The 144,179-nt window shown below is 26.8% G+C and overlaps 5 protein-coding genes and 1 long non-coding RNA gene across 10 annotated transcripts in view; 3 read left to right on the top strand and 3 right to left on the bottom strand.

The window, feature by feature from the left end:
* Nucleotides 1–45,262, bottom strand: part of LOC145830248 (uncharacterized) — a 48,072-nt gene extending 2,810 nt beyond the window's left edge. Inside the window, exons 1-20 of one of the 5 annotated variants that reach the window (XM_082938185.1) lie at nt 45,124–45,262; nt 37,067–37,192; nt 36,462–36,541; nt 35,454–35,583; nt 33,654–33,801; nt 32,154–32,268; nt 29,878–30,096; nt 27,607–27,756; nt 22,668–22,868; nt 17,836–17,901; nt 14,412–14,457; nt 13,075–13,276; nt 4,932–5,166; nt 4,591–4,761; nt 3,528–3,605; nt 3,136–3,260; nt 2,538–2,723; nt 1,199–1,418; nt 662–1,010; nt 1–164 (exon numbers count right to left, since the gene is read on the bottom strand). The exon at nt 1–164 is cut by the window's left edge and continues 80 nt beyond it. In XM_082938185.1, the coding sequence (XP_082794311.1) occupies nt 1–164; nt 662–1,010; nt 1,199–1,418; nt 2,538–2,723; nt 3,136–3,260; nt 3,528–3,605; nt 4,591–4,761; nt 4,932–5,166; nt 13,075–13,276; nt 14,412–14,457; nt 17,836–17,901; nt 22,668–22,868; nt 27,607–27,756; nt 29,878–30,096; nt 32,154–32,268; nt 33,654–33,801; nt 35,454–35,583; nt 36,462–36,541; nt 37,067–37,185 (3,004 nt within the window). In that variant the 5' untranslated portion in view covers nt 37,186–37,192; nt 45,124–45,262. The remainder of the gene's footprint in view (nt 165–661; nt 1,011–1,198; nt 1,419–2,537; nt 2,724–3,135; nt 3,261–3,527; nt 3,606–4,590; nt 4,762–4,931; nt 5,167–13,074; nt 13,277–14,411; nt 14,458–17,835; nt 17,902–22,667; nt 22,869–27,606; nt 27,757–29,877; nt 30,097–32,153; nt 32,269–33,653; nt 33,802–35,453; nt 35,584–36,461; nt 36,542–37,066; nt 37,193–45,123) is intronic. The other 4 variants (XM_082938186.1, XM_082938187.1, XM_082938188.1 and 1 more) reach the window with 4 other exon arrangements.
* A 4,662-nt stretch (nt 45,263–49,924) lies between these two features.
* LOC145828495 (D-aspartate oxidase-like) lies at nt 49,925–51,121 on the top strand. Its single transcript, XM_082936250.1, has 2 exons — nt 49,925–50,051; nt 50,259–51,121. Exons 1-2 carry the CDS (start codon nt 49,925–49,927, stop codon nt 51,119–51,121), a joined length of 990 nt encoding a protein of 329 aa, XP_082792376.1.
* A 5,183-nt stretch (nt 51,122–56,304) lies between these two features.
* On the bottom strand, nt 56,305–59,562 carry LOC145829951 (uncharacterized). The gene is made up of 8 exons (XM_082937840.1): nt 59,437–59,562; nt 59,080–59,242; nt 58,680–58,858; nt 57,997–58,135; nt 57,668–57,749; nt 57,409–57,501; nt 56,758–56,830; nt 56,305–56,493 (listed from the first exon to the last, which is right to left on the bottom strand). The coding sequence occupies exons 1-8, from the start codon at nt 59,492–59,494 to the stop codon at nt 56,420–56,422; spliced, it is 861 nt and encodes a 286-aa protein (XP_082793966.1). The 5' UTR covers nt 59,495–59,562; the 3' UTR covers nt 56,305–56,419.
* An 8,960-nt stretch (nt 59,563–68,522) lies between these two features.
* LOC145849947 (uncharacterized) lies at nt 68,523–93,633 on the top strand. Its single transcript, XM_082955074.1, has 15 exons — nt 68,523–68,671; nt 69,782–70,010; nt 70,255–70,401; nt 70,483–70,610; nt 72,884–73,008; nt 74,857–75,005; nt 75,172–75,261; nt 75,352–75,495; nt 77,112–77,253; nt 81,929–82,006; nt 82,475–82,658; nt 83,066–83,261; nt 91,412–91,582; nt 91,895–92,070; nt 92,242–93,633. The coding sequence occupies exons 1-15, from the start codon at nt 68,544–68,546 to the stop codon at nt 92,351–92,353; spliced, it is 2,199 nt and encodes a 732-aa protein (XP_082811200.1). The 5' UTR covers nt 68,523–68,543; the 3' UTR covers nt 92,354–93,633.
* An 11,631-nt stretch (nt 93,634–105,264) lies between these two features.
* On the top strand, nt 105,265–106,023 carry LOC145829856 (uncharacterized). The gene has a single exon (XM_082937730.1). The coding sequence runs from the start codon at nt 105,283–105,285 to the stop codon at nt 105,877–105,879; it is 597 nt and encodes a 198-aa protein (XP_082793856.1). The 5' UTR covers nt 105,265–105,282; the 3' UTR covers nt 105,880–106,023.
* Nucleotides 106,024–110,195: 4,172 nt separating this feature from the next.
* On the bottom strand, nt 110,196–140,008 carry LOC145829869 (uncharacterized). The gene is made up of 5 exons (XR_014369587.1): nt 139,866–140,008; nt 125,577–125,610; nt 124,661–124,845; nt 121,703–121,787; nt 110,196–110,404 (listed from the first exon to the last, which is right to left on the bottom strand). It is a non-coding gene; the product is annotated as an uncharacterized LOC145829869 (long non-coding RNA).
* Nucleotides 140,009–144,179: the final 4,171 nt, after the last annotated feature.

The following is a 144,179-nucleotide window of genomic DNA, read 5'->3' as shown; positions in this document are numbered from 1 at the left end:
TGAGGGTGAACGAAACCTCGCTGTTGCTAAGCAACGACGCCTTGTTTACGTCACCGACAACAACCAACTGGTCCCCTTTGGAAAGAACCAAACTCCCTCTTTTATCAACTACTTCAGGGGCCCTGCTTGCAGCAACCCCGCCGTTTTTGGCAACAGCAACTTTCCTGCAAAAAAAAAAACGTAATGTCATATTCTTATCTTTTCTTTTCTCGCGTTCCAAGCGCTCGCGACTCCGAGCAGCTCCTTAAATCAATTTCGCTGCAAAATCAATCGATGTTACGTCATACAACACAGCAAACGCTGGCGAGAATTACCAGGAGACCTGGTGAGAGTGTTGCGATGGCAACATGCGAGCTGCATGGGAACTGCACCACCACAGCTAGCAAAAAATTGCGGTTTAGCGTTTTCGTATATGCGAGCTGCTTGGAAGTTTGGATTTTTTTTTTGTCTCACGTGAAAAAAATCAATTTGCTGCTTCTGAAAAAACTTGCATGCTAATGTTCGGACTGGGAAATTGGAAACCGTGTTCAGATGTTATCTCCTTGTATTCAGTGTAATTAAATTATCAAGCAAAGTTTACTGGGCAAGATTTCAAAAAACAAACACAAACAGTTACTTCTTTAAAAACTCAAGTTCAAGTAAAAAAAATAAATCAACATACTTGGAGTTTGCAGCTGGGTTGGAAGATATTTTCTTGGCAGAAGGGTCGTCGCCGTTGGCAACTGGCGCGGGGAAGGCCCTGTTTTCCGCCAACCTCGCAGCCGCTTTCTCCTTTTGCTGGTCCAAGCTCAGTTGCTGCTGCAACTTGTGCTGATGGTTGGAGTTGACCGGCAACGGAGGGGTCAGGGAATTTTTGGAGGGGTAGAAGTTGTGGGGCGAGGTCTTGTGCCGCTTGGCGTCCGACGATTCGGCGCTGCCGTTCCTCTGGTGATGCATGTCGCTTTTGGTGGACCGCGACCTTTTCAGCTTGGACGAGCGGTTCGAACCATTCTGCTTGATTTTGGCGAAGTCTGTGTAAATTTATATTATTTATTACTGTTATTGTCCTATAAAGTATCAACGAGTATTATAATATAAAATGTTTGAAATAAAACTAAAAAAACATATTCTATTCTAAAATGCCTAAGTCTTTATTTGTATTAATGTATTTTTATTAAACCATTTAAATAAATTTAAGCTGTTTTTCAACAAAACCAACGTTGTTCGTCTTTTTTGTTGTGCGCGTTGCTGTGCAGAGCGGCTTGCAGCAACGCGGCATGCTGATTGGCTGATTCCATCTGAATGTGGTTCTGCTGGTGCCTGTTCAGCATCTGCATGTTGTTCAGCGCCTCGTAAATCATCTGCTGCTGGGTCGTGTCGCTTGGTGTCGTTATTCGGGGCGTGCCTGCTGCTAGCAACGGAAACCCGGCAAAAGGTAGCTGTATCAAATTAAATGATGTTGTGATACAAAAACTAATTATCTCTTGCAAGCTGATTAAATGTTAAGGGTTAAAGAAAGTTGTATCCAAAAAAATGGTGTATAAAACATATTTAATATTTTTCATTAAATATATTCTGTGTAAAATATACTAAAAATTTAACGAAGTAACAAAAAAAAAACAATGTTGAAGTTTGGAAGCGCAGATTACAAACTAACTAGTTTTTAATCTGCAAACGCAACAAGTTTTATCGGCTAGAAGCAAATTTGCTGATCGACCAAGTTTCTAATATTAATTACTTGCAAACAACGTCATGCTAAATACGCAAATATTTGCGTTTATCATCAACTGATCAAAACCGAGATAAATATAAACTGCATGATTAATATTTGACGATATATGGATGTTTGTTCAATTAAATATTAATTGAATCGAATAAAAACTGAATTCAAAATAACTGTGACAGGTAGTAATTTATTACACTTTATAGTTCTAAAAAACACCTAAACAGTGGGAATTGTTCAAGGCTGGGTTTTATTATCCGTTTAAGTTGATGTAAAAATAAACTAACGCGTTACACATATGTTAAACATGACATCTAATTTCTTTATATAGACATTTTATACATAGGGCGTTAAAATTAATGCAAATTTAATTACAAAAAACTGTAAAAACTTAGTAAAGTAATATCTAAATACATCAGTGTTTTGACAATTGCAAATGATTTTAATGTTCATCACTTAAAACTGAAAATAAAACACAATTACAATGTATACATAATATGATCATGCATAACAATTAATAGCAATTTTAACCGCTAACATATTTTACACTTTCATACATTACTTGTTAGCGTTCTCTTAAACATCTGCTTGTTACACTTAATGGTTCTATGCCAACCATCTCATTTAAAAACAATAGACGCGTTAACCTTTCAAGTTTTTATTTGAAGTTGTTGTCAACAAAACCATCACCGTTTCATTTCTCAAACAGAACGGCTTGCCAAAATCAGAGCAAATTAAAATATACAACAATACCTTAATTCTAATTCATTTCATCGGCTTTTTATTATCAAAACACTTTCAAAGCTAACATGACATCGCTGTAACAATGACATACCATGCTGATGGGAGGAGTCTTCTGTTTCTGCTGGTGAACCTGCTGCAGCAGCGTGGCCATGGCGGTGCTGGCCCACTCGCCCTGCCCGTAGTAGTCCGACGTGGACGGGAACATGCTGGCATTTGATTGGTTGAGCAGCTGGGGCGCCTGCAGTGTCGTTGAAACAGCAGGTGTTGCGTTTCCGTTCTGCAAAAGAAATTAATTTAAAAAAAAAATTGAAAATTGGCAGTTTAAATTGTTGCTAAATCTGTAAAAAAAATCAATTTCATGTCGGAAACTAAACGAAAAATTTTAAAGGTAGATTTTGAAACTTTTTAAAAATAACGTATTTTCTTAATTATACAAACAGTAACACTATTTTTTTTTATGATACGATAAAACACTCGCATTGTGAAAACTTTAAATCTAAGATAAAAAAGCAATCTAAACTTGTCAAGTTGAAATTGGAAACTTTTATCGTTTAATTTGAGCTTCACAACTATTACCGCTCGACACTTGAATAGGAAGTTTTAAATTGCTTTTGGCGAAAATTAAAGGTTTGAATAAACTATCTAATCGCAAACAACGTATCAGGTTACGCTTGATAAATGCCTCTTACCATGTGACTGTGGTTGTTTTGGGGTGAAGACTTTCTGCTGGCTGTTTCCGAGTGGTTCTTTTCCTGCTTGACCGCTGGTGTTTGGGCGCTTAGGGAACCGTTTAAGCTGGCAATTTCTCCCGAACCTTTGAATAATATTTTAATGTTTAAACGATGACCAGATAAATTTTGTGTTTTACTGAAGCTTTAAAGATAAAACGCATTTTGTTTTGTTTTGGGAAAAAGCAATTTCCAGTTTAAAATTATACAACTCAAAATTAAAGCAAATATAACGTCCGACACAATGAAAAAAATCATAACAAAACAGTGTACAAATCGATTTTACGCTAAATTTTTCTCAAGAAACTTGTAAAAAAAGGTTTGACACGCAATTTACACAACACAAAACTGACTTGTTCTGCTGTCTTTCTTCTTTTTCTGGCGACTTCCGGCGCTGTACGCTTGAGCCTGGTTGGAAACTTGAGCCGATTCTGCAAATTACCAAACGTTAATGTGTGCATGAAAGTCACGGGCACATGAGAGGTGCAATTTCACGGTAGGCCGGCACCACACACCGACTGCGCAGACAACTCGAAAAAAAGCACCGGCAATTTGAAGGAGATTTGAAAATTGCGCCGACTGTATTGGCGGGGCGTGTTTACAATACAAAACAGATTGAAACTTTCTCTCGGCTGAGAGATATCAGATCTCTGCGTTATAAATACATAACAATATATATGTGCGCTTGGGAGGGTGGCTATTTACATGTATATAAGGCCCCGTCGCGATCTTGAAAGTCCATCGTTAATGCGCTTAGGTCTTTCGGCCCGCTTATCGCGCCTTATCGCCAAGCAAAAAATACGCCGTTTCCCAGCTGAAATCTATTTCGATTTAATTTAAACGCACTTTAAGTGGACTTAATGCCGTTTAAACTATCAAAACTGATTTTACGCTAGTACGCAAAAACGGCGTGTAATAAGGGTTTAATGTCTAAGACCAACAGTTAATCAGATTCAACAAATGATTTAGCTAGAGTTGAGTGTGTTTCATCGGGTTTCGCAATATCTACTTCATTTACAGAACTAAATAATAATATACTCTGACATTTTTTGAGCTAAATTAATTATGTTAGTAATTTTTCATCTATTTCCTGCTATATTTACTTTATCAATAACAAGTAAAGAAGTAACACAAATTTTTACTGTAATTAATGACGCATTAAGGCATTTAAAAAAATTCAACTTCCTTGGTTAACAAAGAAAGCTTACTTTTATAGAAAAACTTAAAACAGAAATAGAATAGAACAAATCATCAATTATTTTTACAACGCAGTTAAGGTTAACAAATTCTTCTTAAATTAATGCGTCAAAAACAAAAAATTAAACATTTTAAAGATTTAAACTTTTTTCGATGCTTTTTATTTAATAGCGTTTATAATAAGTAACACTTTATATTAAAAAATAAAACTTAAATAACCTTTTTCAAATGACGAAGCGTTGCTGTTCGGACTTGCGACTTGCTGATTGGGCGATTTGCGTTGGACCATGTTGGCCATGGCCTGCTGAAGTATCATCTTGCTCTGATTGGCCGTTATCTGCTGGTATTGTGATGTCATTTCCGATGACGTGGCGGGTCCTGCGTTGCCTGCTAATTTTTGTAGTTGCTAGTTTATGACTAAAACAGTGGATTTTTTAATAGAAACTTATTTTAGCTGAACAACTGCTTGTCAAAAAACAGTATAAACAAATATAAACAAAGTATGTCAGCTTTGAAAACTGCTTGATAATTTTAAAAACTCAAGTATTTTTGTTACCAACCAATAAACCAACCAGGACTCGCGGTCGAGCTGTCGTGATCGTTGCTGATGACGCTGGCAGCTTGATGCTGATTGGACGATAGTGATCCGTGCAGGTGCTTGGCAACGAACTCGGTGTCGTAGTCGTTCTGCTGCTTCATCATCTCGATCTTCTCGGCGTAGGTGAAGGCGCGGGCGGTGTACGGACGAACCATGGCAGACGGCGAGGCGGACGCGAAATTTCCACTGCCCCACGACTGTTGATAATTAACTTGTTATTTATTTTCATGATGTTTTTTTTTTGTTTAACTGTTTTTTTTTTTTTGTTATACTTTCAGAAACTTCAAAATAGTTATTTATTCTACGGTTAGTTTGAAAAATTCTAACGGTTGTATATTAGAATAAACTAGTCAAATTATGAGTTATACAATTTTTTTCTAGTATTTTGTTTACTAAAATGTTTGAAATATTCGAAAAAAAGTAATTGATGTAATAAAATCTATATAAAAGTTTTTCAAATTAAAGTTCAAACAGATACAAAATAATCGTTTGATATTACCTATCTAATAGCTTTACTGAGAAAATAAAATTCTTATGCTTTGTTATTTTGGTTTCATGTTTTTGAGAACTTTTCGTTAATATGTCTAAGAAAATTGTAAAATAATTCTAAGAACCAAACGAGTTCAAACAGCAGCAAACGTTTCAGTGATAATTGTTATAAAACACCGTCGTTAAAATCCAAATACCCGCGGTTTAGTGAGTGATTATACAATAACTGTATTTGAATAAATTTAAAGAAATCGAAACTTTACTACTTACTTTGCTACAAAATTGAAACTTTATTTCTGTTACTTTGAAAAGAAAAATGCGTTACCTAAAAAAAACTTTTCGCAGTATATAATAAATATTAATAAAAGATATGTTCAAAATTTTCACTTATTTTAAATACAGTATCAAGTTAACTTGAAAATGTATAGGAGACAATTGAAGTTTTATACAAAAAAGCGATAAATATTTGATAATTAATTATTAACAACTTTATGCTAAGTATTTAATTTTAAACCAATAAATGAAGCAATTAAAATCTTATAATTTATAATAGGTGAATTTACATTAAAAAAATTATAATACAAAGTATAATCTCAAACATAAAATAATTTTCATAAAGCTAAAACCTACACTTAAGTTAATTAAAACCAATCAAGTTTTTACTGTTATCAAGCTTTTAGCAGCGCTGAAATTTTAAACTGATTAACTAAAACAAAAGTGAGCTTTGAGCAACTTTGTGTGTAAATTGGCAATAATCAGCTCAAAAGCTTAAACCGATTGCGCGCTGCTAAATGACACAAAAACCTAAACAACAATTACCGTGTTTTCTCTCTTCCCCGAGTGAGTTTTCATCGCTGGCATTTCGTTTGACGTTTTGTGTTGAGTTTAGCACAGAGTGAGCACAAAAGTAGTAACAATTATAAGATAAAATCTGAAATGATGACTTTTAAATTCGAATGTCGAGTTAAGCGCGCAGAGAAGGGACACCGACTGTTACAACCCAAAACACATAAGTTTTCGCGAAAAAGGCTCGCGGCGACGCCTTATTAATAATGGTAGCTACTAAAACATCCTTTATACAAAGTTCATTTATACTTTTTTTTTTGCAATATTTGCAATCACAACATCTCGAGTCAGAAACATATATTTGCTGACTGCGTTTTAATCTTTCGCTGCGGCTTAAAGTATAATGTTAAATTTACGCGAGATTATTTTCAGCGCAGGCCCGAGGTAGTTTGTAAGCTACGTATGATTGATTAAAAAGAGATATATTTTTAGATATAAGAAAGTTTGAAAAACATTAATTTAATTTTTACAAACTTTAAAAATGCTTAATTGTTTAATCTGCAATGCAGTTTAGCTTATAATTGACAATTAGAAATTTAAACTGCAAAATAAACAAAATGCTGATTTAAATTAACTGCTTGACCTGGCTCAATGCTTCTTTCTTGCCAAAACAAATCTCAACCTGCATGCATAGTTTTCTCCAATTAAATATTTAAATTGAAAATCAAAAAGAAATGACAGCTTTGGAACAAAAAAAAAAACTGTGAGCTCTTTCTGACAGCCACCTCTTATCGGTTGCGCGTGAAAATTTTCTAAAACGAGGTCGGCCAAAGACAAACAAAAGTGAAAAGAATTCTTGCAACGTGACACGAATGCGTCATCACAGTGACGTAACTTTTTATTGTTCGATTGCCTGTAATGAAAAATCTTGTCTCTGGTTTCGTAATGTGCTCGCTTACACAGCACCGAGCGAAAGTTAACACTGCGGTTGGTTACCGACCACAAAAATAATGTCATTAGCGTAATTTAATTAAAGTTTATTGTTGAAATGAATCGAGTGTTAGAGCTGGAGTTATAAACACATAAACCTTTTTAATGTCGAAAGCTTGTTAGAGCTAATTGAACTTTTATTGAAATAACTTTTTTTTGAAGTGTTCTGACATAACAATAAATTAAAAAAATTATCCAACAGAAAAAACTCCTCAAAAAAATATCTCAAAGTGCTTTTCACAAAACTTATCTGACTGTTACATCACGATCTAGGTGACAACTAACATCGAAAAGTCGACAGACTGCAAATTAAAAGCCCTCTCAGCAAATAAAACAACTTTATGACGTAGGTTCAAGTGGCACTCAACATACGCAATTCGCCAAAACTAAACTCAAAACTATGCAGTCAGCCGCCGAAGCTTCGGCCGAAAAACAGCAGAAAAATTTGTTTGAAACAAAAACTGCACCTCGCCTGCTGCTGGCACTCTAGTAGCCGCACAATGAATGAATGAGTGACGATTGCTGATGATGGCATTGCTCTCTCTCTCGCTTGAGCGCCTAGCTACGTCATAGAAGAAAAAAAGCGGAATTTCTCTCGTTTTTTTTCTGCTGCGCGCTTGTTGCGAGCGCTGTGAGCAGAGAAAGAATAGGAGCGGCCACGTCATTCGGCCCTCGCGCACCTTTCCGCGAGCTACAGCGCACTTGCCATTGGTCGAAGTTCAAAATGACGTCACACTCGCCTCTCTCGTGCGCTTCTCTCGTTTTTTTTGTTGTTCAGACGAAGCACGGAAAGTTGCAAGCGCCGACGATCGAAGGAATCGAAAATGTTGCAAACAGGAAACACGTCAGCTTCCCACGAGGAAGCTTATATTGTGACGTGGCATCAAAATTTTGACGTGTTTTTATTTTGAAAAGTCTGGAGGTGGCTGCGTCACAATCGCTTTGAACTTTTATTTGTTTTGACGGTGATATGTTTCACATCCTAGCATCTAAAAACTGACAACATAAACAAAAAAACCACACATACTTTTATGTTACTAAACAAAAAATCTAACAAGTTCGAATATTCATTTAGCTTTATATGCAAATTTATCTTCATAAAAGTTAAAACTTAAAGAAAATATCTACTCAAACACATAAATAAAAGTTGCTGAACTTTCAGCTACTTACGCGCGAAAACAAGTTTGCGTTAAGCACTAATAACGTTACAACAAACTCCAACACACTTGGCCGCAAGTCAACTTGACAAAACCGTATTGACGTCACGAGGATCCACCAGCAGTTTTTTTCGCGCTCAGCCTATTGTGACGTTGTGCTTCGCAAACAAACGAGCCAAAAGACAACGAGATGGCTAAGCCTTAAAGTAAACACAAGTTTGTTTTCACGGTCGTAACGAAGCGGGTCGAACACTCTTCATTATCTTCGTTGTCTTAACGGTTTTGTGACGCATGCTTTGCTCATTTGTGACGTCATTTCACGCTCTAGTAACTTTCTGCTCTCAAACCTTTGAAGTTTTAATTTTTGCGCTCCAAGTTTTAACAGCTTAGCGTTAAAACCGACAAAAAACAGAAATTTCCTCTCGTAACAAAAGAACTGAAATCCGGGCTTAATTCTTGTTTAGGTATTTAAACCGTGCCAAAAACGCAGCATTTAACAGATCGGCAGCAAAAATAGTCAAATGAACTTTGATTTCATTACTTACGGCCGTGCTTTAAAACAAAGCATTTTTGAACAAAGCCTAAACAAAGAGATCGCAACAAAAACGCTTGCAACGATTGAGTCAAAAGTTTATTCGCGCTAAAAATAATAGTTCTTTGTGTGGAGAAAACAAAAAAGACTTATCCAGTGCCAAGAAAGTCATAAAATGTATAAAAATGCAAAATAAACCGCCATGAGTTTCTCAACGAAAGAAACAAAATAATAAACTTTAAAACGAATAAAACAGGCCGTCAGCTTTTTAAAACCGCAATAAAATCGACTGTCAGCAACTGCAAAAAAAAACCGACTCCCGGTCTGTGACGCAACAATTCAACGACTACGCGTCAGCAACGAACTATTTCAAAGGAAACAAAATGCTCGTAAACAGCTAATGGCAGTAAAATGTAAATAAAAAAACACGGTCGGTTTTTAAATAGCAAGCGAAAGTTCGTGCATATGTTATGCCAATTATGACGTTACTCAACATTTTTCCAACTTCTTGTGACATCATTTTTTCGAGCACACGGCAGGCAAAAAGTGGTTTACGTCACAAAAACGAAGCACTCAGCCTTTTATCGATTTTGCATTGAAAAAAAAGGCGGCTGAAAATATGTTGAAAATTCTACGTCATAATTATATTATTTTTGCGAGACGCTTTTAACTGCAGCGATGTTTTTTTTTTTTTGCTTAGCGAAATTCGCTGCGAGATTTTATTTTTACTGTTTTACCGCAGTAGCCGGATTTAATTTTTTTTTTCTGCGAGCGCGGTTTGTAAGACCTTTGAATATCATAAATTTCACGAAAGGCAAATTTCTCGAAGTGTTGTGGCTGTTAGTTCAACGGAAAAAAATTAAAACAGACTTGTCTGCTGCTAAAAGTTCATCGCTTTTTATCTAATCGGGTTTCACTGGTGAGAAAAACTAATCGCGCGGCCGGCCAATAAAACCTTCGTTATCTCGCCCGTTTTGTTTACGCTTGCGCTCAACGCAGATAAAACTCACCTGCTTAAAGCTGTCAGAGAGCAAACAACAAACGTTGGGGGCGAAAGTTGAAATAATCTCACTTGCCGGGGCGACACCGTGGCAAGGAGTCCGGTGTTGGCCGGCGCAACAGAAAACAGTTTGCAGAGAGACGCGCTGTCATATTATGTGCGGATTGGGGGGATTAAAGCCGAGCGGCGATGAGTTTTGTTCGGGTCGGTCGACCGTGACAAGGTGATGACCAGCCAGGTGTGAATTTTTGCGCAGAGGAAGTCGGGTTATGATGTCATAACAAGGTTCGTCGCTTTTTTTTTTTTTGCTAGAGCGAGACTCGTGGGGTGGAGTGAGTTGACTTGTCTATGACAGCCAGGTTTTATGGTTGAACAAAAACTGCAGATTTAATTTAAGTACTTGACTATTGAAAAGAAACTATTTGTTTGCAAAAAGTCAAAACCAAAAAGAAACTAAAACTAACTAAAAAATAATGTAAGTTATGATTTTAAACAGTAACTTATCTAATTTACACATTTACTTAAATATACATTTTCAATGCAAACTTTCTGCTAATGTAGAAAATGAAAACACTTCACTTACTGCTAATTAGTTTACTTAACTATTAAAACGTAAAATAATACTAAAACTAGTCGTTTTAATAGTTAGCCTTTTATTCGTATTGATACAAAATAAGTCGAAAAAAACACGTAGTTATTGTTCGATGTGTGCACAATAAAAGAATAGCGGAACTAAAGCAAGCAGCAAGACTCGCTCTTTATATATATCAATGTAAACAGAAGCTAAATGACGTCATCGCTATCTCAGAAAGCAACGAAATTCCAAAAATAAACGAAAATGTCAGCTTGCAGGTAAAAATACTCGCTTTATTTCGCACGACGACGAAGACTTGCACATGAATAATTGAAGAGGGGACTTAATTGCGACTAAACTGTGGGTGGCTGCAACACACAAAAAACAAATTGTTTGTCACAGCTGTACAGTGAATACATATATATATGTATATATATACATATATATTTATTTATTTATTTGTTTGCAGAAACATTAAACCTGAAACATGTGTAAAAATTATTTTTTATTTCCTCTGTTTTATATATAAACAATCGTACTTTTAAATACCAAATTTAAACACTACCTCATAGTGTATAACTATAAATACTTGTTTTGATGATTTGGCTCTGCGACACTTGCTTTACTAAAAATACAAGCATGAGATTTTTTGACGAACAAAGAGAATTTGTGTCTTATGTTTTGATCAAGAAGTTATTGTAATTTCAAACATAAATACTTATTTTTTGATGAAGAAAATTTTGCTCACATGGTGAACATTTATAGAGGTACTTTGAACAAACAACTTTGTTTGAAGTGTTTTGCAGTTTAAAAGCAAACAGTTCTGATGCAACCTTGTAGCGTTTAACCAATAGTATGATAAATTTACAACAAAGTGATGGAGTTTTAATTGACACGGCGCGGTTTAATTATTAATTACAAAACCTCAATAAGCTAATCAAATAAATATTAAAATTTGTTTGCCGAATTATGTTAATTATAAAGTTACCACAAAATCAAGTGTTTAACATTTTAAACTTTGCCACTTTAGCTGTTATTTAGTTGTAAAATTTCAGAAAAATGTAATGATTTACATTTAATTCGAATTATCTTATAATTCATTTTTAAAAGTTGATAACTTTAACATAGTATCATAAGCTAAGAGATGAAAACTAATATAAAAAAGACTGATTAAAAACAGGTGAAATAAAGCTTAAATAAAAGTTTATATAAGTATGTCGAAAAATAGTTATCGATGTTTATATAAACTATACAAAGGAGCTGTGTGCGTATGTAAAAAATAAGTTGAAAGAAAAAACATAGTAAACTGTAATAACTTTCATACAATATATTTACTCAACTCATTCAAAATTTTGATTAAAATTTAGGTTTATGGAATATTAGAAAATACTAAACACTATAAAAGGGTATAAAAATAAAAAGCATAATTTTAATGGTTTCATACAAACTTAGATATCTTTGTCAAACTCAAACCAGCGCTTTTAAGAGATAAAAACTTAAGTTCTTAAAACTGTTAAAATACCAATAGTAAATTAACAGGTGTGGCTCATTGGCAACATTTAAACTTTCGACAAAACACTTGAGGTACTAAAACTTATGTAATATAATAAAAAAAATATATAAAACAAAGTTATTCGAAATTTAGTTCAAAAGTATTCACAACTTTGTTAGCACTTTTTCGATAAAGTTCTGTAAACTTCGTGAATTTCAGCTTCAATAATAAATAGGTTACGTCTTTTCAAGCATTGTGCTAGTTATTGGGATAATGCGTGGATTTATTTTCAACCTCCCCTTCGAACTGGGTCATTGGCGGCAAAGTGAATATTAAAGCCGATTTCGCAGCGAATTTATTAACATTAACAAGACAAAATTTTCACCTTTTTTTAGCAGCTTATATATACTATTGCTTTTTATTTTAAAGATTATCAAATTCCTTCGAGTGTTAACCGCATAAACATTAAAGTTTAGTTTTGATGGAGAAAGTTTTGTTTTAAATTACACTAGTTCCGATCAGCGTTTTTCGTGTAATGGCTAACATGCTTAGACATGATAATTTTAAAATTAGACGAGCAAAACAATTTTGTACGATAACAAAAAAGAAAGCAAAATTGCAAGATCGTAAAACTTTAAATGGTCTTAATCAGCAAAAAAAAACTTATCAGCTCAGTTTACATAGTTTAACGAAAGGTTCATATGCATTTGATGTCATTAAATAAACAAGGTATGTTATACGCTGATGTAAAAACACTTGCGTAGTAATTAAAAGTTTTTTTTGTTCTTAAAACACAGTACTTCACACGTAAAACTAAAATTAAAGTATGTGCAATAAAAAAAAAGACAACTTTCATGAACTTTAATTTTAGTAAGAATTTTATAAGTCGTATAGCTTTTATTGTTAAACGTGTATACGAACGACAATTTTTGTTGTTTTTCTGACTTATTTCTTTTAACAGCAGCTTCTCTCACAAAAATACAACATGTCAATGTTAGTTATTTAAATTATTTTTGTTATACAACTTGTATACTTTAAAATGTCAATTAACTTGAGCATGAAAAATAAAAAGCATCACGCCTTACTTGAACACGGTACAGCTGCTGGCTCGGTTCGGAACTCGGCTTGCTGGAACTGGTGGCGGGAGAAGATGATTGCAAGAGCGGGAACGACACGGAACTCAACAACGGAGCCTTTGTGACGTCACTATGTTCGCATTTATCGGGTATTGTAACGTCACTGTTGCTTGCTGAAGGTGTTTTCTTCGTCACGTGCTTTTTTTGCTGGCTATGATGGAGCACATACTTGTTATTAAAAAATACAATTTTCTATGAACTATAAAAACTAAATACAAATTAGCTTTTAAAATGTAAGCTTACTGAATTTTCACAAAGTTATTTAAATATTCACTTTACAATTAAGTTAATGTTTACAAACTGAAACAAAAAATATATTTACGCTTTCTACTAAACTTCCTCCTTTTAATTTTTTCAAGTATAGACAAAGTTTAAAATTACAAACTTAACATTTTTTAGAAACCGTTTTAAATATCTAGGTAATTAAAATATAAATATGTACATAAATTTAGAAGGGATTTACATTATAGACATGCATAACGGTAATAAGTGAATCTCAGATGTTGTTAAGCTTTCGAAAAAAATGTATCTTTTAATGTAGAATTTAAATATTAGTTTTGGAACATTTTAACTGAATTTTGAAAACAGAGCGTCCATTATAAAAAAATATTAATCAAATTTAAACCATCACAGGAAAACTGCGTTAACATTTTTTTGTTTTACACTTATACTTTATACTTAAGTATTGAAATAAATTTAAAAAAAAATTTAAGTCCATTTTTGCTTATTAAATTTATATCTTACAGTTAGTAAGAAAAAAAGTATTTTCAACACCAGACAAAAAGGTTCACATGACTAAATAAATACTTCGTAATTTTCGAAGTTTTCAAAACTAAACCAAAGTATAAATTAAATCTCGTTTTCATACGAATACGGAAATATTTAAGCGATTACACTCATAATAACCTCAGATGCTTACAATGTTTTAATTTGATCTAAAAATTGCTCTCCAATTAAAATGCAACCTACGTAAAACCAAATCAATCAAAAACCGCTGTGCTTTTTACGATATATTTAATTAAAAGCTTAAACCAAAAAAAGTATTTAAATATTTTTAAGTATTTAACTTGTGCCTTACATTAAAATCCGGTAATTGTTCAATAGAACTACTTCAAAATATATTTCAACTATAATGCACTTAAATCTAAAAATTGTTCACTAGTAAAACTAAAAACATAACCAAAGTTACTATAATTCAAAATTTGTAAATACACCATAGATAGTTGAACAAATACTTAAAAAAACGATGTAACACAATAGCTGTGTAAAAACAAACAAAAACTAACTCTTCCGATAAAGACTTTGCAGCGCTTTCAACAGTCGGCGGGGAATCTGAAAACAAAAAGAAACAATTAGAAACACGACACGCTCCCAAATTGCCATCACATCAAGTTACCACCGGACGCTGGCAAATTGCTGCGAAAACAATTCAACACCGGACTAATTAAAACAAATGAACACAACGCCGGGGTTAAATTTCGTATTATGACGACATACGGGTTAAAATAACACGAAAAAACACCAAGTTTTTATTTGGATGCGGCAATTTCACACGACTATTAAGTTAAAGTTAAAAATAAAGAAGAAAATTTTAAAATTTTATACTGCGATGATCGATTACAAATAATTAAGATGAAGCTTCGAAATTGAACCTTATCTTAACCTCGCTCGACAACTTATAAAAATTAAAAGCCGTCAGAAAATATTATTTTTTGTTTATGTTTAAACAAAGTCCGCAAAAGTTTATTTTGAAAACAGAAAGTTTAACTGATTTGTGTCTGGGCACAAATTGCGACGACATTAAGCGATTTACAGTGTCTATCTAAAGGTAGTTAAAATATTTAAAGCGCAGTAGCCGAGCACAAAAAACTTAAGCTCATTAAACCAAGAAGAAAACGCTTAACGCTGAAGAACAACCCGAACGGTGGGATTTTGCACAAACAAAGTCTGCGGAAGACAGTTAACTCATCTTGCGTTTTGTTGTGTGTTGACTTGTTAAGCTCATTAAGAAATTACCGAGCCCGTTTTATGATGGGGGCCGGCAATAACCAAAATGAATAGCCTTTTTAAAGCAGACGTTCGGTCAACTAAATTTAGCAACGGCCTGTCAAAACGAGCCTGCTTTCATGCACAAAATGTTTGTTTACGCAACTACGCGGATAATGCGCTCAGGCGAAAGCCATCCCAACCTTGCTTGCACGCACCGCTGCCTCCGTGGCTCTCAATAACGAAGTCCATCAATCAGCCGGCCTTAACCCGTAAAAAGAGTAACGAGTGTGGCCTTGAAGATCTGCTTTCAGAGCGGAGCCTGAGAAAAAGTGCACGGGTGAAAAACTCGCATGTCAGCCGCAAAGCTTTTCTTGAACGATGACGATGCACCAAACTCGCTCAAGCAAAAGCTAACTCAAATATTTGACGAAAACATAAAAGACAAAGGGGCGCTGCTCTGCGGCGTCAAAAGGGCAACCAGGGGGCGCCTTTGTGACGTCATAAAAGAAATCAGTGGCGCGTGGAAAATCTTGGCTAATGCTCTGGCAAATCTAGAGACTGCATTGTGGTAGGAAATTTTCAGAATTTAATAACATTGAAAACAACTATTTGTTTAAACAAACATTTTTGCTGCCAGACTTCAATAACGTTAAGAGCTTTTTAATGGAAGTTCAATTATTAGACAAACCCAATAATGATGGATAACATTTTTTAGGTGTCGGAAGCTATTGCGCTTTTAATGACATCACCTTTAATATAAATATTATTCCTAACAGGGAAATATGTTCTTTCTAAAAAAGGCGGGCTTTTTGGCGATTATCCCTTGAAAGGCGCGAGCACAAAAGAAGCATTGAAGCTCCCATCACATGGAAAAGGAAAAAATCGGCGGTGCGATGATTGATTTGAGCGGGGATGAGGCGATAAATAGGCGTTGCAATTCGAAACAATTTGAACGAATAAACCGAACTCTATGAAGGCTATTATCAATTACCTGACACGTCATATGCATGCCAGAACAAAAAAAAAACAGTGAAGAGAGGTTGAGTAACTCATCCGGTTTTTGTGCTGACAGCTCAACACTTGCTGACTGTTTTATTCATGAGAGGTGATTATTTTCTTCGCTTTCTTGGCAACAATTTAGCTTAATCAGTGGGTATTAACTGTAAACGCCAAAGTAAATTGTTTAATTTTCTGGTTGTTTTTGCACTCCTTTATTCGGGAAAATGTAAACTTCCGGTTATAATTCGCGTAAAATCGAGTTCTATTGACAGCTGCTAGTAGTGTAAACCAGGGGCGTTGCGTGGGGAGGGACACTGGCGCATGCGTGCCACCCAAAAAAAGAAAAATGTAAAAAAAAGAATGTAATATCTTTATCCTTTATAGTTTATTTTTTCTGCTTAATTTGCCTTTTTTCAACTATGTTTATCTAGTATTCAAAAAGTTAAACGAAATTTTGAATACCAATTAGTGACAAGTTAGGAAAGTACATGTTATTACTTAATATACTGATTCGGTGCGTAATTGCAAATGCGCACCGATGTTGATGAAAAACTCCATAAGGAAAAATTTTATAAGTTCATTAACTTCATAAGAATTTAGACTCAAACAGTACGCAATTAATATAGCGCACCGCTGTAGTATAACCTTATGGCAGATTATTTTTCTACAAAAAAGTTTACAAAAATACGTCACGCTTAAAGAAAAATTAAACAATTTTACAACTTTTTTTTTATGCTACATTGTTAAGACTACTGCTAGTTTTCCAAATTTTATTTTTGTAAACATACAAGATAAGCGTGTCGGCCTATGAGAAATAAACTTTGTTTGTGATTTTTATTTTAAACAAATACAATCAAGTGAATTAAATTTAAAAAGTATACTTTTAACTATTTTACAAAGTTGTAATAAACTGTAATAACAGTTATAAAGTTGGTCTATTTTAACTTCTGTGTAACTTTATTAAAATTATATGCAATGAGGTGTTGTTATCACTGTCGTATTGTATATTAAAGAGATTGATATTTTTTCGTAAATAAAACAGATACTTTCGTTTTATTGAATATATTAATTTTTAAAGATATAAAGTTTACTATTAATTATAAAAACAATTTTTATTTAGTAAGTTTACATTTTTGCAAGTATAAGTAATTCTAATGAAATTTATACTTTTATTTAATTGTTTAATTTTGTAATATATAAATATTTTTTAAAACAGTTAACGAACTTGTTTTACTTAATAAATTTATTTCAATCATATTACTTATAAAAAGTTTTTTTATAGCTAGTTACAAAAGTTTTAATTTAGAGGTTTTTTGAGAAAAAAATTTGCGCACCCCCTGACCAAAGTACCACGCTACGCCACTGGTGTAAACAGAACAAAATTTTATATTTTTTGCTAAAGTTAGCAGTCCGAGATACAAAAAGTCAATACGATGCTAATCTGTTTTTAGTTTAGATTTATCAAAAAGCTAAATTTATTGTTTTTAAATTTTTCCAGAAGCACGTGAAACTTAAAAATTTAGATTTTAATGAAAATAATTCTAGTAATATTAGAACTAAATGTCAAACAGATCTTGCAGACTAATTTTATAAATAGTTTCTAAAATTTTTAGAGTTGTCCGACTTAAAATTAAACCGAATAAAAGATAACTTATTTGCCTTGTGACTTCTATTTTTAAATATCTTATAACGTCATTTAAGTAAATGATTCAGAAAACTTACCTTTTTTAGTGACTGATTCTGAATCTTCGCTTGCAAGCTCCGTTATTTCAATTCGACTTTTTAAATCTAAAATAATTATTTAATATCAATTTAAACCTGTAAAATATATATACATAGGATAATTCAATTTTGATTATGAACCAAAAAAATAATATTAGGAGATATACAAGAACAACATTAAAAAAAGAAAAGGAATCTAACAAAATTATTAAACTTTAATTTAAATCTGTAAATCTATAACAAAAATCAATTTATAAGACGGTTCAGAAAAAAAATATTATGGTAGATATTCAAAAAAGAAAATTTTATAAAGCAAAGGTGTTTTGTGCAGTTTTGGTATTTAGTTGTCAAATCGTATATATAATTCAGGTTTTTTTGTAAAAGTCAGTTAAAAATAAATTACTAACATTTAAAAAAACTTAAACTCAAAAACTTCTGAAATATATATATCGCAGTTGAATTCTACTTATTACGTAATTTAGAAACGTTAAGCAACGTCATACAGAGAAGCAAAATCGTGAAAGCATAAAAAGCAAGAGTTTTTAGGCAGCATTGAAAGTGTTTCGTCACGATTAATTTTTTGTTAATAGCGTGTTTTTCGTATTTCTCAATCTATGAGGTAAATGGCTTATGACGTAACAAGGATATGGTCATGTTCAAGTTTAATATACGTCGATTTCATGCAGTGCTTTATATAGTAGATATCACGAGTTACGACGTAACTCGTAATTAATTGTTAAATTTTTTGCAAATTGATTTTGCAGCAATCAAAATGTTACTAATGCAATTAAGTTTAAAGCAGGCTTATCTAAGTTTACACACTAAAAGTAAGGTTACTTAAGAATTTTCGTACTAAACATACTGTAAAGTAAATTCAAAATTTACTTAACAAACTATTTTACTTTTTTGATTGAGAATGAACTTATATTATTTGTAATGATATAAGCTAATTTGTTTGATGGATTAATTCATTTAATAATTTTTAGATAAAATAATGAAACACCGCTTTGAAAGCAAAGAGATAATTTTATCCGATTAATTGAATGTAAGGGTTTGAGTTGTAATAATAAATACTTATTATAGGTACTTAAAGCTATGGGATAACTGATAATACAACAATATACTTTAATGATTTTAAAACATATTAAACATTTGAAACTATTTGTTTGTGTATTCGTAAAACGTAAGTATGATTTTGCTAAATAACTTCAACATTACAAAAGCAGCCGTTAAAAATTAATTTCTAAGAACCTAACTAATTGAGCAATATCCATTTTAAGGCTAATTACTGTAATAAAACGAAGAAATTAAATTGCACTCTAATTCAACTAAAACTATCATAAAATTTAAGCACAAATCTAAATAAATAATAAACTTTATAAGTTAACGGCATTGTGCATGTAATCTTTAAAACTAATATTTACATTTTAAGATAAAGGGGTAAAAAATAAAATAAAAACACTAAGTTTCGATTAAGCCGTTAATCTGCTTCAGCTGTGAATATTATTTTCAGTTTTATTTCGAGCATCCATCAGTCTTACAGCAATTTTTAATATCGAAACGGCGCGGGTTCAACTTTGCAACCGGCAAGACAGCCAGCCGAGTCTAATTGGACCTCGATAAGTCCGCTATCAATCCCGCAAGCATCTGTCGCACACAAGAATACACACAAAAACGCGACACATAGCCGGGTAATGCTGGTAATTGAGCGCGTTGCTTATCGCAGCTGAGAGATACCGTTGCACGTACAGGTGCGCTTTCGGGTCGTGCGAAATCTCCGCCTAATCTGATGCATGGAAGGAAGCTCTTGATAGAAAAAAAAAGAAGATTTTAAGCTAAAAGCTTTTCGAAACGCGACGACAGACACAGGCTCATCGATTTTCTCGGCGCAGGTGACCTTAAAGCTCCTTTGTCAGCTTTTCAGGAACACCTGCGCCTCGAGAGCTGTCACGACTTTGTTCTGATTATGACATCACAATCCCGCCGCCTCTTTACGTAGAGCTCAGTGTTGTGTTGATCGAAAAGCGTTTGTGACGTAAGAAGGCATGACGGTCATCATTGCGCCTCAGATCAGCGATGGCTGCATAAGTATGTTCGAATATGAGGTCATAATGAAAATTTGAACAAATGAGTCATGAAACTTTCAACTTATTTGAATAGTGTAGGAGAGTTTATAAAATATATTGTTTTATACAAGTTATAATTTAAGTAAAATTTTATAGCATGATATATGGTGTGTGTCTTTGATTTTTTTTACAAAAGTAAAACACTACTTGTTAAAACAAGAAAAGAGGACAAACTATATATAAATTTTAACATGTTTTATAAATTGATATAGTATAACACATGTAAAGTTCAAGAAAGACTATTTTCGAGGAAAACAAAATGGTATATGTAAATACATCAAGAAAAGCGTATATACTATCTTGTACTTAAGCCACCGTGCCTAATTAAAATTGAGGTAACAAGTAGTAAAAATAAACTTTAAGCGAAAGCAAAAAATGATGGAAGGTTATAAAAGGGTCACCGGTATTAAAGAACTTTCTCAAATAAAACCTTTGAAGTTTAATTTTATCTCGTGTTTGTTAGACTACAGTAATTACAAGTTTGTTTGTGTTTAATTTGCACGATAGTTACACCGTAAACATTTGCGCTTGTAAAATGTCATTTCTCTGGCATTATTAATATTCACGATAAAATCGCAGCTTTTAATTTAATTGCGCCTTGCGAAGAAAAAAGACTACAAAGAGTCTTAATATCAAGTACCGAAAAAAAATGATAACAAATTTACTTCGGTTCGTCTGTTTAAAGTGTGGGAGTAGCGTCGCATTAATGTGCAAAAGTTAAAACCTCGCAACGAAGTTTACCAAATTAAGCAGTTCAAATGCGAAGTTCGCAAAATGAAAATTGAGAGCGAATTTCAAGTTGAAACAGAAAGTTGTTGCGGTCGTGTCGCCACTTCATGCTGCGTTTATTGCCTGAGCCTTGAGGTAGGCGCCTCCAACTCTAATAAAGAACAAACCAAAAGGGAAAGAGCTTGCAAGCTCGGTTGTACAAAACTCAACACAGAAATTTTGCAAACCACCAAAAACACAAAAAGCCTGTGTGTATTGCAACAGCGCAGTGGAGAGCAAGAAAAACACGACATGTTTGATTGTGACGTATGAAAGGAGGCAATTACAAACCGCAGGAAAGGCACAACGCGATGTGACGTGATGTGAAAAAATTTCAGTTGCAGCAGCAACGAGCGACCGCGATAAAAATGCATGAAAAAACTGCATGTAAAACAAACAGCGCGTTAATGACGCCTTCCAAACACATTCCACAACACAAAGGGCATCAGATATTCATTCCATCCTCTGGCGCGATGCTGAAAGCTAATATCTAATTCTGCAAAGGGACTCGCAGCGATGTGGGATTTTTAATGATGTAAGCTGTGGTTTTCGTGTCTAAGGCTTTTTGCTTTTCAAGCGACCACAAAACTTTATCAACGCTGAAATATGCAGGCTTTTTTGATATTATATGCATACAAACATGAACTATTAGTACGTTGAGGGCTAAAATAACTTCAAGCTTTAATTTAACGACAAACTTTTACAGCACTTTTAACTTTAAAAGCATTTCAGTCTTGAGACTTAATCTTTGTTATTGTTTTTATTGTAAACACAATAAAACCCTTGTTAAACGTTATAAGTGCATTAATATTTTGTTTATACTTCAACACTCGATTCAAGTTGATTAATTTCAGCAGTGCAACAATCAATGTTATATATATATTTTTAAATATTTTATTACTTTAAATTAATAAGATAAAGCGCAAAAACAGTGAACTAACATTAAAAAATTTACAATAGTTTTAAAATGATAAATTATTTCTTTCGAAATTCAACATTCAACTGCAAGCTCACGTGATAGCCGCAAAAATTCAAAATTTCAACTCAGATTATTTTAACTGGAAAATTCTAAAGCCCCCGTTTCCACACCGCTAAGTCAAAAAAGCATGTCACGGGCTAAAACCAGTGAAAAGGGGCCAGAAAGCCGCAGAAGGAGGCTGAAACAAAAAAACGAAACATTTGAACAGCAGCGCGAAATTGCCTTGGAATTCATCATCGCTCACACGCGCGAAGTTGTTTTTTGTTAAAACTGAGCTGAAAAAAAACGTCGAATAAAAGGGAAACTCATCCAGCTTGTGTGCTCGCAAAACAATTGGTCCGATTGTTGTGTGGAAATTTTCCGTTACGTCACGCGTTGGAAAGAGCGCACGTCATCAAACAATGGCAGTGTATTTGCTTGGCAGTGGTGTGGGGGGGGGGGGGGGGGGGGGGGGTTGACAAACAAGCTGTTTGGCTGATTTTCCGTTAAACTTTCGTTACGCTCTCGTTCGCTCGCCAAAAGTTTGGAATTTGCGCTTTGCGTTTTTTTTTCTGTGAGTGGAAATTGCAGGAGATTTTTTGTTGAAACTTGGTTTTGAATAAACAAGCGGTGATCATGAGACAGCTCGTCAGGTCAATCACGTACTACAAAACAAACATTTGTGTGCGGAGCAGCAACGACAAAATAATTGCACACGATAAGCTGCTGATGAGCTGAAAATCTGCAGGCAAGCAAACAACTTTTTTCAACACACATGAATTACGATGATGTTGATTCTAAAGATTACACAAAAAAATCTAATTGTTTTTGATTTCAAAACGATGAATTATGCCTACAACGATGCAACATAAATCATTTTGTAAATTGAAACAAGAGAATTAATGATTTGTGCACAACTGATGCAAAACTAGCTGATTCGATCTAAAACACGACAAACCATTCGACTTTTTTTAACGTACTTGGCGTGGAGTAGGACGGGTGGAGACACTTCTTTTTCCTCGGCGGAGGGTAGTTAAAAGTGTTCGGAGGGCGAAAACTCGACTCTTCGTCGCTCGAATCCGAGCTTCCGAGGATAAAATTAGCTGATTTTTCCTGAGCTTTACTTTGAGGGTTTGTCGAAATTTTCGACGCTTTTTCCACGCAAGACCTTTCTCTAGAGTCTAAAACATTTTTAAGTATTTAAATTTGTCTACTTTTCGGTGGTTGCGTCATTAATATAAAAAATATATATGTTTGGTTTTTTATTTGTGCGTTCGAAATAAGTATATTTAATAGTTGTGTTAAATTGAAGTGAGTGAAATCTAGACGAAAAGACACAGTACTTTTATAATATAATGATATATATGACGATCTAACTAAGTATGCAATTATTCAAAAATGCTTCTATGGCAAGCTATGTAGTTTCGTAACTAAATTTCGGCACCTTTTATTATAAACACCAGTTTTTTTTAAGATCCTTGTTTTTTACTTCACTCATTTTTTGGCATATTATATTATCAATAATGGTGATGAAAACTAAAAAATGGTTATTGCAATTATAGTGGGTGCGTCAGCTTAAAATTTGTTTGTTTTGTCTGCCTTCCGCGCAAACGCGATCAACAAAAACACAGCCAGGTATATTGATGTTCTACAAGAACAAAAAAGATAAACACAACTCGAAAACATGCACAGGCCGGCCAAGCCCTTTTCGCTAAGCAGCTTAGAGTCGGTCGCCTTTCCTCAGATGAGCGTTCAAGTTTTGTATGACGTCATAATGGCCTTTGGTGCAACGTGGGAATGTAAACAAACAAGAGCAAACACACACGTAAGCAAGCAGATGAAATATAATATAGAAGTTTTATTTTTTGGGTGGTTGTTTGTTTCTGAATTCAAATTGCTGCTGTATCGTTTTTTGTTTTCGCAATGATACCTTTGCTATTTTAGTTTCGTTTATCAAATTTAAGTTGTTGCTTTACCTTGAGAAACAGTTTAAAAACAAAAACTTACAAAAAACTGGCTGCAAAAAAGATTAATTTGTGTCATTAACATTATCTGATTGTTGTTATTTACTGTTTGTTGCAACAGTTTTATTTTGATAATTTAAAGTATTTTTTTTAAACTACAGAGATTTTTATTTATCAATTAATACACTTTACAAATACAAAATTCAAAGCAAAACATTTAGACTTCATTTGGAGCACCATTCCAAAGAAAAGTTCTGTACAAAAATGCTTTTAGCGTGTGCGTACATATAAACACAAATTATCGACGTGTTTCACAAAATCTAAGACCTTCCAAAATTGTTAGCAAAAACATCAGTCTGACAAACAACAAAATTTGTTTTCAGTTGTCACAAACTGAAAGCTGCATGAAAAATGTTTTTTTTTCACAATAAATGACATGGATTGAACTTTCCACTTATGCTGGTACGTAACAAATTGAAATTTCATTTGTGTATTTACAATTTTCATCTAAGCTCACTAGCAAAACCTAACGGTAGAATTTTGGGAAAACTAAGAAAAACTATTTAATTTAATAACATAAAACTTTTTTATAGCTTTAACGTCTTTAACGTTTTTAAGACTTAAATTATTTAGACTAAAAGATTAAAATTTCAAATAAATCAAACTAAGCGTTAAGTTTTTGAACTATTCATGCAAACACCATGTGCTTACAAACCACAATACATATACAACATATAATTAAAGCATGCTTATCAAAGTTTTTTATCAATTTCCGTTGTAATAAACAATATTGTATTGTATGCAGGTTACACATTACAGTTTAACAATAATTCTAGGTAAATATACTAACATTGAAAACTAGCAAAAAAATCTATAATTCCTATATTTCTATATATGAAGTAATTTGTAATTTGAGAAAAAGATGCGATTATTGACACAAACTTTTTTAGTTTAAACACTGTAAAAAGTTTTCATTGCTTAAATGAACAAAATAAGCACTTATTTTTAGTAACTGTTTTGCATTATATCTTTTTCTTAAGCTTAAGAAAGAACTGCACACTTTAGTTGAAAGCATTATTTTTAAATTGTTCATTATAAAATCGAATGAGTAATAAATATATCATTAACTATGGTATAAATCTGGTTCTTAAATAACTTTTACACATATTCAATTTAAAAAAAAGAAATATTCTATCTTAATTTATTTTAGTATTTAAGACAGTTTAACTTTATATCAATTAGTTTTCAATCAAGTGAATAAATGCTTAACCTTATACTACTGTAGATGTCAAATTTACAACCTGTGCATAGAATACTGCAGAAAATATAACGAAAAACAAGATAATTAAGTATGTTAAATGCTTAGATTCTATTCTTAATACAATTTAGTTATTTTATTATTAAAATTATTACAAAACTAATTTGATATTGTTAAAAAATAAAGGTTTTACATATACGATTTAATATAGATTTACTTTGTAAACATTTTCATAACTTGCAAAAGTTTTCGTGCAAAGTAAAAAAAAGTGTTTACTTAATTTGTGATAAACTTGCAAAATGTTTTTTTTTTTCTTAAGTATTTTTTGCAAAGTAAAGTTTCTTTATAGATTGATAATGTTTAATCAAAAATATCAAAGTTTTTATAAAATTTGTAATATGTGGTAAGTACTACACCTAACGGATCTTTTTTAAATTATTAAAACTGTAATTCATTAAAAAAAACTTTATAGAAATTATTAGTTTATCAGCATACCTAAGTTTAAAACGCAATTTAGATAACTACTTTAAATCTAAGTCTTAAGTATTAATTAAAATATATGTTACAAACAAATATTTACTAAAGTAAAAGCTAAACTTGTAGTTTACTAGTAGTGTGCATCAGGGGCGTGTCTAGACTTTTTTCAAAAGGGGTTCACAATTTTTTTTGTTCTTTATTTCCCGCTTTAGTACGTATTTCTTAGGTATGCACTACCAGTTAAATGCGCAATTTTTAGCGGAAAAACTCTGTGTTTAAATTTTTTTTTTAGCTTAAAAAAAAAAAAAACATAGTAATGGAAATGGTAAAGTAGTAATGGAAAAATATTATATATTTTTATTTATTATACTGTATTAAATTTAGATAAATTAAAATTAAAAAGCCGGAAAAATATTTATTTATAATAAAAACATTTTTTCAAGTACTTTAATCTATAATAATTGAGGTTTCACTAAAAAAATGGGTAATACCTAGAATGATGTCGCACCAATATTAAGCTGAAATTATATTAAACTCAATGTTGTTACCCTACCATAATTATAGGCTTAAAAAATATGTTTTATAAATACATAAATAAAAGTTATTTATCATAAACCAATAAAACTTGTATATTTAATTTCTTTTATTTTTAAAATAAAGCAAATGATACAATAACTTATAAACATTCCTATACTGTAAAACAAAATCAATTAACTATTTTAGTTTAAAACAAATGAATTTAATTCTAACTATGTATTTATATAGCATGCTTAATACGAAGAACAATTTTAGATCAATCATATAAGGCTTAAAATATTGAATTTAAGCCTAAAATTATGGTTCAAAAAGATATTAAACACAACATAATTTCAGCTTGATATTGGTGCGACATCATTCCAAATAATTACCAAAAAATGTTTAGACTATTACAACTAAATTAAAATATCTTTAAAATATAATTAAATGTTTGCCTGATGGTGCAGGAATTCTAATAATGATTTTGTAGTCTCTCTGAGTTAAAAATTTCAATAAATCAAGAACCAACTTTGTGGCCAACAGATATACAAAAATAAAACAACTTAAATATAAAAATATAAATTTTAAAGTACAAAAGCTTTACACAACATTATTATATACAACCAACTTGGTAAAATAAAACTTTAGTGATTATATTGAACATTTTTTAAGTAAAATTGTACTTACTAGTTCAAAAACAATACTGTATCAAAAGTTAGTTATACTAAGTAACAAGTTATAGTGGGAACTAAAAGCATCTTAGTAAAAAGTTTCCTAGAAAAAAAATGCTACTTTAAAACTTTTACCTATTATGACGTTACAATTAAAATTTTATTTGAAATCTATTTCAGCTGGGCAAAAAGGAGCATATTTTGTTAAGGAAACTTTTTTATCTTTCAGTGTCATAAATTCAACATTCATTTTTCAAAGTTTATCAAATAACCAAAACAAAGTCAACAAACAACGTGTTTAGTGATATTCTAGGAATCTTTTTTTTCCTTTTCCTTTTCTTTTTTTTTTCATGGGGTTCACAGGAAACAGGAAACCAGTCAAAACACGCCTCTGGTGTGCAAACAAGATAATAATATTTTACACAATTTATTCGGTGCACTTAAAATTTAGTCACCCTAATAGTTAGAAGTTATTTTAGTTATTATAAAAAATTGTTTGAACCCAAAAAGTAGTAAACTATTTAAGTAAAACATTTGAAACCGTTATTTTTTAATAATTAGGCGTTAAAAAAAAGACAAGTCATTATAACAAAATTTCATATACATAACTATATATTGAAAAATACCAAACCTCAGATAAAGCAACAACGCCAGTAGTTACAGCACAAATCAGTGATAAGAAAGATATAACTTTTTTTTGTACTGCTTGCCAACATATCAATAAAAATTACATAACATCATTGACACCACACTTTTATACAACAACGAAAGTCAACTTTATACATGCTAAATTTTAATTTTTTATTTATACTTATTTAAAGAGGACTTTGGTGTTTTTAAGTCATAAAATATCAGTATAAAATTTATTTCTAGCTCATATAAATCTATTAAATTTAGTGTATATGTATTTTACAAACGCTTATTACTCAGAAAAACATAACTCACTTAGTAGAATTCAAATAACAATTAAAATATGTGTTTGGATTAATTAGTTTTTTGTTAATTATAATAAATTTCAATTTAACATACTTACCACTGACAGATACGGTTTTACCAGCCAAAGAAATCATCAAGTTGCAAGCTAGCTGGGCATCATTTGAGATCAGCTTGTACTCTACATCATCTTTCCTCCTTTCATCACTGCATTCTAACTTGATCAAATCGAAGTTTAAAGTTTGAGCGTCTGTAGAAAGCATATTTTGAAAGATCAACAACAAAAAATATCAATGCAAACGTGTTGAATATTTATGCATAAGTTGTATGAACATCAAAGTGATTTTATTAGTTTTATTAGAATTGTAGTTAGATTAAAAATCTTGTTTGAAGGTTATTAGCTTACTTTTTAAACACTGATATGACATACTTTTTAGACACTGTTATGTAAGTTAATTTAAATATACACAATTATGATTCCTTGAGAATAAATTTATACCAAGTTAGAAAAATATATAAATCTGTAAAGAATTATGTGTAACTAAAAACAAAATTACTAAAATACTACTAAAATAAAACATTTAAATTAAATTGCTCAGAAGTATATAGTACACAAAATCAATAATCAAAACAAATTTTTGAGATATCCCACTGACTAAGAAACTATATAAATATATGATTTATGTCGAGACGTCGTAATACTCTTTAATCCAGATCAAATTTAAAGTATTATAGACAACTACACTGAATAATGTGGCTTTTTAAGACTACTTTTGAGCACAATCAACTTATCAATTCGTAATAAACAAAACAATTAGTTAGACAGCAGTAGTCTTGTAGCAGTGGCCTTTTATCAGAAACCGCAGCTTAGCGCAACGTGGCCTCGTGTGATTGTTATGACGTCATAACACAAGGCATTTGCTAGTCGTGACGTAGTAAGAACAAAGTTTTGAAAACCTAATTAAGTTGTTGTATATTAAAAAGTATAGAAATAAAGATGGATTAATAAGATAAAGACAGTTTCTTAACAAACAAATATGATGATTAATCGAAATATTCCAAAACTTACTATTTTAATTGATTTAGACGAAATTATTTAATTTAGAATATTTATTTAAGAAAGAAATTTAATAAAAAAATCAGCATGAGATAAGTTTAGATGTACAAAATAGCTTAAACAACAGTATTTCTTTTTTAAAAGTCTGATTTTTAAAATACTTAATTGAACTTAGCTTAAAAGCTAAGCTAATATTGTTACACTGGAATATATCTAAAACAAGAACTTAGAAAATTTAATTATTGTAATTTATCATTACTTTAAATTAAACTGAGTACCCAAAAAAAGTGATCAAACTAATAAGATTGTCTTTTTTTAACTATATTACCTAATAACAATCATAAGTACATATTGTATATTTTTAATAAAAACTAAACAGACTTTTAAAGTTTTTGACAGAGATTAATTTAAATATAAAACTTATAAACCATAATAGGATTTAATGTTTTTAAATTAAACAGGAAAAAAACATTAATGTTGCTAAAATGAATATTAAACAATACATTATTTAAATACAAAGTTTTTATTATTTTGAAGGCAAATTAAAATATTACAATTTAGGAAATGTATAAACAGAATTATACCAATTTACACAAACTATACAAACTAAAAAACAAACACTTAAGGTTTAATAAATAATGTAACTAGAAAATATTTTACTGTATAACAAAACTCAGCTGTGCTTAAAATAATTGAATTAGGTTAATATAGTTTCAAATAGTTTTTAAATACTTAACACTTTTACATTTTTAGTTCTAAGATATTTTAGTATAGGCTTATAATATAGATAACGTTATTAGGTAATTGTTAAAAATTTTGAGAAATTTTAGTCTTAATAAAATGGAAAAAGAAAGTTTCACATTAGATATACGCATTAATTTCAAACAATAAACTCCTACTAAAGAATGTGTATTATTAATGGAATAAAATATTACGAGGTATTTATAGAACAAGAATTTTGAACAAGTTTGATGAAGTTTTGTTGAAAATGGTCTGATAAGAAACATTTTTAATAACTTACTGCTTATCAGCTTTCTATTTCACAAGATAAATCAACTTAATTTAGTAAGCCTCAACTTAAAAATTCTGACAGATGAAAAAGTAGTATTAGTTTACTTATTCAAGTTAGAACGGAATCCTAACCCTAAAAACTTCAACAACTATACTACAGCTTCATTTCAAAGTAATACTCATGTGTTTTGGCAAAAATAACAATTTGCATATTTTACCCTAATGTTTACTTGACCATAGTTTAAATAAACGATGTGCATAAAAACGTCTACGTAAACTACAAACGCTTCAGTTTCTGCTAACCTTGATGCTCGAATGAGGCACGGTGGTTGGAGCATTTAGTTTGAGGCGACAGGGCGGTGACACTCGATTGGTCGATTTGCAATGCGGTCACAGTTGAGTTGTCGCCGGAAAATTTCAAGGCAGACACGAGATGCTGTTTGGCGTTGAACGCGTCTGATATGGCAAGGCACGCTTGTGAGGTTTCAATTGGCAGTTCGCTGCAGTCAACTGCACGTTGAGCTTTTGAAAAAAAATAGTTTGAAGGACTTATGATTCATAAAAAAATAATATTTTTGTAGACGTACTTTAAAACTGAACTTTACGTTATGAGCTTATAAGCTTGAGTAGCAGCTAAAACAATACTCTCAATGTTTAACAACAAGTGTATTACAAATACTTACACCTACGTTGTTGTTCTAGCCTAAGATGATTAAAAAAGATCTCTTCAAGATAAACATAACTATACTTCAAAATTGTTAAATGTAATAACTTTATTGAAAAACATTTTAAATCATTGAATAAGTCTTTTTAAACATTTTAAAGTGTATATTTTTAGCATATGTCTTGGTAAAAATTTGAAATATGTAATAACAAAAAGTTGTATTGAAATAAAAGTACTTTATAAAGAATTTAAACCCTAAATACGTTAATAAACTAACTATTCAACGTGTTTAAAATATTTTTCAAGTAATTACGTTAAATTAATAAAATTGTATATAATTATTGTAAAATAAATCAACTTATTTTTTTATAATTTGATGTAGTTTAAAAGCGAAAACATTTCTAATAAGTTTAAAAAAAGTTACTATAGTTATAAAAAGATAAAATTGATAACTTTTAAAATAAAACAACAAGCTTATATAATTTTTCTCAAAAAAGGCTTAAAATTGTAAATTTACAATTGTTTTAAACTATTATACAGCAACAAAAGTGGTAGACTATATGAGAGTTATTTAAAGATCAAGGATCTTATTAGCTTTAACTTGTTTTTAAACATAAACTTAGTGTATTTAACAAACTTTTAAATACTAACAACATTTTGATAAATATATATTATCATACTATTAAGAAATTAAGATTTTAAATGTTATTATCTCGTAAACTAGAGACGACAGAACTGCTTTCGAAACTAGTACTTATTTATTTTCATAGTATAAGAATTTACATGCATTACGTTGAATAAACAATATATTAAAGTAAGTTACGGAAGAGTATATATATAGTTTTTAGCTTTACTTTTTTTTAATTTTTTGTAAACAATTAGTTCATGGCCTTTTAGGAAAGGCATGAAATATAATAACTTACTTTAAGTATGATTAAAAATGTCAAACTAAATAAGTAAAAACTCTAGGAAAAGTAATATTTAGAACATATAAAAGTTTTTATATTAACGTTAATTTAATAGATATTTTAAATACATAGACAACAATTGATATATAAGCAAAATGCGTGAAAAAATTATTTATTATATAACCAATGTTAAATTCACTGCTTTTAATGGGCTTAAGTTTTAGTCATGAGAAATTTTCATTGCTTTGAGCTAGCATCAAGTTCAAACAAGTTAATTACAAGTCGTTAAATTACATTCAAAATCTCAGTTTTCCATTGGTCAGCATATACAAGTCGTACTGAAACTAATTGGATAATCACATGTTAAACTTGACCACCACAAGTTTAATTTAATTAGTGGTAGCATTTTATTTAGACTATTAATATAGAGTTTTTTAAAGATTAAACACAGTTCTTATAGATTAAATACAATCTTAGGCATTTAACCAAACTGCTTTGTTAATTAACTTTTAACTTAAAAGGTTTCATTTAAAGAATTTTTAATTGTTGACTTTATAGTTTACATGGAAAATTTTAGTTTGTATACTTTTTAAAATACAGAGAACTCTTATATATTTAATGATTAACCCTTAAAATTATTTGTTACAAAACATTAACAAAAAAATTAAGCATATTAAAACAACACAGTTTACTGTATTAAAAAATTACTTACTCTTAAAAAAATATCAAAATGTAGTTTTTATGTATAACAATATCTTATTTTGCACTAAATTTCTTTTGATACTAAGCTGTAAGTAAACTGGTTAAATTTTCAACAAACGTACACCAACGCTTTTATTGGCAAAATACACTTAACCATGAAAACTTAGCCGAAAGTCATTACAATGCATGCATTGTTTACAGGTGAGCCTTTCTCAAAATAAATAAAACATTTCGGCAAGGCCTCCAAAGGTAAACAGCAAATTAAACTCAGATTAAGGCAACTTTAACGTCACATAATTACTCACGAGAATTGACTCGGGATGATTTTTTTTCTTCGGTTTCTACGGAAATTTCGGTTTCCACCTTGACTTTGGCTGCATTCAGATTTAATTCCGGAGAAATGTTTGTTGAAGGTTCAGGCTGTAAGGAATTACTTGTGGTAAAATATTTGTAAATTTGCTGGATAATTGTATAAATACTGAAAGGTTACTGAACAGTTAGCTAGTCATTTTTAAAGTACTTTTCAAAGAGATTTAAATATGAAAAAATAACAAAAAATAGTATATGACGCCTATCTTTGAAAAAAAATTCAAGTTTGTTAGAAATAAAATTTGCTTATAACAACAAAAATACAGAACGTATTTAAATTTCGTATTATCTATAACTAATATAGTTAAATTACATTTATTTTAAATATGTATTAGGTTTTAATATGTTTATCATAAGAAGTTGAATAAATTTAAAGTTTACAGTATTACCATGGCATAATATTTAAAAAGTTTCTAGTAAAGTAAAACTATTGTAGAAAAAGTATAGTGGAGAGAATTTAAAAAAAACCACAGTAGTGTTTTGAAAAATAAATGTTAATAGTTTATTTAGTATGACATATATTATTTGCAAATAACAATATCGACAGCGTTTTCATCAAAGTCAAGGTGAAAATATTGCGACTGTCATTAGCATATGATTAACGTTTTTATAGTAATTCATTTAATAATAATTTCAACAGCTACTATTACAACTATAAGTAAAATTTGTATATAATGTTTTCAAGTGTAATTTCAAAAATAAGACAAAGAACCGTTTTTATGGTAAAACGTTCAGAATTTATATTTAAAATACTTAAAAAAAAATGCACTCACTTAAATTTATTGAGAAAGTAATTATTTTTTACGATAAAAGCTATAGCTTTAGCAAAGTTAGACTTTGATAATTTGCTTAATTGTTTTGAAAATAGAAAATGTTAAAAGTGAACTTGGCTTTGAGGTTAAAGTTAAAACTAAAGATTAAGTAAATCTGGTAAGTATTAACTTACTCAGCTATCTTAAACTTCTTGCGTATGCATTTGCTTATTTTTTATATTCACAAAAGTTTAATATAAACGTAATGTGTTATTAAAAATTACATTGGAATGCTTTATGTGTCTCTAATATTCTAAATGTAAGCAAAATTAAAGTTTTCATAAAATAAGCTGATAGTCTTGGTAAGTTATATTTAATAAACTGTTAAGTTTTAATATCAAACAGATTTTAATTTAAAAGACTAGAAAAACAATACATAATTTTGTAAATATGAGGTAACATTTTCTTTAAAACTTAACGTATAATGTTTCCAGATTTATTCAAACAAAACTTCTACCAATACAACGATAATTGCTTTAGAAATCTTAACTAAAACAAAAGGTAATTTTAACTTCCAAAATGAATTTCTATAAAAACCATACTCAATATTCGTTTTTAAATTTTACATTCAAACTAGATAAAAACATTTAGTGCTTCAATAAAAACTGCAATTGATCGTGAAACCTCAGTGGTGTGTACGTTGTTGCAGCTTCTCAGCACGGACGCCGAATGCGTCTTCCTCAGCTGCAGGGAAGACTTGCCCATGATGATCGGCGAGGTCTGAACCTCCTGCTGCATATCTTGGTTTTGTATGAAAATTTTCTTGTTCGGCCTGCAACACAATAGTAATAAGCATTTGAAGTATTTAAAATTGAAATATTGAAATAGCAAATTTAAACAGTACTCCTTCTTTATTACTCTAACACATGTTTCTGTGTGTTACCTGTTTAATTACCTAAAAGTAACAATTAATTTATTAATTGAGTAACTAATGCTTGTCGTTTCACTTCTTTTTATTTACAATAGATTACTTGTTATTAATTTAAAATAATTGTAAAAAAAAAAATTTAATTAAAGTGCCTTACTGTTTTTTCCAAACATAAAGAATGAATTATCTAGTTTGCAGTGCAAGGTATATGACTTTTTTTTTAATGTATTAGAGCGTAATATCGTGACGTAATTATTAAATATTATTTTGAATGTTTAACGACGGTTTAATCTTATGAACCAGCAGTTCTTAAACTTTTATGTGAGCGCTTTATATTATGATTGGTTATTTTATTCTATATTTTATTTCACTATATTACAATTTAGACTCAATATTACAAACATTAAATATTTTTATAACAATCAGATTAAAATTATATATTTTATCTATTATCAACCATTAATGTACAATAATCTAGAGTATATGTTCTTAATTTTAATAAACATATATATATATAAATCCAATAGCAGATGGAAACAACCATGTTTTTAGGCTGTGCTTAAAAGAATCAACAGCCGTTATGTATGCGTTAAAAAAGGAAGGTTGTTTAAATAAGAGGAGTGAATTCATATCGTCTTGTCGACATATGAAAAAGCTCCACTTAAAATACAACAAATTTTGAAGTATTTTATGGTCACTTAACTGTTGTTTTTGTTAATTTTAATTGTTTGATTAGTTAGATGGTAGATCGATTTTTGTACTGAATATTTGTAATGTACAATGTTCAATTCTTACGTCATATTGTTTTTGTTTTTTTGTAAACTTTTGCATCTTTGTTTACCAAAGTGCTTTTTATTTTAAATTTGAACTGGCTGAAGATAAAGACAATCTTTTTTGTCTTTATGAAACATATGTTCCGGTATTTTAAAAATCGTCATATAAATAAATTATTTAAAAGCCCTTTAGGTGGGCTCAGTAGAAGGTGTTCAAGTTTGAATATTAACCTTATTTTATATATATATATATATATACGTACTCTAGCTTCTATTTTTTTACAGAGCTCCGTTGAAATGTGTTGAACTTGTTAACACACAGAAACATGTGTTAGTGTAATAAAGAAAGAAAACTATTTGATTTTTTTATTATTATATATTCCAGTGAACTTGTTTCGCTAGGATCTTTATTATCAAACTATTAACTTTAAATTTTAAATACTTATCTTTTATTTTAATGATCCCTTTTTCAAGATTTTTATAAACTTGTTGATAGCAGAAAAACATAATTAATAAATCTTAAGAACACCTAAGTAAAATAGTTTAAACGTTTTAAGAGGTTATCTTTACTTTTGAAAAAATAATCTTTAAAATATAAGTTATTTATATATAAGGAATTCATTAAGAATCTTACAATTGAATCAAAAATTATACATTTTGATTCAATTTTTAGATTCTTCTTTCTACCCTATATTCAACTCTTCCAAAATTCTAGCGCAGCAAAACAGACGTAACATAAAAAAAAACTTAAAGTTATTCAAACGCTTCTCTACAAACTGCAACCTGTGCATGGTTTTGAAGTGTATGAGCGCTTGGGTGACGGTGATGAAGGAAGACTTGCACACCATGCAGCAGTAAGCTTCAATCCTGCGGTGCTTCCTCGTGATCACGCAGTTCGGATTCGTTGTTTTCGCTGCAAGCAAGCTCAATTGTCATAAGTTTTTAAGGCAAAATTCTAGCGTGAAACTTGATGCGATTTATAAATATAAAATTTTAGAACTTTGTGGTATGAATTTTAAATATTTGTAACTTTTTTCTTAGCGCCACAATTTATTTGATTCATTTAAAAAAACAAAAATTTAAACCACAATTTTTTTTTTTTGATAAAGTTATAAGAAGTCAACACTTTAAAGTAATGTACATGCTTATTGTCCAGTTCGTTTTTGAAGTTTAGAACTTAAAATTTTAAACTAACAGTAAGTAATAAAAAACAGTTTGAGAAATGTTTAACTTTAATCTATCAGTACTCTAATTAATTTATAAAATATATTTACATGTGTTATACAAAATCTTTATTTAAGTGTAAAATTTATTATTGTTAGGATCTTTTTTAATCAATACGTAAGGCTTTTATAGCTTTTTTATTTCAAATTTTTTATCTAATAACATAAAGTTTTCAAAATGTAGACTTTTAATGAGCTTTTAAAACTCTGAAAAAGTCGATAATGAAAACTTGCCTTTTATACATCTTAGTAGAATTATTTTACTAAACTGACCATAAAAAATTTAATTTAGTTTGGATGTTGTTTTAACTATGTATTATACTTTGTAATTTAATACTTATTATAAAAGCTTTTGTAGCTTATGTAACCAACTGTAACTTTTGTAAAAAATGCAAGGATCTTAATAAGTTAGTAACAATTAACAAATATAATCATTACTGCTAAAGATTCAGTAAGATTAGCTTAACAAAGTTGTTTATACAATGTGATTATTGTAGTAGCTTTCTAACACTTGAAATATGTCATTATTAATAAACAATATTTAAAAAGTAGACATAAATCAAACTACGTTTTTGTCCGGTTTTATTCACTATACACTCAACACATCCATTGCTTTGTGACACAAACCAGTAATAGTCCACTTTGTTTCTGTTTTTTATAACACTATATGACAATATACTTAACAAAATAAAACTTGAAAAACAAGTTTTTGAAAAGTTTAAAAATATGAATTTGAATAAAAATGATTGTATTTAACTATAAAAGCTTAAACCATTTTATTTGTTTAAATTACAGCAGTTTTATATAAAGTTATAAAAAACTTTGAACGTAAAAATGATATAGATTTTATATAGCTTCGTAACTTTTTATTTAATATTTTACTTTTCTTTTTAATTATATCTAAATTTAAGCAAGTCAACTAACAACTTATTTGTTTATTAGAAATAAACTGTGCAATAAAATGTAAATATTTTAATTAATATTTACAGTATAAACTTCATAAAACTCTATTTTCTTTTATTAAAATAGAAGGAAAACACAATTAAGCAAAATAAATTACACTCTAAAACGGTTATTTCAAGATTCAAAAAGGCATTTCTTGTCTAGATCTTTAAGATTTATAATCCTGCCATGACCTCTGACAACTTTAAACTAGACAGAACAAAAACTAACAAAACATCCAGATTAGGTTCATTTGAACTTGATATAATACAGTCAGGTCCAAATGCAATGGTGTTGTAAATTTCAAAGTTCTTGAGATGTTTGCCTACATCATTATTTCCCACTTCCATTTAAGCACTAATAATATTTATTATAAGCCAACTGGAACTAGCAATGTTTACTTAATTTTGAACTAGTTTAAAAAAGCATTGAAAAAAATCTACAACAGTACACTTAAAAACTCAACTATTTTTTTCAAATGGTGATCTTTGCAAAAATAGACTGTTCAAAAATATGGAGACATTAATTTAGATCATTTTAGTTTGTTTGGGTAAAAACACTTTTCAAGTATTCAACAAAATACTGTACAAATATATTTTGCTTCTAAGTTTTTCAATTTATAATACATAAAGACTTAAAACACTTAAAAAAGACCTTGAATCATCAAAGCTTTCTGTAAATTTCAAAAGAGTTTAAAGAACAAAAAATAACAATGTATAGTAACATAGAATACTAAATTCTATTAAACTTTCTATGTAAAAAGCTTTCATTACCAAAGTTTAGTTAAGTTTTTAAAAAACTTTACATTTTAAATCAATAAATGAAACGAAATAGAATAAAGTAAGAACCTAACAACTTTGCGACTGTTTATGTGTATGTATATAAATCAAGGCGAACAAAAGAAAATCAGGTATACATTAACTTTTTTATAAAAGTTTAATCACTTTCGAAGGTTAAAAAAGACGTTTAAATTCCACAATATTTCATGACTTTGTATACGTTTTACAATTTTTCCAGAAATTTTTATTTCTTATGATTTTTTATCAAACTTAATAACACTTCTGAACTTTATGTTTGGCCTTTTACAATATTCTAAAACAGACAATTAAAACATCTATTATAATTCATATAGTAAAAAATTTAAAATAATGATTATATAATAAATTCTAAGCTTTTTAAGGCTAACTAAAAAATGTTAAGAGTTCTAACCGAATTCGTTAACTACGTTTTTAAAGTGCTGGTTACTAGACTTAAAAAAAAAACTAGTTAACTTTGTGTTGATTTAAAATTAAAACAGTTTATTAAGACTTTACTTGTAAGAAGTAAGATTCTTGCAAATTAATATTATAAATTGATACGACTAAAATTTTAAAGATGAAAGAATACATTTTTGTTACTAAACTATACTTTTACAACAACTTGTGATAAAATATATTAGAATAAAATGTACAATTTTCAACAAAAAATACGTTTATTAAGCACAGACCCGACACGTCATTTATTTTACAAACTTTTGTATCTTTTTTAAACAATTCTTAACCTTTTAATTAACAGCTAAAAATACGTTAACTTAAAAGACAAATTTTATTAAAAGTTTTATAAAGTAACTTTAAACAGAAATATTAAGGTTAAATTAAGAACTGGCATTGGTAAAAAAGAAACAATTTTAAATAATTAAAACAAATACAATAAAATACTTTTAATATAATCAAGCATTAGTGCTATATAATTAATTTATTTATTTTTATTATAATAAATAGTAATTTATCAACTATAACGAAACTTTAAAACTATTAATTGTAAAAAAATTGCTCCAAATAAACATTCGAATAAAAAACATTTAAAATTTTTAATAGCTTTAACTTTATAAAAGACTAAGTAAATATAGAAAGATTTACTAATATTTTAAGTTCTAAAACTAGCACTAAATGTTTGATAGTTTATTTTCTCATTTTCTACAGCCACTAATATTATAACAATAACAAAACTAGTTGAACAACATTGACTTTAGAAATAAATGTCTAAAATTTTTTAGTGCTTTGATTTTTGTTATATTAAAACAATAGTAAAACACGTATTGCATATACACTTTATCTATTTTCAAATAGTAAAACTATTTGAAAAGGTCAACTTTATTCAAAAACTATAAGTCTTTGCGAACATAGTAACTTTTAAAATTGTAAAGTATAAATTAAAATAGCTAGTATAAAAGAGCTAAATATTAATGTTAGTTTGCTTTTTGTCCAAAAAAGCATACAAAAGATTCGTGTTTCTACTCTAGTGAAATTTATAATTATTAGTTCAAGTTTAACAATATTTAAACTTCATACAAATAAATATTAACCGAATATGAATCAAAATTTTATTTTAAAACACAGTACATTAGAACTATATTTTGTAGAAAAAACAAAAAACAATGTAAGTTTTAGAAGTGGTACATTCTACACAGGTCTGGGTATTAAATAACACAAGACATCTTGGTCTAGATCTTAAACATGATTTGTTTACAATTTATAAAAATATATAAGCAATAAAACATTCTTTACAACATTCACGCATCTTTTAGAAACATATATGCATTAACAAAGTGCATTACTAAATTAAAGAAATCACAATTATACTTGTCATTTTTATATACATTCTAAAGGTGAGCTTAAGAAAAATTTTATTTAGTTTCAAGTTTTATGAAATTTTGCTCTATTAAACTTAATACAGCCCAACTATTAGACTAGTAAGTTTTACTATAAATCTTAGTCTTTGGAAACGTATTATAGGTTCAGTTCTTATCTAGTGAAAACAAATATTATTTGTATTTATGTTAATATATAAGTAATTCAGAGGGGACAGTTATCTTTACAAGAATTAACATTACTTTAATGCATTCCATATTTATTCAATAAACTTTTACTAAACGCTATCATGTAACTAAATACAAAATACACATTTATTACAGGATTGCCACTCTTTGAGTCAAAAAAACTAAACTGAGTGACCTTAAACTATCTTGAATTTTAGTTTATCTTTAAAAATTACATTGCCACTGGCCCAAACTACTGATACCTCATGTTCAATTTAATTTTAAATAATAAAAAGAAAAGTATATTAATAAAATATCAATCATTTTCATCAACTTACAAATAAAACTTAAATAATTATAATCTATATTTTTTACAGTCAACTTTGTACACAATTTGCTTTATGATAATTTACTGTGCATAGCTTTTAAAAGCATTAAAAACAACAGATTTTATTTAATGTTGTAAAATTACACTTTGTTTTAAATCTTATCTGTTTAAATTATGTTCATAAACAGTTATTTCAATATTTAAATAAAACTTAAAATGCTATATCAAAATAGGCTTCTAACAAATAATTGAACCCATTACTATAAACCAGACAAAAACTAGATGCTAGAACTGAATTTAATTAAAAAATAAAGTCTACTCAATATTTTGAAATCTTAACTTAAGCTAGCCTAAGTTTATGAAAAACATTTAAATAGTTTTAAAAATGAACAAAACTGTTTTATCTTACCTAGGTTGACATTATTTTTTTTTTAAATAGCCTGAAAGTGTGACAACCCTAAATAATGCTTTTTAGTTTTAGATGCTTAATTTAAAGGATTTTGTTTTAAAAAGGTTTTGAAACTGATCAGAAAAGTCTACTAAAATGATTGTAAAATATTATTTTGTAGTACTTTGTAGTACTTTACTTTTTATTTTTGTATGAACAATTAATTATTATATTGTGATAAAAATATACCCGCAGTATTTTAAACTACTTGAAATGTTTTTGGGTTTTGTTTCTAAATATGCAGTTGTGCTAGATCTGGAATTTATAACAGATTTAAACATTTATGTAAATAACTATAAATAAGTATCAATGTATTTAAGCCATTTAAGGTAGTTAATGTTGCCCTGCATCCCTTATGACACTATCACACTTTGCCACAGCTATACAGACAACTAACTTTCAAATGTATTTTCCTATATGCTTATATTTTAATTACTACTTGAAGCAAGTTTGCTTTTGTTATGTTTGTGTTATGTTAATAATTATTATATACTTAAAAATAAAATTCTAATTTATTGATATCAAACTAATTACAAACAGTATTGTAAATCAAATAAGTATATAAATAAATTTCAAGTAACTAACTTCTAAAAAAGTATCTACTTTAGACTACTGATCTGGAAAAAAATTAGAAACTTTCTTTATGTATTAGACACTTTTAAATAAAGCTACACTTTTTCATGAACAAAACTAAAAAATATAAAACTAATTATTGTATAGTTTATTTTTCAAGTTAACAACATAAATGCTAAACCTCAGTATAAAGAACTCAGCTTTAAGCATTAAGGCTTCTAAATCATTTACTTTTTTAACAACTAATTTATTTAAAAAAATATTATTTTAGTAATAAAAAAAACATTAAGTTTTGAACATTTATTAGACTAAGGTACCATTAAGAATACTTTGTTAATACAAAAATCTAGCATTTGTCATAAAAAGTGTTGTGTTCAAAACTAGAAGCATAACATTAGGCAACAAAGTACTTAAAATAAAGTGATAATAACTTTATATTCAAAAAAATACTTACAAGTTTTCTTAACAAAGACTAAGCAAATATAATGTTCTCATATTTATTGTCTATAACTTGGACTTTCCTCCTGATATGGTGCAAGAAAAGTTTTCTCTCCTACACTCTGAAGAAAAACATCATTACTTTTATTCACTCGAACTTCAGTAACAGTGGCATCACCAATATCAAATCTTCCATAGTTATGGTCTATGTTCATCTGCATCAATCTTGTTACAACAAATTTGACAAAGTTTTTAGGACAAATATAAATCTCACACCAATGGTTCTTATCTCCTTCTTTTTCACGTTGATTATCTAAGTAAAATACTTCTCCGAAGCCAAACTCCATTTTATCCAGACCATAATCTTGGTCTTCTACAACAGTCCCAGGTTTAACTGTAGAAACTGGCATTAAGTTAGGTGTGAACATGTTCTCCAAATTTTGTCTAAACATTCTAGGTGGTAAGCGTCTCATGGCTCCTTGAAAAAGATGAGGTGCCCCTGTATGCCCATGTGGCCCTGGTTGTTTAATTCCAATCAAGAAATTTGTCAACCTTTCATAAAACTTTTTAAACAAATCAGTGTTTTTAAATTTTTGACATTTATGGTCGTCAGATATGGAAAACTTAAAATTGTGAGATTCAATATGATTGTCAATAATATTATCAATTATATAGTTAAGCAACTTAGTAGTTTGTTGTTTACCACGGTATGTAAAACTACTGTATGGATCTGTTTCAGGTGGAGTAATAAAGTAATAACGACAGTATCCATGCTCCATCTTAGATAAGTTCCAGTTTTCATCCCATTGACTTTTATTGCGTTGAAACAGACTACCAACAACTTCGTAGTTATCTCTAACTAACTCAAATAATTGAGCTGGAGGTGCATCACCTGTTCCATCTGAACAATGAGCTGGCTTTAAAAACTTTTTACTGTTAGCAAGTAGCCCACTTACTAGTGCTGCTCTAAACATAATTGAACCTATTAACTGTCCAAACTACTCACTACAAATGAACACTATACTGCAAAACTTTAAAAACTTATTTTGTTTAAGAAAAACTGTCTGAAATTAGTGTTATATTAATACTCTACATGTAATATATTCTTAAAGAAACTAATAAGCTAAAAATTATGTATAATACTCAAAATATGTAGTTTAACTATTTCAAAAAATAATACTTTTTCATCTATTTTGATAATAAAGATGTTTAATTAAACTTCATTATCATAAATCAGAAACAAAAAAAAACTTTATTTAGTAAAGAACAAAAATTTTTAGCTAACTGTGACTAAGCTATAAAAAAAAGTCATATTTTTTACCCAGGTCATTGTTTAGTTTGATAAAAAGTTTTTTAAACAAAACTTAATAAATTCAAACTATTGAATATCAATTTAGCTTTTGTTGTATATATGAAACCATAAAATATAGCTTTAATCATTACCTTTAGCAACTTTTTACACTTTTAAACAACTAAAAATTGCTTTATAAAACTAAGGCTAATTATGCATGCCATCATAATTCAAATAGGCTCTAGCTCCAATTAAGTTTACAAAAGGCTTGTTATTAGAAGACACACGAATTTCAGTTACAGAGGCATCTCCAACGTCAAAATTTCCAACATGACTAATGTTAACATTAACTTGCATTAATCTTTTTACTACATAACCCACTAAAAACTTTGGGCAAATAAATATCTTATTCCAAGGTGTTTGACCTCTTTCTCTGTCAGAAAAAAACATCATTTTTCTAAAAGCATATTCCATATGTGTTTTGTCGTACAGAGTTATCCACTCAGCAGTCTCATGATCAGAATTGTGGTTGGGTTGAGCTTTTAAAATTAATTGACAATTCAAACTTTGAATAAAAACATTTTTAGAAGGGCCCTGTTTGCTTTTCATTACTTTTTCTACTACTTTCTCATATAAATTTTTAAAATAACAAGTATTTATGTATTGCTGGCACTGTTTATCATCTGAAACACAAAACAATGTATTATATAAACTATTGTAACCTATTCCATTTTGTAACATATCTGTTAGTTTTTGAGCTTGTTTTTCTCCACAAACACTCATTATCCCAAAATCATTGCAGTGGGGTGGAGTAATGAGGTAAATATTAGAATAACCATGCTTTTTACCACTCTTTATGTTCCAACTTTTATCCCAACCTATCAATTGTTTTTGATTGTGACATTCATTTCTTTCAGGATTTGGTTGAACAGGAACAACAGTAAACAAACTTGAGCTAATTTCACAGGCTTTAGGTTCAGGTTTATCACAATGTGGGTCTTCATATTTGACAATTAAGTTTGCATTCTGTAACTCTTGTTTTCCATGCACTATATGACTGACCTTTATTTTCAAACAACTTGCAGTACTTACAACTACTCCAAGGTATTTAAGCATAACATAAACTTTAAATCTGTGCTATAGTTAAATTACCATTAAGTTTTTCTAATTAGTATTAAAAAAATTTAAAAATAGCTTTAGACCAGTAGTACTCATATATTTCTAAAGTTTTGCAAAGTGATAAAGAAAAAAATTTTTGAGCTCTAAAGGATGAGTTTATAAACTGCAGCCCACAGGACAAATGAGACCTCAAAGCCCTAAAAGCAAAAATCTGCAGTTGGCAAGGTACTTTCGAGCTAAAAGTTGTTTTTATAAAACAATAAAAGGAAAAGTTTTTGTGGTAAAACTACAGCTAAGCTCATAATTTAAAATTATTTTCAACTAGTGCTCTTTTATTGCTTAATTAAGACATTTTAGATTTAATATAGTATTTTTTAAACGATCATTAAAATTATTTTTAAGTAAATGCAGCCAAGAAGATTATTTTATAAAATGTGGCCAACAAAAATAAAATCAAGTTAATTGGTCTGTGGCTTACAAACAGCTGACAAAACTCTACTCAAAGGTGTATATAAATATACAGTTTATTATTTTTATTACCTTAGAAACATTAAAAAAGCATCTTGTGTAAAGTTTTAGCTGATTTGAAATAGTTTTTAGGAAAGCACATCTTGATTTTCTAAAAAAAAGGTCAAAAAAATAATTCTGTGCTACAACTTAATGACAAGATATCACAAAAAAAATTTACTTAGTACTTAAGGGCATAGGTGAAGGGTAAATCACTTTTTTCACAATTTGATACTATTTTTTAGAGTTTTAACTAACCTACAAGATGCTTTTTACAGATTAAAAAATTTCAAATTAGTTTTTGAGTTATAGCTTGTCAAAGGCAGAGGCAAAAACAGGTTCCTTATGGGAGGTGCAAACTAAAACCGCAAAAAAAAGACTACTTCACTAAAAATCTATCTCAATTAGCTAAAAACATAAGAAATTTTTTTTGCTAAAAATAAAACAAATTTTAACTTTTTGAAATACTAATTAAAAGAATTTTCAACTTTTATTTTGTTACAGACTAGTTTAAGTTTTAAATAAAAGTCATAAATACATTTATTTAATCCATTCAATAGATAATTAGCATATTTTTATCATTAATCACTTCTAATTGAAATATATTTGAAGGCTATATTAAGAAAATTCATTAAGTTTATTGTGTTTTTGTTGAATGTTCATTAAGATACCTAACTATTTGTTGCATTAAATATAATAGTTTTATAAAACAAATTTTACATTTAACAAAGAGGAACTTAGTTTTTATAAATTAAGTCTGACTTATGGATAAGAAATTAAAACAAACCAAGATCTATTTCAATAGGTAAAAAAAAACTTCAAGATGTATGAAATATTTTACAGAGTCTTAGAATCTTTCTATTCTTTTATTACATCACACATTGACATCACAGCATTTAATCATATCCCAGGGCAACAACAGTTTTAAAAAGTATGAACTTTGTTTTGATTTTGTGAACTTGAAGTAGTATTTAGTCTTGGTAATTCCCTTACAAACTATTTACTACTACTATACAAACATAAAAAATCTAAAACAATTTTATTTAATATTATCTTTTTGATTATTACTTTAAAAAATCAAAAAATTAAAAATAAAATTTTATAAGTTTTTTAAAATAGTAATTATCGTATTAGTTTTATTCTGATAGATTACAGAAAGCGATAACTAATAAAGCTTGTTTTACTTACTGAAAACTACTTTTTAGAAGTTGTTTTATTATTTTCTTGTATTTTGACTTCTCGTTCAATATAGTACTAAACTATTTAAAAAAGATTATAGTTTTGTTAAGCAAAAAATTAAACTGATAAATGAACTTTTAAATTTTAAATAAACTATTACTTTAAACTTATGAAAGTTACTCTAATTCTTATAAGCCGTTAGCCGTATAAGGAGAGTAAGGCAATAGTAAACTTAAATTATTTTACATTGTAATAATTGTAGTTATTTGCTATAAATTAATTCTAACATTAAAACTTTTATTAAATTTTACTAAATTCTCGTTTATAAAAAATTCACAACTAAATATAAAGATTAGATAGAGTCTAGAGATATCTTTATTTTTCTCCGTTATTTAAGTATGGTGTAAATATAGCGGTAGTGAATTAAACTTAGATGGTTAAGCATCTAGATTGGAAAAAGTAAGGTTAATAAGTAGAAGTTTTAAAAGAAATAAGTCTATAAAAACTTTATTTATAACATCTCTGCTCTAATTAAAAACTTGAGTAAAATCCCGAATAAATTTAAATTTATCGTTTTAGCAAGTATATTTACCTATAGAGTTAAAATACTAAAATTTGATTTTTTTAAACATATGTAAAATACTATAAATATTTTTTTAAATTAGTATTTCAAACGCTTTAAAATTCTGATAGCATTTGTTTAATTTACTTACAATTAACACTTTCAAATTTATCTAATTAATTTTTTTTAACTATAACTGTTCTTCGTTAAAAAAAAAATTCGTAAACATTAAAAAAATACATTTAAACTTAAAGGTTTTGAAATAAAACTATTTAATAAAAAAAAACTAAATTAAATGTGTAAAACTATGATAAACTTTTTAGCAGCAAAATGTTTTTTTTTCAGTTATAGTTTATTTATCATGATAAATAATATTATACGTTAACAAAAAAGAACGAAAACTGATGCACATAGATACTTTTAATTTATTTGTAACAGAAAAAGGCCTCTCATCTCAGCTATTAAGTTAAACATCAATCATTTATTTAAAATCATGGTTTCAGAAAGGAAGCGATATCGCACTTATTTAGACGATTTTAGTAGGTCAAGGCCCAAGGGGAAATTACTCTAAGAGGGCAATTCAAACTTTGAATAGTTATAGAATTTTACTTTAAAGCTTACTTTTTGTTAATTCTAGTTTAAGTGTTAAACTAACTAACCCTAAATATTTTTTCTTCGAAATATTAATAAAAAGTAAACGAAAGGTCTTAAGGGTAGTAGACGGAATATTAAAAAAATTTATTGATACTATGGGGTTTGTAATAAAAAGCGCAATTAATTTTAAAAGATTTACTGAGAGGACAATTAAAAAAATAATTTTTGAAACCCTGATCTAAACTGCTTTAAGCTAAATTAAAATATATTTTAAGTTAAAAAACCAAAATTAATAAAAAAATACAACTTTAACAATCTACGACATATGGCTTAACATTAATTAATAAGAAAAATATATTATAAAAAAATCAGCGTAACAAAAAAAACTCTCGAACTTCTAAATTAAAACATTTGTGCTTCACTAAGTACAGCTTATGTTTTTCTTCAAATTTTTATTAATAAAAATTATAGCTGTGGAAACTACATATAAACTAAACTTTTCTGACTAAGAGTATAGTTCTTTCTCTGAAAATATCTGCTGAGGTAAGCAGTGTCTTCTGGAGTGTTTTAATCCACTGAAGAGGTGTCTTCATAGCGTTGGTAACTAAAAGGATTTTGGTTTTAAAACATGCGATGCAGGAGGCCACATATCCTTACTTAAACATCTACAAAATGACGTTTGTTCGATCTAGGAAGACATATTTTGTGATAGAACTGGCTAAAACTCCTAAGAATACACTGCGTGCATTGGTCGATAGCTTTATATAGATCTATTTTGTAGCTTTAGGACAATATAATTTTATTGTATAAGCTGAATAACACTAAAACTTGTTTCGATAATTAACTTTCAAAATACATCATTTTAATCAATTTTTAAAGCATCTTTTGAAAAGTGTTATACTTTTTATTTAGATAAATTTCAAAGATAAATTATATAGATAAATTTTTTAAAACATTAAAAGTAATTAAGACTTTCCTAGACTAAAACCTCTAGATAGTAATAAGTTTCATTTTTAGATTACAAAAAACTCTCATATTGTATTATCTATTGCTAAAACTGTGTTTTTAACTAAAAACGATCTAAAATGACTTCAATAACCTAGTGGACTAAGTTATTTCAAAAAGTTACGGTCGCAATAAAACTGAAAGTTAAAAAATTTAAAATTATGCAAAAACTTAACTTAAGAGCTAAACGAAGTTATAGATTTAAAAAAATTTCAAACAATTTTTGCTAAAAATTGATTAAATTTTTTGCTACGCAAAAAAATAAAGTTTTTTTCCCCTAAAGAGTATTGTTCGAAAAATATACAATGTATTTATTGATAGTTTTTTTGCTAGCATTGATTTTTTTAAATAATTTTTTATTAGTTTCATATAATAAAGTTTTTAGTGGTGATAAAATATGTAAGTTTTTAATAAAACTTCGTAACTTAATAAAATAATATCGATTCGTTTAACACTGCACAAATTTTTTAACTCTGCACAATGTACTACTTAAATTTATGTTATTTTTACAAACATAATTTTATCTTTTTTTCAAATAATTAATTAAAAGTAAAAATTTTTTCACTATAAACTGTATAAAAAAATAGTTTTAAGTGTAATAAATTTTAATAAATATAGTCTTTTAATTTTCAGAACTTAAGCTTTTAGTTTTATTTTAGAACACTGCTATTTAAATATTAATTTTTTTATACAGTAAATTAACAATTTTTATAAATTGCTACCCTATAATACTGACGCGGTTTGACATGCTTTAGTCGTTATTAAAATATAAAAGTGTAAACAAATAATTAAAAATAGCAAGACTATTAGCATAAAGAACATACAACATCTTTAGGGGAATAATTTTTTTTTTATATTACATAACAGCGTGAACAAAAGTTAAGAAAATTAATAGTTGGTAATTTAAATTACTCAAGTATTAAGAAAATTGATATAACATTTCTATTATTGAAGTAAAGTTGACTAAAATGTTCAACTTTATTTTGAATAAACAATGAAAAAACTATTTATTTCAATGACCGAAATACCTTTCTATACATCAGATCCCTTTATCATACTTTTGAGTGTTGATTTATTTATTATGTTCAATGAAATGTATTAACTCCCAAACGCTAACAACTTTAAAACAGTTTTTTAGTTGTGTTATTCTTTTTTTATTGTTTGCTTATCTGAGTTTGTTTTTTATATGAGTTGTAAATTTTGGTTAGTAAAACTTTTATATTCTATTTATTACAACAACTTGTGTTTATAGGTTTTGATTCTTTTACGTTTTAATTAATTATTGCAATGTTCTATTTTTATAATTACAAAAGCATATAAAAACGCAGTATTAATAAAGGTTATTGATTCGTAAAAAACAACTTGTACTTGTTTAAAAATATATTTTACTACATTTTAAAGCTTGTGTTTAAATTTAAAAGTTTTTTATACAGTTTACTAACATAAATATTTTCTAAGTACCTTATTACCTACAACTTAATATATAATTGTGGACTAATTTTAATAAAATAGTTAATCGTCAGCTAATTCAAAAAAAAAATTTTCTAGATTTCTCTAATCGTTTTATTTAAGTTCTGCCAAGAATATTGTTTTAAATAGTTGTTAACATCGTATCTTAAAAAAGACGATACTAAAAAAAGGCTAGAAATAACTCAGAATAGATATAACAGCTTAAAAACTTATGTTACTGACAATGCAGTACTGGTTTTAAACAATTTTTAAGACTAATTAAAAGTATTCAAAGACAATCGTTTTAAACAAATATTTGATATGACGCAATTTAGAAAGCACAAAAATTACTCATTGTGTAGCTAAAACAAATAAGCATTACAAGTCAGTTCTTTTTTTTTGCTACTTTTTTTATAGTATTTTGTTCTAAGTTGCAAACAAACTAAATTTTTTGATAAAGATTAAAAATTATTTATTGTATTATTATTATGAAAATTATTATATAAATTATTTCTAAACTCAGCAAAACTTTTTGCTAAAAACTTGCAAATTGATAGTGTTCAAGTTAAAGAAATATATTAATGAAATTGATTTAATTATTTTATGAAAACATTTATGTGTTTTTATTTCTTTTTTTCTTAAAAGTATTTTTTGTTTTAAAAATTTTTTATTTGTACACCATATGCTTTACACTTACCAGTTATTTACTAAAACTTTCAGAATTAATACTTATAACTTCGATTTTTTGATATATTTTTTTTATTAACTGGGATTCTAATTTTAGATTGATTTAATAAAAATGTCGCAAAATGTCGCAGTAGTAGGAGCAGGTGTGATTGGATTGTCTTGCGCTCTGAAAATTTTACAAGACAATGAAGATGTAATGCTGACTGTTTATTATGAAAAAATGTCGCCTGAAACTACAGGTGACCATAAGCTGAAAATTAATGAATAAACATAACATAAAAGCTTATATATTAAAACCAAGTTTATAAACTTGTTTTACTCAAACAAAAAATGAGAATTATTTATTTACTTGATTAACGTTAATTTTTTTTAGTAAAACTACTTGAAGTTATTTCTTATTTAATAGAATATGTTTCAAAAACTTGTAAAACATTTACTAACTGCAGGTGATGTATCTGCAGGGTGGGTGTACCCTTCAAAAATAAATGCTGACGAGAACGACCTCAAGCGGTGGTTCGATTTGACTTTTTCTTACTATTCGCAGTTGAACAAAAACTTTCCCTCTTCTGAAACCGGAGTGGCTCCTATCAGTGGATTCCTTTTCAATCCCCCTGATTGGACCCTTACCACGTGCAAAAAGTGGGTGCAAAAAATGACACGTGAAGAGATAGACGCGTTTGTAGCGTTTAAAACGAATGAAAATCAAGATGTAGTTTACCGCTTTGACACTTGGACATGTGATTGCTTAACTTACTTGCCTTGGTTAACTGAGAAAATAAAAGAAAAGGGTGGCAAATTAATTCAGAGTAGAATATCTAGCTTTAAAGAGCTTAGCTATTATGACGCAATAGTAAACTGTACTGGTTTAGGTTCTAGAGAGCTAGTTCCTGACCCCTTAGTTTATCCGGTAAAAGGTCAAGTATATACTGTAAAAGCGCCTTGGATTAAGCATTTCTACAAGTTTGCAGAAAGTCTGTACATTCTTCCAAAACTAAACGAAGTGGTAGTGGGCGGCACGAAAGATGAAAATGACAAAAGCTGGGAATTGAATCAAGATGAGAGCATCAAAGTTTGGAAAGAATGCTGTGAACGACTTCCGAGCTTGAGGAAAGCAAAAATTGTCGGAGAAAAGGTTGGGTTCCGTCCTACGAGAGACCCGGTCCGCTTGGAAACAGACCCGTCAACTATAATAGTGCATTGTTACGGCCACGGTGGCTCTGGAGTCACGCTTTCTTGGGGTTGTGCCACGGAAGTGAGTGGCCTAGTGAAACAGTTGTTACGACAAAATAAGTCGAAAAGTAAACTTTAAATATTTATACAAGATTTTTATGAAGTCACGTTTTCAATAAAAAGTTTGAAACTTTTAAATAAGTTTAGCATATAGACTTATAATTGTTAACCAGTAAACAAACCAACTTATCACAAAGGCTTTTCTATAAACATTTAATGATAAAATAAAGCTTAATTTGCCTAACTTAAAGATAGTTAAGTTTTTTTTTTGATAAGGTATAGAGTTAGAGCTTAAATCAGGTAATCAAACTTTAATGTTTAACAAAAAACTGTAACTTTTTCATTAAAATAGTAGTTTGTATATTTAAGTATGCTATATTGTGTTATAAAAAATCTTAAAACTTTATTTTACTAATCTTTCTACTGTTTTAGGATTCTAGTACAAAATATCGCAGATTTACTGTTTTGAATTACCTTTTTACCTATACTTCATGTCAATATTTTTAAAATTAAAAAAAAAAAACTGTTATATAAGGCTCAACTAGTGATTTTACTACAAAATAATCTTTCATCTTGTTTATAAATTGCCCATTGATACTTTTTGTTTGCATAAATATGAATACTTAAAATATTTTTTTATGTTTTGTTCTAGTAAAGTTATAAAAGGACTGCAACATACTTATTACAAAATATTTTTAAAGTTGGTATGGTAGTTTATTTACTTATTTGTTTAAAGATAGACAAAGTATTTTTTAACTCTTCTATTAAACAAATTAAGATAAAAAATGTTGTTCGAATTTGAACGTTACTTTATATAACCTTAATTAGTTATTCTAATAAGATTGAGTATAAAACTTAATATAATCACTTTAAATATCTTAACTTTTTTTGCTAGCAACAACCTGTTAAATTTTAGTACAGTATAGCTACTGATTTTTGCAGTTTGTATAAAAAGAATTGTAATATTGCAGTTCTTAATTCACAAAAAAAAAGTAGAGAAAAATCAATATCTAACATAAAGTTAAATAAAAAAAAGTAGTCTTATTGTACTTTTTTTAAGCTTTATGTATTTGAAGAAAAAAAATTATAACATGTACGTTATAATTTTCAGTACACATTTCTTATATTTCAAATTAACTTAATAAAATTTAAATTTTTAAAAGAATTAAAATAATTAAACTGATTTAAAAAACTTCTATACCCTAAAAAAGTTAAGCAGTTTATATCAGTATGACTTTTCTACAGTTAATTTGTAGGTTTAACAAGATTAATTTTCTAATTAAAAAATTCCTTTTGCAAACTAATATTATCATGTTTAAAAATTAAGATTGAACTTAATTAAGAAATGCTTTAAATATCTACTTATATCTGTAAAAATACAAATGTTGTTTCAAAACAAGCTCACATACTTTGCGACCTGCAATTTAACACAGAAATTAAAATATTACTGTAGGATTATTTTTATTGAAAACTTAATTTGTATAGTTTTCTTTCAATGCTTCTGAAATAACAATAACAGACATTTATTTAGGTGAAATCTAAAAGTACACTAAATTATAGATAAAGGTAGAGTTTTCGTTTTTTTTTTCTGTTATTACATTTATATATCTAAAACTATCTTGCATAATTGTTTCAAAACAATGGTCTTAAAATATTTAAAATGGAGAATTATTTTAACAATAAATGAGAACAGGTAATAATTAAAGTAAATTACATGAAAAACTTGTAGCTTAGGCTAGAGGTCGGCAACATTTCTAGTCACCGGCTCTAAAAGATCTTTATCAAAGTTGTATTTTTATCTGTCAGCATAACTTTTCTATAACGTAAGAGACTGATTTAGTTCAATTATTTATGGAAGTAAAATAATATAATAATTATATTGTAAAAAAAGGGTTGAATTATTTGGATTTAGTCTGCCTTTTTTATAGTTGAGGTTGGACAGTTTTGAAAATTGTAATCTACAGGTAATGAAACTGGTTTAAAAAACCACATAAAAAAAATGTTTTTTTTTTCTTTTACAAAAATAAAAAACAACAGATACAAAGATCTTTCGTTTATCATATAACATTTTCAACCCTGTTGAGAATTAAATTGCTTTTAGAGATAATTAATAGATACATTTTTACTTTGGATATGTTTAAATTAAGATATAAGATTCAAAAAATTTTTGAAAATAGAACTTAAATATGTAAAATTATTGAACAATTTCCTTTAACTTGTAGCTTATAAATATATATTTTTAACTGTTTTAAAACTAGTAATTTCAAGTGCTATTTAAAAAACTTACTTTATAAAAACTGTGTTTTATATAAAGTACTAAATGCTATAGTTAAATGTTTTAGTAAACAACTCTTAAATTCAAGAATAATTTTTAGAACAAAAATTTTAAACTCTAGAATTACTTACGAGTAACAAAAAATCTTGAGGTAAATCTTTTTATAGACCTTTTTTTATTGTGTTTACCATATATTATTAAAATTAAAAAACTCCAAAATTCAGCGAAAAAAACAGTTTTTAGTAAAAACTTTTAACGAGTTTAAATTAAAGTACAGTAGTTTTTTATGTTCAAAAATAAGACTACTTGTTTCTAACAAAAAAAATATACGTAGCAAAGCAAATTAAGTGATTGTAGTGTAAACACACATAAGCTCTACACAATGAGGACTTTTTTTGTGTTTTGTTAGTTGCGCCATATCAAATATTTACTTAAAACAATTGCCCTTGAATTTGTTTTAATGGCTTAAAAATTCAGTATTATAGACTGAAAAGTACATTTAAGTATCTATACTTTATTTTTAAAACATCACCTTACCAATTAGACTAGCTGTTACTATTATTATTGTTGTTGTTGTTATTCTCCGAACTTATTGAAACTATCTAATAATCAGCTAACTTCTAAATAAGCTAATAATGTTTTAATAATCCTTAATTGCTTTAATAAGACTACCATAACCATTCTTGAAAAGTCCTAAAAGAAAATCTAAAAAAAAAGTTAAATAAATAATAAACTGTTATTACGTGCAATTTTCTAATACTCTAAACAACTTTACTAAAAAATGTCAAAAGTTTTAAATTTTTCTTTAAAAAGTTGTGAAAATTTTTCTTGTTGTTTGATATCTTTAGAAAGAACAAAATATATATCTAAAAAATTTAAGTAAAACACTGCAGCATTATCATTATAAAAATAAAAGGCGTTAATCACACTATTCAGTAAAACCACAATCGAATAAGAATATAATGTAGTATTTAAAAACTTCGAGAAAAACTTTATACTGAAAATAAAAATTTACAAGGGTCGGCCGCCTTTAACAGTTGGTGGACCAGATTTACTACAAAAAGATTATTGACGTTTCGCGTTTTTTTTTTGTTCCATATTTGTTATAAAAAAGGCTTCGCAAACCACTGCAATATTAAACGGTACAGTAAAAAAACTCGCTAAATGCAAGGTAATAAAATAGTCATTTAATAATCACTACTGTTCGACGCTTTAAGTCAAGTTAACACAACCTTTGCAAGTTTTCGTTATAAAACTGCTTTATTTTGGTTATTTTGCACATGTTTTTCCTGCTTAAAAGTATCAAAATCTAGATTTGACCTGCGGTCCGTAATTTAACGAAGTCTGGTTTATAGCCTTTCCTTAAGTACGAAGACAAAAACTTCAAAGTCACGTTTTAATTGAGCATATTAGAAATTGAGCATTCTACAAATGAAAAATCCACAATCATCTATCAACTATTTACAAAAGTTTTAACTGTAAGAATTTTAGTTTACAATACATTTTTTTATGTTTAAACTCATTTAGTTGTACAGAAGTTTAAAGATGTACCGAGTTTAATTTCTATAAAGCCTAAAACAATTGTTTAGTTTAAACACTTAAACTTTTTAGAAAAATAAATAATAAAAGCTTGTTCAACGGTTGTTACTCAGCTGACACTGTTTCACTTAAAAGGATCTTTAGAGCTTTAAGTAACGAAGAGCTTAAAAACAAATGTGTTGATATTTTAGCGTCTTTGTTGATATTTTAGCTTTAGATTTTTCATAAAAGCACTTAAACCACTAGTTTTATCAACTAAAGCTTAGAGTAAGACTGTTAAAAAAAAGTTTAACTAGTCTAACATTAAACACGGAAAATTAAATCTGGGATATAAAATATCATTGTAAAATGCTTCTTTTTAACGTAAAATAAAACAAACTTTCCTATGTAAAACGCAACATGTATAATATAAAAACGTTGCATTACATTATTAGATCGCTACTTTAAAAAAAAAAATTTAATAATTTTTTTAGTTTTAAATGAAATATTTTTTCAGTACGAAAGGATTTAACTTTAAAAACTTAATAATTCAAAAAAATATTAAACCATATTAAAAACACTCTACAATGTTTCTTATAAACTACTTTGCTTGTAGACTATTACTGAAACTATACTTTAGTCCAAAGAAAATAAAATAAAAAATTTGCCTTAATTTATTTTATACCACTCTTTCATCAACACTCTAATTAAGTACAAAGTAAACTGTTAAGCTAATCCTCGACCAACGATAATAACGCATAATAATCTTGTGTATTAACAACACAATTATGATAACACTTGCTGACTGTATACTTTAAAACAGTCTCAATTGCAAATTTGTGTTTTTTTATAATAAATTCATAAAACAATTGCATCATGTCTTTATAAAGATAACTCATTTACTTGCAATAGTATTTATTTTGATTTTAAAAGCTCTCCAGATTTAAAGCAGTGCGGTATAACAATACATTTTGTGGGTTTACTTTAAACAAATACCGCTGTTTTAGAACTTTTTTCTTGTAAAAAGCCCTCTTAAAGTTAAAAGGCTGCTTTATTGTTGGTAGTGAGCTATTAAAATTAATGTACATATTTACTACTAAGAAGATCATACAAAGTTATTATAGTTAGTCAAAAGTTTACTTAAAAATTAGATAACAGAATTTTAAAAATACAAAACAAGTTATTTGAATCAAATTTTATTTATAACATTTTAGTTTAATTAAAGAAACAAGTTAGAATTACGACAGTTGTAAATTTAAAATAATAAATTTGTAATAAAACTCTTTTTTTATAGTAATAAATATTAATTTCAATCACAGTAAAACTACTGTTTATTTTAATTTTAAAGTAAGTTAGCTTTACTTATTGTATCAAATGCTTTATAGCATAACTATAAAGCATACTGTAGAAAGATTTTAAAGCTAAAATAAAGTAAACATTCTTAAATAAAACAAATAAAAAGGCCTTCTCCAAATAAAAAAGTTTATTAAGCGCATTAGACGTTGTTATTATTGTCGTATACACCCGATTCACGAAAATACACCGCCATTCGCAAACAAAAGAAACACTTCAGTTGATATTACTCTATCTTCCGAAAAACCTTTCACACCTTCCATTTAAGTATCTGCTTTTTATGCAAAGCCATCTGCAACTATGATCTGTTACAAAAATTAATCTATGTCAGTGGTATTTATCTTTTTTTTTAATTTTAAAAGGTATTTTTGAAATAATATCATATTTATATAAACAATTTTTTTGAATATATCAATTTAAAAACTTTAAATAATACAATTACTACAATTATCTAAAGCGAGCATATATAAGTAACTATTTTGCTTATTTTTTAACTTTTATTGATATACATTTTTATTTAGTTTGCTACATAAAATACATACTTGAAACTTTTGTAACATAAAACTAACCGAAATCTCTGCACTTGTGCAAGTACTTGGTTGCATAGTAGTTTTTATCACAAACTTTTGAACACCGGGTAATCTAAAATGTTATTAGTTTATCAATATGTATTTTTTCAAGTTTTACTGATCAAATATTTATACTAACTAGTGTCTTTTTATTTAAAAATATCAAAAACTAAAATAGTAAAATTTAACATACTTAGTTTACAAGTTATATTTTATTATATTCCTTGTTTTCTTCTGGATTTTTTGTTTGATACTAAGTGAAAAGTTAAGCTAAGTAGTAACGGAATAATTAGAGTGGAATAATTTATTTTGAACACAAACAGTTTAAGTAAATATAGCATTAATAAAAATCAATAAGCTTGAGAGCAGTTTAAATTAATATTTTTTGGTTATGAGGAGTATAAACAAAGTTTTCAAAATGAAAACCGAAATACATTACTGATAGTTTTTTAAAGAAATGTAAAAAATTTAAAAATCTATTATATTAATTAAAAAGAAAAATCTATTATTTTTTGCTTTATTTGTATTTCTAAAGTTATAATTATATATAACCGACTGAAGTTTGTTTTACTGATATTAGTTTTAAATTGTTTACTTATACAATAAAATCTAGCTTTTAAGTTTGTTTTGGAAATTATTAAACGATACGACCTTTTTCATTGTCTGAAACTTGTTCTCATTTGTATTGGTTTTAGTATCAAGCGGCTCCAACATGTTTAAGTAGATGTCTGTAGCTTCGGGGCACTGAAGTTTGAACGAAAAAATTATTGTCATTTACAATAAAACACTACAGTTTACGCATCACTTTTTATTAAGTTTGTTGTAGAACAAATAGCTAACAACAAAATTGCTATTTATTAGATGCACCACTTAGTTACTTCAAAATCAAAAACTGTGCTTTTCAACTTACTATGTCATGATTCCGGTAATACTTAAGAACTCGCTTTCTGTGGATACATAAGTCTTTTGCTTCTTGTTTCCAACTTGTGTTACTTCAAAAACATTTTATTGACATTATTACAATTTTAGTAAATAACTTTTATCTAAAAAAGCCTTTATTCACAATTTATTTTAGTACAAGTTTTTTAATAAATTTAAAACGTTGTTTACATAGCAGTTTAGTATGCGCTGGCCAATTTAAAACAATGCAACTAACCTAAATCGTTTAAGATATAAAAGCTTTCCTTAAATTTTTTAAGTTTTAACTTCTTAAAGTTACACCAAACAGATTTTACCCACCTGCACGATATGTTAGTTTGGAACACAGTTTTAGGAAAGTACTGTTTCAAGTTATAAAACACCGCACAACTAGTTGCATTTTTGCATTTCACTACTTTCTTTTTTGACTGTGAGTTTTCAGTACAAGTGAATGGTGTTTCTAAGAAAAAATATCAGTTAAAAACTGTAACTTGATATCCAGTTACTTTTAGTTTTAATGTCATTAATCATACATGAACTTCGATTAAGCTTAAGCATTAGGTTAAAAAGTCAACACTGCAAACCTTTTTATATGTTTGCACGCTAAAAATAACTTATGATTGATTAAGTTTATCATATTAAAAAATTCATATAACTACAGTCATCTAAATTTTCTAAAAGTACAAAAATTGATAAGTGTTAATATTGTATTAAAGTTTTTATGTAATGATGCTTTTATATTTTTTACTACTTATTAATAATCATAGTTTTATATTTTTTTATATTAAAGTAACAACTTTTCATTTCATTTTTTTCAAGCTGTATTAAAAACTCCGTTTTGATGATGCTAATTATTAAATAATTATAGTTTATATCATCATGATCAAAAGTACTAAAAACTAACTTTTATTTAAGCATCAATAAACTAGACGCCTCAGATTTAGGTAAACTATTTAGACTACTAAATCGACTTAAAAGTAGTTTAAATAAGAAATCAAACCTACTTAGTACATAGCTTAAAACTAGTTTATAAGATTCTTCTATTGTTTTGTTCCCTTTTTCAATTTTAACTGCAAGAAGTTGCCCACTACTAGTAAACTTATATGATTGTATGTCACTGCTTAAATTTGCAACCAAATTTGAAGAAGTTGCATTTCCATCATAAATATAAACGCTGCCATACCTTGATTAAAAAAAACGATAATAAATTTCTATACGATTTATTATTGACTTTAAACACCTAACTTTAAATTTTATTACTATTTCGGACAAAAAAAAATATAGGCTGAAAAAAATTGTTCTAAGAATATTACAGAACTTGTAAAAGCATTTTAAAAAGGCTATAAATTGAATTAAAACAAATGTTTAAAAACATGAAGTAGTAAACTTTAATTTTCAGTTAACCTGTAATCAATTTTTTCAACCGATATTTTTATACGTCGTGAAGCACTAGCAGCTTTGAATAAAACTATACAGGGTTTATCATTCACTTCTGTAATCTCCAAAACTTTTAATCTGTCATTCTTTCTAATGTTGTAAGTTTTGCTGCAGAAATTTTCTCCTTTAACTGTGACAAATATAAATGTTATTAATAAAATAAAAATCGAACAAAGTTATAAAATTAAGTAAAATGTTTTATTTGGGAAAAAGTAATTGTAAAACTTTCGGTAAATGTTACTTCGTAATTTCTTTGTTTAAATTCTTTAAAGATAAATAAAGTTAAAAGTTCTATTTAAATAAAGTTTCAAATATTATACACACCTGTCAAAAGAAAAATAAACAACATTGAAAGAAACAACATGACTTTTGGTTTATTCATTATGATTGAGCTTTCTTGACCATTAAAACTACTTTAAAAGTCTACAACTCTTAAAAGTTATTGAAAACATTATCATGTAGACTTAAAATAGTTTTATATAAAAGACTTGCTTAACTTAGTATCGTAGTCTTTTGATTTTACTTTACTAGCCTGTCTACATTCTAGAAAGCAAAAACTAAACGACCTTGGCTCTACTGTACAAAACAAATGCAAAATGAATATTTTTAACTCGAAAACTAGGTCTTTTTCAGTTTATAATATCTATAAAAACATTTGGTACATAAACGCTAACAATTAATATGCTGTTTTAACTAACGAATTTTAAAAAACACACCTAGTTTGGCAAAAACAACACTCGTTAAATAAACTTTTGAAAAAACTTGTGATACAAATGTTCACCTGCAAACTTAAGGTATTTCTTAAATTGTGTAAGCAAAGCAAACATTTTTTTAGCGTCTGTCGCATTTTCTCTTGCATCTGGCTAGAAGCTTATTTTTCCTTATCCAAGAGAATTTTTATTATTAATAAAGGTATGTGTAATTTGATAACTTCCTAAATGCTTTAGATAAGATTAACTGAAGCTTTCACTGAATAAAATTAAATTAACATGTATAATAAAATTCATTTTAAACATTAATACTTATATAAAATTAAAACTTCAATAACTAAAAATAAAAGCTTAAAAACTTAACATTTCAACGCACTTTTAGATCTTAATTTTATTTTAGCACTTATTATACACCTTTTAAAATGATATTCGCTTAAATACAAGTCTAATTTAAGATAATGTAAAGCTGAAAGCTAGCTGAATTAATTTATACAAGTACATGCTTTCCGCTTTATAAATGATGAACGAAAAATTTCCTTTTCATTTAATAAGAAAAGACAGTTTTAATCGAACAGTTCTAAACTATTTATATATACTAGTCCCAACCTAAAAGTAATGTTTTATTGTAAAAAAAAATCTTTAACTCCGGGTTTTGATAGAAATTTATGTTTAATTTTAATGTTTATATTATTGTTTTAATTTACAAATTTTCAAATTAACATCAAAAGTAACACGACGAAATTAAATCTAGACATAGTTCTATTTTCGTTTTATACATTTAAAAAAAATTAACTTAGTTTTTAATATATCTAAAAAATACACATACAGGATTACTTTAAAAGTTTTATTTACAAAAACATTCCTTTGCTTTCAGTTTAATTACTACTAAAAAAGTTAGCAGATAGCGTTTATTAATTCTAGACATCATAAATGTTTATTGCAGTGTTCATCATTTCTCAATCTTAGTTTAATTAGCTATTGTCGTGTTTAAATAACTGCAAATCCTTTAAAGACTAATTTGTTTTTAATTTGTCTGTGCTTCAATTTTTAGTTTTATACTATTATAAATTATGGAAAAATTATAAAATCAACTTAAATAAGTCTTGCTTTAAATTTAAATAATAATAGAAACTTGAACAATTTATAAGTACAATAGATTTTTCTACTTTAATTTAATAGTAAGTATTTTTTCTAAATTCAAACATCTGAAGTTAGTTTGTAGATTTTAAACATTAGAAATTATATAAACTGTTCAAAAAAAAGTCTCATTTTAAATTTATTTGACTATTTTAAAATGTTAGAATGTTTTAAAAGGGTTTTGTAGGAATTTTGTTCTTTAGCCTCATAGGTGTATTTTTTATAGGCTGCCAAAATTAAAAACTATAATTATAATAAAGTTTATTTTATTTTTTGAAAACTTTTCTACAATCTTAAATTTTTGTTTATATACTCAAAACTATATTAAAGTGTAACACTGTCAAGCTAAAAACTCATTTATAAATAAATTTTAACAATCAGAATGTAACTATTAACGAACAGCTAAAATACATTCATAAACTATGGTCTTGAAACTTTTAATTAAACGTATTAAGAATATAACATAGCTTTTTTTTCATCAGCTTTCTTAATATGCTAAATATCTAGTTTTTTTTTGGTACAAAATATAAAGTAAACTGTTAATTTACATATAGCTTTACTTAAAACTACTCTCTATTAAACATCTAAGATGTTTTTAAAATTAGAATCATACACATTGATATCTTTACAAGACGCTAAACTGTATCAAGTGGTGTACGACTCGATAACCGAAAGTTTATTTTTTGTACACCAGGTGCTTTGAACAAACTTTTTGAGCACCTTTTGTAGTTCATTAAATAATAATATCATAGTTTGGTTTTAAGTTAAAAGTAGTACATACTTACTTTTATGTATTTAAAGTTTTTATTCAAATTCAAACTAAAATTATTCATAATTTTTACTTTAGATTTTAGTCTCAGTTGTTAAAGACAAACTCTGACCTAGTAAATAAATGTGTAGAAAAGAAGAACTGTTTTAGATATATATAGTTTCAATAAATAATAAACCCGAGTAGTAAAATGATTGTTTAGCGTTCGATTATTTTGATGAAATTTTATATTTTATTAAAGTAGGCTACTAATCATTTAAAGAATATTTAAGTATAATGTTTAGGTGTTGTTGATACTGAGTAATGTTTTTTTATCGAAAAAAAAGTTATGGTTAAAACTAAGAAACGCAATATTTTTTGTTTATAATAACGTCAATATAAATTCTTTCTTTAAGTTGTTAATAAATAAAAACAAGAACAATTTTTATAACAAATTTATTTAAAAGTTTTATTTTCATTACTTTTATAACGTGGTTCGTATTAAAAATAACTTTATACCGAAAATAGGTAGTTAACCAGATATATATTTTATGAGTTTTGTAGTATCTTATCTAGTATTGAACAACCCAAAACTGTTTGTTTATTAAAGAAGATCAGGTGCTTTTAGATACGTAGTATTATACAAATTTTAAAGTATTATAAAACTCTAAGTTCTACACAAGTAGTAGTATACAAGTTTATGAACCAGAGGCGCGTCTAGATTTTTTTATGTTGCAGAATTTTATTGTTCAATAATAAAGTATTTTATTTAATAGCTTTTAATAATATGCTTTGGAAAATTACATATCTGTCTAAAGTTTCTCAGGTATATAAAAATGCTTGAGCTTTAAACAATTTAAAACTACCAGTAAAACAGAATACAAAATCTTAAAAAATTAATCCTTTTTTTTAGTTTTTAGTGAAGTAATTAAATATAAACCTAAGTCCTGTTATAATTGACAATATGAAACTTTTATCCTACATTGTGAAGCTAACATGTGTTACGAAATCTTTTATACATAGCAAACTAAAACATTTTAGACTACATCATTATTAGTAATTAACTTGTCTTAATAATAGAAAAATATAATTAACTTGTTGCATTAATATGTTGCAGAATTTTATTGTTCAATAATAAAGTATTTTATTTAATAGCTTTTAATAATATGCTTTGGAAAATTACATATCTGTCTAAAGTTTCTCAGGTATATAAAAATGCTTGAGCTTTAAACAATTTAAAACTACCAGTAAAACAGAATACAAAATCTTAAAAAATTAATCCTTTTTTTTAGTTTTTAGTGAAGTAATTAAATATAAACCTAAGTCCTGTTATAATTGACAATATGAAACTTTTATCCTACATTGTGAAGCTAACATGTGTTACGAAATCTTTTATACATAGCAAACTAAAACATTTTAGACTACATCATTATTAGTAATTAACTTGTCTTAATAATAGAAAAATATAATTAACTTAATAAATATAATATTCAATGATAGATACATGGCTAATTTATTCAATGATGTAATTAAAATATTTAGTCAAACAGTTCTAGTTAAAATAGTTTAGCTAAAAATAAAGTGCAAGTCAAAACCAAATTATATTAAAAAAAAAAGACGTAAAAAATATTTTTCTGCTTAATAGAAAATAATAAATTGTAAAACCACGGTTTTTCTATAGTTGTAAAAAAATAGTTTGTGATTGGGTCAAAAGATTCCTAGTTTAAAATGAAACCCATGGAGTTATAAAAGTATTTAAAGTTTTTTTTTTAAATACTTTTGATTGGCTAATTTTCAAGAAAAAGTTTATTTTTCAAATGTGTTTCGTTCGTAATTATAATTTTTTTTATAGTACATATATGCTTTTTTCTACAAAACAAACTTATAGAACTAAGTCATTTTTGATGCAGTTCTTTAGAAAAAATGATATAATTTCACTTGTAGTCATAAATTTAATATGTATGTATGAATTTTGGTAAGCTATGTTAAAAATTTAATCGCTTTTTTGATAAGCCTATTCCTTTTTTATCAGGGGTCGCACAGGAAACAGGAAACCAGTCAAAACACGCATCTTTTTTAAATAAAACTAAGTATTCCAGTTTTTGTATAGTTTATACTTCATGATTAATTTAAAAGTATTTTTTATCAGCTAGTTTTTTACATAAACAAAACATAATGTGTTTAATTTATTTCTACATACTTAAAGAAATCAACAAGTATTACATAAGTAACAAAGACCATAGTATTAAACTTTAATTGTCATTTATAAGTTAAATTTTATTTTTATTAATTAAGCTAACAGTAAATCACAAACAGCTATTTATTCTATATATTTCAGGGCATTTTATTTAGTTTAATTCAAAAAATCGTTTGTAGCTAATTTTCAATGTTAATTTAGATTTTCGATATGTTATTAGCAAGAAATACGAAAAAAAAAAGACAAATGTACCTTAAAGATATTTAATTAAGATGTAAACAACTTTTATTAATTACTTATAGCTCGTATCTTAAATACTTTTAAGAGTCAGGTAGATGACTAAAACTTTCTAAAACATACTAAATTTATAGCATACCTTTAGCTACTTTTAAAAACTTGAATAGATGTAATTACTTTTTGGTGTGTATATAACTAGGTACTTCGTGGGGTGTACATTCTGAAAAAATAAATTAGATGAGCTTAATTTGTTTAAACAAACTTCAAACAAAATACTGAACTATTTTTATATAAATTATGAAATTAGAAAAAAAAAGTTTTTAAAAGTTCTTAGGATATCTGGAAAAATTTTTTGAGATAGTGTAACTAAGTTGAAATGAAATAAAAATTAATTTAAAAATTTAGATAGTTTGTTTTAGTTATTTTACAGTTTTTAAATTTATAAACTAAAATTTGTTTCTATTGCTATTTAGTTTTTAAATAAGTATAATATTATCTTATTTTTTTAAAATACTTGTTTCTAGTATTAAACAATATCTAAATATTATTTTTATTTTCAAAATTTATAATCTTTTCTTTAAATTTCGTATATTTTTTTGAAATATTGTTTATTGAACGATAAAAAAAGCGCTCAAAAAGTTCAGTCCAAGGACCTGGTGTACAAAACACCTTTCGGTTATCGAGTCCCACACCAGAACAGTTTAACGTCATGTCCAGGACTTGCTATTATTTTACCCATTGGAATCTTTTTTTTTGTTTCTACAAGTATGTATCGCATGATTAAGTGCCAAAACTGAGTAGCTAAAAAAAATAGATAGTTATAAAAGAAACCTCACCTTTTATTTTCCACTTTACATTTATATTTAAACACTTATGACTTTTATAAAACCTATACACAGATAAAAAAAACAACTTTTACAAATGTTCTAGACCTAAAACTTTGAAACAATTTTTCTAATTGAAATATACGTAACTATAGAATTAAATTTTGTCTAAACTTTATTACGCAGACAGTGTTTCGTTCAATAAGCTCATCAGTGCTTAAACTGAAATTCTCAAAAAAATATTTTAAAGTCATGGTAAATGGTTGTTAAAATATTAATTAAAATACTTGTATGAAAAAATAAAAATAAAACAAAAAAGAAAATTTTAAAAACAAAACATAATCAAACTATTACCTTAAATTAAAAATAAATTACCATATTAGTAATAAATGGTTAAATCTTCATTCCAAAAAAGAAAAATAGAGAGGACATAAGACTAAATAATTCTTGATACACATGTATAGCTGAAGTTTGTTATAAGTTTAAATTGTTTGTTATAAGATTAAAGTTGTTGAAATGAAAATATGTAACAATATAAAAAGTTGTTAACAAGTCTAATGTTATAGTGTTGTTTTGCAAGTTTTAACTATGTTGTATTTTAGTATTTCATAGTAGGAAAAGTTATTTTTTGTTTTAAACCTAGGTATTGTTTTTCTTTTTTTGCAGATTTTTAAAAGTTTTATAAGTAAAAGATATCTTTATTAATAATGATCAGTCGCTAATGTGGTGTACAGCTAAAAAGTATGTAATGCGTATTTTTAATTATGATGTAGCTATTGAAGTTTTTATAAATGCATGTGAGCTAATCTTAAAAAAGTTTTAAGTTTAGCTAAAAAACATTTAAAAAACACTTTAGGTTTTTAAAAACAGTAGCTACAAAAAAACTTTTTAGAAACATATATAATATTTACATTACGGACAAGATCCAAAGGTTTTTTAAGTGTGGACAAGAATAGAATTGCTCGCGTACTGTTTTCTTTAGATAGTCTCCTCTCCTCTCTTCTATCAGCTTTAACGATAGAATTTTATCAAGTATGGTGCTACAAATATTGTCAGGTTTTTTGGATTTTGTAAAAGTAGAGATTTTTGATTATTAAATTTTCAAAACAACAAAACGTATCAAATACCAAATTATGATATTAAAAGCTTTCACCATTTATTACGACATATTGAAAAACGGCTTATTGAAGTAGAACTTTACGGCTTGCTTAATAAAACAAAGTAGTTTTAAAAACTGTAAGTAAAGAAAACCTTAGTATTAAGATAGAAAAATTTTAATATGTCTATTTTAAGGATAAACAATAAAATAAGTTCTAATATACATATATTTTTAACTTCTTAAATTTTTATATATTTTAATTAAGCTACTTCTATGTACGGTGACGGGTCTAATATGCTCAAAGGATGGATCACTTTTGCACGAAGAGTTGTTTTTGCACAAAAGAAAAAAAACTAACTAAAAAATAATAATACCGAGCAACGGTAAGGGTTAGGGGTAACAGTAATAGTAAAATGAAGTTAAAAGAAATTTACTACATAAAAAAAAATAAAACAAAGTTGTCGACCAGTAGTAAGGGTTTTAGGAGTAAAAGTGAAAGTAAAAAAAATAAATAAAACTAATAAAGCAATAAAAAAACCTCAGCCCGTGTAAAAGTGTCTTCGTGCAAAAGTGACAATTAGTACAAAAGTATCCCTTCGTGCATAATTGACACCTACCCTACCCATACTTATTTGTTAAAATAAGTAAACTCTCTCAAGTCTCATCTACCATGTAAAGGCTGACTTCAAGTGGCTGTAAACTATAAATACAGCTAGTTTCAAATGTAGAAAGAAAAATGTGCATGCTTTTTGTAACATGAAGCTAATTTAAATCTGTTTCCACATTCTGACCAACTGCATCAGTATATTTCAAAATACATTTATTTTATTAACATTCAACTAGACTTATTAAAAATAGTATTAAAAATATATCAAATTAAATAACTTATGTATTTATATAAAAAGTCAATACGTAGAGGTCTAACTAAAATATTACTTGTTGTAAATTAACAAAGGGTTGATCATGCCAATTTGATCATCAGACCACATGCTTTCTTTAATTAAGATTTATTAGTCAGTTACAACTGAAAAACTTGCAGTAGTAAATGTTTTATGATGCCTTCACATGAAGCAACCATTTGCTGACAATGATCAGTGTCTTAAAAGTTGCACAGTGCTGATGTCACTGATCACTTCCAGCAAATGGTTGCTTCATGTAAAAGCATCATAAACCGTTTTTAGACTCAAGACTGCAAGTTTTTTGGTTGTGACTGATTGGTGAGTCCTAATAAGGACAAAACAAGTCTCAGTCTACCAAAAGCTTGTGGTCTGATGATTGAGTGGCATGATCAACCTTTTGCTAAACTTGAGCTTGTATCATGGCAAAAAAAAAAAGTCCAGGCTTCTACTCTGCAGACTTTTGCAGGTGGTTTTGTAAATTATGTAATATTGTCTAATACCATTATTATTACATAATGTCTTGTACCAATAGTCTCTTATATTTAATATATACAAAGTATACATCTAACTTTTATAAATAAAAAGGCTGGTTTTTATTGCTTATTCAGTATAAGTATTAGTAATTTTTGATGATGTTTTTTTCAACTTTTCAATTTTTTTGTTAGTATCTACAACAGGTATCTCTTGAATTTCAATGTTATTTCATTGTAACCAGTTTTGTAACTTGTTTAGCTCAAAATGTCTAGCTTTTTCCTTCTCCTAACCTCTTCTTTTTACTGATATTGACAACTTTTATCTCTTTCTTCATCAACTTATTTCGATTCTTTACATCTTCAAGTTCCTGACCCATAAAAATGAGAGAATGCTTCAAATTGTTGTTGACCTCTACTTGACTTGCTAGCTTTTCATGCAATCCTTTGAATTCACTATGAAGCAAATGGAGCTTAAAAGTTGAAGTCTTCTCCAACCTCTCAATCATCTTACAAAGTGAAACAGTTCACTTTTTCAGCCATTTTAATTTAATTAATTAACTTATAAATAACCTAGTTCAATTAGAACTTTCTTAAAATTTTATTATTCTTTGGACTATTAGTTGAGTTTTATATATAAATATAACATGTAAAGTTTTTTTTCACAAAATTTCTTTGTTTTTAATCTGGTTTTACTAAACAAGATATATCAGTTTAATTATTAATTAAACTTTCTTCTTATATTTAAAATTAGAAATGTTTTATCTAACTGTTTCTTCAAAAAAAAAAGAATGGCATGTGACCTGATGTTGTAGGGGTCTAAATTAAGGTCTTTAAAACTCTCTGAGTTGAATGTTGCAAGATTAAAATCTATGGCCAACACATATACATCAAAATCTTATCAGTTGTGGTGTTATTTTCTTTTTCGTCATTTTTGCTATAAATATAGTTAAATAAAATCAGTACTAACAATAATAAAGTGAAAAATACAAGTTCAATATCGTATTCAGGTTCTAAATAATATATAGTTGAAGGCATATCTTGTTTTTTCGAAATGGTTATAAAAACTGAACTATTTTAGAAGTTATATAATAAATAGTACAATAAAATATGTCAATTGAAGATGAAGAAGTTGCTGCATTGAATGTCAGACCCACACCTAGAAGCAGAAATCTCAGATCACGGGCCAGCTCCAAACTTAAATGGAACAATGTTTCCATAGCTGATAGTGACAGACCGTAAGTGTTTATCATTCTATACATATCTTTTCTCAGTTAAAATGTAGAATTTTTGTGAAAATTAAAAGTATTTTATGTACATAATAAGTTACAGTCTTCATTAGAGTATTTAGCTACTAAATTTTTAAAGTTTGACAAGTTTTTGTCACTATCTATTAATACCAATTTTAATTAATTCTTATTATAATAGTTATAAGCTTTGAAAGTTGTTTTTTAATTACATAAAAATTTTAGTCAAATTGTTGAAGTATCAATGAATTTTAAACAAGTTTAGAGTTATTTTTACTACAAACCAAAAAAAAATGTTTGCTTCATTTTTAGCAGATGTTTAGATTAAAATTCATATACTATCCATAGATAGTGTTCTTCCTAAAATAAATATAGTAGATATCTTGACTACAATTACAGAACTACTTCTGAAAATAATTAAATTTGGATTTAAAACTTCTCAACACTTAAAAAATTGTACAATATTGAGTTTATGTACTTAATCAAAGTCTTTAACTAAAAACTTTAATAATTGATCATAAGCTTGAATAAATATTTATATTTTTCAGCACCTAATTTATATTTTAGATACATATTTAAAAAAGTTTGGTTTTAATAAAATTTTTTGTTTAAAACTCTAAAAAAAAAAAGAAAACTGTACGAATATAGTTATATAAAATTTGAACAGTTCTGTTAAAATTAGCTATAGTTTATTGAAAAATACTTTAAAACCAAAATGTATATTTTTGTTCAGCAACTTTAAATTATCATTAACTAAATATTCTTTCACTCTTGTTTAAAGTCAGTAGTCAAGTTACAGTTATCTATATTATAGTAAATATTATATAATGATATAGTAGTATTTTAATAGCCTAACTACTGGTAAGTAGTTCAATAATTTTCTTTGAAAATAAATAAGTGACTAAAATTAATTTTAAACCAAACAAAAAACTATCATTGTTATCATTGTTAATGTAAAAAGTGTATTGATCTTGTAAGTAGAATAAGTGTTTTATAGTCAACTAATTATTATAAATTTTTAATTATATTTTTTATCAGTTCTGTTTCTAAATTAAAACAGAGCACAGATTTACATAAAACTAAAAATTAAAATTTATGCAGCAAATCAGCCAGTTTGAAAGTGCAGGACTATGAGCCTGCATTCGCACTTAGAAAGATTGCGTTGCTTTATGAGAAAAAGTTAAATGAAGATGTGGCGCATGTGATCAGAGAAATATCTCTGGGAACCCTGAGGAAGATATATTTGCAGTTTCCTATTGACATGTTTATTGAAGGAATTCCCCACACTTTGTCCATTGTCAGCGTTTTGTACTCAAGATTATTGTCAAGTGTCAGTGATTTTTTCTTTAATAAAATTGTATTAAGATTTAAGTTTTATAAATTAAAAATGTATATATAGTGTTTAATGACAACTGTGTTAATAAATTTTAAGCTTATATTTTTATATGAAGTGTGTAACCAGTTATTATTTCAAAGACTAAAAAATACAATTCTTAATATAATAGTTTTAAGTCAAGTATATATATAAAACATAATTTGTTGTTTTGGCTAAATTTGTAATTAATAAATTTTAGGCACAGTTGAATGGCTACAAAGTAGATTTACCTTATAAAAGTTTACTTATGAAGCTGGTTAAGCTTCAGGCAAGAAATCTTGACAAAAGTTTACCAAAAGTAAAATATTGGGAAAAGCACAATGCTCAATGTGACAGTCTATTGCAGGTTGAGTTTGTTTATATAGTAGTTTATTATTTTAAACAATACCACTTGATTTGAAAATATTCTTATTAATACAAATTGCAGGTTATAGGAAGAACACAGGGAACATTTTGTTTAAAGATGCTGAGAAATAGAAAAAGAAGATTGGAAGCTGCACTCGAAAATTTTACAGAACATCAGATGATAAGTGTTGAAACATCACTTATTGACAGGTTGAGTTTTATTTAAATTTTTCTCATCTGTACAATGTTATGAATTATTTTTTATGAGCTTAAATTGATAAGTTTTCTATTTATCCGTTGCATTTTAGCAACATAATTTTTGCAAGGTTGTTGAATTATAGTAGTTTTAGATAAACAGTAGTATAACAATTTTTATCTGATTTATAGAACATGTCTATTTTTTAAGTAATTTTACTGATCTTTTTACATAAAAGTATGAATTATTAAATAAATTGTACAATTGAAAATTCAAATATTTAAGGCATTGTAAATTTAGCAAACATTTTTTTTAAGTTGAGAAAATTTAGCCAGCATGTTGAAGTTTTCATGATTTTTCTAAAACTAAGCTAAAGTTATTTTTACCAAAAACCAAAATATTTAAACTTTAATTGCCTAAGTTTTTTTTAAGTGGAAAGCATTCTTAAAAATTTATGTGATTTCATTAAAGTATCCTCGAATTGTGGTAACTTTTTTTTATTAGTTTAGTTTCTATTTTGAACTGATGTAAGTCATTTTTGGTTTGTAAGTTTAAAAGTTGCCCATATAAAACTTGGACGTTTATAACTACATGATTTTAATACCTACCAATTTTGATAGGGTATAATGTTTTTAGTTTTTATACAAGTAGCCTAAAATCCAAACCATTAAACTCTGTCTTTAAAACTTGTTTTTTCTAAAACCTTTAAATTATTATTGTTACTTACTCCAAAACTTTACTTGAAACTTAAATATTTACCCAATTACTACCAACCTTTAGTCATGCGCTCATTGTTTTTAAATCTTATTTAAAAATTTTTAATTTAGAAACAATTGTAATATTTTAAAATGAGTATATGTTTAAATAAAAAATTACAAACACTTAAGTTAAAAGTTCTAAGAGTTTTAAAAATGACAGGCTGTTTTTATTTCATCTAGACTATTTTTCTTCGTCAAGAATATCTCATTCAATTTTAAGATGCTACATAAAATATTTTATTACTAAACATTAACTTTAGACTTGCTAATTAAATTAAAGTCTTTAAATTTAAAAGTAACTAAAATTTATGCCTGTAAACTGATATAGGCATAGAGGAGGTCCAACATTTTTTTTTCAAAAACTAACTTCGGCATTGATTTAAAATCTTAAGAGTATAAACTTTATGATGCTTTTTGTAGAAAAAAAATACATTTTATAACCAGTTTTGTAAAAAAATCCGACACAACTGTGTGAAAAAAAATTTATAATTGATTTTCTCAGAATTTTAAAAAGTATATTCCCTCCTTCATTTTAAAAGTATTTTACTTCAAATTTTCAGGAAATATTCTTTTTAATTTAAAAATAACTTGTAGTAATAGAATTTATAAAAAGAGATCAAGATTTTTTTTTGATAAGTTGTTATTTAAATTTTTTCAATAAAAATTAAGAATCTGTTTCAGTCAAATTATTCAAAATTTATTAAGGATAATCTGGAATAAAATTTTAAAACAATTGCTCTAGAACTAAATGAGAAGATAAATATTTAGCGAATCAGTTTATTTCGTCTTTTTAGTTTGCGCCTTCTATAAAGAACCTATTGAACCTATTTTCCCCTCTAATTTTGATCGCTTATATCTTAAAAGTTACTTTGAATTTTTTTAATCATTTAAAAACAACTGGTAGCCTTAGTTTTTTATGTAAAAAAACAGGACTAATTAAAAAAGAATAATTTACCCTCATAAGCTCTTAACAAGTAAATTGTATACAAACTTTATTTGAATAACTTTGAAATTGTGTATTTAGAAATTGAATATAAATTAGCACAAAAATAACATGGGCTGTGGAAAACACTCTGTTATACTTATATAACAAAAAAAATAATTGTATCTAAGCAGTTTAGTTTTAAAATTTGCTTTTTTGATTTAAGTTGTTTAAATTTTGATGAAAATAAGCAAAATAGCTTAAGTCTCACATTTTAAGTATCTAAAATGTGAAAACATTAGGATCTGAACTAAAACTGTTTTATAATTTATAAAAAGTATTTTTAAAGATGTAGTAACTTGAAATCATTTGTTAGCTACAACTATAGTATTGTATATCAATAAACTAGTTTTTGCAACTAAATACCAAAGTGTATAATTTCTGTTATAGTGGTTTTACAATGAAGCTTTTTCAATTCCGTATTTTGAAGATAAAAAAAATTTAATTCATGCGCAATAAAACTTTTTACTATGACTGTAAATAGTTCTTTGTAACTTTATAAAATCAAACAAGGATAAATTTTGAACAAAAATTCTAATACAAACAGTGAAATAGTAGACAACCAGCTTCTACCACTTCCAATTGCGTTCAGAGTGGAACTTGATAGGATGATGAATAATTGTAAAATTTCTATGAACAAGTTGAACAGGGACAACAGAAGAAAATCGTCTAGTTTGTTATTTTATAAACATTAACTCTAACGGTGTACTGACAGTTCCCACCCACGATCATTTCCCACCTGATTAAATCCCATCCGCGCACAATTCCCACTTAAAACTTTTTTTTTTTTATTCCTTTATTTCTTAATACTTTTGTTTTATTTATACTTGTTATTTATATTTTTTATCACTGTTACCCCTAACCCTTGGTCGGTGAGCAGTTTTTGGATTTGACCAGGTGGGAAATGATCGCGGTTTGGAAATGAGCGGTTCCCAATTCTAACTACTGTACTTAAAAATATAGAGTTAAAGTTATTATGATATGTTAAAGTCCGAAAAAATTTGGTATTGTAAACAATTTGGTGTTTAATTTCCTTTCTTTTGTTTAAGAGAGAATTTAAAAAAGTTGTTTAATCTAAATAATAAGTTTTGGTAAATTTTTAGCTTAAATTAAAAAATACATTTTTACAATGTCTAAACAGGGTTGTCAAAAAACATGGAATTCTGAAAGTACGTGGAATATGACAATCTAGGCAATATTTACCTGGAAAAACCTGGAATTTTAAACATTTTACATGTAAAATAATGATTTTTTTTACGATATCTATCATATTCAATAATTTTTTAGTACAAAAAATTTAATATACTATAAAACATATTTTAATTAGCATTTTACAGCGTTTTTTAATATTTGTTTCATAAAATTTGTTACCTTAAATATTAGTTTATACTAAAAATGGACAGAGAAACTTGTACTTTCAAAAAACCTGGATAGTTAAACAAAGAACTTTTGGCAACCCTACTAATAGTATTTAGTATAATATAAATTTTCAAGGAATACTTTAATTAGTTAGTAAATAAGTATGTTTTTGGTTTAATTTGACATTTTTGAAATGAAACTATAACTATTAAAAGTTAAACTGGTCAAAGCATTTTTTTTCATAAAACTTAGGCTATAATAATATAATACAGTTTATAATATAATATATACTTATAAAATATTTTAAAAATAGTGTATTAGCTACTTTTATTTAAAAACAAGTATAATCAAAAACATATATTTTAAACTTTGCTATACACACGTATGGAGGATACATTTTTTGGGAAAAAAAAGTTAATAATAATTTTTATTTCTACTTTATTTTAAACACAGAGCCCTTAATTTGAAGGAAGTAGTCGGTAAATATTTTAAGTATGTTCAGGGTTGCCAAAAAACCTGGAAAAACCTGGCATTTGAGTAATTTTGAACAAAAATCACTAAAAACCCTAGAAAAACCTGGAATATAAACAGTTTTTACATTTTAAGTAATAAAACTTTAATTTGACACAAAAAATCTGCCATATAAATAAATAAAAAATTGTCATGATCAATTTTTTTTTTATTTAAAAGCACATTTAAAGTAGCTTTACAGTATATTTTCAATGTTTTTATACTACTTAACACAGTTTTAAATCTTAAACATAGCTTTAAACTTAAAAAGACCAAGAAATGGGTACTTTTAAAAACCTAAAATAAATTTTTCAAAAAAATTTTGGCAATATGTTTGCATATTAGAATTAAAACAAAAATATTTTTTTATATTCCCAAAATACCGTTTTAAATAACTGTTAGTTATTCGTAAATATATTATTCGTAAATATAATATACAATGCTTTTAAGAAACGAAACTCAATTTTTAAAAACTAACTAAATTAAAGAAAAATTGCGGTTAAATATTAAAAAATAATACGCTAGATTCACAAAAAGTATTATTTTTACTTTTTATATCAAGTTTATAAATTCTTATTATAACAGTTTTGTATATCACAATTTAGTATATACTTTTTTATACAAAATGATACAATTAGCCAATTAATTTAGCCAACAACAAAAAAAGAATGTCGTCTTCAACAGCAGCTAAGATGAACATACTAGGAAATATTGACAAGAAAACATCATTAAACAATAATCTTCGAATGGACAGTTTTAATCATCAGCGTTTACTCAATTTTACGACAAAAGATGTTGAGGTATTTTTGTTATGCTTAGTTAAGGTACTTTAGGATTTTTGAAATTACCTTTTTTAAGTATTTTTGATATATTTAAAAAGCTTCTGTTTAATTATAATTTCAATAAAATTCAGATAAAACATTTTGCTAAAGTATTACTAAAATATTGTAAAATTCAATGAAACAGGATCGTTTATACAAGAACAAAGAGCTATTGAACGTCGTTGAACCCACAATGCACTACGCGCAGCTTCCGAAGCTTGTCGACATATTGCAAGTATGACTAGCATTTTATTATATGTTTGAGTTTGTGTTAAAAAAATTGTTTAGTTATGACTTTTTTAGTAGGAAATTAAAAAATTTCCAGGAACGAATAAACAAAGACAAGGAAATTTTGTCAACTTTCTACGATTTACGAAATGATGTGATATCCGTTTCAAGCGAGGCTAGATTGTTGCCACAATTGAAGAATTACGAAGAAGCCTACTCAATTATCATTAGCACATTAAAGGTAAGTTTTGTAATGTATATAATGTAATGTAAGGTATGTTGAATCAGTAAAATTGTTTTAAGTAGGGTATAATGTGTTCATAAAGTTCAACAAAAAGTTTTATTACATCTTTCAGTTTAGTCTACATTCATAAGTTTTAAGGAATAAAAAAGACAAAAGTTATAAAAACGATTCAAACAAACAATAATCTATTTTATCACTTATTTTTTTGTTTTAAGTTTTTTTTATGGAAAATAATTTAAAAAAATTCTACCAAAAACCATTTTTGTTCTGAAATATTTACGTAAAAAAGCATATACTTAATGTTGTATAACACTATAAACTTAAAAAAAATATTTTATAAAAATAAATGTTGTTGGAAAAATTAAAACTAAGTATTTGTGTCAATAAAAAGCTTTGGATTGATCAAAGTTAACTTATTTTGTTTTGATGGCTGCAAAACCACAAGTTTTTTTTATTAAAGTAAAATGTGTAAAATGTTATTACTTTTCTACTTACCTTGTTCTTTGCTTAAATAAGTTTTTGATAGTATAGTGTTATATAAATTAGCCCAGACAGTTTCCGAATAAAATACAAGTAACTGTTTATTTTACATTTTATAACTTTTGATGCTCTCATGAGATATTTCTGCCACAACAAACCTATACTACAAGACATTGAAATTTTGTTTACTTAATAAACACAAAAGTAATATTGTTGAGTACTTAAATATACTTGATATATTGTGATTTTTATGGTCATAAAATGTTTTTGTACTGTTTTCACTATTTCTTAAATACACAGTTTGTTTGAACTCACTTTGACAGAGGAATTATAAAACTCTGTACTGATTGTTTGTATTTTGTTTGTACAGCAATACTACTGCTCAAGTATTAAGTATATCTTATTTGTTTTTTTGTTTCAGTCCCTAGATTTTTGAACAATAGTTTAAGTCTCTTATAATTTTTATTTGCATAGTAGTTTTCTTTTATAACATTTGATGTTTACTTTCTCTAAACTTTAAAAAGTTTTAATTGTTATTTCTTCAAGTTCGTAAAAATGTTATAATCACTAACTTGTTAAACTATCTTTTTATGTTTTATTTGTATCCAAATTATTCTAAGTTTTATATAGATTATCTTTCTTTATATTTTGTACCTTTCTATAGTGTAGGCTATAAAAGGCGATGAATTAGTACATATAAAAAAGAAATAGTAAATGCACATTTATAAGAAAGTACAACTAAATAGTTTTTTCTAGAAGCACTGTTTAAAAGACATAACGCATTTGTACAAAATTAATAAAAGTAAATTTATAGTCTGTTGGGGGGAGGCGTATGGAAATAAAAATTATTAATATTATAAATGAAAAAAAAAAAAAGAATCCTTAGTATTTAGATGAAATAAAATTTTAAATTTTTTTTTTTTTTTTAATTTTATTGAATTTTCTGATATTTATTGTGTTATTGTGATATAAAAGTTAAGTTTTATAGTTTCAAGCGAAAGTGTACCACCTTCCTACACAATACCACATCCTGTAGTAATTTGTTCCACATAGTCTTTGCTAAATCAATTAAAAAAATGTTTTCTTTTTGTATATATTCTGTTCTGCCTTCTAATAACTTTTGATAAAAACAGAATTATGCACCAGATGATTCAACAGAAAGTTTGTCAACAAATGATTCAAATTCCAGGATAAATGGTTCAGCAAATGGTTCCAATTCATATGGTAAATTTTCTAACAACTCAAGCAACATTATGGATTTCCAAAGTAACAACGGTATTTATATATATATATATATATATATATTAAAGGTTTTATACAAAGTTCTGATCGATAGTGCTCGACAAATTAAATTGGAGCTTAATATTTATTTAATTATATAAAAACTATAATTCAAACAGCTGTTTCACACACGAAATGTAAAATTTCATAAAAATAGCTTAAAACATTTTTCCAAAATAACCTTTTTAAACTTTCCTAAAAAGCATAGAATAACATTTACAGCGTGTATCAAATTCAACTAATCGTACAATAAACTGTACCATTACTACGTCATAATTATTATAAAAAGTTCTAAAATCGAAATTTCTGTTCACTATTATAATAAACTGTATTCACTGAGGATCACATGAAATTTTACATTTCGTGTGTGAAACAGCTGTTTGAATTATAGTTTTTATATAATTAAATAAATATATATATATATATATATATATATATATATATATAGTATGCATGTGAACTTGAAACTGTTTTTATTAAACATTTTTTAAACAAACCTAAACGTTAAAAATTATTTAAAATTAATTTACTGCTTAATATAGAAAAAAAAGGTAGATAAACGTTAAAATTACTTACCATTTTAAGATTAATAGCTGATTATAACAAATATTTATTTATAAAGTACACTTGTTTTCAAATTTTGATTGTGGTTGATTTTTAACATTCTAAATTTACTTACCTATGCTACATGACGCCTGCTTTTATTTTCCAATACTCTTCAATGCGTTTCTGTTTTATTATTAATTTACAAAAACTAATTTGTATGCTAAGGGAATAGGCATGTTGTTTTCAAGTCGGTCTTACTTTATATGTTTTACTTTAATTGTAATTTTTTTTTTATTAGGTAGTAAATTAAAAAGGATTTTTGAGAGACTAGGGTTTGAACTTTTAAATGTTAACTTTTTGTTTTAGAAAGCGAAAATTGAAAGCTGTTTAATAATTATTATACCATTTTTTTGAGTCTTTAGGCTAACTTGTTATATTTTAAAATTCATCCTTTATAAAGTATTTTAGTTTATAGAATTATTATGTCGATGTTATTGACCGTGTAATTCCTTGATTAAATACTTGTCAATATTAAAATCTTTATGACTTGTTGTAAAAAGAGTTTCGACGAAAATTCCATAACTGAAGCAATACAGAGTAGCTATAATTTCAGTGACTTATTAATATAAATTATGTTTGTACTAATACAATAACTTTCAATAACTCAAGTTCAGGCTTGTTTGGTTTATAAATTTATGGTATAAAGTGGTTGCTGTTATTGTTGTAACAAGTAAACGTGCTTACAGTAAAATAAAAACGATTATTTTGTTTGTAAACTATTCATTTTGTGATACAAAATCAAGATTATAATCTGATCTAAAATGATGAATCTATAAGTATTTATCTTGCATAAAATGAAATAATAACATAACATAAATATAAAGTAAGTTTTATTTTTTCGAGAAGGTTTAAAAGTTTAATAGATAAACTTATAAAACCTGGCTATATTATACTTTAAATTGTTTAAAAGTTGAGTAATAACTGTTTTTTTTTGTTATAATAAAATACCTTACGATTTTAAAAACATTTTTATTCGCTTTGAAAAGCTTCGTTTTGTACGGTACACTTTTAGTGCAACAAATTATTTCAAGTTGAGGTTTAATTTAATATGAAACACATTTTGCAAGTCAACAATAACTTCGTCGTTGTTTTTATCAATCACCACTTTCATTTTGATTTGAAACAACGTTCACCAGTGAGTGTGTTTAAGCTGTGCTTCTTTGTTGTTTGCGATACACCCTTCATTGTGCGGTTGTTATAAAAGCTATGAGTTGTTATAGATTGTCCTGTTTTGCTATTGTTGCAGTGATTTACACAAAGTTTACTTTTATTTTTCTCTTCATGTTTAATGACTTTTTTAGTTGAAAACTAATTACTGGAGGGATTTTTTAAGCTGTGTTTTTTCTTAAGTTTTATTTCTAAGTTCTTTTCTGTAATCTCCGGTGCGTTGAGAGTTATAGAAAAATTCACTTTACTATAAGATAATCACAAATACTTAGCTAATTTTCTACTAATTGTCTTTAATTACCTCAGAAAATTTTTCAACTGCCACTGTTTTTAAAAACTTGAGCTTGGGCTTTAAGCACTTGAAAGTTCAAGCCCACTCTGAAGTGCAAAAGACACAAAAATGCTGCCATTTCAGCTTGTTAAAGCCCCTTACTGTAATATGTTTTTTGTAAGAGCCCAATGTTTAACTTTTTAATCCTTGTACGTAGTTTCTTTTGTTGCACATTTCTTTCGTCGACTACAATAAACATATTTGGTAAAACAAGCGTTATGTTTAGTTAGCTTGCCTATGTTTAATCATGTCTTATGACTTTTTGATAAAACTTTATTGTTTTATTTTGTTTGATGTTTAAATTGTACAAAATTAAATTTATCATATTTTAAAGTCGTAATAATTCTAATGTGACTAAGTAAATACTAGATTTTAGTGCTTTTTGTTGAGCTATAATCTAAAACTTTTTAAGTTTATAGCAATTAAGTACAGTATACTACCGCTTAAGTACGCACTTTTTTTGGTACGCATCACGCCTTAAGTACGCACTTATCCAGAAAGACAAAGTAAAGGATGTTATACTAGAACTTCAAGAAATTCCAGTTTTTTTGCCTAAATTTTCAATCATCAAGTTTTTCCAGATTATTTTATGTTTCCAGGTAGAATGGCCAACCTGCTGAGTTAGCCTGATACTTTCACAACTTTTAAACTAGGGTGAGTAATCCTGAGTAGGCCAAGTAGCCTGAGATTGAGACAGTCCTGTTATTAAATGTTAACAAACTAAATACTTATGTAGTGGTTGCAGAAAAGTAAAAAGAATAATGATATTTGAGCTGTAATGCTATAAAATAAATAAATCTAGATGACAAAGTTAAAAAAACCTACATATACAAAATAGTTAAGTCATAATTTAATTTAAATGTACATACATTGATGTTTTGAAAATGTTTGGTAAACACAAAGTAGTTTGGTACTTTCCCTCTAACAAAACAAAATGTAGCTTAATATTTTTTTTTAAATCATTGACTGACATTGACTTTCTATATTAAATGTATGTATTAATTATGTAGAAGCTTTTTATAGAAAAAATAAATCATTTTAAAATCTATTAAAAAAATTTGCAAATTAGAATTATGTTTTAAATTTTATTTAAAATAAATGACTTGTTTATTTGGCTTAATTATTTGGTGGCTAGTTGTAAGAAAGAAAACAAACAACTAAATTTCATATTATACTATATCGTCAAAAAGTACGCACTACCCGTGCAAAGTACGCACTTATTGGTCGGGTTCAATTTGCGTACTTAAGCGGTAGTGTACTGTATACGTTTATCAATATAGCTCAAAAAAAAGTTTTAGATAATAAATAAAAAGTTGTTTTATGTTTTTTTTTTAATTAAGTTGATCAACTTCATAAAAAGTGTTTAATTCAATAAACAACCGATAAAATTTAAATTAAAAACTCTTTTTAAATCAGCCAATTCTTATGAAGGAATTTAAAGCATTTTAATTTTTGATGGCAACTTCAACTTACACTTGATAAGAATACTTGAAAATACAAATGACAAATTTCCTATTGTTGTATTCGGAAGTTTTTATTGCTTATCCGAAAAATTTTACACCTTGGTATCTATTTTTTGGAAATATTTTTGTCATTGTGTGGATTAAACTTTTAATCTTACTCATGTTTTTTGTTTAGTATTTAAAGATTTTAAAGAAGTATTTGAGGTTTTACCTTAGAATTATATGTATTTTCACTTAGTTTGAGGTATACCATTAACTAAATGTCATTATTAAAAGAAGTTTCTTTACTTTTACAATTATTGAAATTATTTAATGTTTTTTCTATTATAAATCTAAAGGTTTTTCATGAATTGATAGATTATTTTTAAGTTTTTGATCAAAAACAATTGAAAAGTATTTTTTAAACTATTGCAAAGTACTTAGTAGTATTTAATTTTAACATATTAATATTTTTAAGAATTATAGTTTCTTTTGTAAAATATAAAAAAGTATTAATTTATTAGATATTAACATATCAAATAAAGAGCGAATAAAACTTTGTTAGGGCCTCGGGGAGTTCACCTTGTTTTTTTACTGTTTTATATAATCTTATAGAATTTCACCTTAGCTATCAGACACTTTTTACTGTATAACAGAATTCAAAGTAATTTTTGAGATATATGCAATCAAAATGTATTATATTTATAGGTTCGTTATGGAAGGCGCTCACTTAAAAAACGATAAAGACTGTTTTTAACTAAAAATAATCTTATTTTCATTTACTAACCAATTTTTTTTTTTAATTTTTACGGTAAATTCATTGCTAGTATTGAAATCTTAAGTGTAAAAGTTTTTTAATTAAAATATAAAAAAATAGAAAACTACATTTTGTAAAATTTTAGTTTGTATTTATCAATAGTTTTGAAATGCTAACTGTTGATATATTTAGTTATTTAGGGATGTTTTCTGAAGATTTTAGCTTGCTAGCTCGGATAATAAAAAAAGTAAAAAGTTAAAAAAGCGCAAAAAACCTTATAACCATAATAAATTTGTGCAATAGATTTACTTGTGCAATATATGAAACATTAAGAAGTTATTAAAACTAATTTATCTTCTTTCAAAGGATCTTCTCTGGAAGTAAAGGATGTTGAAAAAACTACAAATGGAAATTCTGAAGTGGCGTCTACCAATGCTTCATCTGGTTATTTTACATTATTACACAGTCGTTCTAATTTTTTTTTTTGAAAGTTTTAGTACAGTAAAGTTTTTTTAAATTTACTATCAAATACTAAAAAAATATTTTAATACCTTTAAATGAATAAGTTTTTGGTACTATTAGTTATATACCGGAAGTTTTTGATGAGTATTTGGTAAAATAATTTTACATTCTTTGGTTTTTACTTAGTTATGTTATGTTATCCCTTTTTCGTTGAAAATTGTATAAAGTTTAAGATTGTTTAAGTAAACTATAAACTATTGTTTTATTTTTACCAAGATAAGTTAGTTTACTTTTACAATGTTGTAGTTTATATAAAATACAGAATCAATGAATGTTTTTGATTTTAACCTATAAAAGGGTTTTTTTTTTATTTAATCATTTATACTTGTTATCTAAAACAACCACCTATAAATGTTTCCACATGGTCTAGAAAAATCAAATTCAATTCAGACTCGTCGAAAATGCAAAAAGTCAGCTCACCACCTAGGGGCCTGCTCGAAGCTCGCATAAGAGAGGAGCTGGACAAGAAGAACGAACTGTTGAACGCCGAATGCGTCAGCCTGCGTCATCAACTTGAGGAGGCGAATAAAGTGATTGAGAAAACGCGAACAAAGGAAGTTCTGCTCATGAATAGGTGGTGTTTGTGTTCCGAGCTATTTTTATCTTCGTCCGTGTGTTTTTGTTTATGTTGTTTGGAATTTGGAAATAATTTTTAATTCTTACTGGTATCAAAAGACTTTAAAATTGTCTAGTTTTCAAAAATTAAGGCCAAGTTTCTAAGCCAGATTTTTTTTCATTTAATTTATCTGTAGTAAATATAACTATTGAGATTTAATAATAATTATAAAAACCTAGAACAGAATTTCACTATCTTATTTTCAAAAAGTTCAAAAATATTTGCCTACCCCCTTTATTAGTAAATCAATCATCTACTTTTTCTCCAATTTACTAGTTGTTGTCTCATGCTAGCCAAACTTGCTTGAAGGGTAAGTTTTAAAACATTTGGCAACAAAATTAGCTGATTTGTAACTTCATCAACAGACTTCCCCAAATAGCCAGCAGAAGCTCCACTCCTCGCAAGCAAATTGACCAATCACAAGCGGCGCAGCTTGCCGCCAAATTTGCCAGTTTGTACAGCCGTACATGCATGGAGGCGCTGGACACGCTTGAGCAGACGTGGGAAGACGGCCAATCAGAATCGGTGGTCAAGTCAAAAGTTCTGTTCGCCATCATCGTGGTCAGTTTGAGCTAACACTTCAATTTTATTTAGATTAGATGTCAGACTTTCACTTCTGGTATGACATTAAGTGTACCTTGAACATTTTTTTAACTTTCAGTTTTTTTTTGTATTCGCCACTAAGAAATAGGTTTTGAAGGGAAAATTTTTATGCCGTTTAGTTGTATAGTATAGATCAGGGTTTCCCAAATTTTTTTTCTAATGGCCCCCTTCGAGTAAATTTAAAAGGCCATGGCCCCCCTACAATATGGCTTCACAAAATTATATTGTGCACATTTTTTATTCGTTTAAAAACGAATAGGTGCATTCTAATAAGCTCAGCGTAATACCACTGTTACTAAAAGACTCTATTTTTTTGAATTTTTAAGGTGACTCATTCAAATTCTTAATTCGCTTCTAACGCTGACATTACATCTGGTTGTAATAAATAATTTTCATAGTAACAAAAATGTTGTTTAAATAAAAGCCACTCTATCACAATAAAAGCTTGGAATAAATACAATTTATTAATTTGAAATGTCTTTGTAAATGTTAGTTGCAACAAATTAAATAATTTAATTCGTACCTTATATATCAAATTTAGAAAATGAAACGTTAATCAAAAACATTTTGATATTTTTAATGGTTGTAACATAAAAATTGCAAAGAAATTAATATTCTGTGGAATGAAAAAAAAGAACTCAAAAATACTTAGTTCAATGTACTAGTATTTGAAAAAACCTTTCGGTAATCGCGTTGTACACTACTTGGATACAGTTTAACGTCTTGTCCACGACAATGAAATTATTAGTTTATTTAACAAACATAAAACATAATCGAGTTAAAAAATTATATGACACTTTTCTCTGGATAGGCAAACTGCTTGTTAGGGTGTTGATTGCTGGATTGTCTAGTTACGTTGCTGTAGACTAGTTGACGTGGCTAGTTGGCTTGCTAAAGACTGTTGAATTTGTACTTAGTTTATAAATCTAGCTATTTTAAATACCTAATTAAGATATCTTAACAAGAAAAAAACTGTTCTTAGTTAAGTGAGGGTTGCCACTCTTGAAAATAAAGTAAAATCATCACGACTGATTAAAAACTGACCTGGTCATTATTTGAAAAAAAAAACTAACAGCCAAAATTTGAAAAAGAAATGCTTAAAAGTATAAAAATAAGAAAAAATGTGACAAATAAGAAAATTTAAAATAAAACTTTCAAGTTCAAACCAGCTTGAGTTAATTTTTAATTTCAAAACATTTGAGGTGGTCTGATTGTGTGGCAACTATACTAGTTAAATAAAAGCTGAACTAAAACTGTAAAAAACAATTCTATTTAAATTCATAAGTAAACATTCTATGTGGTCTTATATATGAATAGTACTATAATTATATAAAATCAATATAAAAATTATTTTTAGAATAAGTCAAAAAACAATTAAAATCTGATTTAATTTGTACTTGAAAATAAATAATCAAAAAAAAAAACTTTTGACATTTCAACCAGTAAACTAAGTAATGTGTTATAAAATCAAAAAAAAATGTTTGCTTGATTAGAATACTTTAATCAATGTTATATATATAATGACAAATCTCTCTGTATATAATAACATTTTTATAATTTTTAGACAACTATGCTGTAACTTTTTTCTAACTTTTTTTAACCAGATTGAAATATTTTAAGCTAATAAAAAAAAAAGGAACTCATATAGTTAATTCTTTTTGTTCATAGGTATATTGGAAAAGCTTATTTTAAATACTATAAACATAACAATATCAAACTGCAAAATTATATGTTAAACTTTTTTCTAAATGTACACTAGAAACATCTATTTCGAATAAAACATTTACTAATTCTTGTATTAAAAAAAACTAACACTAAGTTTGGTCTGCTCCTACCATTCAATGTGAAGGATGAGCTTGATGACTACTGGCTAACTTCTCTATGTTTGGTTTTAATTCAGTTAGATACAACCTCAAGTCTCCTCCTTTGGATATGTCTAAGTTTGATCTTTTATTTAAGACATTTATAACTGAGCTAAAAGCTTTTTCAACTACATAGCTAGAAGGAAATGCAATGAATAAAAGACTTATTTCCTCCCAGATATCTGGATATTGTTGTCTAACTTTTTCTTGCAACCAAAAACTTTCATACCCAAATCGCAAAAACTTTACTTTAAGCTCAGGATCAGCAACTAGTTCGATGAACTTTTCTTGTAATTCAACTTTTACTTCATCAAGACTTGCTTCAAAGGGGCTTACTATCCAATTTGGAACATTTAATAGAAATATATCTTTAAATCTGTGAACTATATCAAGTTTTAGCTCTTTTAAGTGGGATGTATAAATTTCTACCTCATCTTTACTTAGCTGATATTTTAAGTTTTCTAAGCTTGAAAACTGGCAGAATTGATCTTTTTTAAAGTTTCTTTCAAACAGTTCCAGTTTGTTTGTAAAGCTGGTTAGACTAGCCTTGACTTTTATGATATTTAAATTTTTTCCTTGTAGGAGTTTGTTCAGAACATTATATTTTCCTTAGAGGTCAGACAAGTATGCTATGTCAATTTTTCTTTCTTGCAGTTTAATTGATAATTCACTATTTTTTGTAGAAAAAAATTCAATTACTGTATTAAAAACTGCTAAGAACCTTTCCAAGCAGTTTCCTTTTGATAACCATCGGACTTCAGTGTGTATGATTAAGATGTCAAACTCCTCCTCATTGACATTGCAAAGCTCTTTAAACAAACGAGTTTGCAAACCATGTCTTTTAATTTTGTTCACAGCTTTAATAACTAAATTCAATGAGGTGTGTAGATGATTACTTAATTTTTTAGCAACTAAATGTTGCCTATGGATTACACAATGAATTGTAAATAAATTAGGATTAACCTTTTTAAAAAACGTGATTAATCCAACATGCCTACCAACCATGGAGGGAGCACCATCTGTTGCACCTATGATGTTTTCTAAAGGTTTTTATTAGATTCAAAATAGTTTTTGATCTTATTAAAAACAAGTTGGCCTGTGCTGTGGGTTTCCATTAGCTGAGATATAGCTAATTCTTCATAGGTTTTGTCACCAACTACCATTCGTACACATAAAAGAAGTAGACACTTATTTCCAGGCAAAGTAGACTCGTCAACTTGTATGGAAAATAAGTTGGTACACATCAATGTAATTAGTTTTTTTTTCTACACATTCTCCCATTTCATCAATGCGTCGTTTAACTGTGTTGTTACTTAATGGGATTATGCGGAGAACATTGCTGATGTTTTTGATATGTAGAACTTTTTCAAGTACTGTTCTTATGGCTGGAATAAATGCTTTTTCCCCAATGGTGTGAGGTAACCCTTGTTTTGCAATTATTAAAGACAGGTAATATAAAGTTAATACACCGTCATCAATATTTTGTGTACACTTCTTTTGAACATACTTGTTATTTGGGTCTGGTTCTTTTTTTTTAACTATTTTCAAAAAATACTATAATTTAAAATTTATTTTAGCCATATCTTGAAAAGTTTTAAACAATTTTTTATGAAGAATAAAAAGAGCAATCCATGGGTAATTTATAAGTTTACAAGAACAACTTTACTTTTCCAAAAAATATTATAATTTGAAAATGGCATCTTAAATCTTTTTAAATAATTCAAAATAATAGTTCAGTCTATTATTCTATTTAAACTTATCCTAAATCAGTCTGAGTTAGAAAAAAACCCTGAGTTATCCTAAGCTGTCCTGAGTCATTCTTAGATTTTCAAAAGTTTCAAAATATCCTGATTTATTCTGAGTGTACCAAGTATTTAGCAACCCTGTATGTAAAATGTTAAGTGTAATGTAAAGTAAACTGAGAAGTAATTAAAAAACATTCGATTTCACCATATGACTTGTTTAAAAAAAATGTATATACTTATTTGACTAAACTTTAAAATATTGCTCAAATTTACTGTAAAGTAAAGAGATTAATTAAATAAAAAAAAGGTGAAAATAAACTCTTATATTTTTTACAAGGTTTCAGTGATAAAAAATTTAAACCTTTTCAAATATTATTAAGTTTTTTTTATTATATTATTTCATATATACTTAAAATAATTTGAAAATTTTTTTATTTATAACTGGTAAAAGATAAAATAGGTTATTAGCACTTTTATCATTACTAACAAGTATATACAAAGTTTATTGTAAAGATTTAAAAAATAGATGAAGATTAGTAAGAAAGAAAAATGTGAACACTTACAACTAAGGTCAATGGATTACTAAGGAGATAAACATTTTGGTAATGAACTTCACACCATTAATTATTTAAACAACTTTTGACTTTTTTTTAAGTCTTAATTATCTTAAGTTTAAATTGTACAAAAAATAAGCTCAAGGCAACATGTGTAAGAATAATAAATGGTTCATACTAACCAAAAAAAGAGTTAGTCAGAGTTTATTGGAAATATTTAATAAGAGTGGTAGTTAAGAATGGTACCCTACTACTTAATTTTTAAGGTAACTAAAAATTATTTTTTAAATGTGGTTTGGTTTAAAATAAAAGTTAAACCAACGTACACAACATTTATTTATAAAAATATAATAGTTTTATTATCAATATGCTAGAAAGTTACAATTTTATAACTTATAGGGGCAACCATAAAAAAAAACTTCTATATTAATTTAAGTAAGAATCTACATTTAAAAAAATAGTTGTTTACATTATTGAATTTTGAAAAGTTATGTTTTATGTTAGTTATTAAAAATTCTAAGAACTTACAATTTAAAATTTAATGAATAGTATACTTAAAGGTCAGTCTGATATGCATATTTACAGAATCGATACACTTTTTTAAAGCTTTATTGTTTTTTATACCCTTATCCCTATCCCACTTTACCCATACATATTAGAAATTAATCAAAGAATAAAGCTTTAATAAATAAAATAAAAAATAACATGAAAAACAACTTTTTTTTTTGCTGATTCATCATATTGTAAATTTAGAATAACTTTAAATACAACTAATTTTAATAAAATATTGTTTGCTAAAACATGAGTATAAATATATGAAAACATACTTGAAATACATTTGATGAGATTGCCTGGTTGGCATGTTGAATCAAGTAGGAGTTGCAGTTTTGATACACAAATAACTATCTCTCTATATAAGATAAGTTAATAATCTAATAATTCACATTACCTTATAAAATTGAACTGTTTTAAATTACTTAAAAACTGAGCAGCTGATGTTTAACTTTGTTTTAAGCAACATCTTTAGACTGTAAATTTCATAATTTAATTGGTTGAAACTGTAAAGTAAACATATACTGTTAATATAATTGGCAAAAGATTGAACTTTACATTGAGTTATCTGACCTAAGCACTAAAGCTATTTCTAGAATAAACTTACACAAAGTGGATTTTAAATCTAAACCCAGGGCTAAAAACTAAAATTCTAAAATTGCTGTTGCAAAAATTTACGTAATTTTCAAAGACGGCCAAAAATTGAAAAGGCTCCCTTATGGCCCCTTTTCTAGTCATGCCCCCCCTTTGGCCCCTTTACGGCTTATGGCCCCCTGACTTCCTCAAATGGCCCCCAAGGGGGCCACTTTGCCCACTTTGGGAAACCCTGGTATAGATAATCCGAAGCAAGCATAATAGTGGCAATCAAATTAAATTTTAGGTTGATAAGAGTTAAATTTTACATAAGAAAAATTACTTTCTATACCAGTGGCGACGCGTAATATTTTTGTTAGGGGTTGAGGAAAGTTTACTAGTATCTTTAAAGACTCTTAGTATTTAATTTTTAAAACTAATTTAGTGAAGTAAAAGTACTACAGTTACTACAAATCTTTTGTAAACATAATTATATTCAAAAGTTAATAAATTTTGTAATATTATAATTAGTCTTTTAATTTTTTAAGTGGATAATCTGCTCCAATATTCCATCCCATGGACGCTCCTCTTCTATACGAGTATTTTCTAAAACACATTGAAAATAACATAATACTTACTAGTGGAGTCATACTTGCCATAATTCATAGATTTTTATTCGCCCTAATGTATTTTTATTCGCCCATTCACACAAAACCGTACTGAGGTGCGTATAGGAGAATCAATATAAATGTTATTAAATCTGGCAATATAAATGTAAGGAGAAAAGTGAATGTGTAACTGATTAGTGGAAAGTTATTTGTATAAAAGCTTCTTATAACTCTACATTAGACATATAATACTTTTTGAAGTTTTTATAATCTTAACAGAGGAAAAAAACCGTTTTACACTTTTGTTTTGAAAGAAAACAAAGCACGATTTAAAGTGATATAAAACAATTATTTATTACACGTTAATGTAAAAAAATGAATAATTAGAAATTATAATAAGTTTTTATAATTGCTTTTATTGCCATAACCTAAAAAAAATAGAATAAATATTTTATATTAAATTAATATAAAAAAATTAAGTGCATATGACAGTTTAATACTTTTAATGGATAGATTAACCTTTAGATTTTTTTAAGCACCAAATTTTTAGTATAACTACTCATATAGAATATAAAACGTTTGTCTAGTCTAATTTCTAAAAATACTTCAATTGTGTTTAATGTTAAGTTTTTTTAATTAAGAGATAAATTGTTTCGGAAATGTATATTTGGTTTAGTTGAGTTTGTGTTATATCTTTAGATATTTTTATCATACTTATACTGAGACAAGTTCAATGGGTTAAGTCATGTTTATTATATTTCTTAAAGTATGTTTTTTGATTACCCATTTGTACTTCTTGCTGTTGTTTATGTGTTGGCTTATTATTTTGGTTGGAGAAAAAATGATACAATTTACTAGATTGAAAATAAACTCAATATAGAGGTCTAACAGTGACAATTTTATTTTTGAATATCTGTTTTAATGAATAGAATCTGATTTTAAAATTTCATAAAAAGAAATTAAACGAACAATTACTGAACTTTTACTAAAGGCAACATATAAAAATATATATATATACCTCCGTCTCTAAAGTTCTGTTTGTCTGTTAAAAAATATTTTTAAGAAACTAGTAATTAATTTTTTAGTAGTGTTTTATTTTTCAAAAGTATCTATTTTTATAGTTTAAGTTCATCAAGTGTTAACTGCCATTATGGCGCCTCTAAAAAGCTAGACTATAATTTTAAAGTTTTTTTTCCTAAAATATCTTTTAAAGCTTAGATAATCTACTTGTTTTGAAAGTATGTGCATACAATGATGTTGATTTTATAAACTAGTGTTTATTTTCAATTTTTAGAAGTTTTGTTGCAGTTAACCGTGCCAAATTGACTGCCTTTGTAAATAGTTATCTCAGAAGCCAGTAAAGTAATAACTTCTTAGATTCCAGCTTGGTTTGCAGAGAACATTTTATTTTGAATTTTCATTTGTGTTTTCAAAGCAGGGTTTCCCAAAGATCGCGATATCACTCTTTTTTCGGCAATTGTTTTTAATGCAGAACCTATTTTTCATACAAAATGAAAAATTTTCCGAAAGAGGAAATGTCGCCTCCTCACTTTTATTGCTACTCTTTTTCAGCAAATTATAGTGTATATTTTAAGTTATTTGTTTTTTTTTAACTAAACCTTTAGTACTAAATTTATCTGATTTACGTTTTTTATACCTCTTGTAAGTCTCTTTTAATTTTGCTGGATGTATGGACTTCATGGGGAATCGCTCAGTTACAACCCGTGATCAATTCCCACCCAATCAAATCCGAGAACCGCTTACCGATCATGGGTTAGGGATAACAGTTATAGTAAAAAAATAATAATAAAAAAACAAAAAAAGTTAAAAAATAGTAATAAATAGACAAAAAAAAAGGATGGAAATTGTAAGTATACCTTTTCATTGGAACCAGAAATTTGTTAGTTTAAACAAGGGTTTTCCAACTTCATTTTTAAAATCGCCCCTTAGCATAAATTAAAAAATTAAAAATCTTCTTTTACTAGATATCGCCCTTTACTAGTTAATTACACATTTACTTTTTCGTACCCTTACTACTTGTTGTCTGATAAACAAAATCTCCCTAGGGGACAGTATCGCTCACTTATCTGATTTAGACTCCAAATAAAAGTATTAAGTAAAAACAATAATATCACATTCTCGTTTGTAAAAAGCAGGCTCAATTGTATTTAAAACTCCACAAAATTTTCACCTAAACACCCGAAACTTGCACAGGTGAGCTTCAGGTCAGCAGCCGACGCACTGGACAGGTCGAGGTACGAACTCCGCAACTTGATCGGGGCTTCCACCTGCGACGACGAGCAAAGTGTGGTCCGCCTTGAGAAGCACTTCAACCAGTTTCTCGTTGAAAATGCGGACACTTACGATCTGACCAGTAACGTTGAAGTGAGCTTTCAACAAACTCACTCTTTAATTGTATTATTAATCAAAAACATTAATGTAATGGTCAGCAATTTTTTTTTTGTTTTGTGATATTTTTTTAGTTTATTTTTGAATTATTTTTTATTTGGAACTTCTTTTTATTTAAAAACTAGTTATAAACGTGCGACAATAAAATTTAGTGAAACATTTTTTAAATAAAAGTTTACTTCTATCCAAATATTTTTACTCTCTTCTAAGTTTAAATTCGACAAAACTTATTACACAGGGTTTAATTTTAATGTACTAAAACTTTTCAGCAACAAAATATTTTTGCAGTCAGTGTGCGACCAGATATGCGACGTTTTGTACGACCATCCCAGGTTGGCGTCCAGCGACAAGTTCCGGTCCTACGTCCAAGCTTGCGTGCGCTTGTCATGGAAACTGGCCGTCCACACCCCGGCACTGGGCATCGACTACGACTCCGAACTGTTCGACCCCATGCTCCATAAAAGGTGTAATAATTAAAAAAAATGTTTAATATTTAATTCAAACATTGAATAATTGTTTTCACATATTTACAAATCAAAGAAACAATCTGGTGCAATGATAAACAAATTGTAAGTTTTGAAATTTTCAAATGTAGTTATGATGTTTTTTTAAACAACTTTTAATTAAAATTTCAGGTTTCCAACTTCAGATCCGACTTCTGATAATGTCGTCTGCTTTTTGTGGCCCGCTTTGGTTTTCAAAGAAACTGGACAGTGTGTGTCCCACGGGCTGGTTATCACTGGCTGATATTTATGAATAGTATCAAATACATATGGTTGAAATAACCAGAAAAATTGTAATTAAATAGTGTACAGAGTTGCCACACACTCAGGGAAACTCAGGGTATTTTGAAAATATAGAAAATCTCAGGATAACTCAGGACAGTTTTGAATTAGAAATCTCAGTACAGAATTCTTTTTAGATCGATAATGAGATTCAATTGATCCAATTTTAATATTTTTTCATTTTGTTTAACCAATATATTCAAAAGCATGGTCTTTATTGATTTGGAAATTCTTTTTTTTAGCCTTGTGGCTAGTTCTTCACTATTCTTAGAAATAACATTGTAGACTTGTTATAAATCTGAAATTAAAATCTATCATTATTTATGTATATTCATGCAAGTGAGCACTTTATGTGGTGAGATTAAAATTAATCAATTGAAATGTCAAAAAAAAAATTCAAACTATTTTTTATTACATTTAGAGTTAACTAACATGGTCACATAAAATTGGTCACAAACTTTGTTTTTTTTAATCTCAATTGATTTAAACTTTTAATGTTCAATATTCGAAAACAGAAGCATACACATTACACATACAATATTCCTTTAAATCTTTAAGAAGAAAAATGAACATGATGTACAAGTAGTTTGCGCCAGAAGCATAATCAAAAGTTTTAAGGATTTGAAAGAATAACTCAGGATGACTCGGGGCAGTTTAAGTTCACTCAGGGTAGTTTTATTTTTTGTCTTAAAGAGTGGCAACCCTGAATGTAAAATAATAAACTTTAACTTGTTGGCAAGGCTATTAGTCTATATCGTCATCTTAGTTATGAGTAATAAACTAAGATTTTACTTTATACTTAAAAAGTTTTATGCCTATCAATTTGTTATACACTTTAAGAAGATTATTATTATAATAATCATTTTTAATTTAATAAGTTCCAAGTTCCAAAAAGTTTATTGATAGAATACATTTGCTTATTAAAAGTATTAGTTACTAATTAAATCAATGTTTAGTATTGTTACATAAGTTATTTATTTAAATCAAAAACAATAAATTACTTACATTAATAAAATACTTTTAGAAATATTTTTCAACTACTGAAATCTAATACAGAAACAAAACCTACTTTAGATACTGACTACTAGTTTTTAAATGTGCATATTAACCGATTTTTTCTGGAATGGATAATAAAAGCTAATTCATTCAGTAACTAAGTCAAAAAATTTTGTACCTGTTTTATTAGAGTTTATTTTACCTTTGATAAATTATTTTTATGTGTTTATATCCACTGTGCTAAAATATACCTAATCATGTATAATTTACTGTTATAATATATACAATTTTACTTGTGTCATTAAAACTGTGAAAAGTTTCATAATATTAAGAGTCTACTGTGCTTTATTTTCTTTGTTGAAAATTGTGATACGTATGTTTTGTAGATTTACTCAAATTTTATTCTTAATTTAAAGTTATAACATTTTTTAGTTTCATCTTCTAAATAGTTTCATTTTTACAAATACTTGTGGTAATAATCTACAACAATTGTCATAATTATGATATCACTCGTTTTTTAACTGTAAATAAACAAATTTGTTTTTTTATCGCATAAATGCTAACTCACTGAGTCATTAGTAAAACCCAGATTAAAATCGTATGTGTAACATTAAAACTGAAAAGTTTAAAAAGTACAAAAACTTATTTTTAAAACAATAAATAAAATTGTTTTAAACCAAAAATTGTATTATTACGATAATTTTATTAGTTTAATTATTATACATTAGTTAATACATGAATTTATTATTTCAAGAATTTATTTACAAACTAAGTTTCGGTCAAAGACCTCACCAGTGCTTAAATAAATCTTATTCAAACAGAATTTTATTTGAATAAGATTTATTCAAGCACTGACGAGATCTTTGACCGAAACTTAGTTTGTAAAATTAATTCTTGAAAGAATAAATTCATTATTTCTCCTCCAGTAGTTGAGATCTCTTTATTTGTTTTCTTAAAACCAAAACATATAATATTAGTAAATATATGTTATAGTAAATAATTTTTAGTATTTAGTTAGAAAAAACTTATGTTTAAGTCAGTACTTTATTGACGAACTAAACGTTATTTCAAAAAAAAAAACATGTGCACATTAAATACCAAGATCTCAGCGATTGTTTGTTTTATAAAAGTAAAGGTTAACATTTTTGTCTACTTTTATCGTTAAAGAAAATCTGAAAACTTTTTTAGCTTTTTTTTTCTGTTATAAAATGGTTAGATAGAAGTTTTTTATGATGTAAACAATATAAGGTGCTTGTTTAGATTAATCTTAAGTACTGCTGTCAAGTTTTTATTTAAATAATTTTTTCATCAACTTATATATATCAACCTACAGATGATTCTTATTTTCGGATACCTCAATGTATGACTACCAATGTCCTTATTTTGTTTTAAGCAATTAAATAAACAGAAGCATTTCTGTATAAAACACTTTAAATGGTTCCATACTTATAAATATGAACTAGTTTACAGATAAATTATATAACGAAGTAGGGTAGTTAGGTTTTTATTTGTCAATAATTGCTTTAAAAATTTAGTTAAGATTAAATTTAGGATCATTTTCGTTAAAATTTTATTTACCAATCAGAATAGAGCTGTGAACAATAGTTCTGTAATAAAATATACTTAAAAACTCCTAGACCAGGGTTTCTTAAAGTGGGCCAAGTGAGCATCAAAGGAGGGGACATGAGGTCATAATTTGAACTACACTAGATATTATGGAGTTGCTGATGAAGAGGAAAAAAAAAAGTTTTAGTGTTTTTTATGGTAGTTTTTGAGTAATCTTGGTACAAGGGGGCCATAGCTTTTTTAATTTCTTTAAAGGGGGCCATTTGAAAAAGAAGTTTGGGAAACCTTGTCTTAGACGTACAATATCATACGGTTTGTAAATAAACTTTGATAGTTACAGTTTTACACGGGTGCTAACTTTTGTTCATTTTAAAAAGTAGTATATATTGAAGTTCCATATATATATTTTTTTTGTATAAAAAACTTTAGGACTTTTTTTTGTTATAATTTAAAAATATTATTATCTGATACCTACTTTAAATTTTGTTTTTCACAGATTTAAAATTGAGGATGTTAATTTTTTTAAATGTAGCTGTTTTTCTTTTTAAAGTTTTATTATTAATTTAAGTAATAAAAACCAAGTTTCCCCAAAAACATTAAACAAATTAGATATTTAAATTTTGTACTGTTAAAACTAATATTTTATCAATAACGAAGATGTTAGTATTGGGAATTAATTTTATTTGCAGCCTTTTTTTTAGTTACAATGAAAATAAATCATCGTGATATATTTTAGATAAATATTATTAGTTTTTGATATAGTTTGTTTCAAAATACGTATTTATTTTCATAATTAGAGCTTTTTTAAAAGCTTCTTTAAGTCCAGCAATTCTAAAATTAAAGTTGTTTTTTAATTCAAATCATCAAGAGTGTAATAAGTCACAAGGTTTACAATTATTGAATTGGCAACAACGGAAAAAACGAGTAAGAGTTGCAAAGTACGGCCCGCGCCGTATTTTTATTAATAAAAATATATGAATAAATAATCTTATGTATCAAATAACATTAGTTGTGCTCTTACTTTTATTTTTAGAGACTAACTACAAAACGATTATTTCTATTTATGTTTTTAAAGTAGATTTACTAAAAAATCTGGTGTTTCGACTGGAAAAATTGCCTATCCCTAGTACATAATATTAACCATAATGTCTCAAGTCATCAATAGCATTTCAAATTTTAAGGATATCTAAAGCATATTAATCTGAAGTTCTGTAGTTATTTATGAAAGTTTAAAACAGGGTTATAATGTTCATGTAAAAACTTAATATGTTTTTTTTATGTTATTAGACAAGTTTTTGAGTAAATTATGAATATTTTTTTTAAGTAACCTCATAACTTAGTTAATTTTTATTGAAATTTATTTTCTTTCATTTTGTTGGTTGTTTTTATTTTTATCTTGTAAGAATTTGTAAAAGCATGTGGTGTACGACTCGATAACCGAAAGGTTTTTTCATACACCAAGTCCTTTGACTAAACTTTTTGAGCGCTTTTTTTTATCATTCAATAAACAATAAAAGTATTATTTAAACATATTTTTTGTATATGTATAATGAATATTAATTGTTACTGTGTATATAAGTTTTATAAACTAGAATAGTCATTAAATAAAAATAAAAATTTAAAGTAAATCGTTTGTTAATAGAGATCTTAGCAAAGCAAGTTCACTTGAATATGTAACAAAAAATTTCTTCGATTTGCATAGCTCTGCAACAAAAACATTCCTTGCTTAATAAATAAAGAGTACTGTGATTTTTTGTATTAAATAAACACTAAATAAATATTTCTAATTACCAACGTTTGTTAATAACCGTTTTAACACTTTTATTAATTTAAAAGTATAAAAACTTACTTTATTATATAAACTAAAAAACTAAATGATTATAGTAATTATAGTTAAAATAAATAAAAAATAAGTTATCTTTATCGTGTTTTTGTTTATCGGTAGGAACAGACTAGTTTTTACTGATATGCAAATATAAAAAAGTACATAAGAAAAACTGTCATTTGTCACTATTTTTTTATTTCGGCAGTTTATACAATTATCAAAAACTTCTAAACTAAAAAGATTATGAAAAATGTTTTTAGAAATTAAAATGGGATGAAGGTAGTCTAGTCTTCCTCTTTTGATTTTAAAGACCGGACAGGGTTGAAAACTTGACTAAACAAAAATAAAAAATTGTTAGAACCATCAAAAAAATCAGTCTCAGTCTTTTACAAACACTTCGAAAAGATCTTTCGTTTATCAAAAAACTAACATTTTCAGTTCTTATTCAAATAGAATGTTTTTAGGTATCAATAAATTAATGCTTTTATGAATGTAAATTTATCAAGGCTTTTTTATAAGACGGTTGTTATAAATAACATTATGCAAATTAAACCTTGTTTTTCATTTTACATTTTTTTAAATTATTTTGTAATAAGTTTTGAAAGGGATGTAAATATTATATTCATTGGGATTGAACTTACAAGCCTTTCAAACTAACTGGTTACTGATATAGATTTTTTTAAGTAACTGTTTTAATGAAATAGGTTTAACGAAAAAATATTTATGTAACTTATTATGACTAATATAGCATTTTAAATTTCAGTTATTTATAACTAGATATCCTTCTTATAAAACTTATGACTTAATGATGAATAAATATTGGTCTCGCATTTTTACTCTTTGTATTTTAAAAACAAGTAAAGTTCATACTTATATCACTAAGAAGAGTTTTTTTTACATTACATGTTTTATTTTTTCGCTATAAAAGTTAAAAAAAACACTAAATTTATATCATGTCAACAACCAGTTTAGTTTTAAACAAAAATAATATTAACAAACAATGAACTATTCAGTTTGGTAGATAGCATTTTCATAGAAAAATATATTTGCAATAAAACATATTAAAACATAAGCGAAAATAATTAATGTAAGTTATATCAACGTTAGAAAGCTTAGTACAGAAGAGAAGAAATATTATTTAGCTTAAACAGTTTAGGGCAAGTTTAACATCAGGATTTTAAAACTTGAATAATTCTTATTGTTTAGACATCACTATAAACCTTTAACACAACTTCAATAAAAGTCAGTAAAGTTTTTTGTACTGTTATAACAAACTTAAACTTCAAGTAAAGTTATAACTTATTTGTACCGACCATTCTTATCTGCACCCAGTTGAACAAATTCTAGTTAATAATTTTGTAGTCTCATAGACTTTTTTACTTTTTTCAGCTCATTTTTATAATTGAAAGAGTGAGCTACTTATTTTATTCTCACTTTGTATGATTTTCGAATTTAGATAATTGATTTACGTTTTCGATAAATATAGAATATAGTAACTTTTATTTTTTTTATAAATTTTTCTAAAAGCTTTTTTCATTTATTTTATTAAGATACTGTATGTAAAAAATAATGTTATGCTCTTATATAAATACTAGAAAAATACAACATTTTTATAGCAAACTAGTTTACCTGTAAAAAATTTTACGTCTTTTTCTTATATTTTAATTGTTATTAAGTAATTATTGTCTAAGTACCTTTGGAATAATCGATAGTTCATTCTTTTGGTGTCGATATCTAAAGAAGTATAATTATATGTAAAGTTTAGAAGGTTATTAACAACACTTCCGTATCATTATGTTTTATACTTAGCTTAGAAACGTTTTTTATTTTAGTAAAAATTTTAGAAGATCATACAAAATTGGTATACAGAAGTTTTTATATTAAGAAACACTTAGTATATATTAAAGAAAAATTAGATTTCTATTTCAATTATAAGTGTATAAAAAGTATAATAAAAAATTTCTTAATTATTTCAGTGCTGTTTTCAAAACTAAATTAGTTCTAAAATTTAATCAAAAGGCTCTTTTACATTACTTTTTACTTTTCAAAAACAAAGCCCATCAAAAATTTAAGTGAACAATGATAATATTTTGAATACTTAGAATAGTAGCTTCTAGTTTGTTTTGTTTTTAATTTCTGATTTGTAAACACTGAATAGCCAGTCATTTGTTATTCAATAATCCCTATAAACTTTAAGAAGTTAAACAAAAAACTGTTTTTAAATCTTTTCATTACAATAACTATACAAAAGAACATTGTCTACACTCAAAGAAGTACAACTAAAACTACGACTTATGTAAGAAATTAAGGTACAATGAACAATGAAGTACCATTTACCTTTAGTATATATAAACAGGAAACATATTTTAACTATCAAACAAAGATTCAAGTTTCAAATCAACCTTGTTTCTGTTGTGCTGGTTACTATTTTTTCAGTATTGTCAAAAATCATTAACCTAATTTAAATTACTTTCAAAGCAGACAGTTTATATACTTTAATATTAAAATGTCTACCTACCACTGCAAAGAACCTTACCCTGGTAAGTTGTACCAAACTGATGGTTATACAATTAAGTGTGAAGATGGCCTAACGGTTAGTTTTACTGTCTACTAAGAAATAATACTATGTAGCTTGTAGTCAACTAACTAACAACAAACTTCACTTGATAACAACTGAATGCAACATAAATGTGTTTTCCTTAACCTTTCTAAAGATTTTTAAATTAAAAAGTTGTTTTAGGTCGAGATGCTAAATCGACACACGTGGGAGCAGTTTTCATCTTTTATGAACGAGCAGATTTGCTGCCCAAAAGGAAGATGCTTGTTTCCGCGCCTCTACTTCAAGTTCACCAACCTCGAACCCGACACTCTCTATGAAGTCAAAATATACATAGAAAAAGATGGACTGAAAAGGTAACAGTGAGCAACGACCTATCTTTTTTACAAGTTTAATTGTTTAACGAAATCTATTAAAGTAAACAATTATATTTTACAAAGGTTTGTCTTCAACGAGGATATGGGTGATTGGTCACCATGTGGAGACGATGAGCCTTATACAAAGCCTGTTTGCTACCATTCAGACTTGGGGCAGAAGCTCGGAAGAGACCTGGCAGGAAAAGTGGTCTCTTTTGAGAAGTTGAAGGTTACGAACACCCGTCCTGAAAAAATGGAGGTGAACATATAAATGTTATAAAATTTTTATTGTAATTAAACTTTAGTATGTTTTTATAAAACCACGGTTGTATATTGACATAAACTATCTTTTAGCAACTGCGCGTCCACACAAGATGCAAGTATCAGCCGTACTTGGTACTAGAAGAAGTTGAAAAAAAAAGCATGCCACAAGCTGTAAGAAAGTTTCAGTTTTTAAAAACGGAATTTGTGGCGGTTACTGCTTATAAAAACCCAGTTGTAGGTTTCCAATTTCACAAACATTTATTGTAACATATAAAATTATACTTTTTGAATTACAGGTCACTAGAATGAAGATTGAAAACAACCCAAAGGCTAAGTCATTTAAGTATAAAAGGTAAGTAATTTTTAGAACGATTGTCTCCATAAAAATTTTATATACAATTATATTTATAAACTAAGTACAAATATGGTTTTTATTTTATGTATTAAAAAAAAACTTATTAAAAATGAAAATTTAGACAGCGTCAGGGAAGATATGGAGCGGCTAAAAGACGTAAGTTTAATTTTTTTAATAAATGTTTAAATCAACTAACACGATTTATATCTAATAGGTCGGTCAAACAACAACTGCGTGCAACATGCATCGAAGTACCAACAACTCGACATAAATGGTTCAACGTATCAATGGCAGAATACTTACCAGCCGCAGTTAGCTGCAACTGCAGACCAGTTACATTCTAATCAGAATTTTGATGGTATAAAATTTCCTCAATACTATTTTATGGCTTACTACTTTCAATTTAGTACTTAAGGTACTAAGACTTAACTAACTATAACTTTTTATAGTAAAACATTATAGTCTTTAATTTCATTATTAACTTTACAACAATTTCATTTGTTAACTCAAGATGGCTGGTTCAACCAACAAGCCTTGAACGGAATTCCTGCTGTAAGTGGACAACCGAGCAGCTATCAAGCCAGCGATTATTATAACCCGCAGTTCTGCAACAACGTTGATTATGCGAACAACGCTCAACATGCTGTTGGACGTAAGTAATTAAATTTTGTCAAGTGAGTTGAGATTTTTTTTAAACTTATTTTATAAATACAACAAAGGTTACCCGCCGGTTCTGTACAATCAGGACGCAGGTGCTTTTCAACCTCAAGGAGCTGCAGTGTATGGCAGTACAGCACCGAGAAGTTCGACATCATTCGACAGTGCTGTACAAAACTTTGATCACTTTGACAAATTTAACCAACAAAATGGTAAATCCAACATTATAGTTGACAATGTTTTTAAAAATATGCTATGTTGAAACAAAGTAAACTGTTTAAAATAATAATTCAGGTGAACAATTCTTTGGATCGAACATCCAACAGTTTGTTAGTACGCACAATCAGCAGACTAAACGAGTAGAAGCATCAGAAGAAATTAATAAATTTGAGAGTTTAAAGAACGTGCGTTTACCAGGATACAGCTTTAAACCGCTAAATGTAGCTGGGACTGAAGTAAGTTTTAAACTAAACAATTTAGTGTTTCAAATCCAGTTTTTAATTTTTAAATATTAAATGCAGATAAGAAGGGAAAGTGAACAACTGGAAAATCAATTTTCTTTCGGGCAACATTTTTAATTTTTTCAAAATAAAATAAACTATTGACATGAAATTTAAAAAACGACGTCTTTTTTAAAGTATAAAAGTAGTTCACAAGACGTAAAATGTATCTTCAGGCAAAAAATAAAAAAATTAATTTAGCTAACAAATCTAAACATATTTTAAACCAACAAAGCATAAAAACCTTACGACTAAACTTTTCAAAATAATCTAAAATAAAAAGCTAGCTGAAAAAAACTTTGTTGTATATTTTACATAGGTCAAAGTTCTAAAAGTTTTATAAAAATAACCGAATTGTATTAAAGCTTACAATACACTGTCAATTAAGTTCAATTATTTAAAAATATCTTTTCGGACTAATTTGTTAATTTCATTATTTAAATTTTAAGTATTTCTATACAAATTAGAAACAATAAAAAGCTATAGACAGATATCTGTCTAATTTATTTACATAAAATTTTCCATAATACCATTGTATTAAATCTAATTAAATCGAAAGAAGATTAATACCGAATTATAAAAGTTTAATGTTTGTCATAGCTATTTCAAAAATTAGGTCGTTATTAAACAGTTTTTTATATTTAAGTTCAAAATTATTTTATCGAATTTTTTTTATGTTTAATTTTACTGACTAAGTTCCCTTTTCTTTTAGCATTTACAGGTATTTAACTTAAACTTATTTCTTAAATTTTGATTACTCTTTATTGAGCTCTGCGTAATAAAAATTCTTATTGTAAAGTTAGCTTATACATTAAAAAAATGTCGTCAACTTTACTAAACTAAGCTAGTCAAAAACTTCGCTTTCTGCTCAAATTTTTTAATTTCTTATGGAGAAGGTTTAAAATATACACAAAAAATTTCAAAAAAAAATTCTTTTACATTAATAAATCGATCATTTAAGTTTTTAACTTATCGGATTTTAAGTTTAAAACATGATAATAAACATTAGCGGTTTTTTTTGTTTTAAGACAAAAAATAGTATTTTGTGCTAAAACTAAATTATGTGGTACTGTATAAGGACTAAGATGTAAATTTCTGTTTATAACGACCTTTGAAAAAATGATACTCTAGTATAAAATATTGTAGTTTATTTTCATAGGTGGTTTTTAGCCCTTATAAAATTTGAGTTAAAACTGGCAATCAAAAATTTATAATTGTTATTTTTCAATTACACCTTCATTAACATTGTTGATCTAAAACTCAAAGCTTTAGATTTTTAAATTATTCAAAAACATTTTTTTAAGCTTGTTGGTAAATAGAAAACTTCAAAAAAGCAAGCCTAACTTTTGGTTATCTAAATATTAACTTAATTTTTTTTTAATTCAACCTATCAATTCACCATTTACACTGTACTGTAAAAAATTAAGGCTATGATGATAAGTAATATTAAATTAAAACTAATACTTTTTTAACAAAAATTAGATAGATTTTGAAATATGTACAAAAACAGTTATAAGTAATATAAATAATTATTTATTTGAAGAACTAGGTTATATTAGTTAACTTTTTGGTACCCTGTAGAATGTAGATCATGTAAAGATTTGAATTTTTTAAGTATTCTGTTGAAATTTTGGAGCAACTTGATCACAGAACTGATAGTTCTTCATCTAAAAATGTGTTAATATTTTCTAGTTAATAATATAAGTAAAGTATTTTTTGTAATTTTTTCAAAAACTCTTAATAACTTATACATTTGAACTAAAATATCATACTAAATTAAAAATAAAAAAGTTGCAAATACACAATAATGAAATTTTCTATCTTTTTTTGACAAAACTACTAACTTAATATTAAATGCAGGTTTAGAAAAAAAATTAGCTACACATTTAACTTTAAAATTTTAAACAGATTTAAGTTATTTTCAGAATATAAACTCTTTAGAATATAAAACAAGTTTTATACACTTATGTATTTAATGAGTTGATAATAAGTTAAAAACTTTATAATCATAGATTTCAATATAAAACTTGAATTTTTGGAAAAAACTACTATTGTTATACTATATAATGTTATATTTTAACTCCTATGTTTCTAAACATACTTTTTAAAAGGATTTTGAGTACTAAAAACACAAGCCAAAAATTAAATTCTTACAAAAAAAGTATACAATAATAAACCATTACATGTCAAAACTAAAGTAGAGAAAAAAGTTTATGTACTGAGGCGTAAATATTACAGACACCTAATAAGTCTCTATATCTTGGGTTTTTATAGGTGTGTTTTAATTTTTTGAAGTGCTTAGTATATTCAGAGAATTTATTTGTTACTAGACAGTATGATTTTCTCGAATACTTGTGAGTAACTACAACTTTGAATCTATACTTGTATTAGGCAAAGTTTTTTTTATAAAGCATTATTATTTTACAACTCTTTAAAAAATGTAATGAAAGAGTATTTAAACTTAAAAAAGTCAAAATATTTGATATAACCGGATGTACTGTATAATTATAGAAGCATATTAATTCACAGCATACTTTTTCTATCTCTCATTTAGACCAAAACTAATGGTTTTTTGTAAGCTGTTAACTATCAACTTCATTGTTTATTGTAGAATTTTTTTTTATTTTAATTACTATATTTGATAAAATAAGTTAAGAACAAAGATTTTTTATACATTTACCATCCATAAAGTGTTTAAAGTTCAACCAAGCACGATATTAGTACTATAAAATTTCCAGTAAAAGCAATCAATTTTTGTTATATTTTTTATCAGTTTAGTTGTATCTATGAAGGCCTTAGTTTTAAATAATAAAAGTATTTTTTACTAACATACTAAAACAACCTTAAAAACTGTGTGACTAAACAATTTGCAATACAGTTCTATATTGCAAATTGTGTGTAGGTAGATGATGAAAAATTCTTCCTCACACCAATCTATTGAACATTGTTGTGAGTGCTCACAGTTTTCTTTCTCTTAAAAACAAACTCCTTTTGAGTCCAAAGTTTGTTGCAATTAGCATAAGTTACCTTTTCAGCTATTTTTTAATAAGTAAACTTAAAATCCTGTTAAAAATAATTCAGAAAATTAAGTATTTAAAACTGTGTGTTAAAAATAAATTAATGAGGTTAAAAGATTTGTAAGACTTAGCAGTTTTGTTCTGATACTTAAGCAGCTTGGTTTGGTCTAACAAAGCTATAAAATTTATAGAATTGAGTTTTATTAAGAAAAACAACAAACGCTTTTTTGAGTAAAAAAAAAAATAAATGTAGATTTAATAAAACCACTAATAGTTTTTTTTTTAATAGCAACAAAAAGATACACTTAATACAGTTTAGCTAAATTTATACATTTAGTTTAATAAACTTTACTTTACAGACTAAAATTTTTACACATAGTTGTAAATAACCAACAAAAGTTTTAAATTTTCAATTAAAAGTCATCAAAATAAATATTTATAACTAACATGTTTATGTCTTGATTAGCTTTTTCAGTGTAAAATACTTAAGTTAAGTAAAATAAACACTTGCCTGAAAAAGCTTTTTAGAAGAAACAGTTTTTTGACTATTACATTAAAACTTCATAGTGTACACGGTTCTATGTGATTAAGACTACTAAACATTTTATATGGGCATTTATTTTTGCAACAACTTCATAGCTTGTAAAACAACACAGCATAGATGTATTATGAAATCAAACAAATTTACTTTCAATAACAACAATGTTGACAATTTATTACTTATCTTACTCATGAAAAACAATAAAATTTACTTACAACTATTTTATTCATAGACTTTATTTTAAACCAAGAAAAGCCATGGACTACTTGTCTGCCGTGCGGTCAACCCGGTCCAAGATATTCATTGGAGGAATAAAACGAGGTCACACTGAGGAACAAATAAGGGACCACTTTGAACAATTTGGCTTGATTACAAACGTCCAAATGATCCGCGACCCGGAAACCAAGAACTGGAAAGGGTTCGCCTTCATCACGTACGCGGACTTCAATGTGGCTCAGCGCGTTGCCAAAACAAAATTTCACGACGTGGGAGAATGCATGGTGGAAGTCAAGTACGCGGGCAACCAGGAGCAAATGCAGCTGATCTCCAGGTACACCATGTGGAGAAACAGGGGCTACGAAGCATGGCCGAAACCTTGTTTCAGCACAAACTTTATGGTCAACATGAGACGCGAGAATCTTGTCAATGAAGTTGTTCACTCCATGTTTCTGACCAGGCTGCAGCAGCTTGACAAATGTCAAAAGCCTAAGCATGGTAACACCTATGGGTCGAGAATGAATCCAGCTCAGATTCAAGGAAATGGACTTGGTTTGTGGAGCTCAAACGGCTTGAAAATGCAACTGAGCGGAACTTTGCAAGTGCAACCGACACATGGAAAGCATATCTTTATTTGAAAACATTGAGGATGACATTTGTACTTTAAAAAGCTTAATTTGTAGGAAAAGTTTTCTAGTGTTAATAGTTTTTTAGACAATATGTAATTGTGTGTCCTTAATGTGTCTTATTTTTAGTAGTTTAAAAAAATTAAGTTGTCTTTGAATTATAATATGTAGATGCTTGATAAAAGTAAGTTAGCTGTATTATAAATATCTGATTACTTTTTTTTAGTTTGCATTAATATTTTAATTTTTTTAAGTTTTTGTGCTAACTGTTACTTAAATTTTATAATAGTGAACTGTACACGATATGAATTTTTATTGAAAGTTTTTAGTCTATACTTGTTTTTAGTATAAGAAATTTTGAATGATTATTAATTCAACACTGGATTTTTTTCTTAATTAATTTTGCTTTTTCAGATTCTAAATAGATAAATATTAACATAAATTAAATCCAAATCCTTCTCCATTTGATGAAAATTATTGAATTTATTGTATGAAAACATTTGATGGTGAGATAAATCTACATCAACCTCAAATTAATACAGGTATGTTGTTTGAATACTTAATAAGCTTTCAAAGATATTTTTTCAATGAAACTAAAACTGTTTTTATTTTTTAATTATTACTCTAATAATATCTTTTTAGTTTTAGAAAGATAATTATTATGAAAATATTTTAATCTAATGACATTTAGTTAAAAACTCTTGAAAATTTGACTACTTTTAGTTTTACAGTTTTGAAGTTCAGGTCAACTGAGTAGTTCAAACTTTTATTTAAGTAGAAGAAAAGCTTAAGGTAGTCTTTTAAAATACCGCAGTTTATTTTTAAATGTTTTTAATTTTATTTAATTACTATCCTACATAATTTTTTTCATTTAAATTAAAATGTTATTAACTTTATCATCTTAGAACTAGATTAAAAAACACATTACTTTATACAGGATACTCTATAAACGAAAGGAATAAAAACTATTTGCAACAGGCTTTTATTAAACATTTGCAACTGGCTTTTAAATTGCAACAGGATTTTATTAACAGTAAAGTTAGATTAAAAATAAAACTGGCTTATATTAGTTATTTATTTATAAATTTTGCTTTAACTAATTATATTATTCATCAAAATCAAAGTACTTTCTTTTAGTGTTATAAACGGTCCTGAAGGCGTAAGGGTCCTAATGACGGATATAAAAACTATGAGTTGAACCTATGGCCGACATATATACAAAAAGAATCAGATTTATAAGCAAAGATGTTTACTTTATATATTTTTTTAAGTTTTTAAATCAAAATACCAAAAATATTGAAGTAATTTTAAAACTTCAAAAAAAAAACTAGTATAAAAAGTTGTTTCAGTAATACTTAAAAATTAATAAATGAAATACTTAATAAGTTTTAGTACCAATATGTAGAATATATTTTTTTTCATTAAAATAATTACAACTTACTAAACTAGAAACATTGTGGATAAAACTATATTTGATAATTTTCTATATATGTTTGATACAGTTGCTATAATTATAATACAGTTTGTTATTTACCATAATATATATTTTTCTATTTAAATCAGGTATAAAAATTCAGATAATTTATTATTGGTAGCTTATTTCTGTAAATAGTTAATAAGCTTAGAAAAAACTGATAAACTAATATGTTTTAATACTTTTACTGTATACTTTAACTCTATTATGTATGAAATTCTAGTATGAAAATAACCTTATTTTACTAGTAACTGCTAAAATGTAGATATCAGCTATTCAAAATAAAACTAGTCATCTTAATTGTTCATGATTTTATCCTTTTTGTATTCTATGTCTACTTTTTTTAAATTCTATCAAAAATTGGTTAATTGGATGTTCAAACTTAAGAGTTTCTTACCTGAATTATAATATTAATAGTTGTTAGGCGAAAAATTCAGTTATTAAAAAGGTTACTAATATGTATAGTCTTCAAAAAGTAAGAGTTTCATAAGTTTTAAAAAAACTATAGAAATAACATATATATTAAGTTCTTTTTTTTATACAAATTTCTTTTTGGAAAAAAAAAATTAACATGGCAGGGAGATGTGTGATTAGTGCAACAGTAAATTTTAAATTTATTTTTAAGTATTACTTTTAAAGAAGTTTTTATTATATAAAATTATGGTAGCTGTAGGGTATTTTGGACTTGAGTAAACTTGTGCTGTTTTATTTTTAGTTGTTTAAATCCTGTAAAACCTCAACCTGATTTTTTTTTGACTTATTATAAGTCAGTACTTTTGCATTAAATGGCTAATTCTGGCTAATTGAAACTTTTTTTTGAACCAAGAAAAATTAAAATTTATAATCAAGACTACTTTAGCTCAGTATTTTATGTAAAATCATTAAAAAACTTCCGGTGCTTAACCTTTTTATTAACATTATTATTTAAAATTCAATTACTATGGTACCTTTTTAACTTTTCAGCTAGCTCTATAAAATTATTTTTATATTTTGTAAGAATGCAAGCGTTTAACAGCTAGTAAAAATTATCAACCAGTACAAATATTTTACAGCATATTTACTTCAAACTGCAAAGCCTGAAAAGGTAGGCAAATGCAAGTAAGATAGAAAGTGATCAAAATATATTTTTACAACCTATGAAGCAGCCATGTTTGTCAGAAAATGTTTTCAAAACATATGGACTGGTGATTGTAAGTTGTTATAATGTATAACTCTTATATTTACAGTAGTTTTTTTAAATTTGCAACTGAAAAACTAAATTTAACTTTAAAAATTATCTAGTTGAAACTTTAGATATTTAAAAAATTCTGTCAGAACAAAATTTAAAAAATAAAAATTTTATAACAAAAAACAAAAAAAAACTTTTTTTTGTTTACTTTTTATATAATTTCTTAAATTTTTTTAAATTCTTTCAGACAGAATTTTCTAAATATATCAAGGAACATTTTCTGGAAGTTTGAGGTAGTTATCTCAAAAAACGTATGAGAAGATAGATTTTTAGTGAAATAGTCTATTTTTGCCGTTTTAGTTTGCGCCTCCCATAAGGAACCTATTGTTGCCTCTGACTTTGTGACCTGCTGTGTCTCAAAAGTTATTTTGAATTTTTTTAATCTGTAAAAATCATTTTGTAGCTGAGTAAAACCTATATATAATAAAATTTCAAAGTAATTATTAAGGTCATAGGGGGTTAACACCTTAATTAAACAATTTAAATTATAAATTGGAAATTTTGTTGGCTAAAATTTTTAACTGAACCAAAAAAATAAAATTAAATATACAAAACTGCATACATCACATTAATTCATAAGTTTTAAAATTAGTAATATTACCATACTGATAATATTGTATGTAGTACCAGTTGGTCTTAAATTATACCCCAATACTGTATGTACTTATACCAAAAAGAGAAGAAAATCCAATTAGATTCTGTTTGAAGATGATACATCTATTTTGTTTTCAACAGCTGAACATTGCTAACACGCCTTACCTTGAGAGACTAGACCAGGGTTTATCAAAAATTTTTTCATAAGGTCCCCATTGAAGAAATTAAAAAAGCAACGCTTCAATAATATTTCTCAAAAAACTAACATAACACCTATTTTGCTCTTATCGCCATCTCTAAAACATCTAGTGTAAGTTTCAAAAGTTATGGCATTATTACCCCCCCCCCCCTTCGCAGCTTATGGCCCACCATGGTTTATTTTAAGTTCCAAAACTGCCCTTAAATACCCTTAATACTTTTTTTTTGTTTCTTCCTATCATAAATTCCAGAACATCTAGTGTAAGTTTCAAAATTTAGCTAATACTTTTTTTGTTCAAAAGTTATATGCTTTTAAATTTCTAAGTTCTACTTTCCTACACCTTCCTCTTAAAATGATAAGTCCTTCTACAGTACAACAAAATTTTAGTATGTCTCTTATTTACTTGAGATATATTTTGCCTGAGGTTGACAATTTTCACTGGTTTTTGAAGCAATTTTTTGATAAAAAATTTTGTAAAAATTTTTAAGTTTAAGATCAAGTTAATTGTTTTCAATTTTATCTGTAATGATTTAAATATTTTTTTTACAAGTGTTTTTTATTACTTATTTGGAAGTGTTGCAAAAATTGTATTTTTAAGTTGTAAAATAACATTTTGTTTTAAAAACTTTGAAAACTTTTTCTTCTGTTTTTATTGCTCATCTCCTGTTTAAGTGGTTCAGGTTTAAATGTTTAGGTTTAGATTTTGACAATAAACTAAAATTAAATAAATTAAATAAAGCAGGAAATTTCAAAGATACGTAAATGCTCTAGAAAGGCAGCAATGATTGTATACAGGCAACTATTAAAAGTACACTAAACGAACAATAAATTATGATAGTATGTTTTAATACAGATGTTAAAAAAACAAACTTAAAGCACAACAATTGAAAGTGAATGTAAAACAGGTCGATCACAAGATACTGCCTCAGCAACGCGGATACAACGAAGCTGCTTAGGATAAAAACCAACGGATATCCGATCCATTCCGGAAATGAAGCAAGCAGATGCCAACAACGTCAATGACCTCAACTCAATGTTGCGCCTGGAAAGTTATACTGTTGGCAAAATACTTCCTGCAGCAGTGAGTTTTAGTTATATGAGTATTAATGTATATTTAAATCAAGAATTTTTAAGTTTATTTGCTTTTAAAAAATGTATATGTACATCTAGTAAAAAACACAGTATTATAGTTTAATGTTTTTAAAAGTTATAAACTGTAAATTAAGGGTAAATAAGTTCTTTGCACATTACACTTTTTTTTAAACAAAATCAGAATTAATAAACAATACTTATTATGTTTTGAGTGTCTTAGTACACTAATAACGAGTTAAGAACTGTTAAATTTATAATATAGTTACCTTTAAATAAAAAAAACTAAACAGACAGCTTTTTTTCAAGTTACTAAACTTTTGCTTACAGTACAATCATTTCTATGCACACTAATGTGCACACCTTCAAGCCACTGGTCTTATATATAATGTGTAAAAAAAACACTATGTTTAAATCATTGTAAAATTTTACGTAGATTATTAATATTTATACAGTCGATAAGGGTTTTAACAAAACGACTTTTTTATAAACTTGGACTGAACAATAATTTTTTTAATCTGCTTAAATTGCATTAACAAAATAAAATTTAAAAAACTATTTTAAAAGCATTCTTTATTCATGATTTAAGAAGTATTTACAAATGCTGAATGTTAAAGCTAAATGTTATTGTAAAAATCCTTTAATGGTTTAGTTTTTTGTTAGATTTATTTTATTTACAAAATGTAGTGACGTATGATGATGTCATAGGTAACATAAAAAACCTTTATTAGTTCATCACTCATAGTCGAATGATAATTTAGCTTTTCTGCAGCTTTAAAATAGCTGTATGTTTTAATATAAATAACAAAAGTATTCAAGGTAAAGTTTAATTAGCTTCGCACCATTATGACATCACTAAGTATCGCTTCTGGTTACAATTATTTTCCTGTTTTTATCTTTCTAAACTTGTTTTAAGGCCATAAGTTTGTATATAGGTACAAAGACTTAAGTAGAGTTTAGTAGGCTCCTTATGGAACTACCAAAATAAACAGTATTTTCTGTTAACCTTTTTTTTTTTCGAAAACTTTAAAGCAATTGCTCTCAAACTTTTTTAGTCTAATTTTAAGTTAATGATAATATTGTAGGAATTTATTAACTTCAAGTAATTTTTTTGTATTTTTTTTATAGATTTTGGTTATTAAATGCTTATTTTTTAAATTTTTTAATATTTACAATAATTATATTTTGTGATGCAAAGATAATTTCTATAAAATTTGAGTTAAATTGCTAAAAATGAAGGAGAAACTATACTTCAGGTAAATTTTTGAAAATCCAAAACAATAGGTATCGGTTTTTTTTTCTATTTTTTGTATGTAAGACTTTTGAATACACAGTTTTATATTAAAAAACAAAAATTATGTTTTAGAAAAAGTTTTATTTATTATAGCTTTCAAATAATAGCCAAAAATATATTTTTTACAAAATAAATGTTGGACCACCTTATGGCATCAGCTTTAACCACAAAGTGTTATGTAACTTAGTTCAGGATGATAATCTGGTATTTGAACCAACTCTGAAATTAATTAAACTCAAATTTAGTATAAACTAATTTTTAACGAATAAAACTCAGAATTGTTTAATAAAAAGTTTTTAAGATCGTTTTTGGCACAGGCAAAACTTTTTCGGTGTTCTCTTTCAATTTGAAAATAGAGTAAAACTTAAAACACACAACGAAAATAACTTAACTAAACACATAATTTATTGAACTAGAATTCTTATTAATTAATTTTAAAGTTTTGTGTTTGCAACTAAAATTCTTGTAGTAAAAAAAGATTCCGGGCAAGGACACAGCACTTGTTACAGTAACAAAATGTGTTAATTTTAATATATTATTCTGAATAAACTTTTCATACTTTAATGCATAATACAATAAAATTTATGTAATGAAAATCTAACAGGTAAATGGGTGGAGGCTGAACACCAGACTCCGAAGTACTACAGATGAAGCATCGTATAGACGCCTTAGTTCTAAAAAAAAATAATAGTCATTTTTTAAGTTGTCTATTAACTAGTGTTTAATAAAGTATGCATTACAAACGTTTTGTTATTTCACTTGTAATAAGAACTAGAAATAAAATACTTATGAATATTAAGTGCATTTAATAAGCTAGTACTGTAATACAGGCCTACTACTTTTCAATTTTGTTTGATTTATAGAAGATAAATATTAAATTTTTAACTTTTAGTTAACGTGGTGTTATAACACCGGATTACAATTTATCCTAGCAGCACATAATCTACGATTAAATTGAAATACGGTCCATATTATTTTACTTTATCTAATATGTCTAAAAACTCATGTCTAAAAAAAAACAGTGTATAGTCCCTAGTTATATGTTGAATGTAGACTGGGCTGCTGACAAGAAAATGTGACGTTTGAGTTTTAATTTAAAAAGTTCAAGTTTGTAAACACCATCTTTTAAGAACCTTTCATGTAAGCTAGTTCTGGCTCAAATAATTTTTAATTTTGCACAATGTGTTTCTATGATATCGCCCCCTTGTTATTAAATTTTACTTGTGTAACTATTTTAAACTTTTCTGGAAAATTAATGATAATAATCCTGGTTGCTGTATTTCTTTTGGAACAATAGTCATTGATGTATGACCAAGTCCTCATTCAAAATAAATGGAGTCCTATTAGAGATATATTCCTTACTTTAAGAATTACTGGTGTAGTCAGCTCCTTTTTTAATGACTACTTTTTAGACAGGATATACAATCTTTCCTTTCCTAAATAGTTTATAAGGCTTCGTCTTAAACTTTTTAAGAGAACAGACTACTTAGGTTTATATAAAATAAGATGGTCACAACTTTTACTTTAATTAAGTCTCTAATTTCTTTTCCTGAATAGAAATAGGTTTAATGCATAAATCTTTTAATGATTTAGAAAAAAATAAATAAATAAAACATATGGTTGCTACAATGAGACTATTAAGAGTTTTTAACGTGCAATTTGTACTATAAAAGTTATAATAATAATCAAAATATTAATAGAAAAATAATATGAAGAAAAAAACCTAGAACCATAAGCCACATTAGAATGTATTTTAACTTAAAGCTCTTTTACTACTAAAAACTACAACTTTATAAGAAAAAAAAAGCCTACAGCTAGGTTTTATTTATATATTTTTTTTCATTTTGATTATCATTTTAATTCATTTTAACTATTACTTACTAAGCAAAAACTTAAATTAGAAATTTAAACTTTACCATACATTCAAACTTAAGATTAAAATTTGTTTTGTTTTTAAAGTACAGATTTATTTTTGTTTAAATACTATTTTCTATGACTGTTAAATACATCTTTTTAGATTTTAAGAAAGAATAAAATATAGTATAGCAATATTAAAAAGATACTGTAAAGGCACTTTAAAGGTGTTTTAAGATAATAAAAAAATATAATGGCGTTTTTTTTATATGATATTTTTTTCTAATGTAATCGAAATTTTATTACTTTACATGTACAAATTCTTTAAAATTCAAGATTTTAGTTCAAAGTTCCAGGTCTTTTTTTTAATTTTTTAAAATCCAGGGTTTTTTACCTAAATTGTCAATTTCCAGGTTTTTTTGGCAACCCTGCTTTTAGTATTACAAACACAACTAGCTTTCGATTTTAGACAACACTGAGCAAAAAAAACTTGATCCTCAAAAGTCTAAATAGATTTTACAAATTTATCAAAGAGTATATCTTAAGGGTTATTTTAGAATTTAGGTGCAGAAAATTAATCAAATTAAAAAAGATGATTACTTTGAATGAAACATTTTATACAGCATCAAAAACATTTATACGTGTACGTTTTGTAAGTTTCAGTACTTTTGAATAAATTAGTATGTATATGCGTGTTTAAGATTTTAAAAATTTAACTATTAGAAAATCAACTAATATTTTCTTATAGAAAAATAAACTATTAGGAATTCAGTATGCTGGGTTGCCACAGATCAAGCTGAGAAAAATTTCCTGAGTTTTCTTAATCAAACTCTTAATTTAAAATAAAATACATAGCCAAACACTTGAAACTATATAAAACTTTCAATCTTATTTTTATACAGCTTAAAACAGTTGTTTACATATAATAATAGAAAAATTTTGCAGCTTTATAAAGGATATCTTATTAATTTTTACCATATGAAGGCATTGGAAATTTAAAAAAAAAATTGCAATTTTAGTCTGACTAAAAAGGATATTTAATTAATTTTTTACCTTTTGAAGACTTAGAAAAATAATGAATTGTGGTGTAAATTTGAACAAAGATATTTTTTCAAATTTTGTCAGATTTGCCGACTTTTTTTCAAAAACCCCCCTTTTTTCCTGACTTTTCCTGAATTTTGTCATTTTTTAAGTTTTTTCTAACCTTGTGGCAGCCCTGGTATGTTTATTTTTAGTTTATAAAAACGAACCAAATTTTATAAATACAGTTATTTTTGAACATTAAAGAATATCAAACTAGTTTTAAAATGTTAATAACATAAATATATACATTATAACTTAAAATTTGTATGTTTTAACTTTTAATTTCAACGTGTTAAGCTTTGACAAAAACAATGGTTTAGAGTTTCCTAAACTACAGTCTAAGTAGGTTTTTAACTCACAAACTTTCATCAAGATTGCGAATTAAAGATATTTACAGTTTTTAAAAAATACACTTGATTTGCTTTTAATATTTAATTTGCGCTATGCTAATAGAAGTTGTAAATTTTCTAGTCCGCGGGCCAGATTTACCAGAAAAAGTCTTTGCGGTCAGCATAATTTTAAAAATTTATACATTAAGTTTAAAACAAACAAACCAAGTTTTAAATAAACATTGAACCTAAATAAGAAAACGCTTTGAAATTTATGTTGAAATAAAGCTCAGTTTTATTTTAAACAAAGGAAAATCTTAAACATTTCTAAATACAAATCTATAGTAAAATAAAACACCTTATTTTTAACTTCGTTACAACTTCGAGCTAGATTTCAGAATTGCGATATTCAAATAAAAATTTAATACCCACTATATAACTAAAACAATTTGATCAGAATAAAATTATACAATTAATCAAAATACACATGTAAAATACAAAGTAAATAATAAACACTTGATCACGACAGTTGACTAACACTAAATCGACTGTTTATTTAAACCTGATCATAACAAAATGGGTTATTAATTTTTTTTTTAATTACTTTTGATCCTTGATCAGGACCAAGTTGGTGATTAAAATTAAGGTGATGTTTTTAATTAGTAAAGCTTCTGTAGATAATAAACTCATAAGAATCATACACTTTGAGATTTCAAAAAGTTAAGACGTTATTATAATTTTCAAATATACTCAATGTTCAATGTCTTTAAACACTACACCACAGTCTTGGTAGAGTAATTAAAAAAACAACGTTTAATACAGGAACAAAAGTATAGTCTTAGAAAGTTTACAACATAATAAATGGGTAAAAACACAGAATTTTTTAATAAATAATTCATTTCCGATAAAAGTTATTGATGAACAAACACAAAATATAAACAATTTTTATTAAAATTAAGTTAAAATAAAGGTACCTCACAAAGCAAACATTTAACAACATTACCCTGTGAGAAAGAAAGAAAATTGTGAACGCTCACAACTATGGTCAATGGATTGGTGTGGAGAAAGACCTTTCGGTCTTCGAGCCTCACACCATACTTTTTTTTTTTTTTTGAATAGTTTTAATTAAAACAATAAAAAAGAAATTTAAAATCAACGAAAATTCAATATTATTATTAATTAATACTTTTTTTTTCAAAGTATCATTATTAAAATTAACTCAAAACGAAACTATTTTTAAAAGAAAAAATTGGTGTGCACTCTTTTTTATACCCGTTTCTGCCAATATTGACTATGGGCACCACACCGTCTTCTCCCCTTAGATTTAAATTTTTACGATCATGTACGTTCACATTTTTCTTGTTGCTCTTTTTACAAAAACAACCACGAAAAATTCAATATAAAGTTCTGTAATAACATGAAAAGGGAGAAGTCGTAGAAATGCAGAAAGTGAAAAAAGCATTGGAACAATTTTCTAAAAACATCACCTAAACTTTCAAAAATATTGGGTTAAAATTACGTAGCCAGAAGAGGTTGGGAGATTTAATTAGTAAAAAAAATTCATAAATAAAGTATATAAAAGTTGAGGCAGTCTGTAAGTTCACATGTCCAGGCGATCTGAACAACCGTTGTATTGGTGAGACTGCAAGACAACTACTTGTTACAAAATAAAAACATTTAACTCCAACTAACAGTGCAATTTTCAAACACATTATTAATTGTGTGTATTGTAAAAACTATGATAACATTTAGAACTGTATTGAATTGCTAAAGTTGTGTAATCCTTTAGTTTATACAAAAACTGGACACGCATCACATTCAAAAACATTTATTGAGCAAATACATTTAAAATACATTTCGGCTAACCTATTTCAATTACTACTTTTAGCAATTATTTTGCAAACTAAATTTTGAGCAAGTAAACAAATTTAAGTTACATCAGAAATACAAATCTAGTAAAAACAAGCAAAACTTATTAGAAATAAATTGACTATTTATAACTAAATCATAAATAGATTAAAAGTAATTTATTAGTTCAACTAAAGATAAGCATAAGTAAAAAAATAAAACAAAAAATAAGTACATAAATTAGAATTTTTTTTATAACAGTTTAAAGAGATTATATTTATAAACAACGTACTGTTGTTAAATAATTTAGGTATAAACTTTTTTTTATAAGTAAAGCTTCTAAAACATTTAAATGATACACATTACGTGCTTTACTTAAAATTTAAAAAAGACTATCATTATAGTTCTTTGAACATTCATAACTATCAAATAAATTTATTAGCTAGATAGAATAAAATTTCTAGTACTTAAAATATATTTATAATAGTTTGTTATCTACAGAAGCGTTATTAATTAAGAAATAACAATCTAATCTAAATAACCAACAAACTTGGTACTGATAAAAGATAAAAAATAACTTTTAACAAAATATTTACATGTATAATTGCGATAGTCATGTATAAAAAATACTTTTCATTTTAATTATTTGCCGTGATTATTGCGTACAGTATCTAGATTTACTATGACTTGATGTTTCAGTTATTCAGTAAGTACTTAAGTTATTTTTAACAAGAGTATATGTTAGTTACGAAATCCAGCTTAAAGTTGTAAAATAATTAAAAATTAAAAAGTGTTCTTTTTTATTTGTTTTTCAAACCTGTTTCAAACTAAAAAGTAGGCCGCGGGCCAAAGATTTCTGCTTGGCAGGCCGGATTCAGCCGGCAAGTTGCCCAACCCTACTCTATACCAGAAAATAATAATATTCGAAAAAAAGTTTAAATAAAAAGTATGTAACTCTTCAAATGCGCAAAAGTTTTTCTTTAATGATAAAATGGCAATCTTTAAATTTTGCAAATACTTCAGTGTATGATGTAGTGTACCATCACCTTTTGGCATTAGGTTTGATTTAAGACTTCTTACTAGTTCTGTAAAATCTTAGCCTACCTCTACAGGTTTCTTTTCGTTAAGTTAAGGCTTAGATGTATTTAGAAAAGGATAACTCTTCAACACTTGGGTAGAGGGGCTGATTAGATTTGAACTTTAATCCTTCTAGGAGACGCAAAACTCTAATTAAAAGGCCATAGTTGGAGACAAGAAGTTGGCCTGAAACTGTATTCAGTGTTAATCCAGAAGCTTCTGCAACATATTGAATATCAATCTTGTTGTTATGTTAAGCAGTTTCTGGTTGTGAAGGGTGGGATCCTGCTGCCTGGAAAAAAATTGGAATCTCGACTTTATGCGTTGTTCTTTAGGGGTGGGGAGGTCACTCCAGCATAATCTTGTTTAGCAAAAGGATTACCACTATAGAATATTTCGATGGGTAAGAAAAGTATGTTCATTTCTTTGAAGCCTGCAACTCTTTTGAGCAGCATTCAACCAAAAAAGCGCTGTTCTGCCACAGTTTACGTTCCTCAGTGGGTGCATGGGAGTTATCTTAAAAGTAAAAAGTAAACTGAAGATGAGTCAACTTAAAAACAAAAACGTAAAAAAGAGAATCACTGTTAAATTTAGAAGCTGGAATGTATGTACATGACAACTGATTTTGACACTGAACCACTAATAATGCAATAAAAACCGCTTTATACGCATCTTTTATTGTCTTATAGATTATTTAGTACTTTACAAACTAAGATCAACTTGTGATTTATTCTACCCCTAAGCTAAGGGTGGGCCGGATACAACTTGGAGGCCGGATCTAACCCACAGAGTGAAAATGACAGCCCGCAAGTATTGAGAAAGGATAAATGGTACACAGCCTGCAAGAGGTAAAACATATAATCTTTGCCCACTAAACCAAACTTTTAAACTTACTTTAGATATAACCTAAAAGGTTCTTATGTACAACTTACGGGAGATATGAAACTTCCATAGGAATAAATTTCACATAGAAAATAATTTGGTAAAATGTTTAATTTTCAATTATAGATGAAATTGAAATGCTCTTATCCGCCAAGTACTAAACTTCCACAGCCCGCCAAATAAAAACATTGCCCTCTCCAACCCTATGCCTTAAAGTAAGAAGTCAATCATAATGAACAATCTTATATCGGTTTAAAATAGAACTTACATAAAAGTGAGTGGATCAGGAAAGGCTGTACTGTCTCTTTAATTTCTTATTGAGCAGGACAATACAATCAGTCTTATTGAAACTTATTTTCCTGAAACCTGTGATCCCAAATACAGATATCCAGTGACCAATGCAGTAAAAAATTTGAAGCTGAAAGAACTGTACTCATGCCGACTAAGGTATATTGCCATTAAAGTCAAACACAATCACTCATTCAGTTTATCTACTCGTGCAAGTGTTAAAAACGCATCTTCTCTAATTTGACAGGAGATCAGGGAAACGTGGAAATTGGAAGGCGTTTAGAAAAAAGAAAACCAGAAAAGCAGAAAACTTTAGCTAGGGCCAAATGTAAGCAGTGAGTTTGCAGGAATTAAGCTACTCAAATGTGTACAAGACAAGCTAAGTTATCTTATGCTTGTAACTGAACATTAGTTATTGAAAAAATCGAAAAACTCTATATCTCAAATGCTATAATTAATAATTAAATAGTCAAAGTAAAACACCTAGTCAACGTGGAACATCCAGTAGACGTAGTTTATCAGGAAGATCTTATGGTCAATAAAGAATATCAAAAGTTCAAAGTGGAAGACCTAATGGTCAAGAATAAAGATCAACGTGGATAAGAAACTTCCAATGTTTATGGGAGGTCAATATAGAATATCCAATTTTCAGTATAGAACAGGGTTTCCCAAAGTGGGCGGTACGGCCCCCCTGGGGGCGATTTTAGTAAGTTGGAGGGCAATAATTATTAAAGGGGCGAAAGGGGGCGATTTTTAAAGTTACACTGGAGTTTATTGAGTTGCAGATGAAGAGCAAAAAAAAAGGTTTTAGGTGTATCTATTAGTAATTTTGAGATTTATACTAAATATTCTTGAGTTACAGATGAAGAGCAAAAAAAAAGGTCTTAGGTGTTTTAAACGGTAGTCTTGTTGGAGGGGGCAATAGCCTTTTCAATTTCTTCAAAAGGGCAATTTGAAAAAAAAAGTTTAAGAAACCCTGGTATAGAAGATCCAATTGTCAATAAAATATCCTATTTTTATTGTTAATAATCCAGTGGTCAATATGTAATTTTATGCAAAACAATAAAAAGTAGTTAAAAAATTCCGCCATATTAGAAGATTCTTCAAAATATCAATAAAGACTAAAAAACTACCCATGACAAAATGAAACTTTAATAAATGAATAATTTCACATGCAGTATAGTACACCGCTTTATGTAAACTTTGCCCAGTTCAAACTAAAATACATGTATTTAAATAACTGACCACATTTATACCCTAAAAGTTTATAAAAGCATAAACACTAATCAACATTTATGACTAAACAATAACAAAATTAAATATAAAACTGTATACAGGGTTGCCACTCGTTATTTAAAAACTTTTTCCAGGTTTTCCAAATTTCTTCCAGGTTTTCAAAAGTACACATTTTTGGGTCTAGTTTTAGTTTAAAGTTAAGTTGAAGGTAAGAAATAAAATAAAACATTGAAAAACTACTGTAAATATGTTTTAAATATGTTTTTTTAATAAATAAAAATGTTGATGATGATAAATCTATTTTATTTATACAATAGATTTTTTGAGTCAAATCGAAATTTTACTACTGAACGTGTGAAATATTCCAGGATTTTCCAGTTTTTTTTTCATGTAAAGTGGCAACCTTGTGTATAGGAAAAATTATATGTAGCTAAAATTTAGGAATTTTTTTCTAATATAAATAATTTATAAAACAGTAACGATTAACTTAATTAAAATTAAAAACATTAAAATATAGCTGTATTATGGTACAGTAACCTCTCGCGCATCTACACACAATGCTTCCACATAAAAAGTGCATAACAGGTAGCAAATATACTTGTACTAGCTGTTTTTTCCAGTTTACAGATATGGAACGGTCAAAATTGCACAAAGATACTTTTGCACTAAGACAAATTTGCACGAGGGGACAAAATTGCACAAAGACAGTTTTGCACCAAAGGTCAATTTTTCAAGGAGGGTCATTTTTGCACAAGAGTAAAAAAACAGAAGCAAAAATATGTAAAAAAACTAACAGATAAATTAATGAAAAACAGAAAGAAAAAAAAGTTACTGACTGAGGGTAAGAGTTAGGGGTAACAGTGATAGAAGAAAAAAATAAATAAAAAATAAAAACTACTATAAAAAAAAGATAAACAAAGAAAAATAAGTTAATAAAAAAGAAAAAAAAACTACCGACCGAGGGAAAGGGGTAACAGTGTTTGTAAAAAAAAAACTAACCAAAAAAAAAATTCAACCCGTGCAAAAATGTCTCTGTGCAAAATTGTCTGTTTGTGCAAAAGTGTCTTCGTGCAAAAGCATCTTCGTGCATTTTTGTATGCTCGTGCAAATTTGACAGCTACCCTACAGATATAAAGAGATATTTAAAACTTTATATATAAAATAATATATACTGTAATTCAATAAAAACAATAAATTTAACTTGTACCGTATCAAATATTTTTCAAAAAAAATTTTTTTTTGTATTTTTTGAAAACTCGAAGAGTGTGTAGATTTGCAAGAAGTTACTGTACTACATTTAATGATTTGATATGAAGTTTTAAAATGTAATCATAAAATTATAGACAGAACTTTAACTTACAGGTTACATACTTTAAATTCTCACAAAGTTTTCTTCATCTTCTACGTTATTGGCATTGTATATTCAAACTTATAGCATTGATTTTCTTTAAAAATAAAGAACATTATGTTACTCTGTGATAAAAAAAAAAATATATAAATTTTCTCACAATTTTACATCAGCAATCCATAATTTAAGTTTGTCTAACAAAATTAAATTCATCTTTAAATTTGAGGTGTTAAAAAAAGTTAATTTGTATTTTAAACTTATATTACAACTTGTTGGTAGAAAGTAACTTATAAGTTTGACAGATTATATTTCAAGTTACTTTACTGATAACTATACACAATAACTAATGTATCTTTATTAAATCAGTAAAACGTAAGTTTGAAAATTTTATCTAAAATAGTTGTAAAATTTAGCTATCAATTTAAAACTAGTTTCAGTTAAAAAGTAATGTTACTTTTATTGCAGTTAACTATTAACTTTAAACTGACTGTGAGATATATTAATATTAATAAATCTAGTTTAAAATCTAAAAAATATTTTTTTACTCTGCATTTAGTATTTTTAGTTATATATTATAAACTGTTTAGTATCTACATTTAATTTAATAACACTATGTTACAAAATTAATAAAATAAGATTTAAATTTTATCATAACTTAAATTGTAGTAATATTTACATTTGACATTCTTACTGCACAAAAACTGTTTAACTAGTATAGCTGAGGTTTACTAGAAAACAAAACTGTACAAATAAAAATAAATTTAATAAAAATTTACAGAAACCCTAATATTTTTAATAAATGTAAAACCTAGTTTATACTAAAAGTTTTTTCACAAGCTTTCTGACCTATATGTTTATTGTTTGTTATAGTTTAAATACTTTTTAACTAATTTTATACAAAATTTTGAAATTTTTCATTAATGTACAAAAATTTTAAAAACTTTATTTTTATAAATTAAAGTTTTTATTTTATTAAGAAACAGTTTTTAAATGCATATTTTAAATTTTAATTGCTAATATTTAGATTAAGTAAATACTTATATATCTGTTATGTTGAAACTTTTTCCTTTGATTCAGTGTTTATCAAACTGAATTCAAATTGCATAAAAATAGGGCTGCCACGTAAAATTTTGTAAATTTAGCCTGACTTTTCAAGATTTTGACGAATTCAGCCTGACTTTTACTTTGCTCTTAGGTACGCGTTTTAAATACACACTTCCAGTTAAATACGCATTCTGAGTACGCATATTTTGATAGATACTTATTTTGAGTACACATGTTTTGACAAGTACACATTTTTGAACCAAAATAAAAACTTTCTGTCAGGTTTCTTTTTTTTAATAGATTGGTAATTCTTAGTTACAATCTTTCTATATAGTAGCTGCTGTGTTCAGAATGTGCACTTCGGCAAAATATAAGTGTACTAATAAGTTATTAGAATATAAAAATAAATAATATAAACTTAATTATAAATTTCTAGCACTGAACTAGGTATAATTTTTTCTCACTGCTTACCTCTTTGCAAATAATCTCTAGTGTCATAGATGTGAAGTAGACTACTGGCAAAGAATTTTTAATTAAAATACATAATCATAATTAATTGAGGAAAACAAAAATGGTATTAAAATTTAAACATTAGTAATTAATTTTTTTTAACTTTAAAAAAAATATATCATGATGTATACTAAGAAATTAGCCATGATTTTACATAAAGTACTTAAGTAAATCTTATAAAAACAAACGAAAATAAAGAAAAAAACACATGTAAAGAAACAGTATCTACAATTAATAAACAAGCGTAAGGCTCTTTTTAAAAACTTTAAACTAATGTACAATTTATGAAATTAAGATGCATATAAATAAAACTCTAACTAAGAAATTATATCATAAATTAACTGTGGAAGTATCCTTGCCAGAGATCATGAATACTAAAAAGATAACATACAACAACTACTTGTTTAAATTGAGTGATAGTTCAATAAATATCTAGAAAAATTTTACAATTTTAGTCTGACTTTAAAGGATTTTTTTGCTATTGTTTTACCATTCTAAGGCATTGAAGAAATTTTGTAAATTAGAACTTACAAAGTCTGACACTTTGCAAATTTGACCTAAAAAACTGACTTTTGGTCATTTTGACCCCAAAATAATTTAGCCTGACTTAACCTGACCCGTGACAACCCTGTAAAAAGTTAAAATTCAATGTAAAAAAAATAATCTGCAGTAAAAATACTTTATAAAACTTAATATTTTTTTAAGTTTGAAAACATAGTTTGTATAATTTTACTAATTTTGGATAATATAGTATAAAGTATAATCAAATTACTAATATTACGTAAAATGTTATATTAACTAATATAAGAAAAAGTTTCCAACAGAGATAGAAAAATTAATGAAAACTTTTTGTGTTTAGCAACAAATAAAAAAGGTTAAAAGTGAACTAATTATTCATATTTTGTAAATAATAATTATATGTTTCAATAAAATTGAAGTACTTTTAGATCAATATTAAATATATTAAAGCCTCATGTCATGATATATATACAATTATGAACTACTAGTTTCTTATAATGTTTTGTAAAAACAACTATAACAAAAAAAAAGTTTGTACAAATATTACAATAAAAACACTTTGAGAGTACTTGATTTTTTGAACTTCAGATTTGTTACTAAATCACAAATCAAGTAGTTGTAGAATTGTTGTTATATTTAGAAACAAATGTTTGTTTATTAAGTGCATGCTTAATTACAGTCATAAACTTCTGATAAAATTGAAAATAAAAAAATTCATATTTAATAATTTTTGGTTGATTTTAAAATTTGCATGCAAGGTTAACAAATATATTTATAAATAAGTTTTAAATAATTTAAACTGTAGTATCAACTTGCTGACAAAAATGAAATAACCTGAAAAACTTACAAAATTACTTATATCTTAATTTGTATACTATTAAATATAAAATTTCATACTATGTAATTCCAATAGAAGAAAAAGGATAGCTCTCGCCTGCAGTAATTCAAGTTTAAACAAATCCTCAACATTGCTCCATTCAATTCTCTTTCTCACTTCGTTTTGAACAATTACAACTAAACCTCAATGCAGATAACTTTGCAGCATTTTCATTTCCTCTCCAAGTAAAATTGTCATCAAATGTCTGCACATTTATTTTCATAGATAAAACAAGTCATCATTACTTTATAATTAACTTTTAGCTGTGTTTGGATTTTATAAATTATAAACTATTTGTTTCTCTGTCAAATAGAATATTATTTTTACAAAATATTAAATTTAATAGTTGTATCAGTTTTTTATGACTGTGACCAGTTAAAATTAAATTAAGATGCAAGAAGTTCTTCTAAATTTAAAATCATATTAAATAAATAACAATTTAATACTATTTCAATAAAAAAACTATACATTATATATATTTTTAAAAAATATATAAACAAAATTTAAAAACAATTTAAAGCATAATCTAAAAAATAAATATATCACACTTTTCTAAAATCAAATTAATTTTCAAAAAATATAAAAACTAAGTCAATTTTGATTCAAACTTTCAATTTAAATTATTAAAATGTGGAAAATAAATATACTTATATTTAGGCAGAACAACTTTACAAATTTTTATACAATCATCATTAAAATAATTTAATTGCTATTACTTTTAGCTTTATTTTTATTGCAATGATATTTGTATTTTTCAGACATGACTTCAAAAACTTATTTTATTTTATGAAAAATTGTTTTGTTTTTTGAAAAAAAAATAGTACATTAATAAACAATTTTAAAAAATATAACTTTTCTAAAATGTAGAAAGTTAAAACTAATACTTTAGAAACTGAAAAAGTTTATAGCTGTATACATACTAATAATAGTACTTACCTGCAGGGGTGGAGCCTTGAAGCAGATGGTTTACCTAAAAAAATTAAAACTCATTATAGTATTTTATATATGTTAAAACTGTTATTTTTAAATAAGATATTATTTACAAGTGGTTTGTTGTGATTGTTTTTTTATTCCTTACTAAATTAGTTTTAAAAAAATAATAAATTTAAGGTGTGTTTTAAATAAATGCATATTTACTTCCTCCCTAAACAACGCGTAACGACTGCTTATCTGTAATTATTTCTTTTTAATACTAGTGTCTTAAGCTCTTTAATGTTTCATTTTTCTGGTAAAATATATCTTATTGAAAACTAATAATAACAAAAAGCATTAGGGAAAGAACCTTTTTGTTCTTTTTATAGTTTGAATACTGAATATTGTTTTGTTTATTAAAAAAGCCATCGAAATATTTGGTTCTAAAATAGAAGTGGGCAACGTACACGGCCCGTGGGCCGGATCCGGCCCGCAGAGTGAAAATGACCGGCCTCCAACCGTTTTTTAAACTTAAATGAGATCCGGCCCGCAAGCGTAGTGACAGACCCGCGAAGGGTCAATACTACAAAGTTTTTATAATTTTGTAGTATTTTGTATCATATTTTTACAAATGAAAACTCTAAGAATTTGACTTCAAAAACATGCTAAAAATGACTTTGCAAAATAAATAAATATACCATTTTGTTCTGACTTAAATTGAATATCGTTTTGTCAAATTACCCTAAGCAAAGTAATAAGCAAAGTGTTTTTAGGTACGATGTTTTACATACGTACCTTTGTCAGTTACAGTGTCAATTATATTTATAGACATGGTTTTAACATCTGACATGTCTCAATATATATCTTAAGTTGTCAGACTTGAGAAAGATTAGTAAATTTTAAGGATTCAAAAAAGTGATCCACTGATTCAATATAACTAGATTCCGGCCGGATCCGAAGCTTGATTTTAAAATATAATCCAACCGGATCCGGATCTCGACTTAAAATTAGTATCCAAGCGGATTCGGATCTAAAAAGTCATTAGTTGACTTAGTCCGGATACTGAATCCGGTAAATAACTAATTAAAATGCTCTGGCCCGCAAAAGACTTAATTTTTCCGGATCCGGCCCGTTGATTGAAAAACGTTACCCACCCCTATTCTAAGAGCTGGTATACGAAAAACTCTTTCGGTTAACAAGTCATACGACACTTAGATACCTTTTTACTTCATGTCCAGGACAAATAAATATATAATTATAAAATACTAAAACCTAGATAACATTTCTTTAAGTAAATTTTCTTTTAATACATTTCTAGAGCTCTTAAGTCTATTCAACATTTTTTATTAGTTATGAAAAATTTATATAAAAAAATATTCTACATTGTTTTGAATAAAATATGGTATTTTGGTCATATAACTTCCTTTAGGAAATTTATTAAGTCAAAAATTTCAAGTAGTAATTAAGTATTTTATGGCTTATACTCTAAGGTCAGTCTGATTTGCATATTTGCTGAGTAAACAAAAAAAAATGTTTTTTCATGTTATCACTATTTTTAATTATTTAGACTTTAGTTTAATTAATGATTACTCTACACTTATTTTTATTGCGCTAATTACTTTGTTTGTTTTAATTTTTTTGTTTTTAGAAAATTCATAATTTACAAATTGACATAGTTTTATACATTATTATAATTAATTACGACATAATTTTATATACATAACATATATCTTTTTATTATTAACATAGTTTTATGTTTTGTTCTACTGCAAGTTTCTGATGAAAAGTAGAGAAATACGTATTAAACTGCCCCAAAGAGTTTAGTTAGAGATTGTTTAACAAGAGTAACTAAATATAATTAAGTCGTCTACGTTCATTTAAAATAAAAGTTTAATGTTCTAAAATAATTTACTCTTTCTATAAAATATATTTTAATAAAGCAATGCTAAATCTGAACTGCAAAATGTTTAAAAAATCTGTAGTTACATGTAACTAACCTGAGTTTCTAATTTTTTTAAAGCTTATAAATTTTAGTACACTTGACTTAATTTATAACTAATTTTTATTTAACAATACTTTATTCATTTTGGTAATAAAAACCAAAAAAAAAGATAGGTAATTTAAAATTTAAAAAAAAGTTTTAGATTAAAAACAAGTACAACCTAAAATACTAAAAAGTTTAAATTCCAAACTTATTATCCCAGAGAAAAGTAAAAAACAAAGATTAGAGTAAAATATTTTATCATATTATCTAAAGTATTTATTATCGTGCTTTAAAAATATTACACAAACTATAACATAGTTACCCTGTAGTCAGAAATAAACTACTTTCTTGATCTTATCCTGATTTTTCTCATTAAATGGCATATAAACAATATCCTAATCATAATGTTTTGCAAGTCGGTCATGGAAATCGGAAAAATATTGTTTTTCTGTGCAAAACGGTAAGTAAGCTTTCCTGTTTTTACTAAGTAGGATCCATGCCTAACAGCTAAACACTTCTAACAGAAAAATTAAAAAACTATTTGAAAAAAAAAAACTAACTTTAATAAGCAGCCATCCGAAATAAACTTCAGTAACTTATAAAAACAACCGCAGCAAAAAATATTTTTTTTGTTGTATTGGGTTTTATATTTACAGTAATTTAATGTAAATTAGAAAGATATCAACTAAAAATTAACTGTACTGAAATTTTTTTATTGACTTTAGTTATTATTACATTATTTTCTTTATTTTTTACAAAAATAATTAATGAAACTAAAAACAAAACTTTGATTTAAACCATGAATGCGCAGTGAGAAAAGATAACAATTTTTATAAATTAATTCTATTTACTAAACTAAGAATAAATAATATTGAAAAAAAAACAGTCTAATTTAGGTTCAGTAATAATTTTATTAAGGTTTTTTTTAATTAAACATATTAAATTCTAATTTATACGAAAAAAAAATCTCAAAGAACTCAGAAGCATTACCTAGCTGCATATAAAAAGTTATAAGTTTGTTAAGTGTTGTACACTTTTTGTTTCATAAATACTTAGGTGTTTAAGCATTCTGTTAAGTAATGTATAAAGATACAAAATAAATACAAGCTATAATCAAATTTTTTATAAAACAAAAGTGTTTTTGTTTTGTTATCATACTTTGTAAAAAGAAAATTGCATATACATTTGTCATTTGTTTTTTATTTTTATGGTATGTTTTTAGTACCTATATTTATATGGCTATTATGATAGCAAAAATATCTTATTCTTCTAATTTTTCTTAGTTTATAGATGTACAGTTACTTTATAGTTTGTTTTGAAAGTTTATTTATACATTTTTTAAATCTGTAAAACTGATAGTGAACTATGATAATAGTAAAATTTTAATTTTTTGAGTTCATCAGTTTTATTTTATTAGATTTTAAAATTACTTTCTTTTAATTTGCATTTTGATCTTTTAAATTTTCTTTCTAAATACCTGTTTCTTTGAAAAACTGTAGTTGGAATTTTTTATCTCCAAGTCCCTTCTTGATAATAAGTATTGGGAAAATATAAAGACAGGACTGTAAAATATTTATTGTAAATTTTTAAGGTCTTCTAAATTTCTTTCAGGTTTAAAAAAATTTAAGTTTTTTGGTCTATTTTTATTTTAAAATTGTAATTTTATTTTATTAGTATTAAATAGTATAACAACATTGACAAGATACTGTTATGTTACTTAAAAGGTTTTTTTAATAACAAATTTTTACTGATACAAACTCTTTTTTATCCATGTGGTAGATTTTCGTATATAACCGATATTTCATTACTTTACTTAACAAAATTCTTTAAATTTAAGGGTTTTTTAGTTATTTTTCTTCGAAGTTCATATGTATAATTTTCCTAAAAAAATATAATAATTATAAACTTGTAACAACTGTAGTATCTTAAAAGTGTTTAATGAATTAATTTATAACTTTAACGTTTTCTATAAAACGAATAAGGAGTTAAAATAATGACTTTATTAAAAGTACATTATCATTAAATTTGTTTGTTTCTCTTTCATTAAATTTATTAAACATTATATAAAAAATGTGTTGTTAAAATCATGTTTTAGTCATCTGATTACTTTAATGAACTTAAATGCAACAGAAAAATTATGTTTTGTTTTGGCAACATTTTTTTTCAATCTAAATAAATGTTTTCTAGTATGTTTCAGGGTATGAAAACAATATTCCAACAAGTTTACTTGACTAAAAACTTAAATACTTTAAGTAACAAATGAGAGTTTATTTTAATATTATGAAATAATCTCTTTTTTTTTGCTATTTTTTTTTCTATTCCCTACGCCTCCTCCCTAACAGACTATTAATTTACTTTTATTAATTTTGTACAAATGTATTTGTATATACTAAGTTAACGCCTTTTATAAGAAGCAATTAAGTTTAAACTTATCTATAAGTTCTTTATATTTTTAACTTTGTTTAATGTTTTGTTAATGTATATTTTTTGTTGGATATAAACGTACTTTTTTTTTTTTTTATGTATCCTTAAGTGGCTCAGATTATGATGCTTGAGTCCAACACTGCACAGTAAACAGTATAATAATAATTAACTTCACGATAATATAATATCTTAGTGCTCAGTAGAAAAATGTTTACTTAAACAAAAATTTGATTTTAATTATCACAACTTTAAGGTATCCAAAAAATGATAATATACATAAACATACACTTGCAATTGATCAGTTGTAAGTGTGAATGTATTTGAAGTGTTATGAGTGTTGTAAACAAATTTTTGATGTAAGTAATTTTTGATAACAAGTTTAGAAATTAACTTACAAACAAACAATAATTTATTTAAGTCAATTTTTAAAATACTTTAAGTGGTTAATCCAAAATTTAAACTTGTCCATAAAATTATTTCATACGGTATATCCAAATTTCAGGAACAAGTCACTTATGCACAAGCAACACCTTTTCTTAAACTAGTTATCTAACAAATCCAATATACGTTTATTGTATTTTTCACTACTATGCGGATTTAATTTTTACTTTTTTATAAAAACTGTTAGGAGTAGTTATTTAAAATAAAAGTTATTATTATTTTTGAATAAAAATGTTTTTATATAAAGAAGCAACCACACTAAATTTATTTAAAAAAATCCTAAAAAGACATTGATAAATCATTTAGCGAAAACAAATTAACAGTATCAATACTTTAGAAAATTGTAATTGATGTATATTGTAGATTTATCTGTTTGGGTTTTCTCATTGTTTTCAAACAAAAATGTTTGATAAAAAGCAAAGGTAAACTTTGTAAATGCTCTTAATTGGTATGCCAAACCATAGCTGTATTGATAACTGCATGTTGTTTGAGTAATTCGGTATACTAACATTTCCCACCCAAGTTATTTGTCACTTTTGCAATGTCTTTTTTGTTTGCACATTTTTGATATACTAACAAGTCATTTTTGGTATACTAACAATTTCCACCCGCGCACAACTCCCACCAAATAAATTCCCACCAGTGATGTTAAATCGGAGAGCGAAAAATCCCCGCAGTAGAATAAAAAAATAAAAAGCATGGCAATAGAATTAAAATTTCTTATGAAAGCAAAAGCTTATTGGCTTATAAATTTCTTTTTTCTTCTAGCTCTCTCACTTTTCACTTTAGTTTCTTTTATTTCTCCAAATTTCTCTCAATTTACTATAGAGCTTTAAAGCGCGTGTTTACAATTAAAACAGCTGTATTTAACTGCCATCTTGATTATAACATGACTGATTCCCACCCAATCAATACCCACCCGAATCATTTCCCAATCAAATCAATTACCGCCCGACCGATTTCCACCTGAGTCAATTCTCAATCAATTGTCAAGCTTGAATTTTTTTATTTTTTTAGGAGTTTAAAAATTTTAATAAGAAAAAAAATAATATAAAATTTATTCTTGGTCGATAAAAAAACTTGTATACAAAAGAAACTAACTTTAAATTGTAGTTTTTATTGTTCATAATAACAATTAAAGAATAAATTTAGTGATGTAAAAGATAATTTTTCAAATTAAAGTTTTTGAAAGTAAAATTTTTATTAATACAATTTTATCGTGTTTTTAGTCTAATGTAGGTTTTGCTTGTTGATGAAAACGGTTATCTTAAATAATTACGGCTCGCAAGCAGCAAACAACTGGCCTGTTAGTTGTAAAAGGCTTTTATAGCTAGTAAAGTTAAAATCAGAATTTAAATAAAGCTAACTTCATTTTTTTAGTTTCAGAACTAATTTTTGTAATGAAAACTTAATTAAGCCCAATCAAATCTACTTTTGTACGAGCTGGAACAATTGACACTCATAAAGTTTTAATTTTTATTTTTCATTAAAACAATAAAACATTTTAGTACTGTACAACATAGTTTTCTTTAATAAAAGTTATGGTACTTAAGTTTAATACTTAATGCTTATTTTATTATACTCTTGATCTAAATTACTTTGTTGGTAAATTACTAAATTTTTTTCATATAATTACGGCCAGCAAGCAGCTTTTTCTTAGAAAATTGGCCAGTTTTTTGTAAAGGGCTTTTATAGTTACTTATATATAATCCAGATATGGTTTTAAGCAAATTCAAGTTTTTGAGTATCCAAAATATTTTTTTATAATAAAATTTTCTATGGTATTGACTTGTGTTCCATCAAACCTTCTTTTGTAACAAGTATAGATATATTGTACAGAATAATTTTCTTAAGTGGGAGTTTTAAAAACTAAAATTTGTTTATTCCTTCATATTTATTGTTTAAAACAGTATTTATTTTGTTGATTTAAACAGTAAATTTAAATGATTGATGCCCATGATCAACTTTTTAGTGGAAAAATGGTCTTTCTCAAGTAAAAGGCTACCCTTGTTACTGTAGTTTAATCAAGATCAAGCTATAAACATATTTGTTATTCAGAGAAGCATTTCTTTAATTCTTAGCTTTAAAACCAACTAAATTTTACGTGTACTATATTTATCAAAGAATAAGCTTAATATTTTTAAAACTAAAAAAAAATGTTTTCTCAAACAATATTATTTATGTGAAAATGGAGGATACTTAAAATATTTCTTTTTAAACTAATTAAAACTTACAGTTGTTGTAGATGGTAAAACAATAAAAATACAAAGACTCTTGTGTGGCTTAATGTATAATTTGAAATCAATAAAACCTAAAAGATCTAAATTTTGTGCTCACCAAAATTGTTTATAATATTTTGATATTTGGACTATGGTATAATAAAAAAAAATAGCAAAATACCAAAATCTATAGAAAAAAAACTATTATTTAGTTCATTCAAGTGGAAAAAAAAACATTTGATCAATTTTTTCATAAAAAAAACTCATAACATTTTAGATGTGTTAATGTTTTCAAAATAAAATAAATAAATTTATCTATGTATGAAATTTACCTTAGCAAGGCAACCGAAACCCTTTCCGTTATACTTTTCACACGTATAGAAGCTATCACTAGGATCTTTTTTTTTGAATTTTTTATATAGAAATACGAATAACCTCCATTACAAGCAACAGACTTATTTCTCTGTTTTTTTTTAAACTTAACTGACATATTTGTATTACATTTACAAATAAGTTAAGATTGTTGAAATAAGGTTTTGTTACATTAATAGTTTTTGAAAAAACTTGTAAATCCTAAAATCTTATGGCTCTAAGTCTAACTTCATTTAGTAAGTAGCAAGTATATCATACAATTGCTCTGTGATTCTAGAAGAACTAACATTAAAAAACTACAGAACGTTGACTTCATTAACGTTAGTTATATAATTTCTGCCTCAAATATAACAAACCGTACCTTATATGACTTATGAAAAGTAAAATTTAGATTATGTATAAACTTTTGTCGTTTAAAAACTACCTAGTTGTTGAGTACAGCTTATCGAAGATAAAAGATATAAAAGTTTACTTAATTAATATTTCTTCACACTATAGATTACTTGAAAAATACTTAAAAAATGTTTTACGTTATCAAAGTAAACTCTTTTGATCAAAAAACAGAATACGAATGAACTAATATAAAAATTTTAATTAAAAATACAGTAATCTGCTAACTAGGTTCGAACTTAACCGCGCAAAAGTGCGTACTGAACCTGCAGTGCATACCTAGGAGATTTCGGTCTCTAACTACCTATGTTGAGCCTAATACAAATATGTTAAAAGTCACTAAAGTTTAAAAGTAGTTACTAAAGCAAAATCCTTCAAAATTAAATTAAAATACTTGATAACTTTAAATTTAAATCATAAAACATTTGCTTGTTTAATTAATTTTAATTATTTTAATAGAAACCAATTTACCAATTTAAAGATGACTTTGACTTAGTTTAAAGTCAAAAATCCAACATAAGGTACATAAACGCCCAAGAACACCCACGTACCAGGAGTTTTGACAACGATGTTAATATACATTTTTAAAATTTAATTATACTAATGTCAAGAGTCTTTTTGAAACTTTTCTAATTGATTTTTTTTCTGGTAAATTAAAATAACAGTTTGATAGCTTTACTTATTTTTAGCTAGTGTAACATATAGTAGTTTTAGTAGTCTTGATTTTATTAAACTTTTAACTTATCATTTCAGCTAAAAGATTTCTTTAACTAGTATTTTAATGCACGTTACAACTTTTTTGACTTAACCTAAGAATATTAGTGTATGTTAGTATTTTAACATGAAAGTAAAATTTAGTCTAAAAAATAGTTTAATTTATTTTAGTTTATAACTGTTTGCCCCGTATCGTGTGTAAGTGAAGTTTTAAGCAACAAATTACTATTTTGTTACATAGATTTTACCAATGTAACGGTAAACCAAACTGCACTTCATAACTGTTTAAATCTTATAGAAAGTTTTAAGCTAAAATCCTTGTTCATCCAAGCGCTTAAGAGAAAGCTCGCAAGGTCAAATGTTATACTGATACAATATAAGATAAGGAGAAAATAAATAGCAGATAAGAAATTCCTGATGTAATGTTGAATAAATTTAAGAATATTGCTACATAAACCAGCCACAGAGAGTGGTAGGGGCATTCTAGCCACAGGCTGCTGCAGTAAACATGTTAATCAAGAATAGACATTTATATTGTTTGATTGTTTTGTGTAAATTTTTTATTTAACAATTTTTTCTTCTCGTAAATAGTTATAATTTTAGCTTCCAGCAGTAAAGTCTCATTTTAATTCAAACATTCTCATTAATAATTATTGTCAAATTCAATTCTTGTGTAAAAGTTTTGACCACACTTAAAGTATTTTCTAAATTTGTTATTCTTTATATATTTGTTAATGTTTGTAATTGTTTTTTAATACAAGATGTTCATTCATTGTCATACCTAAATTTATATAGAGTAGCCTTAAGTATTATTGAATGCTAGCTTTTAGTATAAGTAATTTTACATTTAACTACAGTTTTTAGAGTGGTCGCACACTACATTAGAACCCTACATCAACATAGTGTGTAAATACTGTTATACATTTTTATTACAAAAACTTTATGCTTTACAAGCTAAATCTATAGTACAACTTAGAAGTTATTTGTTGTAGAATGTATGGACTGGTTCTTGATCTAGTGTGCCTTTTTTTTAACATGAAAGTTGATGAAACTTTTAAAGTATTCATACTTAAACATACAAAAAAATTAAAACTGTTTTAAGTTACTTATATTATATTTTGAACTATTTTAACAAGTAATAATCTTACAAATTAAAAAAAAAAAAAAAACTTAAATATAATTTAAATTTTATAGGTCAAATTTCAAATATATATAAAAAAAATATTTTGCTTTTATTGTCAGCAGTTCAAAAGTTATAATCTTAACATACTTGCTTTAAAATAGATGTTGCTTTAATAGCTTATAACTAAAAGAGGATTTTCGGAACTGATAAATTAAAAACAATGAATATCAAAGTAAAAATAGAAAAGTTAGTCAGGAAAAAATATATTTATCAAATAATTTGTTCCGTGAATCGTCCGTATTTTTATAAAACTAAATTTTGATGTATACCTTTTACTATACTTGAAATAGGTTCCAACTAAGTATTAGTTATATTTAGTTTTATTTTAATTTATTGTCTAAGTTATATTCAAGTTTCTGTTTACATGAATACATAGTTAAATTTTAAATGCGTAAACTTACAATTAATACAGTTTTAGTTTTACTTTTTTTTATAAATGTATTTAGATAAATTTCGTCAGCTAAATTTTACCAAACTTTTGAAAGATTCAACCGTGCAAAAGTAAGGACTGGCGCAAAATAAGGCACCAGTAAAAAATTGATGCCTTGCAAAAATGACTCTCCGTGAAAAATTGACGCGCAAAAATTAATTGGGTGGGAATTGATTCGATTTGGAATTGATCCGAGTGGGAATTGGCTCGGCTGGGGTTTGATACGGGTGGGAAATTAATTGATCGTATGGGAATTGTGCGCGGGTTGAAACTAAGCGGTTCCCGAATAGTGCATAGTAGCTTTTCTTCCTTCCTTACGTGACAAAACAATACTTTTTTATATGTAATGTTTTTACTTTCAATGATTTTAATTTATTCCTAAACAAATCAGTATAGTACGCTTTTTAAACGTTCTATAAAAAAGTTATGCAACTTCTGTGGCTGTTAGACCCAATATGACATTGTTTTGTACATAACAAGTCAGATTTATTTGACTTAGACTTTCGCAAGGCGCTTGACTTTTCTTAAATTAGTAATCATTTAAGTAAATTTTATCCAGAGAAAGACCTACTATTAGGAACCTAAAGATAAAAAGTTCAAATTTATACTTAAAGTTTATTTGAATAATCACTGTTTTAAGCGTTATACAAAGTTTCAAAACAGCAAATAAGTATACAAAACAGAATAGAAAAAACTATTTATTTCAATCATTTGTTTACTCATAACTTTTAGTTTTACTGTATATTTAAAAGTGAGATCCAGATCTAGCCATTTTTCACTAGTAACCATATCTGGCACGATCATAACTTTTAAAAAGAATTCGGTTCTGGCTGATAGTAATTTTTTTAATAGATCTTAACTTATGGATCCAGGAGATCACTAGCTTAAAATGTTCTAATTAAAAATGTTTATAAATTATAATTAACTTCTTTAAACTCTGTTTTCAAACAAACAACGTAACGATTGAAAATTCTAATTCATTTAAATATGAGACTTTTATGGTTAGAAAAGTGTCATTCTGTGCAAAATATATGTTTTTAAATCCGTAAACTTCTGAAACCTACTCCTAAACTTCATGTAAAACAATTTACTAGTGAACTGAGTTTTTAGCAATTTTACTTAATTTTTCCATGTCTTTTAAAACTAAATAATCTATTGTAATTACTCGTAAACTTGTTAGAGACTTCTATCAGTGATCAACTAAAAAAAGCCGCAATATCGCCCATCAAGCAAAATATTTTGGCTGGAATATGTTTAGGCAATAATCAACTTATTCAGACAGAAAAAGAAACTTTAAACTTTTTCTTAATAAAATCTTACAAATATACTCTTTTTGTTTTGCTTATGGTAAATTGCTGCTTACTTTAAATATTTTCATGGTACATTTGATGAACAGTACATAAGAAAAACATTTTTTTAACACTGCGCCCTGTAATTTTTTTTTCTTCTTTTAAAATGGCTCGCAAAGATCTTTTTTCTGTAGATATGGTTCGTTCCTTTTTCGTTATCAAAGATCTAAAGGAAACAAGTTCACTAGATTTTGAGAACAAAAGTTTTAAAAAAAATATTTATGCTTAGTAACTTACCTGTGCTACTTTATTATCAAAGTTTTAAGTAGTCCAAAGTTATAGGAGTACTTCAAAGTTTTTTTAACATGTATAAGAAGGTTATGTGTGAATTTATGTTTTAAAATAGGGGTGGGCAACGTACGGCCTGCGGTCTAGATCCGGCCAGTGGAGTTAAAATTACCAGCTCCCGACAGTTTTTAAATTTTAATGGAATCCGGCCCGCAAAAGAAAATGAACGGCCCTCGAGTGAAGTATCCGGCCCTCAAAGGTCAACGTTACAAGTTTTTTTTTAATTTTCTATCACATTTTTACAAAACAAAACTGTAAGAGTCTGAATTAAAAAAAAAAGTTTAAAAATGGATTTTGAACTTAATGTCTACTGATAAAACACCATTTTGTCTTAATATTTTGTTTTGTTCTTACTTAGTTTGAATTTATTTTTGTTAAATTACCCCAAGCAAAGTTTTTGTTTGAATCTGATATTTTACATGCTTACCTTTGTCAATTACCATGTCAGTTCTACTTGTAGACATAATATAAACATCTAACATGTCTCAATCTACATCTTAAGTTGTAACTTTTGAGAAATTTTTGTGAATTAGAAGGATTCAGAAAAGTTATCAACCGTATCCATAAAAACAAATTCCGGCCAAATAAGAAAATCTTATTTAAATTAGAATCCGACCGGATCCGAATCTTGATTTAAAATTATTATCCGGATAATATTTTCAAATTAGGATCCGGCCGTATTGGGGTCTAAAAAGGCATTATCCGACTCGATTCCGATACTGGATCTGTTATATCACTAATTCGAATTGCTACGGCCCGCGAAAGACTATAATTTTCCGGAACCGGCCCGCAGATTAAAAACATTGCCCACCCCTGTTTTAGAACAGTATATACATACAATCATAACTAAAAATGAGCATTATAGCAACAGATAAAATAATTCAGAAATCAAAAAACAACAATTATATTTTTACAAAAAAACGAAAGTGCGATACTTTATACTATAAAGTTTATAGCATTAGTTTTAAGTCCTGGGCATGACGTTAAACTGTTCTGGTGTATGACTCGATAACCGAAAGGTTTTTTGTACACCAGGTCCTTGGACAGTTGAGCGTTTTTTTTTGTCGTTCAATAAACAATACATATTTTAGTCCTTGTAAAAAGTAGCAAACTTTTAGCAATAAAATTAACTTTAATAGCTTGCATTTTAGTCGTAGAAAAGTGTATTAAAATCAAAAAAATATACAATGTGTAAATGTAGAGTCCTGATGATGTGTAATTAAGTAAAATTCAAAAATAATTTAGGCTATTCAAAGTTTAAAATATTTTAATGTTTCCGTTATATATTTTCTATATTTTTATCAAGAGTTCTACAAATAAAAAACCTTTAAAATAACAATGAATAAATTCAAGTTTTAGAACGAAAACAATAAGATCTAATTGAGTGAATTATTCTAATAGTATGTCTTCAAGTTGTTAGAAAGGTATAACGAAGGAATAACTGAAAAGTGTTTACTACAAAACTTAGAAAGTTACGAAGTTAAACCCCTTAATAGATTATAAAACTGCGATTGTTATTCAAATAGAACTTAACCAAGTGCTTGACAAAACATTGAAATGTACCCGTGGTGTGCAACTCAATAACCGAAAGGTTCTTTGTGTACCAGGTGGTACGACCAAATATTTTGAGCGTTTTTTTCTCATTCAATGAAATATAAAATATATTTGAATAATGATTGTTGTTTTATAATGCCACCAGCGTTAATACTTATCAACTGTCTGAATTATGTAATAAATAGTATTCAATATATGAATCTTTACCTTGAATTGATTCCATTATTAAATCTATTTCAAAAACATATTTAAAAGTCTAATTGCCAAGATAAGGTGTACAAAATAAAATAATCAATAAAAGCTAAGATAGATATTATCTTATTTTGATCAGTACATTTAAACATGTTCAACATTGATCAGTAATGTGAGTATAAATTGTTTCTCTCAATAAATACAGATCGTTTATTTAAATTGTTTTATAAAAAGGTGTACATTACATCATAAAGCTAGCAATTTTTCATCAATACTCAGAAAGTTTCGATGCAAAATGTGCCAATAAAGCATTCAATATAACTATAGTTACAAAATAATATTAGTTTTCAGGCTTATTGTCTTCTTAACTTATCTACAGCATAAGGATTTTGAAAATGTTGCAAAACAACTGCTCTTAAGATCTTTTGGTATCTTTAAAGTAATATCAATTACTCAAATGCTATTCTAATTTTATTTATAACAAACTATTACTGGGTGGGCTTACAGTGTCAGATAAGATTCAAAAGATACAAAAAAAAAACTCTATAAGTATTTAAAACATTACATTTAGAAATACTTTTTTATCACAAAATGTGTCTTTTTCTTCAATTCAGAATATATAATTAAAAAAAAAAAAGAAAGTTTTCAAAGACATAAAATGCAAGTAAAGTGGAGCTTAAGTAAAATTGATTAGCTTATTATAAGGCCATCAACATATAAAACACTCAAGTTTTAAAGAAAAATAACTCAATAAATAATTTAATTAGACTCACTTGATGAGTTGAAGTAGGTTGAATAATGTACTGATGTTTTCAACAAAGTATGTTAACTCTTACAAGCACAAATCGTTTCTGATTCTTTTATTGAAAAAAGTTAGATCATTTCAACATATTCTAAAAGTAGTTTTTACAAAAAATTGTTCTGTAGAAGAAAAAGTTTTTTAATGTTTTTAGATAAGGCAGCCGTTTATTTTTCCACCTCAAAAGTTTAAATAAGTATGTGAGTGTGTTTTGATAAAAAGTGGTAGTTTTGTATAATTTGAAAACGTAAAAGAATTAATAAGTTAACTTAGTTAAAATATTACTTTTTAATACATTTTGTGCATATAACAATGTAGTTTACTTTAACTATTGACAATGTTTAACTTTATTCTAGTTTTTATAGCAAATTTGTATATAAATTTTATTTATAACTTATACTACTTACATTTTAGTTATATAAAAAAGTTAAGTAATAAAGCATTTTACTGTTACCAATGTTGCTTAGTTCACTTAAGGTCATTTGACATCATTTTGAGCGAAATTTTATTATAGTCCAAATTTAACTATTTTTTCATGAGTACTGCATCTAAAAGATTGCATGGCAGCTAAGACAAAAACAATTTCGCCTGTATCGCTCGACAATTGCCTAAATAATGTTTGGTTATACTATTTATATGTCTTATTAAGACAATTAGTAAATAATAAGACATTACTCATTTGGTTTTTTTTTAATGAGAATTTTTGACGTTAACTTTAAAACAAAGTATATTTCAAAGTTTACTTTTTTTATATTAATTCCTTAACAATAAGTAGTAGAATATAAAAACATTTTAAATTAAAATTGACAGTTTAAAGCTGAGACAAAAATAACGGTTTTTCGGGTCAAGTTTAGCCCGCAAAGCAAAAATCTGCCGCCTGCGATGTACTTTTCAGCTTTCAAGCAATTATAAAAACTTGTAAACTAGTACAATTCGGCTCTTAGTTTAAAAGTTAATGGTTCTTTATCATTGTCTGTTTTATAATATTTTTAGTTTATAAGAGTATTTTTATTCTGATTTCTATAAACATCTTAGATAACGCGGCCTGCGAGTAACTTTTTATAATAAAATTGGCCAGTGACTGATAAAAAGCCGCCAAATACTGTATTTAAATTGTAACTTTTTATTTTATCTTCAATGTTTTTTTTCGGTACAAGTTTTTCAGTATCGTTTTTTTATAAGTCATTTAGGTGATAATATTATAAAAATTCTAAGTAAACTGTATAAACTGTATAAATGTTAAAAATTTATAAATATAAACGAATTCATGGCCAAAGTTTAGTTAATTACTAACGTTTGGTTAGTTTAAGCCTTAATTTTACAATTATTTGCATTTAATTACATTAAAATTTTTAATAAATAAAATATTGGGAAATACAGTAGCCTGCCCCTTGCGTAACAAAGCCCAAAAGCGCGTACTCGGAAATTTTGGTCTCTATTGCCTTACATTAAACCTTATACGTGCATGTTAAAAGTCACTTAAGATCAGAGATGACTTTTGAAAGCAAATCTCTCAAAACAAAAAAAAAGGAGGTTCTAAGTTTCGTATGAGATATGTTGGTGTTTTTCACTCCAAACCTGCAAGTCTGCTAGATGAAAATGTTATGCTAAAGATACATATAGACGAAACTATTAGAAACTGCCTTTTGAAAAAGTCTTGAGAACAATTCAAAATAGTGCAGTCACAGAGACTTTGTAATTGTGGAGCTTTTAGAGTTTTTTAATAACTTCAACATTAATGAAAACCATCAAGGTGTTGATGACAAAAGCAGTCTTAGAGGAAATATTAGAATAAGAAAAATAATATTGAAGAAGAGGAACCCTTAAATGAAAACAATATATATAACATCAGATGAGAATGAGTCAATAGATGTTGGTGGCAATAGTCATAGTTTACAAGTTAGCAACACTCTTAATAATGTTTAAACAAAGTCTGTCATTTAGATAGAGAGCTGTCTTCAGCAGCAATACTGATAAAAACAACTATAAAAAGCTACATTCAGCTTTTAAAAACTTTCAAAATGTTTTGAATACAAATAGCAAACAACAAAGATTATTTGCTAAACCCAAAAGTCAAGCTGTCTAAATTTTAATGTGTCATTATTTATATTTTATTCATGGGGTAATTAAATTTCAATTGCACAGTTCTTTTAATGCGTTGTTTAAACCGTAATATGTTTATTTTAATATTGGATTTGATGTATCATATGTTATTTCAACTTTTTTTTCTTTTACCTAATTTTTTTGTATGGGTTTACTACAAAAAAAAAAAGATTTTAAAACATTATGTTTTTATATTAATACTTATAGGTAATATTTAACAAATTCAAAGTAGAAAATAATTAATTTTTAAACACAGTGTCTTTGGCTAAAAATACTTATTCAAACGGCAGGTTACACTAGGATAAAAAACAAACTCGGACTAAAAATAAATGGCTTCCAAAAGTTAATTTTGATAATTTTGTTGTTTTAGCTGTATTAAGCATATAAATCAATGCTAATTTGTTAGTTAATAAAAGCTCTAGTAAATTTTTTAAAGTCATTAACTTAATATCTCGAAAAATTAAATTTCTCAATAAAAAAATCCTAAAACTTTGTTTAAAAGAACTCATTAAAACAATGTAGCATAGTTAGTTTTAAAATGATAAAATAACGTTTCACTAGATTCTAAAGATCTTTCCATCAGTTAAGTAGTCTATGTCGAATTTCGCACGCTTTAAAACATACTTTTTGTCTTTATAAGTATTGTGAAAAATCCAAGAAAGGAAGAAAAACGTTGCTTATGGTATTTTAAATAACAGTTAAAATAAGAAACTTAACAATAATATATTAAAACCAAATATGTTCGAAAAAAAACTTAACAAAAATTGATTAGATTAAGCTTGGTACGAAAATTAGATTATAAGCTAAATTGTTCTTCTTTCTTCTAATAACTGTACCTAACATAAACTTGTTTATCTTCTTGGTGTAGTTAAAGTCACTAACACAAATGTTAATTGTAAGTTCACCAGAATACTTTTGAATTATACTTATGGTGCTCAAGATAAGATACCTAATCAACGCGTCTTAGTTTTAAAACTTTTTTTTTTTCAGATAAAACGAGCTACATGAATAGTACTTATGATTCATAAACATATAACTTATTTCAACTAGCTATAAGTTTAAAAAATAAATAATTTAAGTTACTTTGAATCAAAGAGTTAACCATATCTGAACTTTATTAAAATGAAAATAAAATATATGTTATAAACGTAAAATCATTATCAATTTTTTCATACAGACATGTCATAGAAAAAAATAATACATGCACATTTATACAAAAATTAAGTCAGATGAAAACAGCTTTATGTAATTTAAAAAGCTTCGAATAAAAACTTATAAACAACATATAAGTTGGTAAGTGAAATTATAGTTTAGATTAGTGCTTCAAAATAAAAAAAATTGTTTTGTTGAGGTACATAAACAAAATATTGTTTTGAAATGCGCTAAATTTTTTGAACGCTTAACAAATTTTAAACACTAAGCATAATTTTTTTTTTTTAAGTACTTTTTTTCGTAGGAAGGTTTACTATTAAAACATTATTAGTTTTTGGAAATGCTACCATTCAATATTATAACTTATTGCTACTTATAATAATAAAATACATATTAGTCTCTTCAAGCAAGTTTATCCTACTTGTAACTTATTTTACTACATAAATAATTTTAAAAGTAATAACAAACAACGTATAACAATTTTTAACAAACAGTGTTGCTAGTTTCATGATTATGTTGTTATAACTCGATGGGTTGGAAATGTAAAATACTTTATAAATGTATTAAGTTAAAACGGTCCGACAAAATATTACGCATGTGTTATGCAAAAGTTTTGGCACCTGATTTACCAGATAGATAATTTAACTTTTACTCATTTAATTTAAAAATTATAGTTTTAAATTGTTAATTTAATTATCACAAAATGCCTTGGATGTAGAAAACAGAAACATAAAATGTTGTGGTTACATGACAATTCAAATTCTTATAAAAAATTTAAGGGACCACATCTCAAAAGTTAATTAACGTTAGGAAAAATAAAAGATGTTAGGTGTTAATAAAAAGTTGATGGTAGAATGAATTGAAAATATATTATAAAAATAACAGCATACTAACTAAAAATTACTATATATAATAAGTTTGAAAAATCAATAAGTCAAAAACGAATTAGTAAGTTTTGGGAAAAAATATCAAGTTTCTAGATTTAAAATTACAATTCATTGCAATAACTATTTTGACCTTAATAGTTTAGAGT

This window comes from Thalia democratica, chromosome 2 (assembly GCF_965202585.1).
Source record: "Thalia democratica chromosome 2, ktThaDemo2.hap1.1, whole genome shotgun sequence".
NCBI lineage: Eukaryota > Metazoa > Chordata > Thaliacea > Salpida > Salpidae > Thalia > Thalia democratica.
Note: the sequence above shows the minus strand (reverse complement) of the source record. Positions and strands in the feature narration are given on the sequence as shown.

Excerpts from the sequence above, each read along its gene's own strand:
- LOC145828495 (XM_082936250.1), top strand. The coding sequence starts at position 49,925 with ATGTCGCAAAATGTCGCAGTAGTAGGAGCAGGTGTGATTGGATTGTCT. Across the intron at positions 50,052-50,258 it reads AATGTCGCCTGAAACTACAG|GTGATGTATCTGCAGGGTGG; the intron begins GTGACCATAAGC and ends TACTAACTGCAG.
- LOC145829951 (XM_082937840.1), bottom strand. The coding sequence starts at position 59,494 with ATGAATAAACCAAAAGTCATGTTGTTTCTTTCAATGTTGTTTATTTTT. Across the intron at positions 58,136-58,679 it reads AGTTTTAAGCTATGTACTAA|AAACACCATTCACTTGTACT; the intron begins GTAGGTTTGATT and ends ATTTTTTCTTAG. Across the intron at positions 56,831-57,408 it reads AGTTTCAGACAATGAAAAAG|ATTACCCGGTGTTCAAAAGT; the intron begins GTCGTATCGTTT and ends ATAACATTTTAG.
- LOC145849947 (XM_082955074.1), top strand. The coding sequence starts at position 68,544 with ATGTCAATTGAAGATGAAGAAGTTGCTGCATTGAATGTCAGACCCACA. Across the intron at positions 70,402-70,482 it reads AATGTGACAGTCTATTGCAG|GTTATAGGAAGAACACAGGG; the intron begins GTTGAGTTTGTT and ends TACAAATTGCAG. Across the intron at positions 75,006-75,171 it reads TTACGACAAAAGATGTTGAG|GATCGTTTATACAAGAACAA; the intron begins GTATTTTTGTTA and ends TCAATGAAACAG.
- LOC145829856 (XM_082937730.1), top strand. The coding sequence starts at position 105,283 with ATGGACTACTTGTCTGCCGTGCGGTCAACCCGGTCCAAGATATTCATT.